We start from the raw sequence: 121,896 nt of genomic DNA, 5'->3' as shown, positions 1-121,896 counted from the left end.
GAGTAGGCGCCCTCCTGTCTCAGCGTAGAACACCAGAGGGTCCTCTGCTTCCTTGTGGGTTTTACTCCCGGAAACTGTCTTCCGCGGAGTGCAACTATCAGATTGGTGACAGGGAGTTATTGGCCATCGTGCAGGCCCTTAAAGAATGGAGGCACTTGCTCGAGGGCTCGGTGGTTCCGGTTCTCATCCTGACGGACCACAAGAATCTGACCTACCTCTCTGAGGCCAAGAGATTGACACCACGTCAGGCCAGATGGGCTCTGTTCTTGTCACGTTTTAATTACGTGGTCTCCTACCTACCCGGCTCCAAGAACATCAGAGCGGATGCCTTATCACGGCAGTACTCCGAGCTGTCCGGGGAGGAGTCGATTCCGACTACGGTCATACCCCCGAATCAGATCCTGGCCGCTATTCGCACCAGCCTGACTTCTCCTCTGGGTGAGCAGATTTTGGCGGCTCAATCTGGTGCTCCCTCTGGGAGACCCAACGGCAGATGTTTTGTGCCTGAGGAATTGCGCACTCGGTTGTTGCGAACCTACCATAACTCCAAGGCCGCGGGGCACCCTGGAAAGAATCAGCTGTCCTGGGCGGTTTCACGTCTGTTCTGGTGGCCTTCTCTACGTTCCGACATCGCCGCATATGTAGCGGCATGCTCCGTTTGTGCCCAGAGTAAGTCCCCTCGGCACCTTCCGTTGGGCCTTTTGCAACCCATAGCCACCGGGGAGCGTCCATGGTCACACCTGGGGATGGATTTCATTGTGGACCTCCCTGCATCCCGAGGCCATACGGTCATTCTCATGATTGTGGATCGGTTTTCCAAAATGTGCCACTGTGTTCCTCTCAAGAAGTTACCCTCTGCACAAGAGTTGGCCTCGATTTTTGCCAGGGAGGTCTTCCGGTTGCACGGTTTGCCCAAGGAGATTGTGTCGGATCGGGGGAGTCAGTTTGTGTCCAGGTTCTGGCGCGCCTTTTGCTCCCAGTTGGGGATTCATCTCTCTTTCTCCTCGGCCTACCACCCTCAGTCCAATGGGGCCGCAGAACGATCCAATCAGGCCTTGGAGCAATTCCTTCGTTGCTATGTCTCCGATCACCAAGACAATTTGGTTGACCTCCTGCCCTGGGCTGAGTTTGCCAGGAACACGGCGGTGAACTCTTCCTCTGGGACGTCTCCCTTCATGGCCAATTATGGGTTCCAACCTGCCGTGTTACCGGAGGTATTCTCTTCCCAGGATATTCCGGCTGTGGAGGATCACCTTTCCGTCCTACGTGCTTCTTGGGTACAGATCCAGAGGTCCCTTGAGGTCTCTGCGCAGCGCCAGAAACTCCAGGCTGATCGCAGACGAGCGCCCGCTCCTTCCTACCAGGTCGGAGACCGCGTATGGTTGTCCACCCGCAACCTCAACCTTCGAGTGCCCACTCCCAAGCTGGCGCCTCGCTTTGTTGGTCCCTTCCGAGTGCTTCGCAGGGTAAACCCGGTAGCCTATGCCCTTGCGCTTCCTCCTGGCATGCGGATCTCCAACGTGTTTCATGTCTCCCTGTTGAAGCCACTGGTGTGTAATCGTTTCACTTCCTCGATTCCTCGGCCTCGTCCGGTCCAAGTGGGCAATCGTGAGGCGTATGAGGTGAGCAATATCCTGGACTCACGCCTGGTCCGCGGCCGGGTGCAGTTTTTGGTCCATTGGCGTGGTTATGGTCCAGAGGAGCGTTCCTGGGTTCCCTCCGCAGATGTCCATGCTCCTGTCTTGCTCCGAGCCTTCCACGCACGCTTCCCTCAGAAACCGTTCCTTACTCCGCGGAGGAGGGGCCCTTGAGGGGGAGGTACTGTCATGGTCTTACCTCCTTGCTGTTCCCTTCGTTTGACATGTGCTGGCGGCCATCTTGGTTTCTGGGTTTTCTTGTAGCCTCCCACTCTGCGGCTCCTCCTTCCCACTGGGAGGAGCTGGATGCCCAGCTCATATATATAGGAGGTCTGTGGCTTCAGTTCCTTGCTTGGTCCTCCTGTGTTCACATGCTTCCAAGACTGCTGCTGCTTCTGGTTCCTGATCCTGGCCTCGTCTGACTACCCCGTTGGTTCCTGATTCCGGCTTCGTCTGACTACCCCGTTGGTTCCTGATTCCGGCTTCGTCTGACTACCCCGTTGGTTCCTGTTCCTGGCTTCGTCTGACTACCCTTCTGGTTCCTGACCTCTGTCTCCGCAAGACCCGGCTTTGGTTTAGCCATCCGTTCGGACTTTGCTTACGGCTTGCTCTTCAATAAAACCTTCTTATTTTCCACTTATCTCTTGTTGTACGTCTGGTTCATGGTTCCATGACACCCCTCTTATTTATATTTCTAGTGACACTCCTGTCCCCTCCTACACTGTTGACCCCAATCCCATCATTATTGCCATCACTGACCCAACCTACTGCTGATCCCTCCTGAACAATCCTATACCTATAGCTAGTGAAACTGCTGACACCCCTATCTGCATCAGTTTGCCATCCAATCACACAAATACGAGAATATATGAATGAAAATGATGAGATGTGATTACCAGCAACAGTGTTGCATCTGTAATTTGTGAGGGAGGGGAGGATATTTTCTCACCCTCCCGGAGGAGGCCAGATATAACAGACCACACAAGAGTTTATATCTGGAGCGCAAAGAAGGCAACTTTTACATGTTAATATTTACAGGGGAGATACACAGGACGTCAGCGCATGACGCTCTCAATCATCACTTCGACCAAACACCAGGGCTACAAACTGCAAAAATCCTGCATTACGACCAACTAATAGCTAACCCCACAAAGAAGAGCCATGGGCCCAGGAGCTCACAAGGTAATCACCCTATCTCACACAGTGTATCACCATTTACTACCATCAACCATGACTTTGGGAGCTCACAATCTAATCTCCCCATATCACACAATATATCACTCCAACCCTTCCTGCCTGCTGGTGCTCACATTCTAATGTAGCCACAGAGTCCAAGTCCGGTGTAATTCTTAAAGTTCCCTTTATATGGCCTGATGTAGCAAGTGATTGTCGCAAAGGAAGCGCTCCTTCCTGACGCTTGCTCATCATTGAAGGAGACTGATGCATTTACATACAGAGATCTCCCTCACAGTATGGATAGGAGTGATAGCTAATATCATCACTCTTCCCCATACAGACACGTTATTTTCCATTGGCAGAGCGTGTTTAGACAGTATGATCTTCTGCAGGCAAGCAACGATTTAAAGGCTTATTAAATTGGCCGAGAATCTGCCAGATAATCATGAATGAGTGTTCATAGAAACACTCGTTAGCGATTATCTGCCACTGAGAAGTTGCCACCAATTACCTAATGAACGAGTGAAACGCTCGTTCAACGGGTAATTTAACCCTTAAGGACGAGGCCATATTTCACCTTAAAGGGATTCTGTCACCTCCCCTAAGGCAAAAAACGATTTAAAAGCAGCCATGCAGCACAGCTTACCTGGATTAGGCTGTGCTGTTCTATCTTGAAATCCGTCCAGCAGTTACTTCAAAAAACGAGTTTGATCAATAAGGAAATGCGTCCTGAAGGTGCCCAGAGGGGCGTTTTTTTCTTCTGAGAGAGCCCAGTACCGCCCCTCTTTCAGTGCCCAGCCCGCCTTCCTAGTACTTTCTAACCGCCGCCCCCAGCCTGCCACAGCCTCCCCTCCCTCTCCTCCCCCTCCCTCACGCCGAACGAAGTCTCGCACAGGCGCAGTAACCACTGAGGGCTGCGCCTGTGCGATCATCAGGAGACTGAGGGCGGCAGCTTCATCTTCGTTACTGGGCATGCGCCGAGCCCAGTGACGTCCGATGTTAGCTCTTTCCCTCAGTCAGCCTGGTAGGAAGCGCAGAGGATTGCCGATCGGCTGCTGCACGCTGCGCTTTCTCCAGTCTGCCTGCCTTTACTTAATATAATAATACCTAATTCGCCCCAACAAATACTTATTTCTTTCCTGAAGGGAGGGTGGGGAAAGAAATCGCTGGCCGTCTTCACTGTGGCAGGCAGACTGGAGAAAGCGCAGGGTGCAGCAGCGATCGGCAATCCTCTGCGCTTCCTACAAGACTGACTGAGGGAAAGAGCTAATATCGGACGTCACTGGGCTCGGCGCATGCCCAGTGACGAAGATGAAGCTGCCGCCCTCAGTCTCCTGATGATCGCACAGGCGCAGCCCTCAGTGGTTACTGCGCCTGTGCGAGACTTCGTTCGGCGTGAGGGAGGGGGAGGAGAGGGAGGGGAGGCTGTGGCAGGCTGGGGGCGGCGGTTAGAAAGTACTAGGAAGGCGGGCTGGGCACTGAAAGAGGGGCGGTACTGGGTTCTCTCAGAAGAAAAAAACGCCCCTCTGGGCACCTTCAGGACGCATTTCCTTATTGATCAAACTCGTTTTTTGAAGTAACTGCTGGACGGATTTCAAGATAGAACAGCACAGCCTAATCCAGGTAAGCTGTGCTGCATGGCTGCTTTTAAATCGTTTTTTGCCTTAGGGGAGGTGACAGAATCCCTTTAAGGACCACGCCATTTTTTGCAAATCTCACTTTATGTGTAAATAACTTTAAAACGCTTTTACTTATCCAGGCCGTTCTGAGATTGTTTTTTCGTCACATATTGTACTTCATGACACTGGTAAAATGGAGTAAAAAAAATTCTTACCAAATTCTTACCAAAAATTTAGAAAAATTTGCACATTTCCAAGTTTTAATTTCTCTACTTCTATAATACATAGTAATACCTCCAAAAATAGTTATTACTTTACGTTCCCCATATGTCTACTTCTTGTTCGGATCATTTTGGGAATGCCATTTTATTTTTTGGGGATGTTACAGGGCTTAGAAGTTTAGAAGCAAATCTTGAAATTTTTCACAAATTTTTAAAAACCCACTTTTTAAGGACTAGTTCAGCTCTGAAGTCACTTTGTGAGGCTTACATAATATAAACCACCCAAAAATGACCCCATTCTAGAAACTACACCCCTCAAGGTTTAAAACTGATTTTACAAATGTTGTTAACCCTTTAGGTGTTCCACAAGAGTAGAAACTCCATAAAAGTGACCCCATTTTGTAAACTACGGGATAAGGTGGCAGTTTTGTTGGGACTATTTATAGGGTACATATGATTTTTGGTTGCTCTGTATTAAATTTTTGTGAGGCAAGGTTACCAAAAATAGAAATTCAGAAATGTCATCTCCATTTGCTATAAACTGTTGAGGAACACCTAAAGGGTTAATAAAGTTTGTAAAATCAGTTTTGAATACCTTGAGGGGTGTTGTTTCTTAGATAGGGTCACTTTTATGGAGTTTCTACTCCAGGGGTGCATCAGGGGTTCTTCAAATGGAACATGGTGCTAAATAAAAGGCCATCAAAATCTGCCTTCCAGAAACCATATGGCGTTCCTTTTCTTCTGCTCCCTGCCGTTTGGTCATACAGCAGTTTACAACCACATATGGGGTGTTTTTGTAAACTGCAGAATCAGGGTAATAAATATAATGTTTTGTTTGGCTGTTAACCCTTGCTTTGTTACTGGAAAAAATGGATTAAAATAGAAAATAGCTGTTTTGGCACCGTTTTTATTTTATTTTTTTGACCGTGTTCATCTGAGGGGTTAAGTCATGGGGTATTTTTATAGAGCAGATTCTTACGGACGCGGCGATACCTAATATGTCTACTTTTTTATTTATTTTAGTTTTACAAAATTTCATTTGGGTGTCTCAAGTCTGAGAACCATATATTTTTTTTTCGATTGTCAGTGGCTAAATGGAATTAAAATTGGGGAAGGGGATTATAAATTTAGTACTCCATGATGTGGTACTCCCTAAAGCAACCAATAATGCAGAGTCCTGGATGATTGGGCATGTGTCACACTGAGTGGTGGTGTCCTTCCGTATCCCCCACACTCTGCACCTTTTTTGGGACCGTCCCTTCTTTCCCGTATGGGGGACCACATCTGGAAAGTGTTGGCGGGGCGCCTCCAGTTCCCAAGGTACTCCAGCCTGCTCTTTCCCGGGCAGAAAAGATCAGGTCCTTAAGGACTGCCTCATAGAACTGAAGGAATTTCCCTGTGTTGCCAGCGCTCTGGGACAGCACAAAAGAGTTGCACAAGGCAACCTGTACCAAGTAGACTTTTTGTACCAGGTTTTGCGCATGGCGTTATATGGCGTTATAGTCGACGATACAATTGGGCTTGAGGAACGTTGCCGCGGTACCTCGCACAGGAACAGGGGTGATGCAGTTACCGTGAATTGTGGACAGTACAAGGACATCCCTCTTGTACTTATATCTGACCAGCAACAGGTTTCCACTGGTAAGGGCACAGGTCTCACCCCTGGGGATAGGTACCTGGAGGGGGAGGTTAGGGAGGCCGCGTTGATGTGGATCTGGCGGCGAGGAACTGGAACAAGGGGATACTAGTATAAAAGTTATCCACGTACAGGTGGTAACCCTTATCTAGCAGTGGGTGCATAAGGTCCCACACAAGTTTCCCGCTAACACCCAGAGTGGGGGGACATTCTGGGGGTTGAATACGGGAATCTCACCCCTCGTACATAGAGGGAACATACTGGCGGAAAATGAGTCTCCCCTTGAAAGCAATTAGAGACTCATCAACCGCGTACCCAGGTACATAGGCCTCCAAAAATTTGGCCCCAAAGTGATCGATAACAGCCTAATTTTGTACAGGCGGTCATAGGCAGGATCACCTTGGGGGAGACATGCTGCATTATCGGCATAATGCAGGCATTTCCGAATGGCCTCAAAACGGGAGCGTGTCATGGCCGTACTGTAAAGTGGGATCTGGTAGAGGACGTCCCCACTCCAGTAATGCCTGACACTGGGTTTTTTGACTAGGCCCATGTGCAGCATGAGGCCCCAAAACGTCCTCATCTCGGCTGCACTGACCAGAGTCCAGCAAACGGCCCTAGCCAAAAAGGAGCCCTGGTGTTGAGCAATGAACTGGTGGGCGTACAGGTTCGTTTGCTCCACCATCAGATTCACAAAGTGGTCACTGAAAAAATTACTAAAATAGTTATATTCAGTGAAGCCCACTGTGGAAATCTGGATTCCTGGTTGGCCAACAAAATCAGGAATCACAGGCTCAAACTCTTCTGGGGTACACCATGCAAGTTCACCGGTAGTTGGCTCAGGTAGACTTATCTGGTGGGCCCGGAAAACTAGTACGAGCCCCAGAGCTGCTCGTACTAGTGTGGGCCACAGGGTCCCTGGCATGGTGGTCCCCTTGCTCCGCCTAGTGGTGTCTCCGCTGCCTTGGGGGCTCATCATCATCGCTAGATGATGAGGATGACACGGATGACAAGAGGAAAGTGGGGTCATCCTCATCCTCACTGGGCGTATGCCTCGTCGGCCGAGAACATCCGGCGGGCCATAGGTGAGTGTGTGTGTGCATGGAAAACTTTTTTTTTGTGTGCGTGTGTGTGGGGGCACGAGTGTTCGCGGACTTTGCCCTAAACCTAACAGAAAAAAATAAATAAAAAAGTGAAAAGCCCCAAAAATTAAGATTCAAACTCGCTGATCAGCCGTCCGAAGCTGATCAGCAGTGCGGTGGGTGATGCACTAAGAGTGGCTGGACGCTAAGAGTGCTGGTCACAGTCAGGATACAAAAAAAAAAAAAAAAAAAAGCTTGCGCCCCAAAAAATGTGGGGGTGGGGGGGGCAAGCTGCAGCACCCCTGGGGGGTCTAGGTTAACACAGCTGTGCTGTGGACCCCAGACACCCGATCAGGGTGATGCAACAATCACTATTATTTTTTTCCCCCTAAACTTTCCCTGAATATTCCTGCCTAACCTAACCTGTCCCTAAAGTTCCTTTTAGTGCCAGATGGCACTGTGGAGGGTCAGAAGGGAGGTGTTGGGCACAGGTGGGGTGCTGGGTCAGATCCATTGCAGGCTGCTCTCTCTCCTCGCTCCCGGACGCAGAATGGAGGAGGAGAGGTGAGCTGGGGGAGGTTAACGCCCGCCCACCCTTGCAGCCAATAGCAAGCGATCCTGAGAGGTAATGTTACCATCACCTCGCAGGATGATGATTGGTGGTGTATTATCACACCACCGATCACCATCCTATTCCGGGTTATCGGGTCACCAGAGACCCGAATAACCTGGAAACGCAGCAAACCGGTCACAGGACCCCCCTCGGCATTATCCCAGAGTGCCTGCTGAATGATTTCAGCAGGCCCTCTGTTCCGATCACCGCGCGCCGCACGGCGGTGATCGTAAATACACATGACGTACCAGTACGTCATGTGTTCTTAAGTACCAGGGCGTCATGACATACCGGTATGTCATGTGTCCCCAACAGGTTAATAATTTGTGTAGGCGCCTAAATCTTTGTTTGCCAGCAGCAGATCGTGCTGTCTAAACATGCTCTGCTGCCGGCAAACAATGAGCCTGTATGGGGGAATAGCAATGGCATTAGCAATCGCTCCTCCCCATACTGTGGAGGAGATCACTGCATGTGAATACAGCAGTTGCCTTTACTGGCGAGCAGGAGCTTGCCGGCAAGGAGCGGTTCCTTCCTGACATTTGCCTGCCGAATTGTCCTGTCTAAAGGGGCCTTAAGGTGCCTAGACAAACGAGCGCTTCACTCGCTCATCGGGTAATCGGCAGTACCCTTTACACAGCCAGATAATCGCTAATGAGTTTTCCTATAAATGCTCGTTAGCCACTATCTACTATCTGGCAGAATCTTGGCCCATGTAAAGGGTCTGTTAATTAGAGTGCTACGATCTTCCTATTTATTTCACACGTGTATCACTCCCATCATCCCTACTCCACAGGAGTTCGCAATCTAATTTTCAAACACTGGCTCACATTTATTAGCATGAGTGCAACTTAATCTTGTCATAAATTAGACTAAAATTTGGCAAAGACAGTAAGCCAAACAAAGTAATCCACTGCACCTCATCTGCCAAGGGGCTTGGCTTTGTGGGAAATGGGTTGTGCCATAAGATGCATCATTTTGCACCACATTTTTGGCATTTTGCAAAGTAAGCCCACCAATAGGTGGTATAAAATCCGGCTACACTGTCTAAAGGTGTGCCAGCATCAGCCATTGTGATAAATTTAGCAGTTTTGTCTACATGTGCCCCATGTAAAGGTGCTGCTAATCACCCAACATACACACAATCACATTTTTCATGCAGCACATAAATGTCTGTTCGTTAGCACCACATAATCCTGTAATAGAAAAGGGATCTGCCACTGACAAAGAAGTAAGCTACATGGGGATGAATGATCGTAGTAACGATCATTCTTTCCCATATAGCTGAGATCATTGCAGGATGTAAATGCAGCTAACAAATGGGCAATGATCAAGAATGAGTGTTCATAGGAACTTTCATTCTCAATCATTTCCTGTTTTCTTGGTACATCTAGAAGAGCCTTAACTATTAGGGAGGATAGGTATTTCTCCAATCACCACTGTCCCCAGGAGCTCACAGCCGTTCTATTCTATAACATAATGGGGCAGATTTATTACTCTTATGTAATAGTTAGTGTACACTGAGAACTTTTTTTTCTCAGGCCAAAGATCAGGGCAATTACCAGGAACAAGCATTGGTATGAATGCTAGAGCCCCATGTAAATTGCGCCACCAGTCACCCAACAAATATGCAAAAGTTCATTATTTGGCGATCACACCTTTAGTGAACACATTGTCCTGTTTAAACAGAGATGCGTTGCCAGAAAACAGTGACTTTCTATGGGGATAAATGATTGCAGTAGCGATTGTTAATCCCCATACAGAGGAGATGATTGCTGCATGTTAATGCAGCTCTCCCCTTGGATCAATGATCAGACAATTATAGGGAACGAATGGTTCATTCCTAATAACTGCCTGTGAGCATGTAAAAGGGCCGTTTAACAGGGAGTCTAAAAATATGACACATGAGACTGTTAAAGTGATTTTCCGACACTTTTATTGATCGTGGGGCCCAACATCCGGCCTTCTTGCAGCTTAGCCTAGGCAGTGATGTCACATTCATCAGTCACATGACCTAGGCGCAGCTCAGTGCTGGTGCCTTCTCAAGCAACTGATCAACAGGGGTCCCAGGTTTCGGATCCCCACCAATCATATACTGATGAATTATCCAGACAATAGGTCATCAGTATAAAAGTCTCAGAAAACCCCTTTAAGTCTGACTTTACATCACCTATTGGTTGGCTTACTTTGCAACAGTGTTGTGCCAAAATTTTGGTAGTGCTTTTACACCTCCTTTTCCACAAAACAACGCCCCTCAGCTGGCGAATTCAGTGGATAATATTTTTTTGGCTTACTGCATACATACTGTAAATCTAAAAATGAGATGTGCCAAACTGTGATTAAAAAAAGTGCCACATTTTGGTGCAAATTATGCCAGAATTCAGGTTTTAGCCAGAATAGTAAATGTGGGCCAGCGCATCACTCCCATCATCCTTGTCCACAGCAGTCTAATATCTATGTACAGTGATACAGCGTTCAGGTCTTCATTGGGAGATTAATAATTATGGATCATGATGTTGAGTGTCTATGTGTCCATGAAAGTTGTGGGGCCCCTGAGGTGCTGCTCGCTCTTGTTGTGGTCCCTGAGTGTTGTGTTTTGTGCAGGGTTGGGGACACGGTACAACCAGTGTGTCTCCGGAGGAAGGAGTGGTGGTTTCCACACTACGGACTGCTCCTTTAATCTGCACTATAAGAGGATTTCCTAAATGTGCCATATGTGGCCTAAATAAATCCCTTTATAAGTAACGTACCATTAGACAGATGGGGCACATCTGTGCAGGGGGCGTGAGGCCTTCTGTGCCTCTCCATGACACTAGAACACAGCAGTACAGTAAACTACTATTCTACTCCAGTGCGCAGATCTTGTATTATGGGGGGCATATCAGTAGATTTGCCTATGTATGAAAGGTTGGTTATTCCCACTTTACGGAATAGGAGTCTGTCAGCTGTAAGGGCTTGATCATACCTGCACAACCAATGTTCTGCTCCCTCAAGATAATAGTGCTGGATCTGTCAAATGATCCATACCAACACTGACTGCAGTTGGGTCTCACTGGTTTTCATCACTGTGTCCAACATTTTACCATATAAAATAGCGCAGCGTACGGAACCGACAACACAGGTATGAACACAGCCTAATCTCTCCGCTCTGATCTGTGGTGAAGATGGAGTATTTATCAAGCGCAGTTCTGTTGTATGATCCAGAAGAACATCAACATTGAGAAAGCACTGTGGCACCCCATTATATGAGGCATGGGGCGGATACACTGAGTGAGGTCTGTCCTCCAAATACGTGACTCCAATATAAGCCGTCCACCTACAGACAATATAAAAGAAGTGTCAGTTCTCATCACTACGAGATGCAGGAGCTAAAGCAGACCCTAGCGTCCTATATGAAAAGATGACCACTAGGGGAAGCTCAATGCATACAGAAGGCAATCATAACTCCCTGTGCAGTGAGCTCCTCTTAGTGGATCTGCAGGAAGACACAGTCTAGTTGATAATCTTCTGCATTGCTAACAGAAATTTGCCATTGGCATGTTCAGTGCCTTTCTTGTATTTGGCGAACAATTTATTAGACATCCTTATTATTGGACCTCTGCTTGGGAACAGGGTGGAGGATAACTGGGCCTCTGCAGCTTGCACATTTTGGGTGATTTCAGTAATGGATTTTTGTAGATGTTCAGTTGTCAGTAGCATCAAGTCAAAACCTATATGAATTTTCAATTTATGTATTTTTTAAACAGATGGCCATAATGTTTTGAAGTCACTCCACGTATTCTACTTCTTATCCTGGCTTTTTTAACCATTTGCCTATGAATTGATATGTTGTGGTGGTAGGCAGTTATCCTGATGTATAAAAGCATTGGGTTACATTGCGATCTGCTAGCGCCCCCTGGCGCTGCAGATTGCTCTTACTAGACAGCTGCAGTCACTGTGAAGATCCCAGAGACCAAGCAAAGTGGTCTCCAGGAATGTGATCACTGTGACATCCTGTCACACTGATCAATAGTTGAAAAAAAACATCAAAACAATGAAGGCAGTTTAGAAAAGCCAACATCTTGCTGTTAGAGACAGACGTGCTGGCTATAAAGTAAGGGTCCATTCACATGTCCGTAAGTGTTTTGCAGAGCCACAAAACACGGGCACCTGCAATGTGCGATCCGCAATTTGCAGACCGCACATTAGACACTATAGTAGAAAATGCCTTTTCTGGTCCGCAGTTCTATTTTTTTCAGGAAAGGAATTGCGGATCCCCCCAAAACGTATCCCGAAAAAACGGATGCGGATCCCGAAAATGGGGATTTGCATCCATTCCAGCCCCATTGAAAGTGGATGGGTCCGCAAATTGCGGAACGAATGCGGACCCAAATTACGTACGTGTGAATGGACCCCTACTATGATCCTGCTGTGATTGTAACTGGCAGAAAGGGGTTAATTATTTTTATTTTATTTTATAAGAAAATTAAAAAGCAAAAAATAAATGTTATAAAATAAAATAAAGTTAGAGCTATAATTATTAGTTTTAACAATAGTATAGCAGGCATTGTGTACCTTAAATATGCAAACATACACACATTTATTTCCCCCTCTTTCTTTCATAAAAAAAATAAAAAATATAGTTATTACTTTTAGCAATAGTATGAAAAATACTGAAACTTACATACATTTTTTTCCTTTTTCTTTCATCATTTTTATTAAATATAGGTTTCATTTTAGATATAGTTAGCATAGCTGTCTTTTTTGTGTGTACAATATACAAATGCACGCATCATTTTTTCATTTGAAAAAAGACCGAAAGCTAAAATGTTCAAATATCCCCAAGATAAATACCTGGGGGTCAACATTCTTTAAAAAAGAAAAGTCACTTTGAAGGAGTTTCTAAGGTTTTGGACCTGTACAACATCTGTTCTGGTAGTATGATGCCATAAAATGCTGATGCTATTTTACAGTACAAGCATGCAGCAATGGTTTTAGAAATATTTTGTCTTGAAATCTCTTGTAGCAGAAGTAAAAATTGAAAACGTTTTTCCTTTAATATATTATTATTAAAATATTATATCTGTCATATAATGGCACAAAAGGAAGGGATAATGTGTCCTGTGAAAAATAATATCAAATACATGTAGGTTAGCAGTTAGATAAGGGGTAAACACTCTGGCAATTAAATTGTTAACTTCTTCATTTGTTTGTCCATTTAGCATGGCAAGCTTTGGCTACTTTCACACTAGCGTTCGGGCGGATCCGTTCTGAACGGATCCGCCCATAATAATGCAGACGGAGGCTCCGTTCAGAACGGATCCGTCTGCATTATATTAGCTAAAAAAAGCTAAGTGTGAAAATAGCCTGGGACGGATCCGTCCAGACTTTCAATGTAAAGTCAATGGGGGACGGATCCGCTTGAAGATTGAGCCACATTGTGGCATCTTCAAACGGATCCGTCCCCATTGACTTACATTGTAAGTCTGGACGGATCCGCACGCCTCCGCACGGCCAGGCGGACACCCGAACGCTGCAAGCAGCGTTCAGCTGTCCGCCTGTCCGTGCGGAGGCGAGCGGAGCGGAGGCTGAACGCCGCCAGACTGATGCAGTCTGAGCGGATCCGCCTCCATTCAGACTGCATCAGGGCTGGACGGCTGCGTTCGGGTCCGCTCGTGAGCTCCTTCAAACGGAGCTCACGAACGGAAACCCGAACGCTAGTGTGAAAGCAGCCTTTCACTAAAGTTTCTCCGCAGACCATTTAATGTGGCCAGAGAGGATAGTGGGATGAGTGACTCAATCATAGCATCACACATTACATCACACTAGCGTTTTTGCAGGGTTACTGATAATACAACTATCTGCATCCGTTATTAACGGATCCGGTTGTATTATCTTTAACATAGCCAAGACCATGTGCTACCAATCCATATAGTTTTGGACTGGGGTGCCTAGGGCCTACCAGTAAAATTCATTCTGGGGGCCCACTCCACAGCTACCAGCAAATACTACCTGCTCACACAATAGCAGCAGCAAGACGCTCAAGCTGATTGATCATAGGGTCCCTGCAGCATCTTCGAGTAGGCAGGACCCTGGGGAGAGAGGATACTGGCTGGCCTACCTCTGTGTCTAGCAGTCTTCTCCGCCACATGATGGATTTATAATAGTAAACTGTGTAGTCTCCTAAATAATCTACGCACTTTTTTATATGGACTCCTAGGGTGGTTAAGATTCTGTACGCTGCCTACTCGCATGTAGTGCAGTCAATCTATTGTGCCACCTCGGCAATGGATGATGGACTGGGGGCCACCTGTTCCCGTGATTCATTCCGAGCCTGTATCTATATTGGAGTTTTATATCTCTGTGCTAAATGCTACAGAATGACAATATTTTGTATTTAACCCAAAGAAGACCTTGCGATTTTCTCTTTTGGATTTTCATTCCCTGTGTTCCCAGAGCCATATCTTTTTTTATTTTTCCGTTCACATAGCCTTATTTTTTGCAGGACAAGTTGTACTTTCTAATGGCACTATTTAATATTGTAATTGTATATATGGTAAACTTGACCTGTTCATTCTCCAGGCCTGTCCGATTACAACTAGAAATGAGCAAGGCGAGCTTCAAATGTTGCATCCAAAGTCGTTTCGTTCATAACTTCGGCTCAATACTGTACGGAGATCCGTCTCCGTACAGTATTAGAATATATGGGCTCCGATGAGCTGAAGTTATTCATGAAGTTACGCGTTGAAAAACTTTGGTAATTGATTTTAAAAGTGGAAAACCATTTTGTAACCAGTAACTTGTACCAGTCGGAACTGAAGCAGAGTTCGGTTTCAAGTTTAAAAGTGGTTTTCCACTTTAAAAATAAATTATGCGCATAACTAGCTTTGGATCATCAGAGCATATACATTCAAATACTGTTAGCGGTATGTTAGCGATATCATACTTTTTGCTATCTGTCCTGTACTAATGAGTACTTCCACAATGGAAGCACCCCCTTCTCCGTTGGGGTGGCATCCCATGCAGTCACCTGGTGCAAGAAAAGGCCCAGGATTGCCCTTCCGCTTAGAGGCTGAGCAAAGGGACTATAGATACTGCAGGGAACACTGGTCGTGGGCTGCAGGCGTGATGATCCCAGCAAACAGAGGCTGCCTGGTGACTGAAGACCTCCTCCCTACAGATTAGTGTATTGTTGTACAGTGTAACGTGTATGAGGAGCAGAGGTGACTGGCAGCAGCTTTCTCCCCTCTAAATCCACATACAGGTTCATCTGAACCAAACATGTATGTGTATGGATGTATGGAGAAGTCGGCAGAGATAGCTCTCCGGTAATGATTGTGTATGGCCACTTTTAGATACCTTTCCTGAGATCACCTCAACAGTAAGATGAGGAGGGATCACTATTGCGATCACTCGTCTTCATACAGCTACATTGTTTCTGGGCAGATCACTGTTTTGAAATAATAATTTACATGCCCGCACAGTGATCTGCTGCACCTTAACATGGGCAGATTGTCGGGAACGAGTGTTTGCAGGAACATTCGTGCCCGATTATCTGCACGTCTAAATCCCCCTACTCTATCGTGGTTTAAGATTGCATCTTGACCTTGGCTTGTACCAGACCTCGTTCTTAGTCTCAGCCCATAGATCCAGGGGCGTAGATAACGGCCCGAGAACAGCCTGCCAGATACGGTCCGGGCGTGTCCCGCTGCCTGCAATAGCGGCGCAGGCAGTGAGGCACACAGAGAGGTGATGGAGGCGGCAGGGCCGGGCAGCGCAGGGGGGCAGGTACGGCGGCACAAGTAACTCACACACACACACAGGGCAGCCAGACAGGGATGACGCTGATGATCACATGGCATACACGCTCCCTTCAGGCTCCGCCTGTCGTACGTCTGGACCCCGGCCAGCTTCCTGCCTGCGCGTGCCTGCTACTCCTGGGCGGCGGCTGACAGAGCACAGAGCCTGGAGATCTCAGAAGATTAGAAGAGAGAGAGAAGAAAGAAAAAGAAGTAGTTTGAGAGAGAGAGAGAGATAGACAGACAGAGACTCTGGAGCACTAGTGTAAGTAAAAGTAATAGTTAAAAAAGAAAATCAAGAAGATTCAAACAATAAAGAAACACAATTTCTTATGGAAATTACAAGAGTAAGCTAGCATGTGATGTGTCATGCGTGCCATAGACTGTCACTCCAGACTTGAGTGGGTAGGTACCAATTACGAGTCTAAGACTCGGCGTCTTTTTAAAACATGTTTTTTCCATATGGTGTCAAACAACTAAATCGGTATTGCTCAAAGTAAAGGATTGGTTTAGGAATGATATGGCTGGTATATTTTTTTCAAACCCTGGTGTGTCTGCTAGATAAAGTCTTATAATTTGAGAAAGCTGAACCCCCCCCCCAGGAAAAAAAATTATCTACGGCCCTGCATAGATCTGCAAGTAGTGATGAGCGAAGCGAGCTTCAGATGATACATCAGATTTGTTCAGGACTTCGGATTAATACTTGCAAACAAATGGATGAAGTCCAGCTTCTTTAAAATGCCATTTTCTTTATTTCAAGCGGTAAAATCCATAAGCAGAATACAGTGTAAATCTACGCGTTTCGGACCTCACAATCCTGGTCCTTACTCATGACATTTTACACCAATCACAAAAGGATTCGGCATCACATGATTTAACAAAGAGAGTAACAAACCATGGACTGAATACTTAAAAAACTCTTATAGGTCATTGGAGACAAGAAAAAATATATATAACATAAAATATGAAAACCTATATCAAAACATGATTCATCGGTATTGTAGTATTACATGATATTTTCTGTCCAGGCCTGTGTGGGAATGTAATACTACAATACCGATGAATCGTGTTTTTGATATAGGTTTTCATATTTTACATATTCGGTCTATGTTTTGTTAGTCACTCTCTTTGTGATACCGAATCCTTTTGTGATTGGTGGGACACATGTTCATAAAGAAAGGTTTGTCTTGGTGTAAAATGTCATGAGTAAGGACCAAGATTGTGAGGTCCGAAACGCGTAGATTTACACTGTATTCTGCTTATGGCTTTTACAGCTTGAAATAAAGAAAATTGCATTTTTTAAAAAAAAGCTGGACTTCAGCCATTTGTTTGCAAGGTGTATAACGGCTGAGTCCAGGCTGTGTCCATGCTTCGGAAGCATTCAATGCAGGTGAGCACTGCAAAAATCTTTTTATGTTTTGATTCGGATTAATACTGTACGGAGATCCGCCAACATACAGTATTAGAATGCATGGGCTCCAATGAGCTGGTACCTCGGAACTGAAGCAGAGTTCGGTTTAGGGTCCATTCACACGTCCGTTTTTTCTTTCCTGATCTGTTCCGTTTTTTCAGGACCAGATCTGGACCCATTCATTTTCAATGGGTCCTGGAAAAAATCGGACAGCACAATGTGTGCTGTCCGTTTCCGTTGTTCCGTTCCGCATGTCCGTTTAAATATAAAACATGTCCTATTCTTGTCCTGAAAAATCGGATCCTGGTACAATACAAAGTCAATGGATCCGCAAAAAACGGATGACATTCGGATGTCATTCCGTATGTCATCCGTTTTTTGCGGATTCCGTTCCTGGAAACACATAACAAATTTTTTTTTTTTTTTTTCAATTTTTTTTCAAAGAAATCCAAACAACTTTATTTGATTATTGAAATGTATACATGCTCCCGTTTTTTGCGGATCCGCAAAAAACGGATGACATACGGAAACATTTTCAGGAACAACGGATCCGCAAAAAACGGACCGTTTTTCAGGATGAAAAAAAACAGGACGTGTGAATGGACCCTTAAAGTGTTTTTCCACTTTAAAAATCAATTACCGAAGTTATTCAGCAAAGTCACGTGCAACTTCATGAATAACTAACTTCGGCTCATACAGTATTAATCCGAAGTTATGACCGACACGACTCCTCGCTTTGTTCATCTCTATCAGCACACTCTGTGTGCACTCTCCTCCTAACAGGAGTAGTAAGGCTACTTTCACACTAGCGCTTGATCGGATCCGATCATATTAATGCAGACGGAGGCTCCGTTCAGTACGGATCCGTCTGCATTAATAACTTTGAAAAATTTCTAAGTGCGCAAGATGCCTGAGCGGATCCGTTCAGACTTTCAATGTAAAGTCAATGGGGGACGGATGCGCTTGAAGATTGAGCCATATGGTGACATCTTCAAGCGGATCCGTTCCCATTGACTTACATTGTAAGTCTGAACGGATCCGCTCGCCTCCGCACGGCCAGGCGGACAGCTGAACGCTGCAAGCAGCGTTCAGCTGTCCGCCTGTCCATGCGGAGGCGAGCGGAGCGGAGGCTGAACGCCGCCAGACTGATGCAGTCTGAGCGGATCCGCTCCATTCAGACTGCATCAGGGCTGGACGGAGGCGTTCGGGTCCGCTCGTGAGCTCCTTCAAACGGAGCTCACGAACGGACCTATGAACGCTAGTGTCAAAGTAGCCTAAACGACACAGGCAAACACCACAGAAAAAAAAAAAGCATCCTGCAGGACAAAGACCTCAGTGCCAGGAGCTGTCAACCTCCCCCTCCATGATGTTGAGTTACCAGTCTCAGCTCCTTTAGATTACCAGAGGATTGGGTCTGTATTACATGTGTGATATTGAACAGGGAGTACAACTATGTAATCTGAGCAGTAATCTTCTGAGGGCAACTACAGGGACATTACCAAGGCAGCACAGCATCATCTAAAGCATGGGCCTGGATGCAGACATGACTGGAGGTCACTCGGTAACAGCAGAGGCCTGTAGTGTATAAACCTGGGTCACTCAGAAAGGACAAATGGGAGGGGAGTGGGACATTGTTCCCTCCATTAGGGCAATCCACTCAAGCAGATTTCTCCTAACTGTAGTATCTCTTGTGACCAGCAGGAGTCGCTCCTTTCATCTAGTATAATTAGTAGACCAAGAAACAGAATGTAGGACAAGAAACATCAGGAGACCTTGACAACGCATCCTCTGCAGAGGGCTCAGGATAAATAGATCTGTGTAGAAATGCTGCAAAGCAGAGAACGATGAAAGGACACAGTCCTGCAAGGAAGCTCTAGTTATGGTTACTCATCTGTAACAAGATAAATAAAAGTGGCCGAAATGCTCAAACTACCCCCCCCCCCCCAAACACTGCGGTGTGTTTATAACCAGGGGAGCAATTCCTCCACATGTGATCCGTTAGCAGCAGCAAATATGCATACAATGGAGGATTTCAGCAGCAGACCACAAAAGCATCCTACACAAGATGGGATAATGTGTGGATGAAAATATACAAGTCACTGCGAAAGGTGCACAATTGTATTGTGGTGCATGTGGTCCGCTGCCAACATCCTCCATTGTATGCATTTTTTTGCTGGGGATTGTCACTAGCAACAGATCACATGCGGAAGAATTGCTCCCCTGGTTATAAACCCACTACAGTTTGGGGTTTTTGAGCATTCTCACATTTAGGCCACTTTATTTCAGTGATTTTTCTTTGGTTGGACTGTACCATTGTGTACTGGTAGCCCGTGTTACAGGGTCTGTTATAGGTGGGGCTTACAGCCTTATCTCTCCCACTACATGAGTGATTTCACTATGGAGGTATGTGGGAGCTTGGCTGTGAGTTGTATCTTAGCATAAGGGCGTACATAGAAATCACTGGGCACTCTAACTCTGCCCACCCCTGGCCCTTACATAGAAACATAGAATGTGTCGGCAGATAAGAACCATTTGGCCCATCTAGTCTGCCCAATATATCTGAATACTATGAATAGCCCCGGCCCTATCTTATATGAAGGATGGCCTTATGCCTATCCCATGCATGCTTAAACTCCTTCACTGTATTTGCAGCTACCACTTCTGCAGGAAGGCTATTCCATGCATCCACTACCCTCTCAGTAAAGTAATACTTCCTTATATTACTTTTAAACCTTTGCCCCTCTAATTTAAAACTGTGTCCTCTTGTGGTAGTTTTTCTTCTTTTAAATATGCTCTCCTCCTTTACCGAGTTGATTCCCTTTATGTATTTAAAAGTTTCTATCATATCCCCTCGGTCTCTTCTTTCTTCCAAGCTATACATATTAAGGTCTTTTAACCTTTCCTGGTAAGTTTTATCCTGCAATCCATGTACTAGTTTAGTAGCTCTTCTCTGAACTCTCTCTAGAGTATCTATATCCTTCTGGAGATATGGCCTCCAGTACTGCGCACAATACTCCAAGTGAGGTCTCACCAGTGTTCTGTACAGCAGCATAAGCACTTCACTCTTTCTACTGCTTATACCTCTCCCTATACATCCAAGCATTCTGCTTGCATTTCGTGCTGCTTTATTACATTGTCTTCCCACCTTTAAGTCTTCTGAAATAATTACTCCTAAATCCCTTTCCTCAGATACTGAGGTCAGGACTGTGTCGAATATTCTATATTCTGCCCTTGGGTTTTTACGCCCCAGGTGCATTATCTTGCACTTATCCACATTAAATTTCAGTTGCCAGAGTTCTGACCATTCTTCTAGTTTTCCTAAGTCCTTTTCCATTTGGCGTTTCCCTCCAGGAACATCAACCCTGTTACATATCTTTGTGTCATCAGCAAAAAGACAAACCTTACCATCGAGGCCTTTTGCAATATCACTTATGAAGATATTAAACAAAATTGGTCCCAGTACAGATCCCTGTGGAATCCCACTGGTAACATGACCTTGTTTTGAATGTTCTCCATTGACTACAACCCTCTGTTGTCTGTCCCTCAGCCACTGCCTAATCCACTCAACAATATTGGAGTTCATGCTCAATGACTGCAGTTTATTGATAAGTCTTCTATGTGGGACAGTGTCAAAAGCCTTACTAAAATCCAGATAAGCGAGGTCTACTGCACCTCCACCGTCTATTATTTTAGTCACCCAGTCAAAAAAATCTATAAGATTTGTTTGACATGATCTCCCTGAAGTAAACCCATGCTGTTTTTCATCTTGCAATCCATGGGATTTTAGATGTTCCACAATCCTATCCTTTAATAGGGTTTCCATTAATTTGCCTACTATTGATGTCAGACTCACTGGTCTATAGTTGCTCGATTCCTCCCTACTACCTTTCTTGTGAATGGGCACGACATTTGCCAATTTCCAATCTTCCGGGACGACTCCTGTTACTAATGATTGGTTAAATAAATCTGTTAACGGTTTTGCCAGCTCACCACTAAGCTCTTTTAATAATTTTGGGTGTATCTCATCAGGCCCCTGTGACTTATTTGTCTTCACTTTAGACAGCAAACTTAGAACATCTTCCTCTGTAAAGACACATGCATCAAACGATTTATTAGTCATCCTTTCTAGTGGAGGTCCTTCTTTTTCTTTTGTAAAAACTGAACAGAAGTATTCGTTAAGGCAGTCGGCTAGCCCTTTATTCTCTTCTACATACCTTCCTTCCTTTGTTTTTAATTTAGTTATTCCTTGTTTTAATTTCCTTTTTTCATTTATATATCTGAAGAATGTCTTATCCCCTTTTTTCATAGACTGAGCTAGTTTTTCTTCTGCCTGCGCTTTAGAAGTTCTTATAACTTGCTTGGCCTCTTTCTGCCTAATCTTGTAGATTTCCTTATCTTCATTGCTCTGGGTTTTTTTATAATTACAAAATGCTAGCTTTTTATTTTTAATGATTTGGGCCACTTCTGCCGAGTACCACAGTGGTCTCTTCCTTTTTTTGCTTTTACTGACAAGTCTAATTGAATTTTCTGTTGCCTTCAATAATGCACCTTTTAAGTAGTCCCATTTCTCCTGGACTCCATGTAATCCGTTCCAGTCTGATAAGGACTCATTTATGACTAATTTCATTTTTGAAAAGTCTGTTTTTCTAAAATCTAAAACTTTTGTTTTTGTGTGGTGGGACTCTTTCACAGTTCTTATATTAAACCACACTGACTGGTGATCACTAGATCCCAAGGTTTCGCCTACAATGACATCATATACCGAATCCCCATTTGTGAATATCAAATCCAAAATGGCCTCCCTCCGGGTTGGCTCCTCAACCATTTGTTGTAGGGATAACCCCAGTAGGGAATTTAGAATATCTGTACTCCTGGTAGAACTTGCTATTTTGGTTTTCCAGTTTATATCTGGAAGATTGAAATCTCCCATAATGATAACTTCTCCTTTCATTGTCATTTTAGCTATTTCTTCAACTAGTAGATCATCTAGTTCTTTAACTTGATCAGGTGGTCTATATATCACACCTACACGAGTTACTGCATGATTAGCAAACTGCAACGTAACCCAAACTGACTCTATGTTGGCCTCACCAACTTGTATTAGGTGGCCCTTCCCACCTCCTGTCTCCTCCCATGCCACACCCCCATTAAAAGAATCCCTAATGCCCCCCAAAATGCTGGGGGGGGGGGGGGGGGGGAGTTGTAGGAAAGCACACTGTCCACTATGAGCCCCCCCAAAATGCTCAGGGACAGTGTGCTTTCCTTCTACTCTTCTCCCCCTGGGCTTTTTGGGATAATGGGGGGGGGGGGGGATCAGGATTCAGCAGGGGGGGGGGGGAGCTCATACAGGACAGACTAGGAGGAAAGCAGACTGTCCTCTGAGCCCACCAAAAATGCTCAGGGACAGTGTGCTTTCCTCCTACTCCTCCCCCTTGACATTTTGGGGTAATGGGGGCTTGTAGAGGATTTGGGGGGGGGGGCCTCATACAGGACAGAGTAAGAGGAAAACAGACTGTCCTCTACGGGCCCCCCCTCCCTATGAGCACTCTTTCTGCCTGGCAATGCTGCAGCCTGCATTAACCCATCTATCCCTGGGGAGCCTTCCCAATATAAACCACTGGCACCAACCGTGTCCGGTCAGGAGCGGGCAAGCAGTCCTTCAGTCTGGGGCTGGGAAGGGATCGATGCAGGCTGTCTACTTCACTCGAGTCGCGGCTCAGGCCAGACAGACTCAGAATGAATGTGTAGAGACCGGTTGTCCAGCGCCCGCCCCTGCTGCCCGCAAACACTGGCCAATCAACAGCTGCCTCTTTGTGCTGCTAACTTGCGCTGATTGGCCAGTGTCTGAGAAAACTAACAGCTGCAGGCTGGGCGGGCGAATCAAGTTCAAGCAGTGAGGCAGCATGAGCAGGTTAATACAAGGAGGGCGCCAAGTCAAAGGCAAGTTCCACAGGCCCACAGTGTGTTTGTATTAGTACTGCCTGGCTAAAATAAACGGAGGGGGCAGGGCCTTCCGTGCGCTGCAGGCCCCATAGCAACAGCATGGTCTGCCTATATTGGCGGTACGCCACGGTCTTAGCACCTTTCAGACTGTTCACACTCCGTAGGTTTTCTAGTGGCAGGAACCCATGCTACACCAAGATACCTTGACGGGTTCGATGTGTTCCTGACTGGAATCCATTGGCTAAAGTGTCAGTTCTTATCAGCCTGAGGTATTAGCCAGTGTTGTCCGTTGCATATCACTGTGGTGCACTTTTCGCAGCGATTTACTCATCTGTAACAACCACATCTGTCGACAAGATCACAGGTAGTATCCAACTGAGAGGGGATGTTTCTCCATGTAGTTCTGCATGATTGATATTGGGACCAGCTTCAGTACAGGTAGAATAGAACTCTAGAGCTGGCAGGGAGCTCTGGGTCCACCACTACAGGGATAATGAACACCTAGCCTCCTTCACACTAGTGTAATACAGCATTTTTTTTTATGATTTTAAGTTAGTTTAGGCCTTTATGCAGTCAAGCCAGGAGATACAGCATGAAGGTGCATGTAGCATAGCTACTGCTGCACGTCACATACTTGCCATGTTATTCCTGTGCCAGTACAGGTGGATGGCAGCAGTTCACATGGTTATTCTGACACGTATACGCATCATTCCACACTAGTCACATGCATACAACATTGGCAGAGGAGCATTCATATACAAGAAAAAGGAAAAAAGCAGTTTGCATAAACAACTTGTTTATTCAGATTCCAGCAGAGGGCAGCATAGCAGCAGACAGGACTGCCCCCTACCCCATGAGTGAAGGAAATACATCTGCAGTCTGCCTCAGGGTCCACAGACATCATGTTAGGGTTCTGAGGCTGAGGAGGACCTGGTCTTCCATTGTTCATAATCTGTCCATGATAGATTTGCTGAGGGAGGAGAAATACATAAAACACCTTTAGTCATTGCCTACAACAGGCAGCACTGGCTTCTCCCCATCACCACTGACAACTTTCCTAATGTCACTGGGATCAGACACAGAACCACTTCTGCACTGTCACCCATCACACCCCAAATCTGTAAAACAAGACGCTGTGAGTGCCCCACGATGCTGGCTACATGCACATCCCCCTGCAGTTATCAGACAACACTGGCTACAAACCAATCAACATGGCCGATCTGATGGGGAAAGTGGTCACCACATTCAGACTACAACCTCCAACACCCCCAGAGTAGCAACACTTACCCGATCATGTCTGGCAGCCGACCTTCCCTTACAGAGATTAGACGCCATCACTGCCAACAAATCAGAAACTAGAGTCAGTGAACACTGGAAACATCCATTAGGGGGCAGCCATGACAAACAAGGTCCAAGGGAAGGACTGAAAACATGTCCTACATGGGGGAGTGAGGAGATGTATCAGACAAAACTGGCTACTTAGCACCAAAAGTCACCAGGGTCGATCTGATGGGGAAAAAAGTTCTGTCATCATGTACATCAGACTTCAATTGAGTGACTACGACTCCCAGCAGACACACAGAAGCTGCACCCAGCACTTACCTGCTCATGTCTGGCAACTTGATCCCATCCTCTACAGATTAGCGCCATGCCTGCCAAGAAATCACACAGAAGTCAGTGACTGCAAGAAACATCTATACATTTAAAAGACTGAGGCCCCCCATGTGCTGGACGGACATTGAAGGGTGGAGGTCGATGTATCAGACAAGACTGGCTAATTAGCATTACAATCACCAGGGTCGATCTGATGGGGAAAAAAGTTCTGTCATCATGTACATGATTCCAACTCCCAGCAAGCCCAGGGTAACCACATTCACTTACCTACTCATGTAGAGCACAGGCCCCACGCTGCAGACAAGGTGCCATCTATAAAGAAAAAAAAAAGTGACCATCCAGGTATTCACTAGAAAGCAAGTGTCACAGTGAGATAGTCTTTGTATTCTATGCGTTGCTAAAAGCACAGACAACCCCTTTACTATTGATGACCCATCCTCCAGGTAGATCAATATCAGATCAGCAGGGGTCTGGCGCCCTCCTGATCAGCTGTATAAGGGAGACGGCACATGCACCCCCCCACCGATCTGATATCAATGACCTATCCTGAAGTTAGGTCATCAATACTAAAAGCCCAGACAACCCCTTTAAGCTCCTCACCCCTGCTTGCTGTCAGGGAATAGAAACATTTACATCCAGATACTGAAGACATGTCCTGGCCTATTCTTGCTCAAATGCACGAGGAGTCTGGAAACTACTGCACATGTGAAGCTGGGAGACCTTGAGGAGTGGCAGCATTTGCCTATGACACTTTCTCCTCAGCCAGGAGAACAGATTACAGTCCTGTAGGAGATCATCGCTTTGGTCCAGAGAAGTGCTGACAAGAGGCCAGCTCTTCTGACATTACTGCTCACATGGCTGAGGGATTGTCACAATGGATCAGTGTAGACAAGCTAAACAGCAGCACAAATCTCCTTAGCATTTTTTATTACATTCTACTCATTTTGGACAATAGTCATTTATTTTAGTCTATTAAAAACACTAGTTTTTCTGTACAACTATCATTTTCAGTGCATGCGCTGACTGCTTCCCCTTTAGTAAATCATAGCGCAGCTCTGACTGCGCCATCTGTCAGACATCTCTGAACTCCCAACAGCTCATACACCAACCTAAGTTCTCAAAAGGGAGCATTTTAATCTACTAGGAAACTACAGATATGTGCTTCAGACGGAGATAGAGATAAATATACACAGAGCGGCACTGCACCAAATAGTGAAAATTGAAAAGTATTAAGCAAAAAGGTGCACGCCTCAAATTATTTTTTTTTTTATAAAGTCCTCAGCCACATAGTGAGAGACTCCCATTGAAGACAAGGGGAGGCGTTTCGTTTCAGTGCATCACCTACTGGAGGTCATGTATCAGACAAGACTGGCTAATTAGCATCAGAAGTCACCAGGGTCGATCTGATGGGGAAAAAAGTTCTGTCATCACGTACATGACCCCAACTGATTGACTACAACTCCCAGCAGAGCAAGACAGCACTCACCTGCTATTGTGCAGTTCACTAGCCCCATCCTCCATACATCAGAATCCATCACTAAAAAAATAAGAAAGTTTAAATTAACTACAGAAGTTAGAACTTCACATGCACTACAGGGGCAGCCATCATGTGCAGTACAAGGTATCAGACAAGACTGGCTAATTAGCGTCACAAGTCACCAGGGTCGATCTGATGGGGAAAAAAGTTCTGTCATCATGTACATCAGTGTCACATGTTTTACCACAACCTTGCTGTGCAGGAAGCAGCCACAGGGGGGCACTGCACATCTATCACATAGAACTCCTTACCACTCAGCTCCCCAGGGAAGTCTTCAGGTCACCGCCACAAGTCGCATAATGCTCTCCTGTCCACCCTGCAAAGATGGGAATATTACAAGTAACAATCAGTGGGACAATAGACAGCAGTGAGGACTGCCTCCTCATAGTGACGGCACATGCATCACTATATGATTGGAGGGAACCTGATCACCACAGGTTTGGAGGATAAGGCTGCGTTCACATGAACACATGTTGTCCAACAAACTCAGCCCAGGTGACTGCTGCATTTCCTAGGTGGATCACAGTTCACTTCAGCCCCAGCTTACAGACTCAGTGGTCTATGATGCTGTGAGCTCCTCTACTCACATGAATCACAGACACCACACACACACCTATACAAGAGCAGTCTTGGTGCTATAGTCACCATGGGGGACCTTTCCTGCAGACCCCTCCAGCATGGCAAGACGAGCAGTGGTAACCATGCTCACCTGATCCCCCTCAGGAATGTAGATCTTAGGTCTCCAAACATCGACACACAGTTTGACGCTGGTCAAATGGCTGCTGCAGCCTAGGCCTGGCCACAGCGACCACGTGGCCCTGGTCAAACTGGCAGATCTGGGGATCACGCTGAGGTGGGCGATCTGCAGAAAAGGTCCCCACGGGTGAGCCCCTTTAATAGGTCTTCAGCTGCGCAGGGAACTACAGCACAGCTCAATGCAAGTGAATGCAGCACCTCCTACAGACACGCGGACAGAGAGCGCTGCTGCACAGGAACACCTTATGACCACAAGATTCATGTTCAGGATCGGTGCAGGTTGCACTAACCGCCCGGAGCCGCAGCAGAACTCACCAGCATGCTGGCCCCAACAGAGCACGAGCTCACAGCCGACATCCCGCAAGACAAAGAGGCCAACGGAAGCCGCGCAGGGACTCTTATACCCGACGCCTAACACGCATGCGGGGTGTGGTTGCGCATGCGTCATGCGTGGGATGGGTCTCACTTCATGCGCTGTACACACATTCCACGAGCTCCGCCCTCTGGTGGGTTTAGTGAACGTATCTCTGTCCGGGTCACTCGGGCGCTTCGTCATCGTCAGCCCGCTGCATGCTCCCAAGGCGAAGGGGAGAGAAGTATATGCCGGCGGGGTCACCTCCTGAACTGTGCGGTATAACCACAAGCTACTGCTCTGCGTTATCAGCCGACAGGAAGCACCGTCCGTGCTGGAAATCTCTAAGTATATGAGGCAGGACACAGAACGTGCTGCAGCCTCCGGTGAGGCTTGTACTTGTATCATCACCCCCATCCTCTCCTGCTCTGTGCGCTGTATTCAGCAGTCACATCTCTGGGGCTCTTACGCTCAACCACATTACATCCATCTGGAATGAGGCGCTGATCACCTCAAAAAGAGCGCAGCAGATTGAGCCTCTGCCATACCCTGTTAGGTCAGTGGGTCCAACACACCGCTGCAGCTTCCCGTGACAAAGGCCATTCACACAGTTCTTGGAGCGGATTTTGGCCTCCCATTCATTTCAATGCAGCTTTTGCTTTATTTAATTTTTTTTCTCCGGGGCAGTATGAAGAAACAGGATGCCGAATTTTGGCACACAATCCAATAAGAATCTCCCGCTGAAATGAATGGGAAAAGGCAAAATAAAATAAAAAATACTTCATACACAGTAGCACATTTTTGCTGAGTTTTTGGTGCATTTCTGCACCAAAAAAAGCTGTTTAATAATAAATCAAAAACACATTTTTAAAATCGGCATGGATTCCACACTTATTTTTGGAGGCGGATTTTCATAATCAGCTGTGTGAACGTACCCTGACAGATTACAGCAGTCTCAGTGAGGCCTAGGAACCCTGCCTGGATCCTACATATGGAAGAATCCTGCAAATTCACTCAAACTTTACTTTGGTCAACATCTGCTCCTCTGATGCATACCCATTCATTTATTTTCTCGCCCATATTCATTGAGGGACACAGGAACCATGGGTATAGCTATGTCCTCTAGGAGGCGTTGACACTAGTAAAAGCTGTTAGCTCCTCCCCTGGCAGCTATACCCCCTCCAGCCTGGAGAGAGAGCTTCAGTTTTTTCTAGTGTCAATAGGAGGCAAGACCTCCCTAGCTCCTGAAGGTTATTTATTTTTTCCTTTTTCAGGTGGGAAACAGTAGCCGCCTAGCCTTCCTTCTCCCGGGGGAGCATGCCAGCGTTGGCCCACCACACTGCCTCCTCCCCCACAAGAAGAAAAGGTGGACAGCCCCGCTCCCCTGCATCCCGCCAGCACAAGGGTCACCCATCCAAGTCCCTCTTCCAGCGTCCTGCCACTACGGTGCCAGTAGCTGAAGGGGGTGACCCTGCTGGAGAAGAGGAAGGGTGAAGATGGCAGCAGGACAGATAAGTGATGCCTGCTCCCGACCTTCGACTTCCCTCTCCCTGAAGAGGCAGTCTCCGGTCTCCTGCGTGACTCGACCGGCAGGGGTTGACTTCATTAGACATGTGTCAGGCAAAGTTCAGGGACGCTAGATTCCCGGTGAACAGAGAGGTTGGGAAGGGGCGGGACCTATGTCGGCGCTCGGTCCGGGACGCTAGTTGAGGAAGCGGCACCCACCAGTGGCACATAGTCTCCCTCCTCTCCCGCTTCAGACGGGCGGCAGTCTGCTGGCAGAGCGCCGTCATAATCACTACAGGTGCTGTGGGGGTTACAGTTTGAGCGGTGCTGCGGGGGTTACTTCGGTGCGCGTGCGTGCACCGCTGTGGCAGAGGGTGAGCGTGAGATCGCGGGACCTGAGAGGGCAGGGCCTTCTCTTCCCGGCACACCGTTAAGAAAGCTCTCCTCACAGGACATCCTCCTCGGGGGCTCTGCTACTGGTAGGATCTGTTGTCTCCTCTCCTCAGGTCACCGTACCTTCTCCAGCCTCAGGTGTGTCCTTCCCTGGGTAACCATCATGTCTGATCCCACGTGTGCTCATCCTAAGCTGCCAATAGCTGTCCATTATGCCTGCTCTATATGTCAGGCAATATTCCCTTGCGGGCAACCAGACTCTGTCTGCACTGCTTGTCAGGCGCCCAGGCAGGAGCCTCCCCTTCAGCCCGTATCGCTGCCTCCCCGTTTGGTATCCGAGTTGCCGGATTGGGCCAGAACCCTCTCTCAGGCGATAGAAAACCTCTCAAATCTCTCAATCCACCCTATCTATAGTGGGTCACTTGGTTGAGAATCCGCCCTCAGTGCAGGCTGCATCTCCCTCGTCCGAAGGAGAGGTAGAGAATTCCAATTTGGACATCGATATGGAGCAGCCTTCCAAGCTGGCCTCCACCGTAGCTAGGCTCATTGCTGCCATCTGGGACACCTTCCAGGTGCAGTATGATCCCCCCCACAGTGACCAACAGGGGGTATCCTTTTTCCGTCCAAAACAGGCCTCAAAGGTGTTTTCTCGCCATACAGATTTTTTTGGCGGCGGTTTCTAAGGCTTGGGATCATCCAGACATGAGTTTTTCCACCCCTAAAAAGCTGGATGTTCTATATCTATTCCCAGCGGATTGTGTGTCCACATGGGCATCCCCTCCTAAGATCGATCCACCAGTAGCATGGCTAGCCAAAAATACAGCTATTCCTGTAGTCGATGGATTCTCCCTTCAGACCCCTGAAGGCCGTCCGATGGAATCCTTGACAAAGTCCCTCTTTGCAGCTTCAGGGTCAGCCCTTAGGCGCGTGTTCACCTCCACGTGGGTGGCAAAGGCAATCTCTGAGTGGGGCAGCCAGCTGGACCAGGACTTGGTATGTGAGGTCGCTGCGCAGGATCTCCGATCCTTGGCATAGCTGATCACCCAGACGGGGAAGCGTCCTCAGACGCAGGAGCCCTCATTGCGCACTTTTCAGCGCTTGCAGTCACCTTACGCCGTGAGCTCTGGCTGAAGGTGTTGTCAGTGGACGCGACTTACAAGCGTTCTCTTACCAGACTTCCCTTTGCCGGCGCCCGTCTCTTCGATTCCCCAGCTGGACGAAATTATTTCCGAGGCCACAGGAGGCAAGAGCACCCATCTCCCACAACCTAGAGCGTCAGGTTCCTCAAGTGGTAAGGCCCTTTTGTCGACTTGCTAGTTCTTGCCCCGCGCCGAGCTCTTCCGCAGGGGGGAAGGGGCAGGTTTACTTCCCAGGATCGGCGTAAAAAGACGTCCTTTCGGGCAGAGCCATCCTGGCGTCCTAGGTCTCAGGCCTCTCGAGCCTCTGCGGCTAAGCAATCCTCAGCCTGAAGGGCCACGTCCTCCTCTTCCAGAATGTCTGGCGGACCCACGTCTCCGACGCTTGAGATCGTATCCTCAGGATACGCAATAGAGTTCCAGAGGCATCTTCCTTATGCCTTATCTGGACGACATCCTCATCAAGGCTCCCTCTTTCGCTCAGGCGTCGAGCAGCATAAAGATCACGTTGGAAGCCCTTGCACGTTTCGGGTGGCTAGTCAATCTTCAGAGAGCACGTTCCAGAGAGCGATCCTGTCCTCCTGGGACTGCTTTTGGACGTCCCACGGTTCCTGTGTCCCCCAATGAATATGGGCGAGAAAATCTGATTTTTGTAAAACTTACCAGTAAAATCTCTTTCTCGCTCTTCATTGGGGGACACAGCACCCACCCAGTCTTGGTATTCGGCCACAGTTGTGGCAGTTGCTGGTTAAAACCCCGTTGGGTCCTTGGCATAGTTGATGTTTTTTCGTTGGTTGGCTTGCTTCTACTGTGTGTGCACAACCTGAAGCTCTCTCGCTCTCCAGGCTGGAGAGGGTACATCTGCCAGGGGAGGAGCTAACGACTTTTACCTAGTTTCAACGCCTCGTAGAGGACATAGCTATACCCACGGTTCCAGTGTCCCCCAATGAAGAGCAAGAAAGAGAGTGGGTGGTTTTGAAGGCAGTCACTAGAGATGAGCGAATTTCAGGTTATGAAATTCATTCACGCTTCTTTTACTGGTAAAAGGTGAGTTGCATTATGGATTCAGTTACCACGGACCATAACGCAATTCTATGATGGAATGCCTTTAGAGGCATTCCGTCATAATACAAGTCTATGGGCTGCAAAACATATCCGTCCCATTTCTGTTATGCAATGGAGTCCTCTCCTGCATAACGTAAACAGGACGCATACGTTTTCCAGCCCATAAACGGAATGCCTATAAAAGCGTTCAGTCATAGAATTGCATTATGTTCCGTGGTAATGGAATCCATAACGCAATTCACCTTTTACCAGTAAACAGAGTGAACGAATTTCATAACCTGAAATTCTCTCATCTCTAGCAATCACCCTAACCATGCTATACCCTGTGCACCACCATACGGTGCTCGACACCAGATATTCTCCCATTGGCTGCAATGCTTCCTTACACAGTCTGACAAAGTTCCCTAGAAACGCCTATAAATCCCAGCCAGTGATCAATCCTCTCACATGGGGAAACTATTGCAGCTCCCCTAGGGGTAGTCACCCAGTTTTCTCATTCTAAATATAAATACACACCTCCTATTGCCTGTGCTACTCTTCACTGTAGTATTCGTACATGAAACAGGTGACAGCAGGGAGAGGACACAGAAGGGCAGATTAAAGGTCTGGCTACATAGACAAGAAGTCATACAATAAAAAAAAAAAAAAAAGCTACAGCCAGATGGCGTCAGCCCAAATTTTTGGGTAATGATAGTGGTGTCACAGTTGCAGCATGCTGCATTGCGAAACCATTGACTATCATTACACAGAAGGTCACGGTGTAGCTGAACCTTTACCAAGCCTGTAGATGGAGTAAGCTTAGACGGGCTGTCTAGACCTGCACCAGATTTATCACAGGGGCTTGGTGGAGGGATAAAAACTTTGTTTAACCACTTCCAGACTGGGCCATTTACCCCCTTCCTGACCAGGCCTAATTTAGCAAATCTGACATGTGTCACTATGTGGTAATAACTTTGGAATGCTTTTACTTATCCAAGCCATTCTGAGACTGTTTTCTCGTGACACATTGTACTTCATGACAGTCATAAATTTGAGTCAATATATTTCCCCTTTATTTATGAAAAAGTCCCCAAATTTTCGAAAAATTATCAATTTTCAAAATTTCTCTGCTTTCAAAACAGAAAGTGATATTTATTACTTAACATATGTCTATTTAGGACGTTAGAAAGCTTTGAATTTTAGAAGTAATTCTTAAAATTTCTAAGAATATTTCCAAAACCCACTTTTTAAGGGCCAGTTCAGTTTGTGGGGCTTACATAATAGAACCAACCCATAAACCCCTTTTAGACATGACACCCCTCAAACTATTCAAAACTGGTCTTAGAAATGTTGTCAACCCTTTAGGCCCGTTGCAGACGAGCGAGTATTCCGCACGTGTGCAATGCGTGATGCGAATGCATTGCGCCGCACAGAATCCGGACCCATACATTTCAATAGGGCTGTGTACATGAGCGTTGGTTTTCACGCATCACTTGTGCGTTGCGTAAAAATCGCAGAATTTTCTCTATTCTGAGATTCGCATCTGCAAGCAAGTGCGGATGCGATGCGTTTCCACGGATGGTTGCTAAGAGATCTTGTTTGTATACATTCTGTTTTTTTATCACGCTCGTGCAAAACGCATTGCAACCGCGCGATAAAAACTGAATGCGGGGGCATGAACGGGTGGTGATGGCTGCTTGAAGGAGCTGCTCCCGCCTGTACCTCAACTTTCTGGCCAGCGATACACCTTTCTTGGATCCTATGGGGAAGAAAGTGGCTCAGAAAAAGACCCCTAACCCTCCCCGATCCCCCTCACCTACTAGGAACCTTGAGCAGTGCTGGGATTGCACTTCGGGTCCGGCGCTTCCATCTCGCAGCGCCAAAGCACAGAGAGCCTCCCGCCATTTCTCCCTCCCACCCTGCATCCAGCCTTCCTGGGACCCGCCCACATGAGCCCTGGTGAAATAAGCAGCCCCCAGCCCCTCCATTGCTGGATCAGGGGGACAGCAGCTCTCCTCTCCCTTCTGACATCTGGGCTAGATCCCCAAGCTCTCCATCACTTGCCGTTATGGACCCCCCTACCCCTGCCTGAACCTCCACAGCCCTGGGCGAGCTATTTTAGCCGCTTTCCTACAAAAGAGGACTTTCGGGGTCTTATTTTTGAAGTCACGGACGCCTGCAGAGCTGAAATTCCGGCAGTTCGCACCGATATTAAACGTGGTGGACCGTGTTGACTCCCTAGAAAATGCCCATGACGATACCAGGCAATATATTTCCACGTTTTCTCTGCAGAATCTTCCGCAAGGTGTTTGGTGAGGGAGCGGACTCCTCGGAGCCCCTGGTTCTCCTAGGTGGGGATTTTAATACAGTGTTCTCTGAATTGATGGATCGCCTGGCCCTTCCAGGTATACCAATACACTCGACACAGCAGCGCTTAGCCAGAAACTAGTGTGGAAATACTCCCTGTATGACCTCTGGCATCTTACTTATCCCACTGATAGGTCCTTTTACTCTGCCCCACATGGTTCACACACCTGTATTGATTACCTCTTTGGTACCATTTCAACCCTCAGACTATTGGAGGGAGCGGACATGGGCCGAATCACCTGGTCAGACCATGCTTCTGTACTAGTTGACATTAGTAGTGAGTCGGGCCATGTACGCCATTGCCACTGGAGACTTAATGATTCCCTCCTGAAACAACCTACCATTAGGGAGGAACTCCGCGAACGTCTGAAAACGTACTTTGACCTAAATGAGGGATCAGTAGGGGATGTCCGTCCATTGTATTGCAATAAGCTCAAAATTAAAGAAGGACTCGACTGCCTTGGTCAGGACCCTTACGTCCCGCCTTCAAACACTAGAAGACAAGATGGCTGCTCATCCCTCACGCTGCACACAGACAAATTGTAGATACTAGGGCCCAATTGAAGAGTCTAGCATTAGGTCGTGTCACCAAGTTATTACTTTACACACAACTGTGCTATTCTGCTTGGGGGAACAAACCCCACACTTTGCTGGCCAGACAACTTAGGAACCACAGCTCCCAAACGGGGCTGAGTGCTATTAGGGGATCTGACAGGAACAATCCACTATGACCCCCGGGTGATAGCGGAGCGGTTCTCAGCCTATTACTCTTCTCTGTATAACTTACCCTCCAACTTTCCCACAGATGAGGGACAGAGATAGTACACTCCGGTCTTATTTGGCATCCTGTCACCTTCCTACCCTATCGACTTCCGACCTTGCCGCTCTTAATAGTCCGAACACACAGGAGATTGGGGAGGTGGTGGAACATCTACCTGAGGGTAAATCCCCAGGGCCTGATGGCTTTTCATACAAATATTATAAGACCTTTAGGACGGAACTAACCCCTCACTTAGTAACCCTATTCAATCATTTCCTAGCTGGCAATGCAGTACCTTCCCCAATGTCTCACTCGTATCTCATGATGATTCCGAAATCTGGGAAGGATCCGCACGAATGCCCTAACTATAGGCCCATTGCCCTACTTAACTCAGACCTTAAGAGTTTCACCAAAACCCTAGCTAACCGACTAAACGTCTTTCTCCCCTCTCTGATTCATAAAGACCAGGTGGGATTTGTCCCAGGGCCGTCAGGGGGCCAACAACACACAAAGAAACATTGACTTGATAGATGTCATATCTCGCTCGGTAGAGGAGGCGCTACTTCTTAGTTTAGATGCGGAAAAGGCATTCGATCATTTAGGTTGGCCTTTCCTCTTTGCTACCCTGCAGGCTTACAGCCTTTCTGGCCCATTTGTTAGAGCCATTCATAGTCTATACTCCTCCCCCACAGCGACGATCATACTACCTTATGGTCAATCTCGACCCATAAACATTGCTAATGGAACGAAGCAGGGTTGCCCCCTATCTCCCCTACTTTTTGCCATGTGTATCGAGAACCCCTGGCGGGGTTATGGTCAAGGATAGGGGGTTTAAGCTATCGCTATATGCTGATGATATCCTCCTTACCCTTACCAAGCTTCACATTTCCCTACCAAACCTCCACTCCATCCTACGGGAGTTTGGTCGTCTCTCGGGGTATAAGGTCAACACCCATAAAACTGAGGCCCTCCCTCTTAATCTTTCTCAGACGGCCCTGGGCTCTCTCAAGGTTAACTTTCCTTTCCATTGGAAGACGGAGTCACTGCGATATTTGGGGGTTGACCTCACTCCCCGATATGGAGAGCTTTACAAAGCTAATTTCCCACGTATATATGCCGAGATTAGGGGTCTTCTAGATAGGTGGCATCCTCTCCCACTCTCTCTCATGGGGCGTATTGTTGCGACTAAAATGACGATCTTGCCCAAGCTTCTGTACCTTTTTGAGACCTTACCGCTTAAAGTCCCCCTTAAAGACCTGAGATCCACTCAATCCCACCTCCTTAGATTCATATGGGCGGGAAGGCGGCACAGAATCCCGAGGTCTGTTCTCCTTTCTAGTAGGCACGAGGGCGGTCTAGGGGTTCTGGATCTGTCTAAATATTACTGGACAGCCCAGCTACGCTCTGTCACAGCCTGGGCTTCCTTGCACCCTTATTCTGTCTGAATGCAGGTAGAAAGACTCTGGCTGGCTCCTGTACATCCTAACTCCATGCTATAGTCCGGACCTGACAGGACTCAGCCAGCCAAGGATCTCCTAGGGCCCATGGCTTGTACCAGACGCATCTGGCAGCAGTGCAGTAGAAAATTCCCTCTGGAGTCCATTCACTCCGCCATGACCTCCTTCTTATATCACCCACGCTCCCTGCTAGTCTTATCACGTCCACAACAAGACCATGGTTTCAGCAGGGGGTGTTTCGGTTCGCTGATATTGTAGACCCCTTTCCTAGGGTCCTTATGCCGTTTACTACCCTGCAGGCCAAATATGATCGCCCCCCTCCTCCAACTTCTTTTATATCCAGATTAGGCACTTTGCCCAGTCCATCTTTTCCCTCCCGACTCCCTTTGAACGCCTTTGCAGGGAAGGGGGTACATGCGAAAGGTTTAATTTCTGAGATTTACTCCATATTGCCGACTCCCTTCCCTGATCGGGTCCAAAGGCATTCCTACATGCTGCGGTGGGAGTAATATCTGGGGAGGGCCTTGCCGGACTCACTCTGGCACCTTATATGGAGGAGGGCAGCGAAATCATCTATGTCGGTGCTTCATCAGGAGAACCAATATAAAATCTTAATGTACTGGTATCACACTCCTGACTTCGTCCATAGAATGAATCCAGTAGTCCCGGGTGATTGTTGGAGATGTGGCTTACATAGGGGTACATTGCCTCACATTTTTTGGGACTGTCCCTACTGGACTGAAGTATGTAAACGCCCAATAAGCACCCTTGTAAACAGCGCTCATCGGGTATGCTTATGTGTGAACCCAGCCTTAGTTAGCACCTGAAATAATACAACTTAAGCAAGACAAGAACATAAACATCTTTTTATTTTATTTTTCAACGCCTCATGAACACCAAATTGTTACAACCAAGGTAGAAAGAGTAGGAAGCCGTGGTGCTATCGTGACCATGAGGAAACAGAATTACCGGTGAGTAATTACCGGCTTTCCCCCATGTCACGACAGCACCACCAGAGAGAATACCAGAGAAGAAATTTAGGGTGGGACCATGGCCTGAAGCACCTTATGCCCAAAAGCGAAGGAAGAAAGAGAGCCCACATCAAGTCTATAGTAACGAAAAAAAAAAAAAAAAGTGTGTGGAGACGACCAAGTAGCCACCTTACAAATCTGATCAATGGAGGCACCTCTCCTTTCTGCCCAGGAAGATGCCACCACCCGTGTTGAATGGGCTTTCAGATTATCCAGGGGAGATAAACCTGCAGAAACATAAGCAGCAGAAATACGCTGCCTGATCCATCTCACTTTATCCCCTTTATTTGGCCCTGACACCTGAATAAACAGTATCAGATTTCCTGAAGTCTTTAGTCTTGTCTATGTACTCCAGAACACATCTGCGTACATCCAACATATAAAATTTCCTTTCTCAGTCAGAAGAGGGATTAGCACAGAAAGAGCGCAGCACAACCTATTGGGTCCTCTAAAAACTGGGTATAGGGCACCCTAACGGATAAGGCTGCCAACTCCCCTACCCTATGTACTGATGTTATTGCAACTAACAGGGCAGTTTTCTGAGCCAACACTTTGAGGGGTATATCAGATAAGGGCTCAAAGGGAACTATAAATAAAGAACTGGAGAACAACTGAAAGGTCCAAAGATGGAGAACGCATTGGTACGGATAACTGCAGTCTCTTGGCAGACTTAAAGGATAACTGTCACATTTAGACCCTAATTTTAATTTTCATATATGTAGTTACTAATAACATGATATTCCTGAATCAATAACTATTAGACTTACTTACCCCATATTTAATAAGATTCAGCCCTTAGCAACAGTCTGCATAAAACTGCAATTTCACTATTCTGTTAAGATGGCTGCCACTGCCCTCACCCTGAGGCTAATCCCGCCTGCCCTCACTACCCACAATGCATTGAGCTCCTCTCATGCACTAGCTTCTGCACCTCAACCAATCATTGCTCTCCCCGCTTAAACACGCCCTCCTCCTCCTTCTATCACATACACTTTAGGAAGTGGCTGGATTGTAGAGCCTCAATTTAGCTTGGACACAGAAAGCTGGAGCGTGCCTGCTGCAGCCTGGGTCTCTATGAATGAAACCCAGGCTGCTGCATAGTATTTCCTATGGAGCCTAACCTGTAATAGGCTTCATAGGAAATACACGATTTTCTCATATATTCCAATGCTATTGCATTGGAATGTATGAGAATAGCAATTGAATAATTGCATGTTATAGTTCCCTATGGGAACTATACAAAAGTGTAGAAAATAAATAAAAATAATATTTAAAAAAATAACATAAAAGTTCTAATCAACCCCTTTTGCCAAAATGAAAAAATAAAAATACACATAAAATGGGTGTCGCAATGTGCGAAAACGACCATACTATAAAAATATTAAAAAAATTCCCCATACGGTAAACAGAAAAAAAAAAAAAGTGTCCAAATGGCCCATTCGCCATTTTTGGATGCTTCATTTCCTCAAAAAAAGTTAAATAAAAGGTGATCAAAAAGTCACCCCAGAATGGTATCAATGAAAAGATCAGATTGTGCCGCAGAAAATGAGCCCCCCACACAGCTCCATACACATAATTACAAAAAAGTTATAGGGGTCAAAATATGGCAACTAAAAAGTAAAACAGATATATATTTTTTTTCCCACTTTTGACATTTTTTTTGTGCCAGTAAAATGTGCCCCCAATCATGTGCCACTAACCAGAGCCCTCCCAAATGTTTGCATTAAACTGTGTATACAGATAGTGCAGTATATATGGAACACTGACTGTGCTGCAGGGTTTAATACTATAGGAAGAGCAGAGCCATGTGTAGGGCTAAGGGGTTAATACAATGTATAGGAAGAGAAGATCTATGTGTGGTACTAAAGGGTTAATCTGGGGTAATGGGGGGCTGCACTTAGTGAAGCCATGCAGGGGTTAATACAAGGTTATGGGGGGGCTGCAGAGGATGTTGGTGAAGCCATGCAGGGGTTAATCCATAGGACGCCTGCAGTGAAGTTAGTGAAGACCAGCACTGGTAGACGTGGATGCCTAGCAACCGGATTTTAATCTCAGGTAACGATAGCCAATACTGGGGACAAAAATGTGGCTTTTAATGGTTATCTATTAAACAATCAAAAATTAAAACAGGGCCAACAAGGTGATATTAATCACCAAAATCCAATAGTCAAAAAAGCGACAGTTATCCTTTAAGGAGTCTGATGATCCAGGGATGATCAGCAATCTTCTGGCCAAACAATGCCCCTAAGGCTGACACATGAACTTTGAGTGTGACCCCTTTAAACCCCTTCTCCAGACCTTTCTGCAGAAAGTCCAAGATGTCCACCATCTTAGGTCTGTTTAGGTCAAGGGAAGCAAGATTTATTATAGAAAATATTTTTTCCAAATTCTAAAGTAAATTTTAGACATCACATCTTTCTTACTAGCTTGTAAGGTGGAGATAACAGCATCAGACAACCCTTTAGCCCTTAAAGTCAACCTCTTGAAAGCCAAGCAGCCAAATGGAGATTTCATACCTCTGGAAGACATATTGGGAAGCTCCGGAAGGACCTAGGGATCCCTCACAGACAGGAGAACCAAGCCCTCTGCGGCCAGAACGGAGCCACCAGGAAGACTCTTGCTCTCTATTCCTTTATCTCCTTGATTACCCTGGGAATATGTGCCAGCGGGGAGAAGGTGTACGCTAGGTCCCAACTTTGAGATAGAGCATCCACTGCTAGAGGCCTGTCTGCTGGTGATAGGGAGTAGAAATTGCTGACCTGTCTGTTTATCCTTGTTGCAAAAAGATCCACTTAAGGCCTGTCCCATAAGGTCGAGATCTTCCAGAACACTTCTGGATTTAACTGACACTCTCCTTGACGGATCAGATGTCTGCTGAGATAGTTCGCCCTGAAGTTCAGATCTCCTTTTAAGTGGGTCACTGATATTGAGTTTAGCTGGGATTCTGCCAGAGAGAAAAACTGAAAAGACAACGACATTAGACTTGGACACCTGGTAGTTCCTTGTCTGTTGATCAGGGATACTGTGGTGGTATTATCGGACAAAATCCTTACATCTTTTCCCTGGATAGAACGGGCTAAGGACTGAAGGGCCCTAAAAACTGCAAGGGTTTCTTTGTAATTTGAGGATCTAGCTCGAACCTCTGGTTCCCAGGACCCCTGGCAATCTAAACTGCCAATGTGCACCCCCCAGCCATAGGGGCTAGCATCTGTAGTTATTGCCACTGAACACTGGGGGCTCCAATCAAGACCCCTGGATACATTATCTTCCTGTAACCACCAATTTAAGGACGAGATTACATCATTAGACAACCTAATTTCCCTATCCAGGTCTGAGTACCAACCCAAGTATTTAACAATTCTAATTGCAATCTCCTACAATGCAGCTGACCCCATGGAACCGCAGGGAAAGCGGCGGTAAAAGACCCAACAGAGACATCCCTTTCCTAATAGTAGTAAAGGGGGCCGAGGAAACTTCCTGAATTAAGAAGAAAAAAATATTTTAATTTTCTGCCTGGGAAGGAAGGACTTCTGAGCCGCAGAATCTAATAAGATTCCCCCCCAAAAACTTTTGTTTTGTAGGGAGAGGAGAAGATTGTTCCCAGTTAATTACCCGACCCAGCTTTTCTACAATTCCCTGGGCATGAACTAGGAAATTTTGTACCTTTTCCTTGGATTCTGCCACCAGCAAAAAATCGTCTAAGTACGGGATAAAGATGCCGTCTCCTTCCCGGATGTGAGCCGCCATCTCGGCTAGGATCTTTGTGAAGACTCTCAGAGCGACAACAATCCCAAATGGCAGGGCACAATATTGTAGGTGCATCAGACAGGAATTTATATGAACTGCTAATCTCAGGAACTTTTGGAAGTCTTTGTGGATGGGTACATGGAAATAATAGTCTCTTAAGTCTATAGACGCCATATAACAGTCCTTTGTCAATAGATTTATTGCTTACCTTAGGGACTCCATTTTTAACCGATGGTAAACTATAAAACTGAAACCTCTGAATCAGTTTCTTATGACTGAACTTTCCCTTTTTTTATTTTATTTTTTTTTACAAAGGAAAAGAGTGGAATAAAACCCTTGACCTATTTTATCTACTGCTACCGGAACCAGAATCCCCTTTTCTATCAGGGACAAAACATCTGACTTCAGAGAAGACTGACCTGAGGGCCCCGAAGAGCATTTTGTGACTATGTAACCGGTAGGTGGCAGACTGATTAACTTGAGACGGAGACCCTCTTTTATGCTCTCTAGAACCCACAAACTTCCTGCTATCAACTGCCACTCTGCAAATTTCAAGACCCCACCTTGAAGGTGGAGGAGGGTTGATTGAACATAAGGCCACTACCTTTATGGGACCCCGTCCATCTGTTGCCTGCTTGGCCTCTGGCTCTAGCCTGACCCCCCCCCCCCCCCTTCCCTTAGCACAAAAAAGGACGATACTGTCTAGAGAACTGCGGGACAGGGAATCTCACCTAGCAGAGTTTGTTAAGGCCGCAGCACTAGCTGACAGTCTCAAGGTATCAGATGAGGAATCTGCCAGAAAAGCATCTGCCTTCTTAATTGCAGCGAGGGAGGCCATCAGCTGATCCCCAGGCACAGTATTTTTGATGTCTGTTGAGAGCTGATCAATCCACAACATCATGGACCTAGCCACTGAGGTAACCGCTATGCTTGGTTTAAGAGCTGTCCCCCAAGCTCTCTTAAGGAACCCATCCGCCTTCTTATCCATGGGCTCTTTAAGAGTCTGCAAGTCTTCAAAAAGGCGAGGAACCCTTTCTAGAAATTTTGGCTATAGCCAATCAATTTTAGGCAGACGATCCCAAGTTTTGGTCTCCATCTCATCAAAGGGATATTTCCTTTTGATGGCCCTCGGGATAAACGACTTCCTGTCTGGGTTTCCCATTCTGATTTAATAAGCTGGGACACAGTCCGGTGAACAGGAAAAACTTTCCTTTTCTTTATCTCGAGTCCTTCAAACATGATGTCCTGGATAGACCTCTGTTCCCTAGCCTCTTCTAGCTCCATAGCTGATCTTACTGCCTTGACCAACTGATCCGTAGCTTCACATTGAAATAACTGTCTTCCTGATAAATCATGCTCAGACTCCTTTTCTGAGTCTGAATGAACCATAATTAAACAGTCTTCTTCAACGTCAGATGGTACTGCGACAGAGGGAGCAACCGCCGGCTGAGGTGTAGATGTTACAGGCGCTGACCGTAAACCTCTTAAAGGGTTTCTACCACTTAGGTGTCACATATTTAGCTGTCAGACACTAGCGATCCGCTAGTGTCTGCTCTGGCCAACCATCCTAATATAATTGCTTTTGGGGCGCTGGTTTGGCTAAAAAAACTACTTTTATTAATATGCTAATGAGCCTCTAGGTGCTATGGGGGCGTCATTAGCACCTAGAGGCTCCGTCTACCTTCAGAAACTGCCGCCGCCGAGCGCGTCCCTCCAGCCCGCCCATCTCCTCCTGAATGCGATCGTATGTATTCTGCGCATGCGCAGTGAATGTCTGACCGCTTCCTTGCTCAGACATCTCCACTGCGCCTGCGCGATGACGCCATAGTTCTCCGAGGAACAGGCGCAGTGGAGATGTCTGAGCAGGGAAGCTGTCAGACATTCACTGCGCATGCGCAGAATACAGGCGCTCACAAGGAGGATCGCATTCAGGAAGAGATGGGCGGGCTGGAGGGACGCGCTGGGCGGCGGCAGTTTCTGAAGGTAGACGGAGCCTCTAGGTGCTAATGACGCCCCCATAGCACCTAGAGGCTCATTAGCATATTAATAAAAGTAGTTTTTTTAGCCAAACCACCGCCCCAAAAGCAATTATATTAGGATGGTTGGCCAGAGCAGACACTAGCGGATCGCTAGTGTCTGACAGCTAAATATGTGACACCTAAGTGGTAGAAACCCTTTAAGGGAGGTCTCCTCCTAAATTTTTGACCATCTCTTGCAACTGCAGCAGCAATGAAGAAGTTTATTGTGCCATAAACCTTATTAGTACAACTGATACAATTACAGTCAGGTCCATAAATATTGGGACAACACCACAAGTCTAACATTTTTGGCTCTATACACCACCACAATGGATTTGAAATGAAACAAACAAGATGTGCTTTAACGGCAGACTGTCAGCTTTAATTTGAGGGTATTTACATCTAAATCAGGTAGAACGGTGTAGGAATTACAACAGCTTGCATATGTGCCTCCCACTTGTTAGGGGACCAAAAGTAATGGGACATAATTAAATTTTCACTTTTTAATAGTTGGTTGCAAATCCTTTGCAGTCAATTACAGCCTGAAGTCTGGAACGCATAGACATCACCAGACGCTGCATTTTATCCCTGGCGATGCTCTGCCAGGCCTCTACTGCAACAGTCTTTAGTTCCTGCTTGTTCTTGGGTCATTTTCCCTTCAGCAAGTGAAATGCATTCTGAATCTGATGCAGGTCAGGTGATTGACTTGGCCATTGCATAACATTCCACTTCTTTTCCTTAAAAAAACTCTTTGGTTGCTTTTGCGGTATGCTTTAGGTCATTGTCCATCTGCACTGTGACATGCTTTCCAATGAGTTCTGAAGCATTTGGCTGAATATGAGCAGATAATATTGCCCGAAACACTTCAGAATTCATCCTGCTGCTTTTGTCAGCAATCACATCATCAATAAATACAAGAAAACCAGTTCCATTGGCAGCCATACATGCCTACGCCATGACACTACCACCACCATGCTTCACTGATGAGGTGGTATGCTTAGGATCATGAGCAGTTCCTTTCCTTCTCCATACGCTTCTCTTCCCATCACTCTGGTAGAAGTTGATCTTGGTCTCATCCGTCCATAGGATGTTGTTCCAGAACTGTGAAGGCTTTTTTAGATCTCGTTTGGCAAACTCTAATCTGGCCTTCCTGTTTTTGAGGCTCACCAATGGTTTACATCTTGTGGTGAACCCTCTGTATTCACTTTGGTGAAGTCTTCTCTTGATTGTTGACTTTGACACACATACACCTACCTCCTGGAGAGTGTTCTTGATCTGGCCAACTTTTGTGAAGGGTGTTTTCTTTACTAGGAAAATAATTCTTCGGTCATCCACCACAGTTGTTTTCCAGTGTTGCTGAGCTCACCAGTGCGTTCCTTCTTTTTAAGAATGTTCCAAACAGTTGTTTTGGCCACGCCTAATGTTTTTGCTATCTCTCTCATGGGTTTGTTGTGTTTTGATGGCTTGCTTCACTGATGGTGACAGCTATTTGGATCTCATCTTGAGAGTTGACCGCAACAAATTCCAAATGCATATAGCACACTTGAAATGAACTCTGGACCTTTTATCCGCTTCATTGTAATTGGGATAATGAGGGAATAACACACACCTGGCCATGAACAGCTGAGGAGCCGATTGTCCCATTACTTTTGGTCCCTTAACAAGTGGGAGGCACATATGCAAACTGTTGTAATTCCTACACCGGTTACCTGATTTGGATGTAAATACCCTCAAATTAAAGCTGCCAGCCTGCAGTTAAAGCACATCTTGTTAGTTTCATTTAAAATCCATTGTGGTGGTGTATAGAGCCAACAATGTTAGAATTGTGTCAATTAGGGGTGGGCGATATGGCCTAAAATCTATATTGCGATATAATTTTAAGCATGTGCTTTGGGGGGGGTTAAACTTTTTTTTATTTAATAACTATTAGCCTCCTTAAGGGCTAGAACCCTTGTCATATTCACCCTAATAGAGCTCTATTAGGGTGAATAGGACTTTACAGTCTCCCTGCTGCCCTGGGCTTTGTGCACACAACAGCAGGGAGCTGACCATGGCAGCCAGCCTCTGATCACCCCCCCCCCCCCCAGCCTCATGTGCTTCCCAGCCTCTGATGTAGCCCCCCCAGTCTCTCCCTCTTATGAGCCCCCTCTGCTAACTCAAACCCACCCCCCCTCCCCAGTATTGATCATTGGTGCAGGGGCCCCCTTCCCCCCACATCATTGGTGGCAGCAGCAGCTCCGATCAGAGTCCCAGCAGTGTAATGCTGGGGCTCTGATCGGTTACCATGGCAGCAGGACGCTACTGAAGTCCTAGCTGCCATGGTATGTCAGTGAGCAGTATTATTCTCACGTGCGCGGTGGCCGCCGGGTGCTCCTTCTGTCTGTGCGGCTCATTGCTAATGCGTATAGCTCACGTGCACGGTGGCCGCCGGGCGCTCCTGACTGTGCGGCGCATTGCTAATGCTTATAGCATTAGCAATGCACCGCACAGACCTATGAGAAGCAGCAGGCCACGGCGCACGTGAGCTATAAGCATTAGCAATGCGCCGCACAAACATAAGAAGGAGCGCCTGGCGGCCAAAGCGCACGGGAGTATAATGCTGCTCACTGACATACTATAGTCGCTCCATGGTCATATAGCAGTCCGGCGATATGCACAAAATCCATATCTTGGCACAAATTTATATAGCCTATACCGCCCACCCCTAGTGTCAATGTCCCAATATTTATGGACCCGACTGTAGGTTCGCTATAGTCAGCAGCAAGACCGACTCAGCACATGGCGCACTCCTTACTTCTAGATTTTCTGGAAACCTCATCTGTAAATACGACCTTGAAAGAAGATTCCGAGCGAACCTTCTCGGAGCCCGTATGCTCGCTGGAAGCACTCATTTTAGACACAGCACGCCCTCCTGAAAGCAGATCACACCTAATGGCTGTTCACTTCACACAGGGAGGCAGAAAAAGGACTTACTTTTATATCTGCCGCTGAGAGCCCCAGGAGATGTCAAATCTGCGCCTGCATCATCCCCCCCTCCTCTCAGCCGTCCTCATGTGACTCCAACCCCGCCTCCACACGGCCACGGCCATCGGAGCTCCCCGCGCGACCATGCTGGAGCTCCGGCCGATCTCCTAACTCCACCGGCCTCCAGTTTCTCACTGGAGCCCCGTCCGAAAACAGGTGAGCTTACCTTAACTGCCGCGGTCTCCCTCGGAACCATGAGCGGGCTGTGGCGGTGGAAAGGAGCGGCCGGAGGTGGGCGGCAAGTACTAGGACCTGCTCCTGGGGGTAAAGGAACAGACTCCACACCGGGAGCCATATGGGGGGCTGAGCCACCCTAACCACAGGGATTTCCTGCCTCCCAGCCATATACTCAACACAGCCACCAGGCTATGGCTCATTCCAGGCTTCCTAGGAACAGGAAACCACTGATGTATAGGAGGTAAGTACTTCCTTTTGTACTCTAGGTTTCCTGTCCTTAGGGGAGGAGTCCATCTTTCTGATGGTGCTGTCGTGACATGGGGGAAATAATGTTTTTTGTGAGGTGACAAAAAAAAAAAAACAAACTTGCCTTTTTTTAACACTATTCACTTGATGGGGTAGATCATGTGATATTTTTGTAGAGCCAATTGTTACGGACACGGTGATACTAAATATATCAATTTTTTTATATTTTACACAATAAGGGCATTTTTTGAAAAAAAGAAATCATGTTTTTGTGTTGCAATTTTCATAGCGCCTTTTTTTTTATTTTTCTGGCTATGGTCTTGTGTCAGGGCTCATTTTCTGATGTTTTTATTGCTACTATTTTGGGGTACATACGACTTTGTGATTGATTAACATTATGTTTTTGGGATGTGAGCTCACAAAAAAAATCTGTTTTGGCACAACGTTGATACATTTTTCACGGTGTTCACCTGGTGGGGTAGATCATATGATATTATTATAGAGCCGATCGTTGCGGATGCGGCGATACCAAATATGTATTGAATTTTTCTTCCTATTCTATTTTTTAAATAACGGATTTGGATTAGAAACTATTTTTTTTATTTTACACTTTGTGTCCCCCATAAGGTCATACAAGACCTCTGGGGGACATTTAACTTAATTTTATTTAATTTTTTTCACTATTGATATCTCCCCAGTTAGTAAAAATACACGCCAGAGTGGATGTACAGCAGTATACTGCTCTGTACAGCCTCAGTGCAGGGCTGATTGTGGTCTATGGAAGACCCGACAGCTCCTACACTCCCGCGACAGAAAGCGCTGTGTATACAGCGATCTAGAAGGCAGAGACACCCAGTAGCGGTCCCTGCCTTCTCCCTGGGGTGCCCTGCCGTCACTGACAGCGGGGGCCACTCGACAGCTGCACGATAAGCATGCAGCTGCGATCTCTGAATGGACGTTTCAGAACGTCCATTCAGAGAAACTGACCGCCCAAGGACATTTATAGTCAATGGGTGGTTGGGAAGCGGTTAACTGCATACCAACTATTTGTTGTCTTACTTTGAGACAATTTTCCACCAGAAATGTGGTACATTTTTGGTGCAAAATGTCAGATCTTTGGCCGTGCCCCCTTTGCCTAGCGCCAATAATTTCTCTAACCCTAAATATTACAAAATTAGGTCCCATTTTGGTGCAATGTATACCAAAATCCAGCGATACTCTAATTGGCAAACATGGGAAAGTGACTATAAATGATATAGTATTATGGCCATTTTTTATGTGGGAGGGATGATCACGGGCTAACCACCATTTACCACTAATCAGGCCCCAATATTTTGGACAGTAACCCCTCTGTTGTCTGCTCTCCCGTCATGGGCGGTCACTTCTCCATTTACCACTACAAGACTGCCGTAAATAGCCAAGCAAGAGCTCGGCAATCTTCAAAACTCCAATAGCGGTGAATTGAGGGGAGGCTGTGAGTGTGTGGCTGCTCTCTGTCCACTTTGGGGGTCCAGTTTGGGGACCTGCTCCTATCTGACATTAATGACAAATCCTAGTAATATGCAATCGATGTCCCAGATGGGAATATCCCTTTAATGGTGACAGCTGAGACTAGAGGTGCTGTGAACCCCAGATTGTGCTGCCCCTCACCCACACGAATAGTTGAAGAGGTGCAAGTCCTGAGCCTCAGAAACCACAAATCACTTTCCTCCAAACATCACAGAATTTTTTAGTATTTTTTATTTTATTTCTTGTGACAAACACTAGTAACTTACATTCCATGGGGAGAAAAAATTCCAGCGTAAACAATGACCTCAAGCGATACTGGACGCGTCGAGCTTTAAATAGACAATAACGTACTGCGCGTACGGCAAGGGCAGCACGCAATTCACACATCTAGCAACGTTGCTTAAAGAGACAGAGGCATTTCTTCAGCCCCACATGGAGACGTTGTGGTGGAAAGCACATGGAAGGTTAATGAATCCAGTAATGGGGTCGGATCCTGAACCGCGGCCACATAAACACTGCCCAGGGTGCAAATCAAACTACAAGTCACATGACTACAAGGGGTGTCGCTTCTACAACTCATCACATTTCTTCTTCATTTTAGGGCTCAGCAAAAAAAATAAAAATTAAACTGATTTCACCACAAAAGCCATTAAAAAAAATCCTAACATAATGACTGTCTCTGCCACACATGAGGCTATGACCTATTCATGAAATGTTTCAGAGAAAAAAAAAGAATTAAAAATTAAAAATCAGATTTTGTACTTTGAAATTTTCTGGGGACAAAAAAATTGTAAAAAACAAAGGCGGCAGCGTTTATAAAAGAGCGGTCATGTGATCGCCTCAGGCCGTGCTGTTAACAGTTTGTCCCAGCGCACTGGAGGCTGTCAGGAGGGGTTCACTTTCCATTTCTGGTTTCCCACACCTGCATAGAAAGAAAACCTATAAATGATCAGTGCACACAAGAGATCGGTCCCAAGAAACCTCCCACTTGTCTTATTGGGAACCACAGCGTCACAAAACGCTCCCCCCCACCCCAAATAAGAGAAGAAGCCTCTTCCCGATGCAATCTCAGCTGCCTGCTAGACCCCTGCGCAGTCTCTATGTATAACATGAAAGAACCCCCAAAGCAATGGTGATAAGGGCAACTTACACTGACATTGGTCCGTTCACCGGTCGCGGCACCTCTGCATTCTGCTGGTCAATTTCAGATAACAATTTCAAGATATTCAAAGCAGCCTGAAAGGCAGAGAGGATAGGTTATCTTGAAGGGTGACAGACAAGGTGGTAACTAGGGAGCTCCGTACAGTATTAGAATGTATTGGCTCCGATGAGCCAAAGTTATTGCTTCGCGAAGTCTCGTGAGACTTTGCGCAATAACTTCATAAATTTATTTGTACTGTAAAAAGCCATATCCCGAACTCACGTTTGGTTCCACGGTACCACTTGGAACCGAACCAGAGTTCAGGAAATGTTTTTTTTACAGTACAAATTAGTTTATAGTTATTGCGCAAAGTCTCACGAGACTTTGCAAAGCAATAACTTTGGCTCATGGGAGCCAATACATTCTAATACTGTACGGAGCTACTTTAATGGGACTGCGTTGCAGTACATTTCTGGGGCATTACACAGTGTGCCAATTCTGGTGCACTGCAGCTCCTTCAAACACCTGATCAGCAGGGGTGCCAGGAGTCAGCCCCTCACCGATCTGATAACCTATTAAAGTAGTGGAATATCCCTTTAACTCTAAAAGGGAAAGGGAAGTAGTGAGAGCAATTTACCCTAGGGGGCTAAGTGTGGAGGTCAAAGCAGTTTACCCTAGAGAGGCAAAAGGAGGAGGTGACATCAAAGTGGAGAGCTGAGCCTCTACATGTAATCGCAACGCCCACGTTGTTCCTAGAGGCTCATTTGCATATAGTAAAAAATATGAACATGGGACTAACACAGATGCCTTCAGCTGCCAAGTGCAAATGTAACAGGTCAGCCAGTGTCATAGGTACAAATTTGCTGACAGATGCCCTTTAAGATGATTGGATAGACTTTAAGGCCCATACTCTTATGTTAAGATGTACTATAAATTCTGTGACTAATCAGAGAAAGTTAACCCTTTTCAGATAACTGTCCACCGATTTCCAGTTGCATGCGACCTCTCCAGGCACCATCTTACCATGTCGTGACACGACTCCACGTCTTTCCCCACGCCATGGCTTATTAGTGGTGGTTGAAAGGAACAGTTTATAAGAGACACAAACTCATTTTTGTTATTCTTCGGGAAATCTTTATATTCAACCTGGAAAAGAGAGAATATTAGAAGAATACAAACTGAAGTCGGCCATAAGAAGGACAGGTCGGTGTATTTAAAGGGTATTCCCAACTCAGCTTGTCACTAGGATATAACAGTATATGAGTCTGACTTCTTGAGCCCCCTTCAGCATTTTTTCTTGGGGCCTAGGAGTCAGATAGCCACCAAACAACAAGTGACTGTAAATCCCATGTGATGGCAGCTGATGCTTTAATACCAACTGGAACCAACGTATTTAAAGAGGACCTTTCACCGATTATTAAACTGTGAACTAAGTATTCAGACATGTAGAGCGTCGCCCGGGGATCTCACTGCACTTACTGTTATCCCAGGGCGCCGCTCCGTTCTCCCGCTATGCCCTCCGGTATCTCTGCTCACTAAGTTATAGTAGGCGGAGTCTGCCCTTGTTCTTCTGTAGCGCTGGCCAATCGCATTGCAGAGCTCACAGCCTGGGAGAAAATAACCGGCAAGGCTGTGAGCTCTGCGCTGCGATTGGCCAGCGCTAGAGCAGAACAAGGGCAGACTCCGCCTACCATAACTTAGTGACTGAAATCTCTGCCTACTATAAAACTTAGTGCGTGGAGATACCGGAGGGCATAGCAGGAGAACAGAGCGGCGCCGCTCTCCATGTCTGTATACTTAGTTCACATTATAATAAATCGGTGAAAGGTCTTCTTTAAGGGGTATCCCATCTTAGACATTCCCATCATATTCCACCTCTGGGACCTAAATCTATACTTAGAATGGAGCCCGCAAACTACCAGAGGACGCATTGCGCATGCACAGCCACCCTCCATTAATTTCTATAGGACTGCTGAATATAGCAGAGTGGGGTGCTTGGCTATTTTCAGAAGTCCCACTGAAATGAATGTGAATCTCACTGCACAAGTGCGGCCACAACATTCTCTTCTATGGGGCTTATGGAAATAGTGATTTTTGGCAGTCTTATAGAAATTAATGGAGGATGGCAGCACATGTGCTAAGCACCCTCCCTCCGGCACTTTGGGGTATAAGTGCGGGTCCCAGAGGTACAGTGGATATAAAAATTCTACACATCCCTGTTAAAATGTCAGGTTGATCCCAAGGCACTGGAAATCCACTGCCCCGCCCACGCTGTCTGAATGGGCCAAGGAACTAAAGCACATTCTTAGGATGGAGGAGTTGATTGCAGATAGGCAGGAGAGAGGTGGGATCTACCAGAAAAGATACAATCCTCTGATTCTCTTTTTAGACTCTCAGAGATTTGATGACTTGGTGCGTCCCTGAGTCGTTCTCAAGTAGGATTTTTGTCTAACGTGCCCCCCTTAGTACCCTTCCCTTTCCTCTTCCCTTTTGTGTCCTTTTTGTCTAATGTGTGGTTGGGTCCCCCATTCAAGTTTACTTTCTTTGGGCGGTCACTTGCCCTTTTCGGAGTTAGAATGTGGGTAATTCATTTGCATACTGTAAGCTCTCCCTGAATGGGGTTCTGTATTTGGTGGGGACGTTTGAGTCCCGCTAATGATTGATACCATTATGATGTTGTAACAGCTTTTGTTAGGGTCCTGCGTGTCCCTGTGTTGGACTTTGTCCACATTACTTGTTTCACCGCTTGTGATGTAAAGTGTCATTTGCTTATGGAAAACTAAAATGAATAAAATAAGATTACACATAAAATGTCAGGTTTCTGTGCTGTAAATAAAAATAAAAAATAAAATAAAAAACAAAGATAAATCATTTTAGAACTTTTTCCACCTTTAATGTGACCTATAAACTGTACCACAATTAAACTGAAATCTTTTAGGTGGAGGGAAGAAAACAACAAAAAAAATAATGTGGTTGCATCTGGGGATGTAGCTGTGCTCAGAATTAAGCAATCACATTCAAAATCCTGTTAAATAGGAGTCAGCATACACCTGCCATCATTTAAAGTGCCTCTGATTAACCCCAAATAAAGTTCAGCTGCTCTAGTTGGTCTTTCCTGAAATTTTCTTAGTCGCATCCCATTCCAAAAGATATGTTTGGCGCAAAAACAACACTTCACATCACCAAAAACACCATACACACAGTGAAGCATGGAGGTGGCAGCATCATGTCAAGGGGCTGTTTTTCTTCAGCTGGAACCTTAGTTAAGCTAGAGGGAATTATGAACAGTTCCAAATACCAGTCAATATTGGCACAAAACCTTCAGGCTTCTGCTAGAAAGCTGAACATTAAGAGGAACTTCATCTTTCAGCATGACATTGACCCAAAACATACATCCAAATCAACAAAAGAATGGCTTCACCAGAGTAGATTAAAGTTTTGGAATGGCGCAGCCAGAGCCCAGACCTGAATGCGATTAAAAATCTGTAGGGTGATCTGAAGAGGGCTGTGCACAGGAGATGTCCTCGCAATCTGGCTGAATGCACACGGCCGTGAGCGGTCCGTGGAACCGCGGGCTGGATTCCTGCTGAGAGCAGGAGCGCACGGCGTCATTGGTTACTACGATGCGGTGCGCTTCCTGCTGCCGCCGCAATAAAGTAATGTACTGGTATAGATCATACCAGTGTATCACTGTACTGCTGTGGCAGCACAAAGCGCACGGCATCCTAGCAACCAATGACACACTGTGCGCTCCTGCTCTCAGCAGGAATCCAGCCCGTGGTTCCACGGACCGCTCACGGCCGTGTGCATTCGGCCTCTAACAGATTTGGAGTGTTTTTGCAATGAAGAGTGGGCAATTCTTGCCAAGTCAAAATGTGCTATGCTGATAGACTCATACCAAAAATCTAAAAGGTGCTTCAACAAAGTATTAGCTATGCAACCATATTTTTATATTTTTTCTTCCACCTAAAAGATTTCAGTTTGTTTTTAAAATTGAGTTGTACAGTTTCTAGGTCACATTAAAAAGGTGGAAAAAGTTCTGAAATGATTTATCTTTGTCTCATTTTTATTTACTTCACAGAAACCTTTAACAGGGGTGTGTAGACTTTTTATATCCACTGTAGAATCGCACCAATCAGACATTGGGGCATATCCTAGCTATATGCCCCCAATATCCAAGTTGGGCCAACCCCTTTAAGCATTCAGAGTAAATATTCATATTTTTTTTTTTTTTTTCTCATTAAGACCAGCTTTTTCCACACTGGTTTAAAGTCCCTTTGCACTGCTGGAGGAAGCGTGAAAGTTATGTAGGGGCACAGGACTTTTACATAAGTTTGGCGCTTCATCCGGCTGGTCTTGCAACAGACTTCACTTTACACCAGCCCTCTTGCTGGTGTAGAATTAAGCCATTCTCTATGCCAAAAACCATTGTGGAAAATGATAAATGAGCTGGGCCTTCCCGATTCCCTGCCTACGCCACCCCTCCCTTTCTTGCCATTTTAGAAAAGTGGCAAGTTTTGACGCACATAAGCTATATGCCAAGACTTGCAACACCTTTATGCAACTTTTGGCATGATAAGGGTCCCCATCAGTATCTACCACAGGGGACGGGATAGGAGCGGGGGTGAGGTTGTAAGCAGTTACCTGAATCCCTTGTACACTGGACAGGTATTTCAGCTGCTCGGAGGGCCGGGTCAGCGGGCCGTGCAGTACATGTGCAGTTGTGTTGTTGTTATTCTTCAAGATGGTGTCTGCAGTGGGGGAGGTGCCAGCATAAAGAAGCTCTCGTGCAATCATGGCCGTCACAGTTGCGATAGCTGGGTTAGGGGTCACCCTGCTAAACTCTTTGGTGTGAAGTCCCTGATTGGCTCCCACAGCTTGCGCTACTTCAGGAACCATGGGCAGGATTCCAGCCGGCAGTTGCTGATGACTGTGATATGGCATCCGGAACTCATCATCTTTATTATCTGCACGAAAATAGTCAGTTGTCATATCCACAGGGGGGTGGTTACTAATACACCGACTCCACACATTTGTGCCATCATGTAAAGGGGCCAGCCCTTATAACTCTCTACCAATTAGTATGTATTTTATCTCAGCGCATGCACAAGTCCAAGCATGCTTCACAGATAACCAGGGCTGAAGGGAACTTTGTAATGGAAACGTTAATTTCTCATCCTGCAGCAGTGCGTGGTCGAGGCAGCCACATGACATCACTGAGGATCAGTCACCATCATTGTGCACCAAAGTCATTTCTGGGGCTTTCGGGAAACATCTGAGTCTCAGAGAAACTTTGAATCTCTAAACATTCTCCTACATATCAGATAATAGTCAGCCTGTGTGCATGTGATCTCTGGTAAAGTAAGGGGTTAGCCACCAGCCAGCTGCTTTCTAATGTGCATGGTGCATGTCCATCTTTAGAATTGCCAGGTGGCTGGAGGTTCTTTATGTGCAGAAACCAGTGATCAACCACAGGATAGGGGATAACTATTAGATTGGTGGGGGTTCTATAATTGGGGGTCCCACTAATCATGGGAACAGGGACACAGTACGACAAAGCCCACTGAAAATAATAGAGCAGCAGGTCGCACATGTGAACTGCCGCTCTAATTCAACTCAATGGCAGTTCCGGAAACAGCCGAGCGCTGTCTCCGGAACTCCCATAGAGATGAATAAAGTAGCTGTGTACATGCTAGACCTGGCAATCTATTCATTTTAGGATCTGGGAGATACAAGGTCCTCACTCATGATCGGTAGCAGCCCCAGTGGAAGGAGACCATCAATCTAATAGTTCCCTCTATAACTTGTAACAATTGCAATATCCCTTTAAAGAGAACCGGTCATGAAATCCGCAGCATATTATGGCACCTTCAGACAGATTTTGTTTACGAAATTTTCTGCTACGGAAAACAAATCCTCTTCATCCGAAAGGGGCTTTCAGAAATCCATGTGTACCGCCAACAAAATCTGTTGCGTGCTAAGGAAACCTTATAAAACAGGAGAAGCTGAACAGACCGATATATAATTATGTGAAAGAAATTCTGCAAAATGTGTAATTTATAAATTTAATCTCTGCTTTTCTGAGTTCAATTGTACATGGGGCTGTCTTATTAGTGATTGATAGCATTACTTGTGTAAGTGTGTATACAGAGAGAGCTCTATAGTCGGTCACTAATAGTTGTACACAGGAGTTATCAGTGATAGCATAGATAACTGTCAGTCACTAGTAGTCGATTTATAAATTAAAAATTTAACTGAATATTTTTCAACAAAACTATACAATAATCTGCTCAGCTCCTCCTGCTCTATAACATGCTGCCTGTAAATCGCACTGCATTTCATGATGACTGCCTCTGTTTAAAAGTCCCTGGCACCCTGAGGACTGTAGGAGTAGTAGTTTTACATCTGCAGGTCACTAAAAGTCACATTTACAAAACTTACTGTTAGCGGTGTCCTCCCCAGTGCCAGGCTCATAGAATGTCACCTTCCTCCCATCTCCTGGTTTCTTCACAGGTGTCTAAAAGGCAGATGGACACCGCAATGAGCTCAAGTGAGCAGATACAGGGCAGCAAAGACTACTCCGGCCACTAGTATTACTGACATAGAAATCAATTGAGATGCATTATCACACAGATGCAGAATACATTGTACAGCATGGGGGACACTTACTTTCTCCTCAGTTTTCAAAGCTGGTTTGGGAGGAGCAGGAGGGATTTTGAAACCAAGAAGTTCCAACATATTTTCAGCAGCATTTCGTTTGGCCACTTTCTTATTTGCCCCCAGTCCCTCGGCGGTCAGGTTCCCGACCTTAACCTGCAGAGATCAGAAATAGGATCTGAGGTGAGAGAGTCGGAGAAAGAGAGGAAAGAGGTGACATGCCCACAGCGGAAACTGCACCTGCATGACAAACTCCCGGCGCCGGGGAAGGCCTCGCTCCGTCACCAGGCAGTATTCCGGCTCCTTGTCTTTCTTAGCTTGTTGTATCTGAGCCAGTCTGCTGATGGGGTTCATGCCCTGGCCGTACTCAGGGCTGGTGGGGAGCTGCGAGGACAAGACAAAACAGTTGAACCTCAGTGCTGGGGGGAACTTCTGCAGTGCCCTCTTCCATCAGCTTCACATTGGTAAATGTATGACCCCTGATCTAAGAACACACCACACAGTGAGGGGGATGTGTAACATGAGGGGCCCCAATACCTGACCTGTTCCTCACCTTTACAATGGACTTTGTTTTCTTTTTGATGCGAGGTTTCATCTTCTCCACAGTAGGCAGCGGTGGCAGCTTCTTTAGTTCTTCCAGAACGGCAATGGCGGCATTTTTCTTGGACACTTTCTTACTCTTCCCTTCTCCTTCTCCCATAAACTCCCCGACCGACACTTTAGTGATGAAGCTCTTCATGTGTGGCGGACCCGACTCCTTGGTTACCTGCAGAAGTGTCAGTGACATCACATGGTGAGACAAAGAGGATGCTGGGAAATATCCCACATAATAAAGCAACCGCCCAGCATCAGAGACTGTCCATAAGCCATGTTCTGATACCACTCTGTCCTCTGCGGTTATATGCAGTGAGGTCTCAGCTGGTGAAGTGTCAGAGTTCTCCTGCAACCCACTTCTCAGGCGAGCGGTGAGGGAAAAATCACATCACAGGCTGCAGCCCCCAAATCCAGTTCACCTCACCTCAAAATTCACAGGAAGGTTCCTTTTAAGTGAAATTTCAAACACCTGGCTGATCTCAGATTTATTCAGGTTTTCTTCATCAGTATTTCCATTAACCTAGGAATTAAAGAAAAAAAAATAAAAAATCATGGAAAGAAAGTGAATACAATGCGCTTACAATACAATGTGCTTACTAATGTATTGTGATTGTCGATATTGCCTCCTTTGGTGGCTGAATTCATATTTCCATACACTGCCCGTTACCATGGTTATGCCCATCCTGCCAACTATCAGTGGTGGTCGTGCTTGCACATTATAGCAAACAGTTGGCCTATTTGGTGTTTGGGACCATGGAGGTGAACAGGCCAGTGCTTTTTCCTATAGTGTGCAAGCACGGCCACTGAGGCTGGATTACAGGGTGGTTGTAACCATGGAAACGAGCAGTGTATGATGTGATAGAAAAATGAATCCAACCAGCAATGGAAGCAATATGGATAACAACAATACATTAGTAAGTGGCTTGTAGTAACTTCCTCTACATAATAAATGCCATTTGCTGATGTCACAACCCCTTTAAACACACATCAATCTTCGTTACAAGGAATTGCTCGCCCTAAACTCACACCTATCCCCCATATGAGGGGACATTGGCTTTAAACACACCCACCCTGCTTACAAGGGGCACTGGGCCTATACACACCTGATGGTACCACTAGCGTTGTCTACTTTAGGTAGTCATAAGTGGACTTAGTGCACACAGACCCACTGATGATTTCCATGTGACTGCAGCTGCTCTCTAATCTTACTATAAGCTCACCTTCACAAGGTCAGTATTTCGCTTTAGGCAAAACCAAGAGTGGAACCTACAGAGAAATAGTCTAATGGAAAGATGTGTGCCACCCTCTGTGTTTTAGACCCGCTCCTGACATTGGTTTGCAAATACTGATGATTTAAACTGACCATATGAAAAAACACGAAAACAGCGCGTTACCATGAAGAGATCACCCCTAGTGCATGACTGTGACCTCTGCCAGCTTACCACGTGTCTACAAATTCAACTTCATCATGATATGCAATAAACATGAATTAAGTGCAGGGCGCTACCTCTGCAGTCAGGTACTGCAGTGCAACAATCTGGTCTATCCCCAAATAACACACACTAATGGAGCGTGTAATGTCACCAACTACAGATAGAAGGTCCAAAGTGTCAACAGTGGACAGACCCCACACTCCAGATTTTAGTGCTCCCCCATCCTTTCCACACAATACCTGGGGTTTATTGGGGAGGGGTTCATGTTGGAGGCTCTTCAGGGCTTTCGCTGCTGCATCATGCTTGGCTGCCTGACGTGTCCGGCCTTTACCATGAAACTGTTGGCCACCTATAGACAACTCAACCTGGTAGAGGATGGGGGTGACTGGGAATGGGTAGAAGTACCTGCAGAACCAGGAGACTTTGATAAGTATTGAGACAGATTGTCACCACCCAGTCCCAAATAGCAGCATTGTGTACGCACCGTGGGGGGTAGCCGCCGCTGCCTCGAGGCATGTTGTAGTTGTAGGAGGAGCGGATACCAGTGTAAGGGTCCAAGGGTTTGTAGATTGGTTTCCGTCCCAGCTTCATACATAGTGCATTCAGTTCCACAGTGGGAGTTATACTGTCTGTGAAACAAAGTAATTTGTAACCCAAATTATCTCAACTCCCCCATCAGTTACCCCCAAAGTTAAAGGGCTTCTGTCACCCCACTAAACTCTTTAGTGTACTTAAAATCCCTATCCTGCGATATTGCCATACATTATGTTATTAATAGTTTTCGTTCAGTAGATTTAGCAAAAAACGTACTTTTAAGATATGCTAATTACCTGTCTACCAGCAAGTAGGGCGTCTACTTGCTGGTAGCAGCTGCAGAAAACCGCCCCCTCCTCCTGTTGATTGACAGGGCCAGCCGCAAACTTTTCCTCCGGCTGGCCCTGTCAGCATTTCAAAAATAACACGCCTGTGTTGATTCGGCGCAGGCGCTCTGAGATAAGGAGGCTCGCCTCCTCAGCACTCCCTCAGTGCGCCTGCGCCGATGACGTCACCGGTGATGTCTACTGCTACCAGCAAGTAGACGCCCTACTTGCTGGTAGACAGGTAATTAGCATTTCTTAAAAGTACGTTTTTTGCTAAATCTACTGAACGAAAATTATTAATAACAATGTATGGCAATATCGCAGGATAGGGATTATAAGTACACACCAAAAAAAAAAAAAAATGAGTTTAGTGGGGTGACAGAAGCCCTTTAAGCCTGCCATTATCACATATGTCCACACACATTCAGGCTTCACATATCAAGTACAGACCCAATTTCTTTAGGGAAGGAGTCAGCAGTGTGAAGGTTACAGGCCAGGGCAGGAGGGTCTCGCAGCTGCCCCTTCCCCATTGAGGTGCAGCCCGTCCCTACGATAGAGCCTGTAGCCGATAGAGAAGTCGGCTCAGTTCTCCAGGAACCCAAACCCCCCCCTTCCTACACCAGTTCTTGAGCCACTTGTTAATCTCCCTAATCTCCCACTGCCTTTCTTGTGTAGCCCGTGGTACAGGTAGTATTTCGGAAAATACTACCTTTGAGATCCTTGCCCTAAGCTTTTGACCTAAATCCCTGAAATCATTTTTAAGGACTCTCCACCTACCCCTAACTTTGTCATTGGTTCCGATATGGACCTCGACCGCTGGATCTTCTCCAGCCCCTCCCAGTAAACTGTCAACCCGATCCGCGATGTGTCGAACTCTCGCGCCAGGAGCACAGCACACTGTTCGGCGATCACGGTCTTTGTGACAGATTTCCCTATCTGTTCCCCTAATAATGGCGTCTCCCACTACCAGCACCTGTCTGGCCTGCCCTGCTCTCCTGGTTCCCTGCTTACTGGAGCTGACATTCCCCTGACTGGCAGAGGAAGTGTCTGGCTGCAGCAGTGCCGTCCCTGGACTGACATCCCCCTCATCTGCCAAACGTGCAAACTTGTTGGGGTGTGTCAGATAAGGGCTAGCCTCCCTGGCACTCTTCCCTCTACCCCACTTTCTGTTACCCAGCTAGCTACCTCACTTTCCTCAGCCTCCTCTCTGTCACCCTCCCCCTCATCTACCCCAAAGAGTGCTTGCTCGGTGAGAAGCAAACTCTTTTGCAAATTGTCAATGCCTCTCAGTGTTGCAACTTGCCTGTTTAGAGACTCGATTTGCGGTTCCAAACGGGTAATTTGCTCACATCTTGAACAAAGATATGCACCCTTGAACTCCTGTTCCAGGACTGCATACATCATGCAAGATGTGCACTGGACTGCGTTGTCAATTGTGCAACACATACTAAATGGGGATTACAACAGTAAAAACAGTAAATATGATTTAGAATTAGACCCTGTCTGCTGTAGTTGAAGGACTACCTAGAATTAAGCCAACAACACACAAAGGAAATTATAGCCAACCTTAGTTCCAACTCCTTTTCTTAAATTCCTTTTTTTTAACCCCACTTAAGAAGCCCGCTTAGTAGAGCAAGCCTCAGGAAGAGCAAGCTGTAGAGAGTCTAGTGGTTCAATTTATAGCACTCCTAAGGCCCCTTTCACACGGGCGAGTATTCCACGCGGGTGTAATGCGCGAGTTGAACGCATTGCACCCGCACTAAATCCTGACCCATTCATTTCCATGGGGCTGTGCACACGTGCAGTGATTTTCGCACATCACTTGTGCATTGCGTGAAAATCGCAGCATGCTCTATATTCTGCGTTTTTCTTGCAACACAGGCCCCATAGAAGTGAATGGGGCCGCGTGAAAATCCCAAGCATCCGCAAGCAAGTGCGGATGCGGTGCGATTTTCACGCATGGTTGCTAGGTGACGATCGGGCTGGGGACCCGATCTGTATTATTTTCCCTTATAACATGGTTATAAAGGAAAATAGCATTCCGAATACAGAATGCAAAGTAAAATACTGATGGAGGGGGTTAAAAAAATAAATAAAATAAAAAATAAAAATGAGTCCACTTGATCACGTAGTTGCGGATCTGTCTTCTTCTGTAATGTTGAGCTGCCGGCTAAGGACCTGTGGTGACGTCACATCACATGATCCAATCACATGGTCCCTCACCATGTGATTGGACCATGTGATGAGCACAGTAATGTCATCAAAGGTCCTATTCCTGTGCACAGCAAAGAAGAAGACAGAAGAGATGCCGGCTGCGCGATCAAGTGGATTAAGGTGAGTTAAATAAAAAAATTTAACCCCTCCAGCCTTATTGTACTATGCATTCTGTATTAAGAATGCTATTATTTTCCCTTATAACCATGTTATAAATAATACAATCTACAGAACACCTAACCCAAACCCGAACTTCCGATTCCTCTCACGAGTGTGCAAAACGCATTACAATGTTTTGCAGTCGCGCAGAAAAATCACGCATTTTCCTGCAACGCACCCGCATCTTATCCAGTCAAAAAAACATGACGCCCGTGTGAAAGAGGCTTAAGGGTATCCAACATGTATTTACGCCTGCACTAATATCAGCCACACCCCAATAAAGACCCGAACCCCTGCTTCTATCACAATTATATACGTTGTGCTTGACAATAAATACATGATTAATAGAAGAAAACAGAATCCAAGCTAACCCCTCGTACACCCAACCGGTGACAGAGTACTGCTCATGTGATGCCAGGGATGTGCTTGCCCGGAAAGCTCACAATCTATTTATAACACCCCAGCAGCAAACAAAAAAAAAAAAAAAAAAAAAAAACGGCAAATTCAAAATTGTCAATCCTACTCAGAGCTGCAGGTTTCGAGTGTAAAAAAACGCACTTATGTATTATACACCAAAGTTACCTCCCCCCACAACATTATAAAATGGGCAGGCTTTCACACTCTAGATGCCATAGATGCACAATGGAGGGAGCGAATTTTTGGCATCTTATAAGTTTTAGAAAGTCATCACTGAATTTCTATCTAACCTACTGAATCTTCTTGTTCCTATGGAACCCACTGTATGCTTATTTGGCATTCTTAATGAAGCCACCTATCCACACTACAACCTTCCTACGGGAAGTCTTGTTTCTGTCACAGAAAGCCATCGCAATCCGGTAGGAGACAGAAATCCCACTATGAACCAGTGGAAGATATTGGTAAATACTATAATCCCATATAAATATATAGTCTAAGTTCTTGGGGTCTGGGGATCATGGTGCTACTCTACAGACTTTGTATTCATCCCAAATTATGGACTAATGCTATCGCCTCAGTATCTAGATAGGCTTCTCTACGAGTGACTCACATATGATCTGTGCCCTTTACGATTGGATACAGTACAGACCAAAAGTTTGGACACACCTTCTCATTCAAAGAGTTTTCTTTATTTTCATGACTATGAAAATTGTAGATTCACACTGAAGGCATCAAAACTATGAATTAACACATGTGGAATTATATACATAACAAAAAAGTGTTAAACAACTGAAAATATGTCATATTCTAGGTTCTTCAAAGTAGCCACCTTTTGCTTTGATTACTGCTTTGCACTCTCTTGGCATTCTCTTGATGAGCTTCAAGAGGTAGTCACCTGAAATGGTCTTCCAACAGTCTTAAAGGAGTTCCCAGAGATACTTAGCACTTGTTGGCCCTTTTGCCTTCACTCTGCGGTCCAGCTCACCCCAAACCATCTCGTTTGGGTTCAGGTCCAGTGACTGTAGAAGCCAGGTCATCTGGCGCAGCACCCCATCACTCTCCTTCATGGTCAAATAGCCCTTACACAGCCTGGAGGTGTGTTTGGGGTCATTGTCCTGTTGAAAAATAAATGATGGTCCAACTAAACGCAAACCGGATGGAATAGCATGCCGCTGCAAGATGCTGTGGTAGCCATGCTGGTTCAGTATGCCTTCAATTTTGAATAAATCCCCAACAGTCTCACCAGCAAAGCACCCCCACACCATCACACCTCCTCCTCCACGCTTCACGGTGGGAACCAGTCATGTAGAGTCCATCCGTCCACCTTTTCTGCGTCGCACAAACACACGGTGGTTGGAACCAAAGATCTCTAATTTGGACTCATCAGACCAAAGCACAGATTTTCACTGGTCTAATGTCCATTCCTTGTGTTCTTTAGCCCAAACAAGTCTCTTCTGCTTGTTGCCTGTCCTTAGCAGTGGTTTCCTTGCAGATATTCTACCATGAAGGCCTGATTCACACAGTCTCCTCTTAACAGTTGTTCTAGAGATGTGTCTGCTGCTAGAACTCTGTGTGGCATTGACCTGGTCTCTAATCTGAGCTGCTGTTAACCTGCGATTTCTGAGGCTGGTGACTCGGATGAACTTATCCTCCACAGCAGAGGTGACTCTTGGTCTTCCTTTCCTGGGGCGGTCCGCATGTGAGCCAGTTTCTTTGTAGCGCTTGATGGTTTTTGTGACTGCACTTGGGGACACTTTCAAAGTTTTCCCAATTTTTAGGACTGACTGACCTTCATTTCTTAAAGTAATGGTGGCCACTCGTTTTTCTTTACTTAGAATTTGTATTGTGGCAAGAAAAAAAAGCAGCTAACAGTCTATTCAGTAGGACTATCAGCTGTGTATCCACCTGACTTCTCCAAAACACAACTGATGGTCCCAACCCCATTTATAAGGCAAGAAATCCCACTTATTAAACCTGACAGGGCACACCTGTGAAGTGAAAACCATTTCAGGTGACTACCTCTTGAAGCTCATCAAGAGAATGCCAAGAGTGTGCAAAGCACTAATCAAAGCAAAAGGTGGCTACTTTAAAGAACCTAAAATATGACATTTTCAGTTGTTTCACACTTTTTTGTTGTTATGTATATAATTCCACATGTGTTAATTCATAGTTTTGATGCCTTCAGTGTGAATCTACAATTTTCATAGTCATGAAAATAAAGAAAACTCTTTGAATGAGAAGGCGTGTCCAAACTTTTGGTCTGTACTGTATGTATGGATATGGTGTATACCTATGTTATAAGGGCCTTGGTCCTGACTGGCTTTTTGTATTGCCTTGTTTGTTGCAAATGTTCATTAAAGCGAATAGAAGAAAAAAAAGTAGAAACCGCGCTGCAAGTCTGACCACTCCAGAAGATGTCGATACTCCACAAAGCAACCAATCACTGTTCAACCAGCGCTTCAAGTCACACTCCCACCCGTGGTTCACCCCAGCAGTGATCAGTGCAGGGTTCCCACACAGTACATGTTTACAGGCCATGGAAGGTTATAAACTTATACCTATATTTTTTCCCCCACTGCGAGAAGGGCGGGCTGTAGGCTTAGGATATTTCGTCCCCTCCAAGGCTTTGGCGGCTGCGGCGTGCTGGGCTTTTTTAATACTTGTCCCTTCGGCCTCCCAGTACTGGTCCCCAAGAGTGAGCTGCACAGTGAACATCTGCAGAAAGAGATGAGCAAAAGTCACAAGAGGGAACATGAGAGGGAGATGTAAAAGACAGGGGAAGAGTATCAAAAGAAGCACTGCAGCCAGTCATATCACTATAGACCAGAGGAGTACTACCTGTAGAGCTCTAGGACGCCAGCATTACACCCATCAGACCCAGAAGGAACATATCTCCCATTACTGACCCTACAATAGCGTGATAAGGAGAGCACCTGTCACCTTAAGAGTCTCATTTAAAAAGGGAACACTAGGGCTTGGCAGAAGAGGGACTGAACTATGCTGACCTCCATCACAGTAATCTAAAAGTATGTGCCCCCATCACAACCCAACGTACTTGCCTCCTGCTTTCACTACTCTCCTCTAAACTGGGATGGGATGCAAGGATTGTCTTGTCTGTTTAACTAAAGGTCATTACTAAGACCAGGCCTCTGATTTTTGGGAGGTGAGGGTGGTTGTCGAGGCCAGGACTCATAGTACAGGATGGATGGAGAGGAGGTCTGTGTCCTCTCCAATCAGGTTACTCCATTCTGTATGTTCCAGGCTTTGTGATAATCTGCTATAAAGGGAAAACCCCTTCCCAAAACTGCGACACAAAGTGAGAAACTCAGTTGTCACTGCAGTATTAGGACCTAAACCATGAGCACTAACCCCAGACTCCTGCTTCCAGAGCCCTGTGCCGGTCTCAGTTATGCTTCCAGTCGGTAACAAGTGCTGGCCCTGAAGACAGCAGATTCTTAACCCCCATGGGTTTCTGATGGCCGAACTGTTCTATGTTCACCTACTTTATGGCTCAGCTGTTATTGTGCAGATGTCCAAGTGACAGTGACATCTATGAGCTCTACTGCAGCCTCTAATCAGAAGGGGACACATACTTTTAGGCATCTATCTACTGGTTTGGACTTAACAGTGCCCAACCCATGAGGGGTGTCTTCACTGTCTGCAATCAGATTCTTGAAAAGAGGGGAGGGGAGTCACAGCCCAAAAGAGAAGAGCAGAGGACAAGCAGAGGAGCTGAATACCCACTTGTTTTGGGCGATCTTCTCCCACTCTCTCAAGAAGACTGTAATCCTGCCATCGTCCTAGAGGGATGACCTGGGAGTGGGAGATAAGAGGCTCCTGAGGTTACAATGTAGAGATCAGCTGCAATACACCAGCCAGGCCACTAATCACCTCAGAACCCCCAAAGCTTCTGCATATGTACTCATGCCCCACATAGCAGCTACAACTGGCCACTGTCATACTGTTGGGGACTGCCGAATAACAGGGATGAGGGTAAAGGGCCTCAGGTGACGTCCCTTATTAAAGGGAACCTGTCACCAGGATTTTGCGCATAGAGCTGGGGACATGAGCTGCTAGGTGGCCGCTAGCACATCTGCAATACCCAGTCCCCCATAGCTCTCTGTGTCTTTATTGTGTTAAAAAACAGTTTTGATTGATATGCAAATGAACCTGATATGTGTCCTGTATCCGGAGATGAGTCCAGCACCGCCCCGCGTCCTCCGAATCTCCTCCTTGCATGCGTAGTTCGTTCCCTGTGCTGATGCCAGCACAGGGAATAAACATGATGCCGACACTGCGCATGCGCTAGTTCGCGCATCGCGAGATTTCGCCGCTCCAGCTCTGTGACGTCAGCCAGCAAGGAGGAGATTCGGAGGACGCGGGGCGGTGCTGGGCTCCTTTCCGCTGGACTCATCTCCGGATATAGGACACATATCAGGTTCATTTGCATATCAATCAAAACTGTTTTTTAAACACAATAAAGGCACAGAGAGCTATGGGGGACTGGGTATTGCAGACGTGCTGGCGGCCATCTAGCAGCCCATGTCACCAGCTCTATGCGCAAAATCCCGGTGACAGGTTCCCTTTAAAGTGCCAGTCCAGGCGTCTGTACCTAAAGCAGGATAGGTTATAAACTTTATTTACAGACCAGACAACTAGACACAAGATGGCGGATCACTCCCCTTCGTGCGGCAATACTCCCTCCACCCTGGGACACAGAGTAAACAGTATGAGGTGTGTGCAGAGAGGATGCTGCCAATAAAGCCAAATACAACACAAGGAAGAACCAGGCTAAATCTAGGAGGCAGCCCCAACAGCCGGGGTCCAGGGTAACTCCGAATCACAACCACTGTACTGCCCAAGCTCACAGTCGGGCCACACACATTTAGTTATCAAGAAAGTTTTGTAATAACCTCCATAAGAAGCTATCACAGCAAAGACTATCCAGGTCTGCCGCACTTGAACCCCAGGGTGGTCCCTTCACCCACAAAGGATTCTGCCACGTATCGCTAAGATATTTCATCATGACCAGTTGGAGAATGATTTAGCGCTGCATCCCCTCCAGTGTAATCCTTATTCCCGGCCACCTGAGCACTGCAGGTCAAATAATTACTAATGTCCTCAATGATCCTCCCACAGCAGTGGCTCCTCCCCTTCCCAGTGGAGTGTATGTCTATTACAGAAATTAGGACAAGCTGGAATCCTGTGCTGGAGCAGGAGGGTCATGGTGAGTAACTACCGTCAACCAACCAACCCTGCAGCAACTGTGAATCTTAAAGCTGCACAGGAGACCAGGAAACCATGGCGACATGAGACACGAGGCACTCACCTTAGAATGGGCAGGACCCTGTTCACTAAGCAGCTTGTATTGAGGCTGAACCTTGTTATACCGCGCCAGCTCATTTACCAGACACATTGGGGTTTTCTCTTTGGGGTTTGCCATGTTAGGAGACACTGGAAGACAATAAGCAGAGGGTGAGGATGATGGTGGTGGTAGGAGGACGGGGTGTGTGATCAGAGACCCCCAAGAGCAGGGGAATTACCTTCAGCAGCACTGCCAGATGTGACAGAGGATGGCGGTAAAGCAGAGTTGTGGTGCGGTCTCCCTGCGTGTTCAGAGGGCAGCGGGCTGGCAGTGGGAGGGATGCTCAGACTCTGGTGGATGGGTGATTGCTGGTTCTTGTTCAGTACATGGTTCCCTGGGAGGGAGGCAGAAGGATTCTGAACTTGAGACATATTGACTTCCATCAGAGGATCCAGGTGTCAGCGTGCAGTGCAGGGTGGAGTTGTAGGTTACTGCATACAGGACACAGAAGACAGTCAGAGGGGGCATAATCAACACCTCACAACATATTATTCTCCCCTGAAATACTCTGTGCGCTGGGACCCTGTTTAAGGCCTGATTCCCAAACCATCAGGTGAGTACAGTACAAGATAACCACAATCAGACAAGAACGGACTATCGTAAATCACTATGATGCAGTCAGTTCGGGTCAGAGGAGCACAGTCATGTAAATTAGGCCTAACACGAAGCCTCTGACCTTGCACAAGATCAACACATTACTCTCCTGAAATACTCCGTGCTGCTGGGGACCCTGCTCCATCCACTATGTAACCCTCAATCTGCACAATGACCTGTTCCACACAAGCATCTGGTCTGGGTCACACACTCTGGTCTAGGCTATGTGGCTCCTCTGACCAGAACTCACAGCATCATAATGACTTCTGAAGCTATGAGATCCTGCCTGATTGTGGGCCTACTTTGCTGTGAGTACAGTACACTAAATATCATAAAGCTGATGTGAGCTCGGGTCAGAGGAGCAGCATTCGGTCCAGGAATTGCATCCATCACACAATGAGTGACATTTATTAAAACTTTTACGCCATTATTATGGCTTAAAAAAAGTTGCAAACTTAGCAGGAGGGGCTGGGAGATCAATGGCGTCTTGATAAATGCTCCTCAGTATGTTCCCAGGACCACACACGCTCGTGTAAAAACAGCCATACGTATCGCTGGGAAACCCATTCTGTTGTAGGAGGGGGACGGCATCATGCTTGTGTCCTAAAGCGTCGTCACTGTATTATAAAGGGGGGTGTCCATGTTCGGAGGAGTGGCGGCTTTTGGCCTGCTCCCTAAGTTCGCCAGGCCTGCAGAGGGAAAGACACTCACCAGCTCCTTCTGTGCCCCGCAACCACTGACATGCTCCAGTTCCGCGTGCCAACATTCATTTGATGGGACTCGCATGTGCCGCAGCAGAGGTGACATATCCCCAGTGTGTCACATAAAACCGGAGGTTGACATACTAGACCAGAGTGCATCAGTAACAGAGGGGGACCAAAGGAGCTGGAACCCACAAATATATGCATTCCTCTGCAAGTCCGGCCGTTTCTAAGGCGAGATAGGACTAAACGCCGACCACCAGGTGGCAGGAAAACAGCAGAGTGGTCGGGTGCTCTGCTGTCTCCGCAGCAACCATTGCAGTGCAATGGAAGATATTAACACAGCGGAGCGCCAGCCTGCTTCCCTGCCACCTGGTGGTTGGCACTTAGTCCCATCTCGCCTTAGTAACACAAGATAGGAAAACTCCTTTAAGTCAAGTCACTTTCTTAGGCTACTTTTACAGCTGCGGCGCGTTCTACGGCAGAGAACCGCCTGCCTGAATTTCCTGGATCCGGCACTTCCGGATACAATGCCCGCTAACCCCATTATATATTAAGGGGTCCGGGGGAGATCAGGCTGCATCCCTGCAAAAATGCACAGAATCTGTGTGCAGCACTTTGTGTCCGGGTGGCCAAATCACAATGCCGCGGGTGTGAACGTAACCTTAACAGACTCCGTGGTTTGATTGCTCATCATTTTCAATACCTCCGCTTTCTGTGAGTGGGAACATGTTTTGTTTAGTTTCACAGGTTGAATCCTGCTCCGACCTATTCCTGCTGAGTGTTTGTTACAAGGTATCAGTGCTGGGAAAAGCCATCAGCCTGGATACCAGAACCAGACTGTCTACACAGGTAGACAGCACGAGGGCTTCTACCGTTCACTGAGGGGGAGCAGAGATGCTGAAAACTATGAGGAGTAAAAATAAAAATAAATTATGGAGTAGAATAAGGGGCACTCTATTATAGCATTTAGTATGTGGGTGGGGGGTGCACAGATGCATTAATGAGGTTAGAGGGTTATTAATAATAACTTATTAGAGGGGGGGCACCAATTAGAGGGGTGGTCAGGGTATTATTGGGATGTATTCCTTACTGGGGGATTGTTACTGGAAAGTTATGGGGGGGGGGGGGGTACACTGATATTACTAGGGTGAGGGGCTATTAGTGAATGAGTTATAGCTAGGTGTTGTACATGGGACACGGGGCTCCTCGCACAAATGTCAAGGGCCTATCTGGATCAGCGCAGCGTCGGTGTTTCCTGCAGGGCGCTGCCGGCGGGTGTGAGGTATAATCCGGCCTGCGGCCTCACCTTTTGTCGCTGTCCGTCCCGCTGTGTCCAGGCCCAGCGCTGGGAGACGCTCTCTAGTCCATACAGAGCTGGGGGGGGGGTAGGGGGTTCGGTACCGGGAGACCGGGAAGGAGGCACGGACACGGCAAACACTAAAGAGAATGAGGAGCCGGCGGGGCTGGCGGAAGTGACGTCACCCGGCTCTTCTGCGGCGGAGGGGAGGAGCTTCTAGACTGCCGGTTAGGAGGGTAGTCCCTCCCATTCCACTGCTCCTTGCACGGTTGAGACTAGAACGAACGGAGTGGGTGAGAGGAGGTGCCCCCTCTGGAGTCAGTAGTGCAGCCTGTTCCATGAAGAATGGAGTGGGTGAGAGGAGGTGCCCCCTCTGGAGTCAGTAGTGCAGCCTGTTCCATGAAGAATGGAGTGGGTGAGAGGAGGTGCCCCCTCTGGAGTCAGTAGTGCAGCCTGTTCCATGAAGAATGGAGTGGGTGAGAGGAGGTGCCCCCTCTGGAGTCAGTAGTGCAGCCTGTTCCATGTAGAATGGAGTGGGAGAGAGGAGCTGCTCCCTCTGGAGTCAGTAGTGCAGCCTGGAGTGGGACAGAGGAGGTGCTCCCTCTGGAGTCAGTAGTGCAGCCTGTTCTATATAAAAGGAGGCGCTCTCCTTTTATCTCCACGTGCCCTAATACCAACCCCTGACCCCAATACTATATATCTGTACACAAAGCATGCATCATACAGTATAGTAGATGGCATGTATATGTATATAAAGCAGTGTACTGATATGTGAGGTACAAACCAGATGTAATGTTTACTTCATGCCACACATACACGACTCACAAAAAGTTAGGGATATTTGGCTTGTGGGTGAAATTTCAGGATGAACCTAAAATGCGCTCTAACCTTTACGGGTGACCTTAATGTGACCTTCTCTAAACTTTTGAATGCACATGTCTAATTGTTCAATGTTTCAGTACTTTTTGCACAACTTGCTGTTCTCTAACAAGGAGCTTAACGGCAAAATTCCCAACAGATGTTTGATCCATGAATCGCCCAATACATTTCCTGGTTCAATTAGAACTGGTATTTAAACAGTCCTCCTCATCATGCTGTTCACGTTTTGACATCATGAGACCAAGACGACACCTAACAATTGATCAACAGTACCTCGCCATTGCAAGGCTTCAAGCAGGATGTTCTCAGACTGATCTGGCCTCTGAGCTTAGAGTGTCATCAGCGGGTTGCAACAGAGAGACTGGAAGAGTCACATAAAGGCATTAGAAGTGGACGTCCTTTGGCCACATCCCACACTGACGACCGCTTCATTGTGAACAATGTCCTGCGGAACCGGATGATAAATGCCACACATCTCCAGGCACATTTAAGGGAGGTGAGAGGCACCCAAGTGTCATGTCAGACCATTCAAAACCATTTACATCAGCGTAGTCTGCGTGCTAGACCACACCACCAGGCACAGGCGTCATCGTCTTGCATGGGCCAGGGAGCATCTACACTGGATGAGGGACCAGTGGTCCTCAGTGTTGTTCACTGATGAAAGTCAATTCGAGCTGAGCAGAAATGATGGCTCATTGATGGCTCCGACGATGCATCAGCTTTAGAGTTCAGCTTCCCTCAGTGCTTTGTGGCAAGGGGCAGGGGTGCATCTACCCTATCTGCTGCCTGAGGGAAAAATTCAAACATCCCCCCGCCCCCCATGCCAAATTCTCAACCTAACCCATTCCCTTCAGTTCTACCGTTAAAGAGGTTGTCCTCTTTTTAATACTGATTACCTATCCTCCCACCAATCAGCTGTTTGAAGAGAGGGCAGCACTCGTATGAGAGCTGCTTTCTCTTTTCTGTTTACTTGCTCGCCGCAGCAATTGCAGTGGTGAGCAGGTAAACAGAGCAGAGAAGGCAGCGCTCATACAAAAAAAAATAAACCTTTAAAGACATACTTGGAAAATATTACATAATACAGGACCACATACCTCTTGCATCCATTGACATCTCTTCTGATGTAGATATTCTCTTTCCTCATCTTCTCCTTTTACTTGAGACCGCCATGGTGACTTCTTCCAGCCATGTCTTGTCTCTGCAGTGTTTAACAGACATCTTTTCCATCATCCTCCCACCTTCTCAACACCCCATCCTGACCCCCAATACTGTGCTCCCCAATACTATCCGGCAGAAACAGTCCCCCTGAGAATACTGGTACCACACAGTGCATCAGTACAAAAATACCCTTTTTTATTGTGCTAGTACAAAAACAAGCACCGTACCTTTCAGATCAGACCCCAGATGAGACACCACTCCATCTCAGACCAGACCCCCTTTAGACCTTTATGTCAGAGCCCATATCAGACCCCCATTAGACCTCCAGACCCCTCATTAGACCTTTAGACCCCCAGACGCGCCTTTAGACTTCCAGAACCCCCATAGCAGAAATCCAGACCCCCCATAGCAGACCTCTCCTGCTCCGCAGCCACTCTCCAGGTCCAGTAGTCTCCCATTTTTTCTCTTCCTAGGGCCCGTGCTGCAGTCACTTGACACCGCTTCATCTCAGACCAGGCCCCCTTTAGACTTCTATGTCAGACCCCATATCAGACTTCAGATCAGACCCTGCCCCAATATCAAACCTCAAATGGAGAGGCCTGCACTTTCTCCAGACCTGGATCTCATTGAAAACCTATGGGATCAGCTGAGTCGCTGTGTAGAGACTCGTAACTCTACCCCAGAACCTCAATGACCTGATGGCCGCCCTTCAATAAGAACAGGATGCCATGCCTCAGCAGACAATAAGTCGACTTGTGAACAGCAGGAGAAGTCGTTGTCAAGCTGTAATTGATGCTCAAGGCCACATGACAAGTTATTGAGACGCTGACATTTTTGCGTGGCGGTATACCCACAACTAGTGTCAGCTTTTGTTTCAATAAATTGAGATGAAGAAATCACCATTGCATGCTTCTACTTAAATGCCCTACTTTCATGATATATCATCACTGTAGCGTGAAGTTTTTGTTTTCCATAAATTTCACCTGAAAGCCAAATATCCCTAACTTTTTGTGAGTAGTGCATCAGTACACTGCTGAATATCTCTCTCTCTATGTGTTATACCTCTTTCCACGTGACTGGTGACATCATACCTCCTTTCACTGGCAACCTGATGGTGAGATGATTTGCATGTTCCTTTTCCTCAGGTACACTAAAACACACCCCAGGGGTTTAGCAGAGTGCTTGGACATACTTGCCGGCTCCAGAAGTAGCCTTCGGTACGATAATATGGAATTCAGCACCTCTGTAGTAAAATTCTTTAAAGCTGTTGTTCATCCCTTTATATATCCAGAGGATAGGTCATCAGTATAAAAGTATCAGAAAACCCCTTTTAGGGACTATCATTAAAGGAGTTGTTAATTGCTGGGGACCTTTTCTGCAGACGCACCAGCGTGGCTGGACCTGTGGTGGGAATCATACTTACCTGATCCTCAACCCTGGGTTATGGCTCCTTCACTCCTTGGCTCTTGCTCTGCCACAGCTCCTGGGTCTCCCTGCAGCTACACCCGGTTTGGTGTGTGTCCCATGGCTGCAGCGGTGACGTGGCATGTGATGCATGGGTGACACGTCACAGCTGCAGCAGCCACGTGACTGGTGTCAAACCAGATTGTAACTTAGGGAGACCCGGGAGTTAGAATCCAGTGACAGTGGCGGATCCAGAGTCTGATCTCGGGAGGGGCACTTCCAGATTGTTTTGTGGCGGCGGACAAAAAATAATGTGGTGCTTAAAGAACAGACTACACAGTGTAGCGGTATACTGTGGCTATATGTGTATAACATAAACATATTTCACTTGAAAACTTACAATTACGTGGCTTGGCCCTTGGGGATCTCGGACACCACTTCAGCACTTGGCTGGGGGGCTTGGTGGAGCTGATGTGTTTTATCCTAATGGGGAAGATTTCATAATAAGGATTTGGAGAAGGGGCAGAGGGATAGCAGAGCAGGGAGAGGCTGGTGCTGCTACTAGGGGGCTCATACCATGGGGGAGTAATAAAGCCCACCATAATGCCGCCCCCCCCCCCCCAGTAAAAATAATTCTCCTTATAATATGACAGTGCACAAAATACCCCCTTGTAATGCCCCCAGTTAAGCTAATGTCCCCATAGTACCCCCATAATGTGCCAGTATAAAATACCCCTATATAGTGCCCCCCATAATGTACCAGTATAAAATGCCCCATATATAGTGCCCCAGTAGATGCCCTCAGTGTTCCCCATAATTTGCAAGTATAAAATACCACTTCTTAGTGTCCCCCGTAGATGACCCCATAGTACTCCTCTCCCCCCTTCCCATAGTACCCACCATAATGTGTCCCAGTATAAAATGCTACTGTACAGAGCCCACCATATAAAATACCCCTTCTTTGTGGCCTCAGTACATGCCCCTATAGTGCCCACCAATAATGTGCCAGTAAGAAGTGCCCCCAATAATGTGCCACTAATAAGTGCCCCCATAGATGCTCCCAATAATGTGCTAGTAAAATGTGCCAGTAATAAGTGCCCCCAATAATGTGCCAGTAATAAGTGCCCCCATAGATGCCCCCCAATCATGTGCCAGTAACAAGAGCCCCCAATCATGTTCCAGTAACAAGAGCACCCCCCAATCATGTGCCAGTAACAAGAGCACCCCCCAATCATGTGTCAGTAACAAGAGCACCCCCAATCATGTGCCAGTAACAAGAGCAACCCCAATCATGTGCCAGTAATAAGAGCCCCCCCACCATGTGCCAGTAACAAGAGCCCCCATCATGTGCCAGTAACAAGAGCCCCCCCATCATGTGACAGTAACAAGAGTCCCCCCCATCATGTGACAGTAACAAGAGAACCCCCCCTTCCCAATCATGTGCCAGTAACAAGTATTGTACATATTTAAAAAAAAAAAAAACAGTTATACTTACCTCCATGTCCTGAGGACAGCGATAGAGATGACTATGCAGATGAACGCTTGCACAATGGAAGCACTCATCTCCCTGTGCCCTGCCGCCGCCACCCCCCACTTTTCACCAGGGCCGCGCCGCCAGCTCGGGAGGGGAGGGCAGTTGCCCCATTGAAACACCCCGGATCCGCCAGTGGTCAGTAACGGGTAAGTATGATTCCCACAGCAGGTTTGGCATCACTGGGGGTGACTTTTATAATCTGGATATGTCTTCAGTGTCTGATGTATCCTAGGCCATGTGACCGATTAATTTGACGTCCAAGGGCATTGCTAGGGTCTCAAAAGATCCAGGGCTCAAGCTCTAATGCTGTCAGGGAACCAGGGGGGCCGTTTCGCATCGGGTTTGCAGGCGCGGGCGGCGGGCGCAGATAGCTCCTCCTCTTCCTCCTGACAGGACACCTGACGTCAATGTGGCCAGTGCGCCTGCGCGAGTCGGACGCCGGGTGCGCGGTACACAAGCCGCGTGCGCGGGGATACAAGCGTAGTGCACATGCTCCATTCCAGACCACAGGTGCTACTAAGGCTAGGGGAGGGCTTCAGCCTCCGTCACCGCCCTCAGCCTTATGATTGGCTTCTGACTAAGGAAGCCTCCTGGTTGCCCAGCAACCAGGGGGGCGGTCCTGGGTTCCCTGTGTACTTAAAGCCAGTCAGAGCCTTGACTCATTGCTGAGTTATTCAACCTTATGGTGAACACCCAGCTCTCTCCTGTGAACCTGTTGTTTAATCTGACTTCCCAGCTACCGACTCCTTGCCTGTTTCCTCGATTACGATTTCTGCTGCCCGCCACGACCCGGAACTGGAACCGACTACCCGATTGGATTGACCTTTTTTGTACTACGCTAATTTTTGGGATTATTTTGTCCCTGCCAAAGGATTCCATACCTGATCCACTATTCCAGTCCTGACATAATAACTCAGCCCAACCATGGAATCCGCGGGACCTGCAGACGGTGCCCCTTCTTTGTCCGAACAACTGACGATGATGGCGCAAGCCCTTCAGGACATGCAGGCCAGCCATGCACACCTATTAGGGAGAATGCGTGCCCAGGAGCTGCGCCAAGCCCAGTTCACTGCACTACCACCCTCACCTCCTCCCGCTCCACGCACCTCACTAGAAGTGGTGAACAGTGAACCAGCAGTAGCCCTACCAGAACGCTTTTCTGGAGACAGGAAGAAATACCGTTCGTTTATTATTTCCTGCGAGCTACTGTTCTCCTTGAAACCCCGCACTTACTCCTCGGACTATGTCAAAGTACGGACAGCTATCTCCCTGCTCACGGGACCCCCACAGACCTGGGCCCATCAGCTCCTGCAAACTGATAGCCCAGTGCTGTCCTCTTGGGGCTCCTTTGTTTCCGCCATGCAGGCACTCTTTGATGACCCCCTGCGCGCTTCCACCTCTAGGGACACTCTCCGTGCCCTGCGACAAGGAAGGCGTCCAGTGGAGGACTACATTACGGAGTTCCGGGAGATCGCACCAGATACCGGACTCAATGAAGTGGCCCTTATCGACCAGTTCCGGATCGGACTGTCGGACCAATTAAAAGACGAACTCGCCCGTATCGGGATCCCAGAGGTCCTGGAAGGGCTGATGAGCACGGTTACCCAACTGGACCGCCGTTTCCGGGAACGAAGGACGGAGAGACAGCACACTTTAACTCCTCCTGCACGGCGATCCAATCCTCTTCCCGTTTCAGTCCTTGGGCAATCCTCCACAGTGGGAGACCTCACCCCGGACGAACCAATGCAGGTCGGAGTAGTCAGGGGTCCACTCTCAGCAGTTGAGAGGTCCAGAAGGCGGACTCTCAATCTCTGCCTCTACTGTGCCAAATCCGGGCATATGTTGAGAGACTGTCCTGTCAAACCACCTACAGGTAGGACTGTCAGTTCCGCTGTGTTCCTGAACATACCTGTATACCACGGTTCTTCACATCTAACTCTATGTGTTTCTCTGCAGCTGAACGGAACTGGCCATGAACTCACGGCCTTAATCGATTCGGGCGCAAGCAGCTGTTTTTTTGATTCCAAACTTGCCACTCATCTAGGAATATCCTTGCGCTCCAAGGAACACCCATCCCGACTCCACATGGTGGACGGCAGTACATTAAAAACCGGACCTGTCTCTTTGGAATCACACCCTCTTACCCTTTCCATTGGTCGCCACCACCGTGAAGAGATCGTGTGGGACATTGTACCCTCTCCTTTATTTCCTGTTATCTTAGGCATCCCATGGCTTAAAAAGCACAACCCCCAAATTGACTGGGCCCTGGGACGTGTCACATTTCAGTCCTCTTATTGCATCTCCCACTGCATCTCCTCCGTTCCTGGCTCTCTGCTGGTCCTGGCCTCATCTCCTCGGGTATTACCTGCTAAATACGAAGAATATGCGGATGTCTTTGAGAAAGCAGGGGCAGACACCTTACCTCCCCACAGACCTTATGACTGCCCCATTGATCTACTCCCCGGGGCCTCGCTGCCATACGGACGGTTATACAACTTGTCTGAGCCCGAGACCCAGGCGCTGAGGGATTACATTGAGGAAAGCCTGGCGAAGGGCTTCATCCGCCCGTCCACCTCCCCAGTCGGTGCAGGTATCTTTTTTGTGGGGAAGAAGGATGGGGGTCTTCGGCCCTGTGTGGACTACCGGGGCCTTAACAACATCACCAGGAAAAATAAATACCCTCTCCCTCTCATCCCTGATCTCCTGGACCGAGTGAAGGATGCCAAAGTGTTCTCCAAAATCGACCTCCGGGGGGCCTATAATCTTGTGCGGATCCGTGAGGGCGATGAATGGAAGACGGCTTTTCGTTCCAGATTCGGCCATTATGAGTATCTGGTGATGCCCTTCGGGCTTTGCAACGCCCCAGCTACCTTCCAAAGCTTTATCAACGATGTCTTCCGCGACCTTCTGGACACATATGTGGTAGTGTATCTGGATGACATCCTTATTTTTTCCCACACACTTCAGCAGCATGAGAGACATGTGAAGGTAGTCCTCGAGCGCCTTCGGACACACCGACTCTATGGGAAGCTGGAGAAGAGCATCTTTGAGGTTCCTTCTATTGAATTCTTGGGATACATACTGTCCCCCGGAAAAGTGGAGATGGACCCCAAGAAGGTGCAGGCCATCCTAGAATGGCCTATCCCACGAAACCGACGAATGGTCCAACAGTTCATCGGTTTCGCGAATTTCTACCGTCGCTTCATCCGGAATTTCTCAGCCATATGCGCTCCTATTACGGTCCTAACCGGGAACAGCGTTCCATTTGTATGGACCCCTGCCGCTCATAAGGCCTTCCAAACCCTCCAAAGGCTCTTCACACAAGCTCCGGTATTGGCGCAGCCTGACACTGCTCTCCCCTTCTACCTGGAGACAGATGCCTCAGAGAAAGCTGTCGGGGAAGTTCTCTCCCAAAGACAAGGGGAGAAACAACTCCTACACCCAGTGGCGTTCTACTCCCGCAAGTTAACCAAGGCGGAACGAAACTACGATGTGGGCGAGAGGGAACTACTGGCCATAAAAAATGCGCTGGAGGAGTGGCGGCATCTGCTGGAGGGAGCCAAGCACCCGGTAACTGTCTATACTGATCACCGTAACCTAGAATACCTTCGTACTGCTAAGAGGTTACGGCCCCGGCAAGCCAGGTGGGCCCTCTTCTTTTCCCGCTTCACCCTCCAGATAACATATCGTCCTGGATCAAAGAACGGGAAGGCCGATACCCTCTCCCGTCTTCATGACACCGATGCCGTGTTTTCACCTCCAGAAACCATCCTTCCAAGCACCTACTTTTTGGCCACACAACATTCATTACTCGAAGAGATCCGACAAGCCAGCGTGACCGTACCGTCTGAAGCAGCACACCTGCCACAAAGGCAGGGTCTACGTTACCATCAGGGAAAAATCTACGTGCCTACTTCCCATCGGGTTCCGATCCTGCAACATCATCACGACCACCCAACCGCAGGTCACAGGGGAATACGCAATACCTTAGAGTACGTGCAGAGGCAGTTCTGGTGGCCTTCCCTAGCGGCAGATGTACGGTCCTTTGTGGGCTCATGCACTATCTGTGCCATGCACAAGAGACCCCACACCCGGCCAGTCGGCCCACTACAACCTCTACCCGTGGCAATGGTGCCCTGGAGGGACCTCGCAATGGATTTCGTGGTGGACTTACCTCCTTCACAGGGCCACACTACGATCTTGGTTGTAGTAGATAGATGTACCAAGATGGCCCACTTTATTCCAACTACCGGCCTTCCAACAGCCCAACATACCTCAAAATTGTTTCTACAGCACGTGTTCCGCCTACATGGACTCCCCTCCTCTATTGTATCTGATCGGGGTTCGCAGTTCACCTCCCGTTTCTGGAGCCAATTTTGCCGCTGCCTCCACATCACCCGCAACCTGTCCTCTGCTTATCATCCCCAGTCCAACGGCCAGACGGAGAGGACGAACCAAACCTTGGAGCAGTATCTTCGCTGCTATTCGTCGTACCTACAAGACGACTGGGTGGACCTTCTCCCTCTGGCAGAATATGCATACAATCAACAGCAGCATACCTCTACGGGACTCTCACCCTTTTATGCGAATTACGGGTACCATCCCTTGACGCTTCCAGACCTTCCGGTGGACATTCCCGTACCTGAAGTGGCCCAGCGCCTCCGTCGTCTCCGGGGTTTGCTACGTACCCTAGTGCAGAAGCTCCATATTACCCAGCAACAGCAAAAGACTCAGGCGGATCGGAGACGCACCGAGAGCCCCAAGTACAGAAGTGGGGATAGGGTATGGTTATCTTCTCAGCACCTTAAACTGACCTGCCCGTCCAAGAAATTGGGCCCTCGCTATTTGGGACCATTCACCATCGCCTCAATGGTCAACGACGTCGCGGCGAGACTAAACCTGCCCACTTCATTTAACATCCATCCGGTGTTTCATGTATCACTACTGAAACCCTACCGTGCCAACACCCTTGTGGGCAGAGTGTTGATGCCACCCGCTCCCATTCAGGTGGATAACAATGATGAATATGAAGTCCAGGGGATCTTGGACTCCCGCAGACGCCGTGGAGTCTTGGAATACCTTGTCCACTGGAAGGGATATGGGCCAGAGGAGCGTTCCTGGGAACCAGCAGGTAACCTTCATGCAGACGCCAAGGTCCGCGCATTCCACAGGGCTCATCCTGATCGGCCATCCCAGGTTCGCGTCCGGCGGCCGCTCCTTGGTGGGGGGCTCTGTCAGGGAACCAGGGGGGCCGTTTCGCATCGGGTTTGCAGGCGCGGGCGGCGGGCGCAGATAGCTCCTCCTCTTCCTCCTGACAGGACACCTGACGTCAATGTGGCCAGTGCGCCTGCGCGAGTCGGACGCCGGGTGCGCGGTACACAAGCCGCGTGCGCGGGGATACAAGCGTAGTGCACATGCTCCATTCCAGACCACAGGTGCTACTAAGGCTAGGGGAGGGCTTCAGCCTCCGTCACCGCCCTCAGCCTTATGATTGGCTTCTGACTAAGGAAGCCTCCTGGTTGCTCAGCAACCAGGGGGGCGGTCCTGGGTTCCCTGTGTACTTAAAGCCAGTCAGAGCCTTGACTCATTGCTGAGTTATTCAACCTTATGGTGAACACCCAGCTCCCTCCTGTGAACCTGTTGTTTAATCTGACTTCCCAGCTACCGACTCCTTGCCTGTTTCCTCGATTACGATTTCTGCTGCCCGCCACGACCCGGAACTGGAACCGACTACCCGATTGGATTGACCTTTTTTGTACTACGCTAATTTTTGGGATTATTTTGTCCCTGCCAAAGGATTCCATACCTGATCCACTATTCCAGTCCTGACAAATGCATCTATTTTGGAGACCTCTGCCACACCATCAGGGCATATGGCAGAGGCGTTGCTAAGTTAAAACATTCGGGGCCTGGGCCCCTGATGTGTTGTCCCAGGCCCCGAATGTACTGCCACAGGACAGCAATACAATTGAATCTAATGCATTGAAAGAGCTGAAGGACCTGTGATGACATCACAGTCATGTGATCAGTGGTTGAGAAGGACAAGCAATGATGTCACCATCATGTGACCAGTGCAGGAGAGAACCGCGCTCTGCAGTGAAGAGGAGAAGTCCTAGGGAAGAACCTGTGATGAGGTGTGTGTCAGAGGTAAGTGAAGGGAGAGATTCTCAGCGTGAGAGGCAGAGTAATGTTGGGAGTTATTTAACTGGGACTGTATGTTAGTACTGAATAGAGGGATGTTATTTACATGGGACTGTATGTTGGAGGAGTGTGGAGTGATGTTATTCACATGGGACTGAATGTTGAGGGGGTGATATTTACATGGGATTGCATATTGGAGGGGGTGATGTTATTTACATGGGACTGCATGTTAAAGGCAGCTCGGGAGGGGGTGATGTTATTTACATGGGACTGTATATTGGGGGCTAAAGGGAGGGGAATGATTTTATTTACATGGGACTATACTTTGGAGGGGGAAGGAGAGATGGTGTGATGTTATTTACATGAGACTATATGGTGAAAGGGCTAAGGAATTATAATTTTTTGAGGGCACCAAAGGGAGGAATATAACTGACTGATTGGCTTTGGTCCAATAAAGTTCTGTACCGCTGGTCCTACCCATTTGGACTCGCATTCTCTTTTGCAGGCAAACGGATCAGCATTTCGACGTATTCCGACCTTGCGCCTGTTTTCGATCTTCTGAACGTCGCCCCTATGCCTATTGAAAATTGGGAACTTTATCAAGACCTAGGCGACCTACCCGACCTCCCTAAAGTGGCACCTTTTGAAGTACAGCGGACCCCAAAGTCGTCACGATCCAAGAAAAGAGGCCACCAACTCACTCCCAGAAGCCTTTCTCAGGATCCATAGCTGGATCCATGCTCTGATCCTGCGTTCATCGGCTACGTTTTCTATTTAGTGTTATACCTATATAATCGTCTGAAACATACGGACTTCATAATGATCATAACCTTTTGGGATTCGTAATCTGTACCTTTCTAATGGCAAGACCCATTCATGCCTTTTACCTTATAGCCCTCCCTAGGGTGTTATACGACCTCCTACCCGGTCATCTGACCAATTACCCCCCACATGTCTAAGGCATATTCTGATATGCATGTTTTTCATTATTTTGATGTTCTAATTTGTTATGTTCTTGTTCTCTACCCTATTTTTTCTCCAAGGTACCTATTCTTCTCCCTAGTACAATGTGAGACCCTCCACACTATGGCTCCTATCCTATGGCTCTCTTTTGGGGGGGACACCGATGGCTACAAGGTAACTGCACACCTATCACCTACTATGGCAGACCTACATATAGCTTCTTACAATTTTAAAGGTTTTCACTCCCCTTTAAAACGGAGTCAAATCTTTACCATTCTAAGAAAAGCAGGAGGCAGGGTTGTGTTCCCCCAGGAGACGCACTTTCGGTTCAACCACTACCCTAACATGCAATTTTCTCACTATTCTAACTGGTATCATAGTGAGGGTTGTACCTCAGCCTCAGGTGGGGTCAATATAGGGTTTCAAAGGAAGATTCCCTTTAAACATGTAAATCACATCCTAGACCCCGATGGTAGATTTATTCTAGTCAAAGGCACCATAGGCCCACAAACTTATACCTTCATAAACTTATATGCCCCCAACTCCAGTCAATCCCAATGGTTCTCAACCATTTTCCCAATAATTGACTCCTTTAAAGGGATTCTGTCACCTCCCCTAAGCCAAAAAACGATTTTAAAGCAGCCATGAAGCACAGCTTACCTGGATTAGGCTGTGCTCTTTTATCTTGAAATCCGTCCAGCAGTTACTGCAAAAAACGACTTTGATTGATATGCAAATGTGTCCTGAAGGTGACTGTCCTGATCGCTGTGTCCTGCTGACTGAGGGAAGAGCGAGCATCGGACGTCACTGGGCTCGGCGCATGCCCAGTGACGAGGATGAAGCTCCTGCCCTCAGTCTCCTGCTGATCGCACAGGCGCAGCCCTCAGTGGGAACTGCGCCTGTGCGAGAGTTCGTTCGGCGTGAGGGAGGGGGAGGAGAGGCTGTGGCAGGCTGGGGGCGGATAGACAGTGCAAGGAAGGCGGGCTGGGCACTGTAAGAGGGGCGGTACTGGGCTCTCTAAGAAGAAAAAAACGCCCCTCTGGGCACCTTCAGGACACATTTGCATATCAATCAAAGTCGTTTTTTGCAGTAACTGCTGGACGGATTTCAAGATAAAAGAGCACAGCCTAATCCAGGTAAGCTGTGCTTCATGGCTGCTTTAAAATCGTTTTTTGGCTTAGGGGAGGTGACAGAATCCCTTTAAGGAAGGGATAGTGATATTAGGAGGAGACTTAAACATCGCCATGTTCCCACAAACCGATATATCTTTGCATAAATCAACCCACTCCGGCAAATCTCTTAAAACCATTAGGAATACTTTTTGGAACCTCCAACTGATAGACGTGTGGCGCTCGCACCACCCCAATACGCTGGACTACACATTTTACTCCCCAATGCATGGCACCTACCACCGCCTAGACTACTTGTTCATCTCCAAAGAACACTTGCATCTGTGTAATGAGGCCTCAATAGGCTCCATGCACCTCTCTGACCACTCTCCTATCTTCTTCTCAATTCTAGCCCCTGGCGATGGGTTACCAGGACACTATTGATTTGGTCTCCAAACATATCAGAGAATATTTCTCCCTGAATAAATGCCCTGACCTTTCTGCTAACACCCTTTGGGACGCACAGAAACCTGTCATCAGGGGCCAATTTATCAATATTGGTTCTTACCAAAAAAGATTGAGGGGAAAAAGCAATTGATGAAGTACTCCACAACATGCAGAGACTCGAGTCTAGCCACAAAAAAAAACCACTTCTGACTCCCAACTACAGGAATTGTCGGAATACAAGGCGAAACTTAAAACTCTCTTACTAACTAAAGCGGACAAATATTATATGAACTCTCAACACAAATTTTTCGCCCATGGACACAAGGCCATAAAATTCTTAATGAACAGGGAAAGAAGATCCGCAAATTATGTCCATCAACTGACCTCACATGAGGGTAAACCAATCTTCTCCGCCCACCAGATAGCTGCCCAGTTCCGCTCCTTTTATAACGACCTTTATAATCTCAACCCCACTGTAACCCCGGAAACACGTGCCTCCACTATCTCAGCCTTTTTAGAGTCTTCCAATGTCCCCTCCATCTCCTCTGAACAGAAAAGAACTTAGTAAGGCACTGCGCCAAATGCCATCAGGGAAGAGCCCAGGCCCGGATGGCCTCCCGATCTCATACTATAAAACCTTCCATGAGCTCCTCCTCCCTTACCTTCTAAATGTACAGTACAGACCAAAAGTTTGGACACACCTTCTCATTCAAAGAGTTTTCTTTATTTTCATGACTATGAAAATTGTTGATTCACACTGAAGGCATCAAAACTATGGATTAACACATGTGGAATTATATACATAACAAAAAAGTGTGAAACAACTGAAAATATGTCATATTCTAGGTTCTTCAAAGTAGCCACCTTTTGCTTTGATTACTGCTTTGCACGCTCTTGGCATTCTCTTGATGAGTTTCAAGAGGTAGTCACCTGAAATGGTTTTCACTTCACAGGTGTGCCCTGTCAGGTTTAATAAGTGGGATTTCTTGCCTTATAAATGGGGTTGGGACCATCAGTTGCGTTGTGGAGAAGTCAGGTGGATACACAACTGATAATCCTACTGAATAGACTGTAATTTGTATTATGGCAAAAAAAAAAAAGCAGGTAAGTAAAGAAAAGTGAGTGGCCATCATAACTTTAAGAAATGAAGGTCAGTCAGTCCGAAAAATTGGGAAAACTTTGAAAGTGTCCCCAAGTGCAGTCAAAAAACCCATCAAGCGCTACAAAGAAACTGGCTCACATGCGGACCGCCCCAGGAAAGGAAGACCAAGAGTTACCTCTGCTGCGGAGGATAAGTTCATCCGAGTCACCAGCCTCAGAAATCGCAGGTTAACAGCAGCTCAGATTAGAGACCAGGTCAATGTCACACAGAGTTCTAGCACAGAAACATCTCAAGAACAACTGTTAAGAGGCGACTGTGTGAATCAGGCCTTCATGGTAGAATATCTGCTAGGAAACCACTGCTAAGGACAGGCAACAAGCAGAAGAGACTTGTTTGGGCAAAAGAACACAAGGCATGGACATTAGACCAGTGGAAATCTGTGCTTTGGTCTGATGAGTCCAAATTTGAGATCTTTGGTTCCAACCACTGTGTCTTTGTGCGACGCAGAAAAGGTGAACGGATGAACTCTACATGCCTGGTTCCCACCATGAAGCATGGAGGAGGAGGTGTGATGGTGTGGGGATGCTTTGCTGGTGACACTGTTGGGGATTTATTCAAAATTGCATACTGAACCAGCATGGCTACCACAGCATCTTGCAGCGGCATGCTATTCCATCCGGTTTGCGTTTAGTTGGACCATCATTTATTTTTCAACAGGACAATGACCCCAAACACACCTCCAGGCTGTGTAAGGGCTATTTGACCATGAAGGAGAGTGATGGGGTGCTGCGCCAGATGACCTGGCCTCTATAGTCACCGGACCTTAACCCAATCAACATGGTTTGGGGTGAGCTGGACCGCAGAGTGAAGGCAAAAGGGCCAACAAGTGCTAAGCATCTCTGGGAACTCCTTCAGAGACTGTTGGAAGACCATTTCAGGTGACTACCTCTTGAAGCTCATCAAGAGAATGCCAAGAGTGTGCAAAGCAGTAATCAAAGCAAAAGGTGGCTACTTTGAAGAACCTAGAATATTACATATTTTCAGTTGTTTCAAACTTTTTTGTTATGTATATAATTCCACCTCCTCCGCTCCAGACTGCAGCAACTGGCTGGCTCTGGTCGAGAAAGTGAAAAGCTATGAGAGGATTTTGCACAAACAAAGAGGATCTTATCCAAAATGGGGTAAACTGTGGGAAGAGTGGGACATGGTTTAATTAATTCGGAACTTTCCTTTTTTATTATATATACTCTTTTTTTTTTTTTTTTATTTTTTTTTCTCCCTGCAAGGTTGGGAGGGGGGTGATAGGTGGGGTGGGTTGGGGATGATCTTAGACTTTATAATATTAGGCTCCTTTCACACTAGCGTTCGCTGGTCCGCTCGTGAGCTCCGTTTGAAGGAGCTCACGAGCGGACCCGAACGCAGCCGTCCAGCCCTGATGCAGTCTGAATGGAGCGGATCCGCTCAGACTGCATCAGTCTGGCGGCGTTCAGCCTCCGCTCCGCTCGCCTCCGCACGGACAGGCGGACAGCTGAACGCTGCTTGCAGCGTTCGGGTGTCCGCCTGGCCGTTCGGAGGCGTGCGGATCCGTGCGGATCCGTCCAGACTTACAATGTAAGTCAATGGGGACGGATCCGTTTGAAGATGCCACAATGTGGCTCAATCTTCAAGCGGATCCGTCCCCCATTGACTTTACATTGAAAGTCTGGACGGATCCGTCCCAGGCTATTTTCACACTTTAGCTTTTTTTTGCTAATATAATGCAGACGGATCCGTTCTGAACGGAGCCTCCGTCTGCATTATTATGAGCGGATCCGTTCAGAACGGATCCGCCCGAACGCTAGTGTGAAAGTAGCCTTATGTGGATATGTATTTTTGCATTATAAATAAAATATGGAAATTAAAAAAAAAAATGTATATAATTCCACATGTGTTAATTCATAGTTTTGATGCCTTCAGTGTGAATCTACAATTTTCATAGTCATGAAAATAAAGAAAACTCTTTGAATGAGAAGGTGTGTCCAAACTTTTGGTCTGTACTGTATGTAATCTGTCGCTGCGTGGAATCCCACTATCTAGGGATATGACAGCTGCCCACATTACACTTATACCTAAGGAAGGGAAAGATCCCAAGCAGTGCTCTAATTATAGGCCCATTTCCCTCCTAAACATAGACCTCAAGCTTCTAGCCAAAATGCTAGCCAACAGATTAGCAACCCTTCTCCCTCACCTTGTTCATGGGGACCAGGTCGGCTTTATCTGCAACAGAGAAGGCAAGGACAACACTTCTTGAGTGATCAACACTTTATGTCATGCCAGACGAATTTCTTCCCCCTTGCTCCTTCTCAGCACCGATGCTGAGAAAGCATTCGATAGGGTCAACTGGATGTATCGAAAACATGTGCTGCTGAGATTTGGCCTCCCTGGTCCCTTTGTCCAAGCGACCTTTGCCATGTATGAGCAGGCAACAGCCCTGGTTCTAGTCAATGGGAGCCTATCCTCTCCATTTACAATAAGCAATGGGACCCGCCAGGGCTGCCCCCTCTCCCCACTTTTATTCATCATAGCTCTGGAGCCACTCCTTTCTACCATAAGGTTGGACCGGGAGATTGAAGGTCTATGTTTGGGAGGCAGGGAACAAAAGATTGCAGCAGTTGCTGATGATGTCCTCATGATGACGGTAAATCCGAAAGTTTCTCTGCCCCGCATTCAGACCCACCTCAATGTTTTCAGCACAATTTCAGATTTCAAAATTAACGCTAGTAAATCCTTGGTCCTCTGCTCGGGTATTTCCCACTCAACTAAACGACAATTAATGGTGGACTCCCCCTTTTAATTGGTCATCTCCCACCATCACGTACTTTCCGACCTCTTCTCGCTTAACTACATCCCTCTAAGAAACTCACTCTTTGACGCCATAGACAATCTTGCTCAGTCCAACCCCACATTGTCCTGGTTTGGCCGCAAAAACATACTCTCGTCCTTGATACTTCCCCGCCTTACTTACTTGCAACAAGTTCTTCCTATCTCCATCCCCAAGCATCATTATACCTCAATAAAAAAAAAAGTTTAGGTCCTTCATATGGAGTGGGAGGAAATCAAGGCTTTCATTCTCTCTTCTCACTAAACCTAGACAAGCAGGGGGTATAGGTCTTCCAAACCCTGAACTGTATGGCAAAGCCATTCTTCTCTCTTGAGCAGTGACTTGGCTTGGCCCCTAGTACCACCACTGGAACAATTGATCCAGAAAATGGACCAACTCCATAGATTTGAGAAGCTGTCCTCTTAGGAAATGCGTACGCATGTGGTATTCCTCAAAAAATGGTCCCTCTGGGCAACTTACAGGGCTCCCAAAGACACAATGGACCCTCTCCCATCTTAAGTCGATTCCTGGATAACAGCAGTCTTGTCCATATCCATCATTGACATATTGCGCCCATCCCTCCTCTGGCCATAGCAAGATGACTGAGTGGAGATTTCCGCACGTTTGCTATCCCTTGCTAGCAATGGTTATGCAACCTGAAACTAACCTCTACCCTAAACCATTTAGTCCTAACCTATGCTGGATCATACCAATACTGCTACCTCTAGACATATTGCTCATCTCCCACCTATATATCTGTTTGTTTCCTCCAAGACTGACATGTATTGATTCAATTTCTAGCTGTAACAACATTGTACCTAATCTGTATTCAGTTTATACTCACAATGTACTTACCAATATATCTGCCTGGCCTGCGTGCCAATACCTTGGTATCCTGTTACCCCCTTGTTTTCTTCTGAAAATTACAATAAAAATATAAATAAAAAAATAAATTAAAAAAGCACAATTGTTATAGGATAAAAAGGGGACCCCAGATGATATGAGGGACCACCTATCGAAGTGCAGTATGGACTTAATATATACCCCTCTGTGTCAACATACTAGAGACCTTTGGGCGCTTCGCGTGCCACTGGCTCAGCTATGGCTGCCCTAAAAAATCACTGAGACAAGCTACATAAAGAAAGAGGACATACTGACCATTCTACTATCCTTAGATATAACAACTAGACGAGTCCAACCGGGGACTGCGACCAGAATCTAAAGATCTATTCGGTCTCTTTCTGTAGGATTTTCCTGTCCCAGTCACCACTCCTCAGTGATGGAGGGATCACCTCCAGTACCGAGAATTTTAAAACCCTCGGATTACCAGAATGGGCCTCCATGACGTGATTAGCCACAGGAGTAGCATTCTTTTTTTGGACGTCATGTTCACATATACGTCTCTTGACTTCCATAATAGTTTTTCCCACATAGTGCTTGGGACACGGGCACTGACAGATATAAATTGTCCCTTTGGTTCTACAGTTGGCAAAATCCAGAATAGAAAAGACCTTGTTTGTTGCCGAGCAGGTGATAGTTTTAGAGGTTGAGACGTACTCACAAGCTTTACAATTTCCACATCGGAACATGCCCAGGGGGCGGTGGTCAAGCCAAGTCCCCACACTTGGCAAGGTGGTGTAATGACTGTGGACTAGGCGATCCCTGAGACTTCTCCCCCTGCGATATGTCACAGTAGGGGTAGGTGTAACCACTATGAACAGATCCGGGTCCACAGCTAAAATTGGCCAATATCTACCCAAAATCTTGCTCACTTCCGTGTTTGCTGCATTGAAAGTGTAGATTAACCGAATCGGTGTAGTGGCCTCTCTCCAGGTATTCCGTGGTGTGAGAAGGATAGATCTATCTCTCAGTGACTCAGTGATATTCTGTGGGTAGCCCCCTATTAAGAAATCTCCTTTGTAATGATCTGGCCTCCTGGTAAAACAATTCGGGATTGGAGCAGTTTCTACGGACCCATAGATACTGCCCCTTCGGAATACCCCTTTTGAGGGGAAAGGGGTGATGGCTGTCCCAGTGGAGGATGGAATTAGTAGCCGTTGGCTTTCTAAATAATGTAACAAGTCTGTCCTCTTGCTTATAAATCCTGACATCCAGGAATGCAATACCTTCCCTATGGATCTCATGCTTAAACCTAAGTCCTATCTGGTTAATGTTCAACGCCCCTACGAAGTTAGCAAACTCGTCAGTGGTACCATCCCAGATGACAAATATATCATCGATATAGCGTGATCAAAAAATGTTCTTTTCCATCCACCATTCCTGATGGTCAGGGAAGACAATAGTGTCCTCCCACCAGCCCAGGAAGAGATTAGCATATGTGGGGGTGCTGGGGCTCCCCATAGCCGTCCCCCTGAGCTGGTGGTAGAAATGAGGCAATCATTGAACTAAATGATAAAACTCTATGTGAATTAGAGGAATCCATTAAAGGTACAACAGAACAACTGACTTCACGCCTATCTCTAAATGAAAAAGAGTGTTGGGGGAAAGAGATGCAAGATCTATATGTCATATCGGAGAAGGAGATCAAAACTATTAAAAGTAAGAAGTTTCAGAGAGACAAATCGAACTTCGAGAACAACAGTGTATACAAATGGCGTAGCACATCCACTGGCATCAGGTCAAGATTGGGGTCCATATCATCCAGTGTATCTACAGGTGGTGATTCCAATCAGTCCTCCAGAGTACCTGCGAGGTATCCATCCCGCAAGGCAAAAAGAAAAGAACAACCTGCCTATTAGCCAAAGAATGACAATTCTAAACGCAGTATGGGAGATAGAGAGGATAACACCAGCCTTAAAGAGGACCTTTCACCGATTATGACACTGTGAACTAAGACTACAGACATGGAAAGCGGCGCCCGGGGATCTCACTGCACTTACTATTATCCCTGGGCGCCGCTCCGTTCTCCCACTATTCCCTCCAGTATCTCTGGCCATTAAGTTATAGTAGGCGGAGATTTCTGTCACGAAGTTATGGTAGGCGGAGTCTGCCCTTGTTCTGCTCTAGCACTGGCCAATCGCAGCGCAGAGCTCACAGCCTGGGAGGTTATTTTCTCCCAGGCTGTGAGCTCTGCAATGCGATTGGCCAGCGCTACAGAAGAACAAGGGCAGACTCCGCCTACCATAACTTTGTGACCGGAGATACCGGATGGCATAGCAGGAGAACGGAGCGGCGCCCAGGGATAATAGTAAGTGCAGTGAGATCCCCGGGCGCCTCTCTCCATGTCTGTATTCTTAGTTCACAGTGTCATAATCAGTGAAAGGTCCTCTTTAAGGTAATTAATCTATCTGAAAAAAATGTTCTCTAAAGCACAACTAGATGTGTTGAGTTACGGTGTTACCTTTGTCCCCGCTAACAAGTTTGATTGCTTCACAGCAATAAAAGACCTCAACCTTTTTGCCAGGAAACTGGTTTTTAAAAAGCTATATCACAGCAAGGATACCTCGGAGGGGATGCTGACAACCCCACAAGAAAAGCAGTGGCAACCCTGGAGGCATTAATGGAGGAGCAGACACCACAAGAAAGAGAAGCGGTGGCAACTATGGAAGAACTAATGGAGGAGCAGACACTACATATGGAGTCCGGTCGTGGTAAGTTTCCACAATCACTGCTACCCAAGTCCAAACAATTCCCGGCCATTAACCTGTATTCTAATATCTATGCCTTCGTGCAATTAGTCACAAAGGAATTTTACAAAATTTCCAATAACAATCAGGGCAAGCAATATAATCTAACATGCATACAGAGAAAGGCCATTCGGGAACTGCAAAACATGAAAGATCTAGTGTTCAAACCTGCGGACAAGGGTAGCAATATAGTGATCTGGCCAAAAAAAGACTATGAAAAAAGTGTACAGACAATTGAAGGACCCCATATGCTATAAGCGTTTAACTTATAACCCTAGTGACCAATATAAGAGGGAACTAACTAAATTGGTCTCACGAGCTTTGGAAAAAGGGATCCTTACTAAAAAAACTGGCGAATAGCCTAATTCCTGAATATCCCAAGGCAGCTTGTTTATATATGCTTCCCAAGGTCCATAAAAACGCAACCTGTCCTCACGGACGTCCGATAGTCTCAGGAATGGGGAATTTGTGCGAACCGGCGTGCAAATTGACACCACGGATCTTTTACGTCGATTGAACGACCTACATCTCGATCCAGACATGTGGATAGCATCCTGTGATGTTGAATCACTTTACACTAGTATCCGCCACAAGGACTGTTTGGAGGCAGTCCGCTTTTTCCTGATGATGGCAAACAGCAGATGATGATATGGGTGAGTTCATTTTGGAACTGTTGGAATTCGTCCTGACTCATAATTTTGGGAGCGGCCTGTGCGCCGTCCTTCGCCAACCTGTTCCTGGGGCTGTGGGAGAGGGAGGTGTTTCTCACAGACACTGTAGACCTCATTGGTGGGATCCAGATGTGGGCCCGCTACATTGATGACATTTTCATCGTGTGGCAGGGCCCACAGTCTGGATTCACTGAGCTGGTGGGTATTCTAAATCAAAATAACTGTAATATCACACTGACCCACAGGATAAAAAAAAAACGTCTGGACTTCTTGGACGTCCAAATCGTAGTGGATGAAACAGGGAAAATATCTACTGACCTTTTTCGCAAGGAAACATCTACGAATTTGGTTTTGGTCATCCATCAAACCTCATTCAAAATATACCATACGGTCAGTTTCTGAGGCCTAAGAGGATTTGTTTGTTTGAACAATCGTTCGAAACACAATCACAGGATCTTTGGAAGAGGTTTTTAGACTGTGGATATCCCAGAACGAAGATCTCACAAGGATACAATAAGGCCAGGATGGCGAAAAGAGACAAACTTCTAGTGTACCGTCATAAACCTCACAATCAGATACAAGACGATAAGGTACATTTCATCACGTCATATAACCCTCAGTGGCACTTGATGCAAAATGCCTTAACAAAATATTGGGAGGTATTACATCTTGACCCCATCCTGACTAAGTCTCTCCCTTTCCGCCCTTCGATCACATATAGGTGTGCTAAAAATCTAAAAGACCTTTTGGTCCAAAGTTACTATCCTGGCCCCTGTCCACAGAGAAGCTTTGGTTCTAGAGGGCCCAAGTGGGGCTGCTTCCCATGTGGGAAATGTGTGGCCTGTCCTAACATCGACAGGGCCTCACATCTCTGTAACCTTATTAAGAGTGATAGACAATATACTGTCACCTATAACATCATGTGTAACACCTTAGGGGAGATTTACTTGACAACTTGCCCTTGCCGGTGTGTATACATCGGCATGACCGCAAGAGAACTAAGAAGACGCACACAGGAACATGTCCTAGATATAAAGGCAGCTAAGGAGGAGAAAGATGTAACATTGCTTACCTAGGCATTTCAAGCAATTCCTTAACTGTGACAGTACCAAGTTTCGGGTCAGAGGCATTGACCGTGTGTACATCACAGCACGTGGCGGAAATTGGAAGAAAATATTGGCGCAGAAGGAGGTAAGATGGATTCACAAACTTGACTGCATGAAACCTAGGGGATTGAATGAAGACATGTCTTTTGCTCCCTATCTATAATATATAATATGATGTTTTTGGACACATTTTTCTTGGAGCTCTTTTTTCTGCGCATCCCAGTCCCTTTGTTTTTATTGTTTTAAACTTCATATTCTTTTAAATTGATTGTCTTCCCCTTTTTCTTCTTCTTTTTTAGTACCGACTTGCCCGTGGTGTGTCTTGGATAGTTTGGACAAAGTCGAAGCTGTATGCAGTTCTTTTCATGGCTTCTTGTTGCCTCATGTATTCTTTGGGTCTAGTGGAGGACATGTTCCTGTTTTCCCTGGTCAGGGAGGGTTTCTTATAGGATATAATTATAAAGCACACGCCACTTTAAACGGTTATGCTTTTTTTTAGAACACAATATATGAACTACTTGTTTTTAACACTATATAAATGATATGGCACTATATATAAATGATTTATTCATATATAATTTGCACATTTATAGATATATGCAATGTCTTTGCATTGTTTGCACAGAGTGTGCTATAGGTTTGAGTAATTTTGTATTATGTTTTTGAATATGATAGACCACACATTGTAACTTATAGTGGTTGTATATGTGCGCTATATACTGCATGATATTGGCAGACAATATTCTTTTTTTTTTTCCTGTACAGGGCAAAAGCTCTTTCTTTTCCACTTGTTTCCCTTCTTTTTCACAGTGCACTCTATTCACATTTCTCACTTCTCTTGCACTATAACAATTAATTAATTATTTATTTATTTACTACCTAGTGGCTTCTCTTTGCCCTCTAGGATCAGGTGATGTGGCGTCTAATACGCTGATTATAGGTGCTCTATGTGTTTGCAATTTTATTATTCAGTGTGCTACTTTTATTATGGTTTGGAACTTGTGGTCATATGTGTATATAACATTTATAGTGTATTCATTGGCTGTATCTATAGTTGTCCTGCCACCCCTTTATGAATGATGCGATGTCCATGTAGCCTTGTTTTCTTTATAAATCTTTATAACTAACTATGATGCTCTGGTACTTATAATGGTCTAAGGACCTGGGTGATGTCAGACTGATGTAATGGTCACATGTACCCCTTGTGATCAGTGCATCATCGCTGCTTACTGCCAGGTCCTATACCTTTTTGCCTGTTTGGCCCTCCTCTTAATCACATGATCTGATATGCGATGCCTGATTGGAAAGCATTGTTCCAGGACACATCTGGTACCAATCTTACTTTATTTGATTATGGGAAGACGCTATAAAAAGAGGAGTTTGTGCAATTGTTTCTTATCCCCGGAAGAAGCCAGGTGTTACGTCGGGAGGAGGCGGCTGAGGGTTCCACACGCATTCTTGGGTAGTTATTTGCTTATCCTTTCCACACATAGGTCTGTTTATGCCTAACTTAGGATTTGTATGTCTGATGGCTTCTATTGTCTTATTGGCCTGCTTGTGTGTGGCTTCTCTCTGCAATCTATATACCCTTGTGTGTTGACCCCTCAGCCTCCTCTAGGGTTGTTTTTTCCTCACTGAAGGTTTCCCCCTTACTTGCTGCTGTTTTTACAAAGTATATATTTTATATATGTTAAATAAAGACACTTTCATGTTTATATATACATGTGTTTGGTGCTAATTTTTGGTGTGATAGAAATGAGGGTGGAAAAGAAAGAAATTGTGTGTGAGTGTGAACTCAAGTAGGTTAAGTATGAATACATTGTGCGCCCTAAACTGTATCCCCCATGAGCGCAAAAAGTATTCCACTACGGATAAACCTTGTTTGTGAGGAATGGAGCTGTATAGAGATTTAACGCCAATTGATGCCGAAAGACATCTTGAATCAATATGCAGTACATCAATCTTTAAAAAAAAATCCATAGCATCCCTCGTGTGTGAGGGGAGGGAAAAAACGAATGGTCTAAGTACCACATTAACGTAGACGCCACAGTTTTGGGTCAAATAATTAACACATGCTACTATTGGTGGAGCCTTAAGTGAACTAACCCCCTTATGGACCTTAGGAAGGCCGTAAAATGTAGCAATGCATGGCTTAGAAGGTAATAAGAATTCAAATTCCACCTTATTGATGACTCTTTGGGTCAGACCTGTGTGGAGAATCGCCTTAAGTTCCCCCAAAAACCTATCAGTAGGATCAGCGCATAAGCTACAATACCCTTCAGGATCCTTAAGGAGATCTATACACATTTTCTGGTATTGGTGGTGATCGAGAATCACCAGATATCCCCCCCCCCTCCCTTATCTTATCTTATATGATAGATTTATCTTGCTCCAGGTCTCTGAGGGCCTGCATCTCGGCACGAGAGAGGTTAAAATCATGATGGTGACGGGACTCAATGTCCTCGAGGTCAGAGACTACTAGATGAAGAAATATGTCAATATGTTCATGATTTGCCCGGGGGGGGGGGGGGGCATACAAGGTGCTTGTGTTACTAAGGCTCGTGAAGGGGCCTTCACCTACATTACGCAATCCCTCCTCCCACAGGTCTATAAGGATCTGTAGATCGGCGACGTCCTCTAAAATGATGCCAAGTCTATGCACAGGTCTGTTTATCAGTATTACTGAAAAATGTATGCCACTTGAGCTTTCTTGCAAACAGGTGTAAATCTTTTACCCATGTGAACAGCCGAAACTGAGTGGTAGGTACAAATGATAACCCCCTTCTGAGGACATTACATTCGGTGCCATTCAACTTGCGTGTTGTAAGGTTTATGATTTGTAAGTCGTGTGGGGAGTGCGATTCTTTACTATCTTCCCGCAATCTCGCAGCTGATACGGTGCTTGAGTCTTCTCTAAAAAAGAGGGATTTGGGGGCGTGTAGTTCATTGATGTAGAGCAGGCATGGTCAATCTGCGGCCCTCCAGCTGTTGAAAAACCACAACTCCCAGCATGCCCGAACAGTCTACAACAGGGCATTGTGGGAGTTGTAGTTATACAACAGCTGGAGGGCCGCAGGTTGAGCATGCCTGATGTAGAGGAAGGCACAGATGGAAAGGAAGATATAGTACTTCCTCCACGGGGAACTCCCCTTTGTCATCTCCTACCTGCCCTCCTTGATTGTGGGGCGCCCCTATTGTAGGTACCCCTGTATTGGTTCTGTTGGGTCTCGCCGTCAGAAAGGTCACTATCCGACGACGAGATGTCGGAGCATGAGGGAGGTATGGATTTCTTATTCTCCCTAAACTCTCCGAGGTCGCACACAAATTGTCTGTGCTTACGTTCTTTAAGTAAACTTTGGAATCTTTCCACAGAGGTTTGTTGAGATGCTTCCCGTTTAGGAAAGTCTGCGTCACTTTTAAACTTAAGGGCGGCCTCAATGAGTTTTTGTAATTTTTTCGCAGTATTCTCAAACTCTTTTTTTCCCTCCTTTAGCAAAATTCTCATTAAGTTAAGAGAGCTGCGTGTCAGGGATGGAGAGGAGATACGGGTAGCTGGTACAATAGGGATTCGTAAGCCTTTTGGAACTATTTTATTCTCAAGCTAGCTTTCTTGTGATCGTAGCTCCCACCAGAGTTTAAGATTATCCTTATAGCCAGAGTAGAGACCCCTAAATGCTATTTCTACAAGTGGCAGAGGTGAAGTCCAGGTATGTCCTTATCTGAGAAAATATCTTTAGCCTCATTGATGAGTGCCTCAGTGAATAGAGTGCCTGACAAAAAGCTGGCCATAATCAAAACTAGAAATACATTTACGTAGATTAAGATGTTTACATAAGATATATACCTATGTAAACATCTTAATCTACGTAAATGTATTCCATGTTGGTTATCACTTATATTATTTACAGTCACATACTCCTGTATATAGTCCCTTAAGAGTCCTTCAAACATTTTTCCCACAACAGAAGTTAAACTAACTGGTCTATAATTACCTGTGGAGGACCTAGATCCTTTTTTGAATATGGGCACCACATTTGCCTTGCGCCAATCACTTGGCACTGTACCAGTACCTAGAGAATCTTTAAAAATTATAAACAACGGCACACCAATGACTGAACTGAACTCTTTAAGAACTCTTGGATGTAATCCATCTGGACCCGGAGCCTTGTTCACATTTTCCTTATTTAACTTAGCTTGGACCATATCTACAGCCAATTGAGTATATTACTGGATGTACTAACAGCCCCAGCACTACCGATATCAGCTCCTTTCTCTACTTTTGTATATGGTGTTTGGAATGGTATTTTTTTTTTAGAATTCTACCCCATTTGGAATTTTTTTCCCACTTCCCACCACATTGTATGCAACCATAAATGGAGTGGTACAGAGCTGTCACTCATTAGTTCCTAGGGGGAGCCAGCTTGTGGCCCTGCTCTTCTTCTGTATATATGGACTCTGCACTGTGCCACTTCTATTGTCCTGTATACTGGGTGTAATTCTCAGTATCTGCTCTTATTCTGTATATGTGGACACTGCACAGTACCACTTCTCTTGTCCTGTATAATAGGTGTAATTCTCAGTATCTGCTCTTATTCTGTATATATGGACACTGCACAGTATTACTTCACTTATTCTGTATACTGGGTGTAATTCTCAGTATCTGCTCTTATTCTGTATATATATGGACACTGCACAGGACCACTTCTTTTGTCCTGTATACTAGGTGTAATTCTCATTATCTGCTCTTATTCTGTATATAAGTACACTGCACAGTACCACTTCTATTGCGTTCGTACTGGGTGTAATTCTTTGTATCTGTTATTATGTATATATGGACACTGTACAGTACGAATGCCCTTGTCCTGTATAGTGGACATAATTCTCAGTCTCTGCTCTTATACAGTATATATTGACACTGCACAGTACTCAGTTCTCAGTATCTGCTCCCATAAAAATAATACAAATAATAATGATATTTATTTATATTCTGCAGCACTTTACAAAATCAGAGGGTTCATGTATAAAACAAAAGACACCACAATGTAACTGGCTAATATACAACTGAAACACTAGGAGTAGGGCCCTGCTCGCTAGTGCTTACAATCTATGAGGAAATGGGGGTGACACAAAAAGTAGTTGATTGTGATATGCAGTAATGGAGTAATTTTTATACTGAAAGCAATTGTGTAGACCGATCTGCTTTGGGTGTGGGACTGTTAGAAAATCGAGTTCAAGCCTGAGGAGTTGGTGGGGAGGCGTTACTTGGGGAACAGTTATTTTAGTACTTATATACTTGATAAGGCTGCCTGAAAAGATGCGTTTTTAAGGCATGTTTGAAGGTAGAGAAGTGACCTGATATTCTGGGGCAGAGCATTCCAGAGAGTAGGTGCAGCTCGAGAAAAGTCTTGAAGACGGGAGTGAGAAGTACGAATTATAGAGGATTTTAACCTTAGGTCACTAACAAAATGGAGAGCACGAGTAGGGTGGTAGAGGGAGATGTATGGAGGTGCAGCACTGTGGAGAGCTTTGTGGGTGAGAAGTTTGAACTGTATTCTGTAGTGGATGGGCAATCAATGAAGTGACTGGCATAGACAAGTGGCATCAGTATAGTGGGTGGACAGATAAATGCTGCAACCAGGCTCATCTAGGACAGACTGAAGGGGACAGAGTTTAGTGAGAGGGAGACCGATTAGTAATGAGTTATAGTAGTCGAGGAGAATGATTCAAAGCAACAAGCGTTAATTTTTAACGTAAATTTGTTTTCCCTTAGTCCTAACAGCAGCACAAGTGGGGAGTTCTCCTCTGTGAAACTAGTAGGACAGGTGGAATTTTTGATGACAATACATTTCCTACCAAGTAATAATTAAATAATTAGTAAAACCCACCCCTATAAAAGGGCAGACTGCCCATCGTTCAGTGCTTTTATAACAAGTAGAAACAAACAAAGGTGGGAAATTTGTGTGCTGCTGTTAGGACTAAGGGAAAACAAATTTACGTAAAAAATTAACGCTTCCCTTACGTCCTAACCAGTAGCACAAGTGGGGACCTAGCAAGTAACCCAACAAATTGGGAGGGGCTTTCCCAGGTATAATCCTATAGATTTTTCTTTCTTTTTTTTTATGAGAGGGCGGCAGACAGAATGGTACGTCCGAATGCTACCCCCTCCGAACGCCTAGAGTCTAGGCGATAGTGTCTAATGAATGTGCTGTGAGAGCTCCAGGAAGCCGCAGCACAAATCTGTCCAAGTGGAACGAGATTCTTTTCCGCAAAGGAAGTAGATATTGCCATCGTGGAGTGGGCGGTGATAAAGGATGGAGGAGCCAAGCCTTGGGATAAAAAGGCTTCCCGGATTTCCTCTTTTACCCATCTACTTAGAGAGGGTTTGGAGGCTTTCAGACTTTTGCTTTTACCAGAAAAGGAGAGCAGTAGGTGTTCCGATTTCCTAAAGTTCGCAGTCCTGTCCAGGTAGATTTTTAGATTTCTGGAAATGTCCAAGGAGTGAAGGGCTTCCTCTTCAGGAGATGATGGAGTAGGACATAGGACCGGCAGGGAGATGGTTTGATTTCGGTTACCGAATGAGGGAACCTTAGGAGCAAAGGTCGGTAGAAATCTCAACAGGACAGAGTCCTGGAGAAAGAGGGTATAAGGCTCAGTGGCGGCTAGGGCCTATAATTCTCCAATCCTTTTGGACGATGTTATGGCCAGTAAAAATGTGACCTTTAAGGATAGAAACCTAAGGTCTACATTCTCTAAGGGTTCAAAGGGGGGAGAGGATAGCCCCTTTTAGACAATGGATAAATCCCAACTAGGGATAGGTCTCAGGATTCTAGGTTTTAATCTTTCGGCTCCCTTGAGGAACCTCCTGAGTAGGTGGTCTTGAGATAATGGTCTACCTAAAGAGGCAGAGAGAGCACTGATGTGGACTCTGAGAGTAGACGGACTTAGACCCTTGTCCAGGCCGTACTGCAGGAATTGTAAAATAGCTGAAAGAGGAGGATCTGAGGATACTACCTCTTTAACAGCACACCACTGAAGAAAGATCTTGTGAATTCTTGAGTATGCCTTGTTTGTAGACTCCGCACGGGAGTGTGAAATAGTTCTCAAGACCTCCACAGAAAGCCCTATAGCTTCTAGTAGGGGCCTGTCAATCTCCAGGCTGTCAGATTGAGTTTCCTCAGATCTAGGAAGGGGCCTGTGTTCAAAGTAAAAGTATTTTAAAAGTGACAGGCTGTAGCCTGACCCGTCCTACTGTCCACAGGGACAGAGAAAAAAAGCACTGAACGATGGGCAGTCTAACTTTTATAGGGGTGGGTTTTACTAATTATTTATTACTTGGTAGGAAATTTATTGTCATCAAAAATTCCACCTGTCCTACTAGTTTTTGCTGTTTCCATCGTAAGAAAAGGGCGGATTATGGAGATATTCTTGAGGTACAGACGATAATAGCGAGCAAGTAATTGGATATGGGGAACAAAGGAAAGATCAAGTCAAACATGGCTCCAAGACAGCAGGCGTGCTTCCCAGGAGTCATGATGCAGCAGGCTGAAATTTGAAATATCAAGTTTAGGTGGGTTAGTAGATGGGGAAAGAAAGTTCAGTGTTTTTTAACGACCTGTTTCTTAACTACCGACCTGTTTGTAACCTCCCCTTCATCTCTAAACGCCTTGAACTTCTTGTCTACTCTCATTTAATAAGCTATTTCTCTGAAAACTCTCTTCTTGACCCCCTACAATGTACAAAGTTCTCTCTGCTTACCAAGGTAATTATGGCACACAATGTCAGTGTACTTACCAGAATTATATTAATCTGCTACATGTTACCTGGCACTTTATGGCTGCTGTTTTCTTGACGATGTGTCTATTTTGGATATGCTATGGTCACCTCTAAAGTTCTCATACTGTGAATGTTTTCTTATTAGATGTCTGACGATCATGGAGATTTCAAGAAGAGTTCTTGGAAATTCAGACACTGCAGGGAATATCAGCAGCCTCTACCATAGGACTTTGATTCTAATGTCAGCACTACCACTGAACAGGTCCAGTTCTGCCTAATGTGGGAAGCTAAGCAGGGTTAGGGCTTGTCCACACGACCGTGCCGTGTTTTGCAGTCTGCAAATTGCTTATCCGCAAAACACGGATGCCGCCCTTGTGCCTTCCGCAATTTGCGGAACGGACGGCCCTTTATAGAAATGCCTATTCTTTCCGTAAAACGGGCAAGAATAGGACATCATTTTTGTGGGGTCACGGAACGGAGCAACGGCTGCGGACAGCACACGGAGTGCTGTCTGCATCTTTTGCGGCCCCGTTGAAGTGAATGGGTCCGCACCCGAGCTGTAAAAAATGCGCCTCGGATACGGAACCAAACCACAGTCGTGTGAATGAGCCCTTAGGCTGATTTCACACTTCAGTTATTTGGTCAGCTATTTCCATCAGTTATTGTGAGCCAAAACCATTTGTGGGTCAAATATAGTTGCAAATCTTTACATTACACCTGATCTCTGAGTAGGCTTTACTACTAGTTTTGGCTCACAATAACTGATGTAAATAACTGAAGTGTGACCTTGGCCTCAAACTGGAGTCTGGTCTGGATAGGAGACCCATGCTCCCTCCCAGCAGGTGCTCTGCTTGAAGTAAAATCATCTTGAAGTTCTAAAGGGCCAGAAAGTTATTTGCTCTTGCTTCTTTTGTACAAGTGTCTACCTCATCAGTTCTTTTCTGCATCAAAAGAAATTATTTCTGGCACTTCAGACTCAGATGATCCTTGAGAATGCTATATCATGTGCACGGACAACCCACATAATTCATTCAAGTTGATTAAAGATACTATAGAAGGGGACAATAATGTGCAGAACGAGCTAAAATATGAGAGACTGTTTTACTCTCAAAAACCGAGGAGAGAATGTTTCCTAGTCATCCAGCTGGATGAATAACTGAAACAGCAAATTCTCTGAAGTGTAAGATGCTGTCCTAAAAGAAGATGCAGCAGTGGAAGACAGTGACTGTCTTCCCCTCATAAGAGTTATCACACCTGATGGAACCAATGGATAGGCAAGTGGATTTACTATTAAAAAGACCTTTGGTACAGCACTGACATCTATTATTGTGACAAGGAAACTACAAATCTAAAGTACTAAAAGTATGCATCAGGGTACCTCTGTGATGCTCCTATGAATATTGTAAAATTTTCTTCTGGATTTTTGGCACTTTTTCTACTGGCATACATTATAAGTGGGCAATAGTTCTATCGGATATACTATAAGGGGATTTTTTTCTATTGGCAAACATTATGGGGGCTTTATTACTGCTGGGGGCACTATAGGTGAGAATAATTACTTCTGGAGCATACTATGGGGGCTTTAGTACTACTAGGTGCATTATGGCTGTCTTTATAACTACTGAAGGGAACTGTAAAGAACTTTATTATCACTGGGACCCTATAAGTGGGCATTATTATTACTGAGGCATTTTGATGGAATCTGCTACTACTAGTGTCACACTATAGTGGGCTTTATTAGTACTGGGGGACTATGAGAAACATTATTACTACTATCGGCACTATGGGCAACATTATTACTACTGGGTGTCAGATTTGCTGGGTGCAATTTTGTATATGTGTGGTACTAGTATTTTCAGGAGGACTATCTGTTACTGCAGTACAGTATTGGGGAGCACAGAGGGCACATTATTGGGGGTGGCAGGATGGTGTGTTCAGAAGCTGGAAGAATGATGGAAAAGTAGGTGTCACCTAAGATGTCTGATTGTCAAACTCTGCAGAGAGAAGACATGACTGAATGAAGTCATAATGGCGGTCTGGTCTAAATGCAGAAGATGAGGAAAGAGAACATGTATATCAGAGTAGACGTATGTAATTTTGACAGGAAGATTAGCACTGCATGCTGAACTATTCTCTTTGTCAAATCTGAAGAAACTGCTGTCAGAAGCTTAGAACAGAGTCTATGACAGTGGTGTAAAAGAGACATATTTTGTTAACATTTACCACTGTTCTGTAAAAATTATGCATATGAAAAATATAAAACTTATTTGGTAATCCTCTCCAAATATAGTGTATGCGTTATTTGGAGTAAGAAACACCCGGAGGACTGATCACCAGGATTCAACAAGAGTTATATAAAAAAAAAATGAATAATGCAATTTATTTTCGGTCTTCATAGAAGTTGTCTGCTCACAAGAATAGTTTAGGAAGTCTTAGTCTATTGTCCATATGTGAATATGAAAGTCCATAAAGTATCATTGTTGAAGGGTAGGAACCCCCTTCTCAGGCTCCATGTGTGTCTTCTATCATCTTCAGCAGCAACCCCCAACAGAGTGAGAGTAAGAAGACCACCCCCTTGTCTGTCTCTGTCAGTCATTTATACTACAGATACAGGCGTGTCTTACTAATGTATGTACTTCTACATTGTCATATATGGAGACTTCAAATATAGGTCTTGACATTCACATACAGACCTCCCATCACCCTTGTGTTCTACTATAGATGGTGCCAGTGTGTAGTGTAATAAATCCTTTATATTAAATACCAATTAATATTATATCACATATTATTTAACATGTTCGCTTCCTTGGGTGTACTCAGTGTAAATGTATTGCCCCTATGGGGTACTTGGCGTGAAAACAGTGGTGATGTACATTACCATCTAAAAATCATTTCTGCAATAGGCCGTTTCAGTAAGGTTTATAGGTTAGCCCCCCAAGTAAAGAACATTTTAGCCTCTGAACATTGGTAAAGAAGTCAACTTCACAGACACTAAGAAAAGCAACCCACTAGATATTTTAAAGGGACAAAAATGAGATCTTCAAAGTTCAGGTTTAGCTAGAACTCTTCAAATCTTTGACACCAGGTACATGGGTGTGCAGATGGGGGCCAGACTGAAAAATGTCTCCCCTGGGACTGTCAGACACTCAATAACAATAAGTGAAACCTATTATGCACTTGGATTTGGAGAGCTCCCTCTAGATGCCTTTTTTCACTCAAACAAGAATCCAGCTGTTCATCTCTAGGGATTTTTTTTGTTTTTAGAAAAGGCAGTATTAGAAGAAGTACCATCTTCATAGAAAGGTCCCTGATTTATTTTTATTTTTATATAAATTTTAAAAAATGCTTTACAAATCTCTGAAGTTTTGGTCACATCAAGACACACTATATCAAAACAAAATATAAGAAGACATACAAAAGAATCCCCTCTGCTTCCCTCTCCCATTTTCCTATCGGCTTCTGTGACCTTGACTAGTCTGTGGCACTGCTGAGATGTTATGGAAGCCCAGGTTACTTTGATAGCGGCCTTCAGATCATCTGGAATGTTGGAACTTGGGTCTGGTGTCTATTATCTTCCTCTTGACAGTAACCCATAGATTCTCTATAGAGTTTAGGTCAAACAAGTTTGCTAGCAAACAGGCACAGGCACGGTGGTTATTAAACCAGGTATTGGTACTTTTGGCAGTGTGGGCAGGTGCCAAGCCCTGCTGGAAAATAAAATCAGCATCTCCATAAAGCTTGTCAGCAGAGGGAAGGATGAAGTGCACTAAAATGTCCTAGTAGATGGCTTCGCTGCCTTTGGACTTGATATAAGACAGTGGACCAACTCCAGCAAGTGACATGACTTCCCAAACCATCACTGACTGTGGAAACTTCACACTGGACCTCAAACAACTTCTCCACTCTTCCTCCAGACTTTGGGACATTGATTTCCAAATGAAATGCAAAATTTACTTTCATCTGAAAACAGAATTTTGGACCATTGAGCAACAGTCCACTCCTTTTTCTCCTTAACACAGGTAAAATGCTTCTGACTTTGTCTCTGGGTCATGAGTGGCTTGACACAAGGAATGCGACAGTTGTAGGCCATGTCCTGGATACATCTACGTGTGGTAGCTTTTGAAGCACTGACTCCAGTCAGCCACAGTCCACTCGTCGTTATTCTCCCCTAAATTCTTGAATGGCATTTTCTTGATAGTCCTTTCAAGGCTGCAGTTATCCCTTTTGTGCACATTTTTCTACCATACTTTTTCCTTCCACTTAACTTCCCATTAATATATTTGTACACAGCACTCTGAACAGCCAGCTTCTTTAGCCATGACATTTTGTGACTTGCCCTCGTTGTGGAGGGTGTCAATGACTGTCTTGTCGACAACTGTCAATTCAGCAGTCTTCCCCATGATTGTGTAGCCTACTGAACCAGACTGAGGGACTATTTAGAGGCTTAGAAAACCTTTGCAGGTGTTTTGGTGTTGATTCATTGTTTAGAGTATAACCATGAATCAACAATATTAAACTTTTTAACAGTATTCTTTTCAGTATAATTTTCTGAGATACTAACTTTTGGGTTTTCATTATCTCTAAGCCATAATCATCAACATTAAAATAAACGCTTTCTCTCTGGCGCTTAACCAAGACTCGTTTTTAATTTGGAAAGCCTCGGGTCACACACTCCTAACTGGTATTATGACAAATAATTTCCGACTCCCTTCCCTTAGTTCCTTGCAAGAGACCTGCTCAGGGGTGGGGGGTCTCCCTGGTTGGAATATGCCCAACTGGGAAGATTTATACTTTGTGTTTCCTAAAGGCTTATTACCAAAGAAGCCCTCTGACTTTCAATTGCTCCTAACACAAAAATATTCTCCTGTACATGTGATCTTACTTCTCTACGGCATGCTCCTTCAGATCGCGTTTAATGAGACACCGGCATTTGTTTCTGCTTGGGAATCAGAATTGGGAATCTCCCTCTCTGTTCTAGAGTGTCAAACGATCTTCCTACTAACCCATAAAATGCCATGTGTGGCCCAGGAAAAGAATTTCAAGATTCTTTCTAGGTGGTAAAGATGCCCTGCTAATCTACATGTCATGTTCCCTGAGGTGTCAGATAAGTGTTGGCGGTGCACTAGAGCTACTGGCAACATGTTATATGTCCGATGGTTCTGCACGCTCAGCCTTTTTGGCAGAACATTGTCAAATCATATTTTTAAGTGACTAGAAAGCCTCAACTGGCTCTCCTCTTGCTCCTCTCAGGCTCGATTTCTTTGTTTAAAAAATGATGCAAAATCCCTTTTTTATTCAGCTGCTCGTACGGTTCTTCCTAGACACTGGAGATCCTCTTCCCCACTGTCAATTCAGGCGTCGGTCGATGAGTTGGAGTGATTGGAAACTCTGGTAAAGCAGGGCAGGGACACCTTGGAGGTGGTGCTTCAGACTTGGGCTACTTGGGATGATTTCAAGATGGACCCTGACTTTGCTAGATGGGAACCATTTTGTTTAATCAGTTTTACTATGATAGCAAATCCCTATTCCCTTCTCCCTTACTCCCAGTCAAATCTGTATCAAGTTGAATCCTTATTAAATTATCCCAAGAGAGTTATGAGAAGTGGAGTCCCTTGAAATAAGTCTTTATGGAAGCAAATTATTTTAAATCTATATAAAAAAAATCTAAAATTAAACTTAAATTAATAGTAAATAAGATAACATGAGGTCATACTATGACAAAGATATGTATCCGGTTGATATATGGATACATCTTAATACAGGCTAACAATATGGATGATATACCTACATTTTCCCTATGTTGATGTCAATATCAGTATGAAAGAATGACTTATTTTTCAAATAAATCTATAGAACAGTATCACACTTATTTTGCAACTCTGTGCAAAAAAACGCATATATACCCCAAAAACAGCATTGAAACCGCAGCAAAATTGCAATGACCGGATTCCTGTAAATTTGGAATCCAGTTCATCTTTTCGCTATAACGAATTTCTGATTTAAAAGGCCAGGTCTTCAGTTTGAGCAATAGCACTGAGGAAGAGGAAGTGAATCTCCTCGAAACGCGTTTAGTTGCTTTTTTACTCTTGCCAAAAAAGACCTGGTTATTAATGGACATGGCCATGCAACGAAAGAATATTTAAGAAAGAAAAAGCACGACTGATCTATGAATAAGGGGTCTAATGGTAAAACACCTCATCATAGAGAACTCCGCGAGTGAGGAAACATCCTCGTGATCTCGCGAGAGTTCGGCGCCGGAAGCACGGAACGGAACAGACAGCGCAAGACGCCGTAAGCACTTGGCTGACGTCCACCGGCTCCTGGAGAAGAAGGAGAGGTAAGTGTCCAATACTGGGCTACCATGAAAAGTGACTCTGGACATTCATAAAACGTGAGTTCATTTCTCATTTCCAAAACCTTGAAAAATCTTAAGTGCAAATCTTTGGAACTGCGGTGAAGCGAAATATATATACTTGAACTGTTCTATACTCAGCCAATTAACCTGACCTGAATTGTTCTATATTGAGCCAACTAACCCAGCTAGCTGCATACACATCTACATGGGGCTAGTCCATCTTGAAAGTATTATTTGTCTGTATGAAATCGGGACAAGTACAGTTCCCAAATAAAACGACTTGCGTCAGTTTAACATAAAAAAGTGGGACTCAAAATACTATATAGTGGAAGCTCTATATGGAATGACCAAGTACCACCAACTTTTATTATTGTTTTTATTCAATTACTATATGTTCTATAATTGAGACATATTTTATGCTGTATGTGATTTTACCCATTAAATAGATTTTTATATTTTCAGCATTCTCCTATGACCTCATATGTGAGTGTGCCTGTCCATTAATTAGCTAACATGTTATACTGTATGTCCGATGGTGCTGTACTCTCAGGCTTTTTGGCAGAACATTGTCAAAATATATTTTCAAGTGACTAGAAAGCCTCAACTGGCTCTCCTCTTGCTCCTCCCAGGCTCGATTTCTTTGTTTAAAAAATGATGCAAAATCCCTTTTTTATTCAGCTGCTCGTACTGTTCTTCCTAGACACTGGAGATCCTCTTTTCCTCTGTCAATTCAGGTGTCGGTCGCTGAGATGGACCAGTTTACTGTAATTATCTAAAATACATGATAAATCTCATGATTATAGTAGCCGAATCAAATATTAAGCACCATTAAACACACTTCAAAAAATACTATCAATATAAAGAAAAACCATCAAGATCTACCAATATTGCACTTAAACCCTAACTAATGGTAGGACTAAACATGCAACAATGCCCCATAAACTACAGGGCCGTGTAACCCCACCAGTCCTCCAATTATACTGTTGGAATACCTATCTATCTACTATTAAACAAAAACCTACTGGTTGAACTGTGCATGTCATAACCTAAACTATAGTTACACCTCAAGTAACACACAACGAATGAAGAGTGAAGATGGAACACCCCCAACAAGGGCAAGTCTTACCTGGTGGCTGTATGTCTGTGAAGGTTCTCATTTATCCAGGTGATGGTATATCTGTAAAGAATAAATCAAGGCAACTGGACGTACTGAAGATTTCTTGAAAACGTTTCACTCGTTTTTCTAACGAGCTTTCTCAATTCTGAGTGACTGTACAAGAATTCTCTGTGAATAAATATGTAACTGAATCAACATCTGGTAATTATACCCAGCATACAAACGAGGTGCGAAGGAGGCCATATACGAAAAAATGGAGAAGCCAAGCTTGAATAGAGGCAGGGGGGGTTAGACATCTATTTGTCTGCCACATACAATGCTGTCTTGACACCTTTTTCTGGGAGGTAGGAAAGCCACAGCAGCGTCTCACCAAAGGGTTTCTTTATTCAGGAACAATCCTCATAACAAGTCATAAAAAAGCATTTCGCAGCAACGTTTCGGCTAATGTTAGCCTTTGTCAAGCATAGCAATCACTAAAAATCACAGCCTATAAATAGCTATTCATAAGTCCACCCACACCGCCAAGTAACCAATAGAATTAAGAATTTATATGCAACACACCTGTATGTGAAACCAGCATGCATCGACACCCTAATCAGCTGGCACAAAACATACCTATTTGAGGCCATCACCTATGAGTCCCCGCCATCCGTCCCGCGTCCCATAGCTGGCAATGCGCATGTCTGCATGCGTCATCGCACGCGCCGCCACAAGGCAGCGTGCGTATGACGCAACCGGATGAGCCTCGACGCATATTCCACGCTGGACCGCATACGTCATCAGGCGGCGGCCGGCGAATATCGCCTAAACCACTCCCACCTGGCGCGCCAAATTGGAATATGCATGAGGGACCAAATGGGGCTGTGTGCAAAGGGCGATCGCACCGCTGTTATACATAAACAGCGTGCAAGAAGCGCCTATCAAGAACACAGCAATAAACCATGTCATTTATTGCTGTGTTCTTGATAGGCGCTTCTTGCACGCTGTTTATGTATAACAGCGGTGCGATCGCCCTTTGCACACAGCCCCATTTGGTCCCTCATGCATATTCCAATTTGGCGCGCCAGGTGGGAGTGGTTTAGGCGATATTCGCCGGCCGCCGCCTGATTACGTATGCGGTCCAGCGTGGAATATGCGTCGAGGCTCATCCGGTTGCGTCATACGCACGCTGCCTTGTGGCGGCGCGTGCGATGACGCATGCAGACATGCGCATTGCCAGCTATGGGACGCGGGACGGATGGCGGGGACTCATAGGTGATGGCCTCAAATAGGTATGTTTTGTGCCAGCTGATTAGGGTGTCGATGCATGCTGGTTTCACATACAGGTGTGTTGCATATAAATTCTTAATTCTATTGGTTACTTGGCGGTGTGGGTGGACTTATGAATAGCTATTTATAGGCTGTGATTTTTAGTGATTGCTATGCTTGACAAAGGCTAACATTAGCCGAAACGTTGCTGCGAAATGCTTTTTTATGACTTGTTATGAGGATTGTTCCTGAATAAAGAAACCCTTTGGTGAGACGCTGCTGTGGCTTTCCTATTTTTCTACATGCCATTGGATCGCTTTGGATCTGCGATCCCCTGCTCAGCTGCTGCGTAAACACCATTTCCTGCTCTTCAAAAGCCGTTTGTGTTGCTGCTCCTGAATATATTTATTTTATTTACCTTTTTCTGGGAGGTCATTATCACCTACTGACTCCAATTAGGATAATGGATTCAACACCTTTGACCCCATGCTGGGTATAATGACCTCTGACCCCATACTGGGTATAATTACCAGATGTTGATTCAGTTACATATTTATTCCCAGAGAATTCTTGTACAGTCACTCAGAATTGAGAAAGCTTGTTGGAAGAACGAGTGAAACGTTTTCAAGAAATCTACAGTAAGTCCAGTTGCCTTGATTTATTCTTTACAGATATTGGTGGCTGTAGGTACAAAACCTGTCCAGAAGAAAGACGTTTGCTGCTCAGGAGCAGAATGTAATAACTACCAATGCATCAGCACTAGGCTGAGCAATGCATCTCCAGGAGCTGTGGGTTTACGGGACTTGGGAAGAGAGACATCATTCATCCAACTACAAAGATCTCAAAGCAGTTTGCATAGTGATTCTATATTTCATACCCTTGATTTCCAGGTTTTGGTTCAGGTTTTGGTTCACAATAACTGATGGAACTGACCAAATAACTGAAGTGAGAACTTGGCCTAAGAAGTATTTCCTGGAAATAGTAGAAAGATGGTACGGTCTAGAAATGGACTTGATAGCTGCCAGAGTCAAGTGCAAGTTAGGCACCAGTTGCAGTAAATGCCATGTCAATTGTAGACAGAAGATTGTTGTAAACAGACCAGCCCTGATCCTGTTTACTCCATTCTGGCCTCACAGAGCATGGTTCCAGCTATTATGGTGCCTATTAGAAGGACAGTTCTTGATGCTGCCACTGCACAGAGACCAGTTATCTTTTTTTAATAGGCTTTATAAAAAAAATAATAATAATCCAAGCAAAAACTAAAGAATAACAACAGAGACCTGTTATCTTACAAAAGAGTTCTTCATCCTCATTATGACAGGCAACAGTTGACAGCTCGGAGGTTGAACGGCAAAGACTGCAAAATCTGGATCTTTCCAAACCAGTATTTGAGACCATTTTGCAAACCAGAAAAGACGACTCTGGCAGATTGTATGCTAGACTGGAAGTTTAGTTTGGATGATGGAGTCTTCACATTCTACGGTTCATATTTCTGCATATTACAGTTCCTTCAAGAAGGGTTTAGAAAAAGGACTGAAATGTAATAACTTCAAAGTGCAAGTGACGGCTATTAATGCTATGACAGATTGTAAATTCTTCAACCAATTTAGTTTATTTATTTTACGCACTTATATAATGAGATTGTTTAAGGCAATTAGAAGATTGAGACTGCTGTTGGTTGGTGGCCATGTTGGGTGTCGGCCGGCAAGGAGCTTGTCCATTGATTGCAGGTTAAATGATAGTTTCTTTACTTTATGCTGTATGTGGTCAGATGTGACCAGACAACCTTTTCCTTCCTGGGATTCAGTCCGTCAGTTAATATTGCTGGCCTACCTACAGGATAGGTCATCAATATCTGATGATTAGAGGTCCAAAACTCAGGACCCCCGCCGCACAGCTGTTTGAATAGGTGGTGGTTCTCCATGCGAGCGCCGCTTCCTCTTCATTAGGCTACATGCACAAGACCGTATGTGTTTTGCGGTCCACAAATTGCAGATACGAAAAAAAAAAAGGACGATGTTCCGTATGGCATCAGTTTTTTTTTCAGATCCATTGTAATAATGCCTATCCTTGTCCGCAAACTAGAAAAAAATAGGACATGCACCATTTGTTTTGCGGGGCAACGGAACGGACATACTGATGCGGACAGCACACAGTGTGCTGTCCGCATTTTTTGCAGACCTATCTGCAAAAATCATTAATATTAACAGCTGGACAACCCCTTAAATATATATCTAAAAGACAGATAAAATCTGAAGTCCTGTTTCTTCAACATCAAGGGCCCAAAAAAAGCCAGAGAGCAGGTAATGCACCTAGATCGGTGGATCAGGGGAACTACAGAGAAGTGCCAAGAGCCTCATGACGTGAGTGCGCACTCTACATATTCAATTGTCACCCCCTGGCCCGGCCTAAAGCCTCATGCACATGTCTGTGGAACACAGACCACGAGATACCGGCCTGGATTCCTGCTGAGTGCAGGAGCACACAGCCTCATAGCAACCAATGACGCCGTGCACTCCTGCACTCAGCAGGAATCTAGGCCGGTATCTTGCGGTCCGTGTTCCATGTTAAAGGGAACCTGTCACCGGGATTTTGGGTATAGAGCTGAGGACATGGGTTGCTAGATGGCCGCTAGCACATCCGCAATACCCAGTCCCCATAGCTCTGTGTGCTTTTATTGTGTAAAAATTCAGATGCATATGCAAATTAACCTGAGATGAGTCGGAGCTTGAAAATATGACTTCTCTGGTCACACAAGTAAGATATGACTCTTATGTTAATTTGCATATGTATCAAATCGTTTTTTTTTTTTTTTACATAATAAAAGCACACAGAGCTATGGTGACTAGGTATTATGGATGTGCTAGCGGCCATCTAGCAACCCATGTCCTCAGCTCTATACACAAAATCCCGGTGACAAGTTCCCTTTAACTAGGGCATATTCCACTGAAACTAATTTGCAAGGCTGCCACATGGTCAAAATCTTCACCCTTAAAGGGTAACAGTCATATTTTTTTATTTATTTGCTAGTATATTAGAGCTAGGCATGTATACCTGAGTTAGTCTCTCAATAAATCGTCAAAAGATCTATAATTACCTTATAATAACAGCTTTCATTAATGTCCTATGTCCCTTTCCACTGCTCCCTTAAAATAGTTGCTATGGCTTGTCTGTCTCAGGCTAAGACAGGAAGACGGAGGGGCAGAACTTCACACTGCATGCCTGATTAGGCTTCAGAGTGAGGAGAAGTGTCTCTCAATAATCCAATCTAATTTGTCTGGCAGGGAGCTGCTGGCTACAGCAAGTGTGTATGGGAAGTGAGGGAAAGCAGTTTTGGCCTCAGAAAACTGGCAGAGGAGCCATCTTGAGAAGGTCCTGTAATTGTCAATGTTTAAACAGCCGTAACTAAGGGAAAAACTCAAGGAAAACAGCGGTATGTGAAGAAACTAAAGATTGCTTTATGCATAATGCTGCTGCAGCAGTAACATATGCTAAAAAACATTTTTCACTTTCGGTTGTCAAATTTTTCAATTAACACTACATTTCTATAAAAGTTCTCTAAATGTATTGTTCTACATGTCTTTGATAACAAAAAATGCAATAAGTGTATATTTATTGGTTTGGGGAAAAGTTATAGTGTTTACAAATTATGGTGCAAAAATGTGAATTTCCGCATTTTGAAGCAGCTCTGACTTTCTGAGCACCTGTCATGTTTTCTGAGGTTCTACAATGCCCAGACAGTAGAAACACCCCACAAATGACCCCATTTCAGAAAGTAGACACCCTAAGGTATTCGCTGATGGGAATAGTGAGTTCATGGAAGTTTTTATTTTTTGTCACAAGTTAGCGGAAAATGATTATTATTATTTTTTTTTTTACAAAGTCTCATATTCCACTAACTTGTGACAAAAAATACAATTTTACATGAACTAACCATTCCCCTCACGGAATACCTTGGGGTGTTTTTTTTCCAAAATGGGGTCACTTGTGGAGTATTTATACTGCCCTGGCATTTTAGGGGCCCTAAAGCGTGAGAAGTAGTTTGGAATCCAAATTTGTAAAAATGCCATGTGAAATCCTGAAAGTACTCATTGGAAATTGGGCCCCTTTGTGCATCTTTACTGCAAAAAAGTTTCACACATGTGATATCGCCATACTCAGAAGTAGGGCAATGTGTTTTAGGGTGTATTTTTACATATACCCATGCTGGGTGAGAGAAATATCTCTAAAAGTCAACTTTTCCCATTTTTTTTAAAACAAAGTTGTCATTATAGAGAGATATTTCTCTCACCCAGCATGGTTATATATAAAAAGACACCCCAAAACACATTGCCCAACTTCTCCTGAGTACGGCGATACCACATGTGTGACACTTTTTTGCAGCCAAGATGTGCAAAGGGGCCCAATTTCCTTTTAGGAGGGCATTTTTAGACATTTTGATTCCAGACTTCTTCTCACGCTTTAGTGTCCCCTAAAATGCCAGGCCAGTATAAATACCCCACATGTGACCCCATTTTGGAAAGAAGACACCCCAAGGTATTCCGTGAGGGGCATGGCGAGTTCATAGAAGTTTTTTTTTTTTTTTGGCACAAGTTAGCGGAAATAGATATTTATTTTTTTTTCTCACAAAGTCTCCCTTTCCGTTAACTTGTGACAAAAAAATCTATCTTTCATGGACTCACTATGCCCTCAGCGAATACTTTGGGGTGTCTTCTTTCCGAAATGGGGGCATTTTAGGGGCCCTAAAGCATGAGAAGTCTGGAATATAAATGTCAAAAAAAATTTACGCATTTGGATTCCGTGAGGGGTATGGCGAGTTCATGTGAGATTTTATTTTTTGTCACACGTTAGTGGAATATGAGACTTTGTAAGAAAAAAATATATATAAATAAAAATTTCCGCTAACTTGTGCAAAAAAAAAAATATGAACTTGCCATGCCCCTCAAAAGTGATCTTTTTATAGCGCCGCAGCGATTTTACGGTGTTTTTGCAGTGATCAGAATAAAATATATATAATTCTGTCACTGCGGTGGGGTCGGACTGTACGCAAGTGTGCGCACAAGATCAGGCCTGATCGGGCGAACACTGCGTTTTTTGTAGAGCCTATAGAACATGTCCTATTCTTGTCCGCAATTGCGGACAAGAAAAGGCATTTTCTATATAGTTCTGGCAATGTGCGGATCCGCAAAATGCGGAAAGCACATTGCCGTGTCCGTGTTTTGCGGATCCGCGGTGTCTGTGTTTTGCGGATCCGTAAAACACATACGGACGTCTGAATGGAGGCTTACAGGGGGGTGATCAGGGAGTCTATATGGGGTGATCACCCCCCTGTAAGGCTCCATTCAGACGTCAGTGTTTTGCGGATCTGCAAAACACATACGGACGTCGGAATGGAGCCTTACAGGGGGGTGATCAATGACAGGGGGGTGACCAGGAAGTCTATTATGGGGTGATCAGGGGTTAATAAGTGATAGGGGGGGTGTAGTGGTGCTACTTTACAGAGCTGCCTGTGTGCTTTGGTGGTCGGTCCAAGCAAAAGGGACCACCAGAGGACCAGGTAGCAGGTATATTAGATGTGGTTATCAAAATAGCGTCTAATATACCTTTTAGGGGTTTAAAAAAAACGAACGATAGCCGCTGGCAGGCTGTAGATCCACTTGTTTACCTGCCGATCCTGTGAACGTGCGCGCTCACAGGAAATCTTGCGTCTCGCGAGAGGACGTGCCGGTACGTCCAGAACTGCTACTAGGCAGAGTCCATATACACAGAGTAGTGTATATGGACTCTGCCTAGTAGCAGTTCTCTTGTCCTGTATACTGGGTGTAATTCTCAGTATCTGCTCTTATTCTGTATATATGGACACTGCACAGTACCACTTCTCTTGTCCTGTATACTGGGTGTAATTCTCAGTATCTGCTCTTATTCTGTATATATGGACACTGCACAGTACCACTTCTCTTGTCCTGTATACTGGGTGTAATTCTCAGTATCTGCTCTTATTCTGTATATATGGAACTGCACAGTACCACTTCTCTTGTCCTGTATACTGGGTGTAATTCTCAGTATCTGCTCTTATTCTGTATATATGGAACTGCACAGTACCACTTCTCTTGTATGCCGGGTGTAATTCTCAGTATCTTTGCTTACTCTATAAATATGAGCACAGCACAGTACCTTGTCCTGTATCCAGGGTGTAATTTTCAATTTCTGCCCTTATTCTGTAATCCTTTGACTTGTGATGCTCTCAGAATGCGATAATTTGAATTTAAGATGTTGAATACAGTTCCGAGATGCAATCATCCCAGTGGTGGCAGTGGCCCATAATGTTTGGAATATCCAGCTAATCAGGCAAGAGTCTTTTACAAGCAACACAGGCATGATTAGCTCACATTAAACAGCCGATCAGCAGTCGCCTGAGTTGGTCTCCTTCAGGCACCCAGCATAACTGTCTTGCGGGAATGCTGATTGGCTGAGGAAATACAGTATAGCTGTGTACTGCATTAGAGATACCAACAGCAGAGCACTCTAAAGGAACAGCAGTAAGCCTACTGCACCAAGGGATACAATGCCAGTCAAACTGTTTCTGCCAATGCACTTGATATTTTGAAGCCTCAGAACGAATTACCAGTTTGTCCTGGAACCAATAATATTATATGTTGAGAGACTACTCTCTGTGGAGGCTGCACAATACCACTTATTAGAGATGGCCTTGCGGTTCGCCCAGCGGTCGTTTTTCTGCGAACTTTGCGTGTTCGCGATTTGCCGAACACATGGAGATATTCGCGCCCACCATACTCTTTTACATTGTGAAGAACTTTGACTCATTACACATCCATCAGGTAGTACAGGACAGCCAATTGAGACATTTCAGCACATGGACCTACCCTCTACCGTATAAATATACCTGATCTGGCCGCCATTTTACATTCAGTGTTTTGCCAGTGTAGGAAGAGGTTGCTGTGTGGAGCAGTGACAGGCTGTTAGGGACACCAAACACTAGCCAATAGGGCCACAAAAGTCCTTTTAAGGACTAGTATAGGTGTGATACACAGAGGGGTGTGATGTACTTATAATTTATTTTATAATGAGTCAAAAACACATAGATCCACATAGTGATCACCTGGAAGTCAGGGGCCTAGGGGCTTACTAGGGCCATTTTGATATAAGGTAAGGTAAGGTCCCGGACGGGGTTGCTCTTATCAGGGCGGGTGGTCTGTGGTTAGGCTATCAGGGCCAGAATAGCACCCCCCTGTAGGGCAATATCAGGGACAGTTCTTTGCCCACTCTGTCCTTCAATACCACATCATCTAGCCCAGGTATAGATGTTTTTTGCTTTCCCTCCGGGATTCATGGATGTGCACTGGAACCCCCCGGATTGTGGCAGGACATATGGTTTCTGATTTGGTGCTGCCGAGCACCTGATTTAGTGCCGTCGAGCACTTGTTATTGCCTACCACATCTATGCTTTTTACTTAACTTTAATAATTACATTTTTTTATTTTAAAGGAATATCTTTTCCATTCGCACGTCCGCATCTGTTCCGCAATTTTGCGGAACGGGTGCAGACCCATTCATTTTCAATGGTGCCGGAATGTGCTGTCCTGCATCCACGGATCCGCACTTCCTTTTTCGCAAAAAGCCGGAATTAGTACTTACCGGTAATTCATTTTCCATGAGATCACCACGACGGCCATACAGATTGACCCCTGACCTCTGTAGGGGCAGGAAGCAGAGAAAGGTTTAAATACTCCCCTCCCACCACCAAACACCAGTGCTTCCAAAATACCAGAGTAAAGGGTGGTGGATACACACGTGAAAAAATAAATAAACAGGAGAAGATATTTCATCATATCAACCCCCAGGTAATTAACAGGGAGGGAAATACGGGCCGTCGTGGTGATCTCGTGGAAAATGAATTACCGGACCGGTAAGTACTAATTCCGGCTTTCCATATCATCACCACGACGGCCATACAAGGAGGTACAGTATATCAAATATGAATCTACGGGGGGACACAGACTGAAGGACTTTTTGTCCGAAAGACATATCAGTTTTTTTGAAAAGGTCCAATCTATAATGTTTGGCAAAAGTATGGATACTGGACCAAGTGGCTGCCTTACAGATCTCCTCAATGGAGACACCCGCTCTTTCTGCTTGAGAAGATGACATTGCCCTGGTAGAGTGGGCTCTGATATCATCAGGGCAGGAAAGATTCTGTAAGGAATAAGAAGCGATAGTAGCTTTGATCCATCTGGCAATGGAGGACTTGGAAACTTTCTGACCCTTGTTTCTTCCTCCAAACTGGATAAAGAGGCAGTCTGACTTCCTAAAGTCTTTAGTGGTCTCTAGGTAATCCAGTACTTCCCGTCTGACATCAAGTGAATGAAGGGCAGATTCCCAATCATTAGATGGGTTGTTAAACAAGGAGGGAAGAGTGATCTCCTGGTCCTTATGAAACTTCAAGACTACTTTTGGTAGAAAACACTGGTCTAGTTTTAGAACTATCCTGTCGTCCAGGACCTGTAGGTAAGGCTCTCTAATTGAAAGGGCCTGTAGTTCGCTTATTCTTCTGGCTGAGGTGATGGCAACCAGGAACGCAATTTTGTAGGATTTTTGCTTCAAAGAGCAGTCACTCAGAGGTTCAAAAGGAGGATGTGATAGTCCCCTAAGGACGATGTCTAAATCCCAGGAAGGTACCTGAGACCTTAGAGTCGGACATAGCCTCGTTACTGCCTTCATTAATCGCTTTATCCACCTATGGTTCGCCAGTTCGGTGTCGTAAAAACAACTGAGGGCTGATACCTGTACCCTGAGTGTGGATGGTCTTAACCCCATGTCAAAGCCTTTTTGTAAAAAGTCCAGAATCATTTGGATGTTTGGAGCTGAGGTATTCGGTGAGGGCAAACCTGACCACGAGCAGAAACGTTTCCAAATCTTCAGGTAAATTGAAAAGGTGACTTTTTTGGAAGCCTTTAGGGTTGAAATTACCACATCCGATAGTCCCTGATGCTTTAGGATCTGGGTCTCAGGATCCAGGCTGCTAGGTTGAGGAAGTCCGGGTGTAGAATCGGACCCTGGTGAAGGATGTCTCGTCTCTTTGGCAGAATCGAAGGATCTTCGCTGGCAAGATTCCACAAGACTGGGAACCAGCTCCTCTTTGCCCAGTAGGGTGTCACTAGTATGACTGAAGTACTGTCCTGTATGATCTTCTGTACCACCCTCGGTATTAACGGAAGAGGAGGGAAAGCGTAATGGAGACCCCGGTTCCATCTGAAAGAGAAAACGTCCAGAAATCTCGGGCTGTCTCTGGGATGTAGGGAACAAAAAACTGGCAATTTTGAGTTTACCTCGAGTGGCAAAGAGATCCATTGTTGGTCTCCCCCACTTGTCCACTATCATCAGGAAGACTTCCTCGTTTAAGGAACATTCTGAGTGATCTATCCTTGCCCGGCTTAGATAGTCTGCTTCCACATTTAGGGACCCTTTCAGGTGGACTGCAGACACTGACCGGACATTCGCTTCGGCCCAGGTGAATATCTTTACCGACAAATCCAGCAGGCTGCTTGAACCCGTGCCTACCTGATGGTTTAAATACCTTATCACTGTCGTATTGTCTGACAGGACTCTTACGTGATGGCCTTGAAGATGAATCTTTGCTTGCCTTAGAGTTTCCCAGACTGCCATCAATTCTCGAAGATTTGATGACACGAGACTGAAAGATTCTGGCCAGACTCCCTGGTAATAAACGTCTCCAATCTTCGCTCCCCAACCGCACTGGCTTGCATCTGTGGTGATCTGGGCATAGGGATTCTTTGACCACTGCACCCCCCTGGAGATATTGAGCCTGTTTTTCCACCAAATAAGGGAGGTTTTAATCACCCTTTGGTCTAGGGAAGATTCCCTTCTGTCCCAAACCCTGAGGATCCACATCTGCAGGGTTCGGAAATGCATCTGACACCACTGAACGGACGGTATGCAGGATGTGTGGATCCCCAGGAGACTCATTGAGTCTCTGATGGAGCAGAAACTTTTTGAGTTGAAGATGGAGATTTTCTTTTGGATGTCCTGTATCTTGCTCTGAGGTAGACAGGTTATGTTTCTGGGAATCCAGAATAACCCCCAGGAACTGGATCTTTGTTGTCGGATCTAACTGTGATTTTTTTATGTTGATCAGCCAACCCAGACCCTCTAGGGCAGGGCTGGCCAACCTGCAGCTCTCCCGCTGTTGTAAAACTGCAACTCCCACGATTCCCTGCTGTAGGCTAATAGCTGTAGGCAGACTGGGCATGCTGGGAGTTGTAGTTTTGCAACAGCTGGAGAGCCGCAGGTTGGCCAGACCTGCTCTAGGGTTTGACGGAAAAAAATGTAGATCTCTCTGTAGAAGAAGAGCGGAACTGTTTGAGATCAGAAAATCGTCTAAGTATGGAAAAACTGTCAGACCTTCCTTCCTTAGATAAGCCACTACCTCGATCATTAGTTTTGTAAAAACTCGAGGGGCTGGGGGGCGTGGCTTACTGCCGACATGGCCGGACGTGTCTGAGAGCAGCTCCGGCTCCACAAGTTCCATCCTGCTTCATCCTGAGCTGGCTACCAAGATTTCTTTGCCTAAACCTGAGCTAAGGATCCCATAGTGGTCGTGCACTGTGATTATGGGTCCAAGCAAGGCGCAACAAGCGGCGGATCGCCTGAAGGAGTTTGCCCGCCAGGATTCACAACATGGCGCCGCCGTTACCTCCTCTCCTCGTGCACCGCTCACCAGGGGACAAGTCGGACATGCCTCAGCGACGGAGTCGGAGGGAGAACCTGAACTCACTCTGCAGGTCTCCCACAGCCAGCTGATGGCAGCCATTAAGGGGTGCCAGTCGTCACTCACAGGAAAGATTGAAGAGGTCAGAGTGGACTTGGGCCTCCTGCGTCACGATGTACAACAGCTAAGAGAGAGGGTCCGACTCACAGAGGAGAGGGTGTCTGAGCTCGAAGACTCGACCAGACCCCTGGCTGCTAGGGTGACTGCTGTGGAGGGTGCGGTTGAAATATGGCGTCAGAAGTGCGACGACCTAGAAAACCGATCGAGGAGGAATAACGTCCGCATATTGGGAATGCCTGAGAGGACCGAGGGATCCGACCCTGCTACATTCCTGGAGGGATGGTTTAAATCCACGTTCCCAGATGCGTCCTTCTCGGCGGCCTTTGCGGTGGAGAGAGCCCACCGGGTCCCAGCTCGGATGCCCCCACCAGGGGCCCCGCCAAGACCACTCCTTGCCCGCATGCTCAACTGGCGGGACCGTGATCTCATCCTATCTAAGGCCAGAATCAAACAGACCATCACCCTCGGATCTGCTAACATCTCTCTGTATCCGGATTTTTCGGCAGAACTACAGAAGAAGAGGGCTACGTTTAAATCTATAAAGAGACGCCTGCGAGATATGGATTTACAATATTCTATGGCCTACCCGGCCCGCCTGAGAGTGCTGGATGGCGGGAAGTCGCACTTCTTTAACAACCCCAGGGAGGCCGAGGACTGGCTAGTGGTGAGACCCCGGAATGCGCCCTAGAGTAGAGGGGACAATCCTATGATAGAAATCCTGCTTGTTCTAACCCTGGGACAGACTTTTACTTTCCCGATGGGCCTTTATTCTGAGTATACACGGTTCAATTGGACTCCATACGGACATTTCTCCTGATGGCCCGCGGGTGTGAGGGGCCCGTGAGTATGCCCGTCTAATGTCTCAGGTTATATTTCAGGTTTAATGTGTCATCAGCCAAGCTTACACTTGATATTGGGAGCCAATGCTCTCACCTGCACTTGTTTGCGTTATCTCTACACTGTGCAGGTCCTCCGTTAACATGGTCACTAATGTTATATGCTTCACATGTGTTCTCTACCCGGTACTACGGGATTCACTGTTAAGTTATCAGTTTTACTGTTTGTATAGCAACTGGTGCATTGTGTATTATTGTGTTCTGCATTGCTGCGGTGGTATTAGGGCAGGTGCATGTGGGTTTCCTGGACCTACATACTCATTAATGGTCGGCCAAATCCCATGGCGTCTGTAACGTATATGTCCTGGAACGTGCGTGGTCTGGGAGGCCCCAGGAAACGTATGGCGGTATTCGCACAAATACGGGTATACAACCCGCACATATTGTGTCTCCAGGAAACCCACGTCACAGCAGACACAGAGGGAAGATTGCGTAAACCCTGGGTGCAATGGTTAAAGTGCGCATATGGCACGTCACATTCTAGGGGTGTGTCCGTGCTGGTTCACCGCTCAGTACGGTGGGAGGTACATCAAGAGGTAGCGGACCCTGAGGGTCAGTACATCTTTATATATGCACATTTAAATGGCGCGCCCTATGTTATACTCAATGTGTACATACCCCCTCCTGCCAATCTCTCGGTTCTGCAGGCCGCAGCTAGCTTTGCGGCTCAATTCCCATACTCCAGGGTACTGTGCATGGGTGACCTTAATATGGTGGGGAATGAGGTAATAGATAGATTTCAGGCCAATCCGCGTCCGGATGGCGCGCAGACAGGTGTCACGCGGTTTGGTCGATTCATCTCGGAGCTGGGGTGGCTAGACGTGTGGAGGGAAAGGAATCCATCCAGCAGGGAATTTTCATGTTTTACACCCTCCAAGGGGGCGCTATCCAGAATTGACTATCTGTTGTGTGATGCACAGGCTTATCTTGCAATAGCGGACGTGAAGTATATGCCTCAGGGACCGTCTGATCATGCACCTATCGTGGGAACTCTGACCTCTTCTGAGGGCGAGTCACGTGGTAACAATCTTCGCATTCACCCATTTTGGCTGTCCCTGATGAATATAAACGACCGTATACCTGACCAGCTAAAGGTATTTCTGGACCTAAATGTGGAGGGAGACAGTGACCCTCTTATATTGTAGGATACCCTGAAAGCTTATGTGAGAGGATGCGCCAAGTCATCCATATCATACCTTAAAAAAACCGCGAGGCTCAGGGAAGAGGAGTTATGTGCGTTATGTAAGGCAGCTGAGAGTGCGTATGTATCCGATCCTACCGAAGTGAATAGATTAGACTGGATGCAGAAGGGTAGGCAATACATGTTATGCTTACAGGAAAAGAGTGATCGTAAGCTCTTCTTTCTCAAACAACAAGCCTTTGAACAGGGTGGCAAG

General features: G+C 46.0%; 1 protein-coding gene, 1 long non-coding RNA gene and 5 other non-coding genes across 8 annotated transcripts; all 7 read right to left on the bottom strand.

Moving 5' to 3' along the window:
* Positions 1–23,889: 23,889 nt before the first annotated feature.
* Positions 23,890–27,411, bottom strand: LOC122940945. Its single transcript, XR_006390398.1, has 7 exons — positions 27,336–27,411; positions 26,516–26,580; positions 26,214–26,264; positions 24,995–25,039; positions 24,716–24,765; positions 24,401–24,450; positions 23,890–24,083 (listed from the first exon to the last, which is right to left on the bottom strand). It is a non-coding gene; the product is annotated as an uncharacterized LOC122940945 (long non-coding RNA).
* Positions 24,287–24,368, bottom strand: LOC122942953. Its single transcript, XR_006390791.1, has one exon. It is a non-coding gene; the product is annotated as a small nucleolar SNORD12/SNORD106 (small nucleolar RNA).
* LOC122942950 lies at positions 24,566–24,657 on the bottom strand. The gene has a single exon (XR_006390788.1). It is a non-coding gene; the product is annotated as a small nucleolar SNORD12/SNORD106 (small nucleolar RNA).
* On the bottom strand, positions 24,865–24,955 carry LOC122942951. The gene has a single exon (XR_006390789.1). It is a non-coding gene; the product is annotated as a small nucleolar SNORD12/SNORD106 (small nucleolar RNA).
* On the bottom strand, positions 26,077–26,168 carry LOC122942949. The gene has a single exon (XR_006390787.1). It is a non-coding gene; the product is annotated as a small nucleolar SNORD12/SNORD106 (small nucleolar RNA).
* Positions 26,344–26,434, bottom strand: LOC122942952. Its single transcript, XR_006390790.1, has one exon. It is a non-coding gene; the product is annotated as a small nucleolar SNORD12/SNORD106 (small nucleolar RNA).
* A 20,589-nt stretch (positions 27,412–48,000) lies between the features above and the next one.
* Positions 48,001–69,412, bottom strand: STAU1 (staufen double-stranded RNA binding protein 1). 2 transcript variants are annotated; one of them, XM_044298141.1, is made up of 16 exons: positions 69,232–69,412; positions 66,806–67,058; positions 66,592–66,716; positions 65,007–65,075; positions 63,821–63,977; positions 58,097–58,241; positions 57,852–58,017; positions 56,604–56,699; positions 56,139–56,351; positions 55,826–55,969; positions 55,598–55,741; positions 55,370–55,445; positions 53,573–53,895; positions 49,952–50,074; positions 48,938–49,023; positions 48,001–48,709 (listed from the first exon to the last, which is right to left on the bottom strand). In XM_044298141.1, the coding sequence occupies exons 2-16, from the start codon at positions 67,008–67,010 to the stop codon at positions 48,628–48,630; spliced, it is 2,154 nt and encodes a 717-aa protein (XP_044154076.1). In that variant the 5' UTR covers positions 67,011–67,058; positions 69,232–69,412; the 3' UTR covers positions 48,001–48,627. The 2 variants fall into 2 exon arrangements, with proteins under 2 accessions (XP_044154076.1, XP_044154077.1); XM_044298142.1 differs by lacking the exon at positions 65,007–65,075.
* Between the last annotated feature and the right edge of the window lie 52,484 nt (positions 69,413–121,896).

This window comes from Bufo gargarizans, chromosome 6 (assembly GCF_014858855.1).
Source record: "Bufo gargarizans isolate SCDJY-AF-19 chromosome 6, ASM1485885v1, whole genome shotgun sequence".
Classification (NCBI taxonomy): domain Eukaryota; kingdom Metazoa; phylum Chordata; class Amphibia; order Anura; family Bufonidae; genus Bufo; species Bufo gargarizans.
Note: the sequence above shows the minus strand (reverse complement) of the source record. Positions and strands in the feature narration are given on the sequence as shown.

Bases quoted from the DNA above. Each gene is read 5' to 3' on its own strand.
- STAU1 (XM_044298141.1), bottom strand. From the start codon at position 67,010: ATGGAAGTCAATATGTCTCAAGTTCAGAATCCTTCTGCCTCCCTCCCA. The intron at 55,446-55,597 runs GTAAGTGTCCCC...TCTGCCTTTTAG, and splicing joins CTTTGAAAACTGAGGAGAAA to ACACCTGTGAAGAAACCAGG. The intron at 53,896-55,369 runs GTAAGTTTTGTA...ATTTTCGTGCAG, and splicing joins TGGGGAGGACACCGCTAACA to ATAATAAAGATGATGAGTTC.